The sequence below is a fragment of the Ammodytes marinus genome, assembly GCF_949987685.1.
Source record: "Ammodytes marinus genome assembly, chromosome: 10".
In the NCBI taxonomy this organism is placed as follows: Eukaryota; Metazoa; Chordata; class Actinopteri; order Uranoscopiformes; family Ammodytidae; genus Ammodytes; species Ammodytes marinus.
The window spans coordinates 17,523,372-17,660,228 of record NC_137214.1 but is presented as its reverse complement, the minus strand read 5'-3'; the positions used below and the strand labels follow the sequence as shown (position 1 = coordinate 17,660,228).

Here is a 136,857-nt window from a genome sequence, read left to right as displayed (position 1 = left end):
GCATAACATCATGCCTGGTTTTCCTGTTTTTGTCACAACTCATCTTTTCTATCCATTCCTTTCTATATCTGGTTGCCGGTGATTATGGTTGATTACACTCTGAATCACAGGACCCCTTTTTAAGTGGATTACAGTTGCTACGGGTGCTCTCCATACATTTCTATCTATTTATGTAACTAAATGCAAACAGAGTGCTCAAGACTGTGTCATCGGAGAACGAGGTGTGCGCCCTTCATTCCCTATGTGGTTTTGTTTAACCTACAAAAATATGTTGGTTAATGTTTTGGTTAGATTGTGGTTTTGGTTAGTTGTTAATAAAGGCAACAAATCCCAATTCATGCTTCAAGATTTTTTGGAATCAACTAAATGATTATGAAGGAACATTAGTTACATTTAATATGTTCATTTTGGACTCGGCAGATACATATAATTAAATTATTTCCTGATTATGACGATAAAAAGTCAATTTGTGTTGCATTTCTTTTAAAACATAGTTTCTGTTGCACATAAGTAGACCATAAATGCTCCTCCAGATATCTTCATATCCACCTTAATGCCTTTGACTTAACCATCAAGTTTTAATCCACTTGGTAAATATTTGTAAACAACAACACTAGCTGGATATTTCATGAGGTGACGCTAGTGTGGACGGAGATTGCGTGGTTGAGGATTTCAAATATTTGAAAATTAAAAATTAAAAAAATTATTTAGTGTTTGACGGTGAAAGAACTGATGCTGTTTTAAAGCTCCCATATTATACACTTTTCGGTTCTATTATACACCATATTATATGGTCTTAGTGGTCCCTAATACGTTTCTCTTTAATTGTTTGCTGAAAAAAACTTTCAGATAATTTATTGTACTATGCTGATGTTCAGCTAATCTCACAATGGCCTATTTTTTAAAAAGTAAATATACAATCTTTGAGCTCCCCCCGCCCCCTGTCCAGAAGCGAAGCCAGATACGCCTCGCCCTCTGTCTGTCAGGGCCGTGGACCAATAAGAAATAGGGGTGTGGGCTGCACAGTGGAAGCTTCTGGCTTTCCAGTTTTTGAGGTCAGAAAAGGGGAGAATTCTGACTGGAGTATATTGGGGAGGGAGGGGTGGGAGTTTCAGAAAGGGGGATAGTGAGAAAAGGAGATATTGTTATTTTTTTTATATGTTGGCAGTCTCTAGGCACACCTTGGACCCATAGATATGTTAGAACACATTTAAAAAGTGCATTTAGCATAATATGTGACCTTTAAAGAAAAGATGGCACACACACAACAACATATGATGCTATACACGCTCATTTCCCATTTCCATTGGATTTATTTATTTCACCCAATGGTGGCTCTGAATCCCACAAAGATCGATAGCAACAATCAAAAGTTGCTCAGGGGTGTTGGAAAGTGCTAGCCATTTACCACTAAATCATTTTACCTGCAACATATCAACACACTTTCATTACCTGTGTTCAGACCCCATGAGGCTCCTGTATTTTTCCAGATCTTGTGTTTGCAATGAAGACATGAACTTGATTCATACCACTAATTGCTGCACACTGCAACAACGTATAGCCATGGCTTGTGACATGTGTGTCAACTTCATTTTCTCAATGCTTTCCTCCTTACATAATGACATGTTAGTGGCACCTACATGATTTAATTTCCAATGATAAGTGGGTTTGAAACTCAGTGCAATCACAAACAAAACCCACTAAATACCTGAGAAAACCGTATGAGCTGTAATCAAAAATGTGCTGGGGAAATGAGTAATGGTCATTATTAAATAGAGCTACAGGAGGATTTGAACTGTTCACTTTAAGTGTTGTGCTAAAGAAACAGTAATTGATTGAGTTCTTATGTGAAGGATCTTGACATTTCATATAAAATGAAAAACGGAAACACAAATTGTCTGAGATTTGTTTTGACACTCCTATCCACACATAAATAATGGTACCAATGGCAGCTAAAATTCAGCTTCAGCCTATTTAGGACATGGGCAAACTGGGAAGACATTAATATGAATATGAACAATGTTCACTATAATGAGCAAAATAAACATGCAGCAGGTTAAAAAAAAATGTAATGACTGTTTGCATATGCTGCCTCTGTCTTGGAGACTGAAATCCCCCAAAAGAGGCTTGTTTATTCAGTAAGATTTATTCTTATTCTAATAATCTGTTTTACATTGTGTAATATATTGTGCTTCCCCTGCAAGTGTCACATCCTTTTGATGTCCCTGTTCTCACAGTTGGGTACATCTAATGCAATGTCATTATTACATGGGACATTTATGATCCTTTATACTCAAATGGATATCTTGATTAACGCATCAGAGGCAATACAGCTTTGTATGTTTTCTGTAAAGTAGAATTAATTTTGGGTAATTGTTAATTATGTCTGGAAGTTGTGTCCTGTTTGACTTTGTCACAAAACCTCCTCACTTTCTTCCCCTCGCTCCATTGATTGACAAGTGTCTCTAAAAGTTGAAAATATTCTTGCTTATCTTGTTGCAGATATGCTCCTCCAGAGTATAGATGTTCACGTTTGTTAGCTCACATCTGTGTTTTTGTGCAAATCTGTGTTTTCATGCGTACAGTATGTGTGTCGAGCATGTAGGCGTATGTCTGCAGACATCTGTTGTGTGTCTGTAATCCGTGTGTGCCCATGCATATCTGCGTCTTTCTGTGTGTTTGCAAGAATGCTCCGGCACTCATACTTGTGTCGTCTTTTTTTTTCTTCTTTTGCGTTTCAACCCACTGTTTGTTGTCTGACAGGAATACAACTCTGTGTACCAACAGTAATACGCATGTGTGTTGGAGTTCACAGGTGTGTATATGTGAGCATCCAGACTAAAGTTGCAGTGTGTATGAACTCATTATAGTTGCAAGCAGCTGCACTGTAGAATACTCTGTAGTTATGTCCCTGTAGCAGGACGGCATCGGAAAGAGGAGCAGCTGGAACGTAATTACTGCCCACAATTCACCAATCCTTCCTTGGCCTTTACCCCTACAGGCCCAAAGCGGAGGGTCTCGTGGGATTTTACTTGATTCCTTGATACTTGAATTCTCCCTGCGGAGGCCATGTTCTGAGCAAATGCCCCTCCTCCAGTGTCACATTACAATTACTGCTACAGTACATCATGGTGAGCTGGTTGCACAGTGTGACACACAAGAGATAATTTCCTGCCTCAAAGAAGAGAAATGTGGGCAATATTCAAGCACGTATCCCTAGAAAACAACAGGAATTACATTCATATTGGAAAATTCTCAATTGGATTCAACTTTATAGTCATTTTGGAGGCTGCAGTTTGTGTTGCGGTTGAATTTTTATTGCATTAAAATTATGCTGTTCCTACTATTCTGTCTGAGCACTGAGCAGTGAGTAGGTAACAGTTTATCAGAGCCTTTTTCCTGATTACAGCTACCTGCTGTGGCTGGAAACAAGTTTGACGAGTGCGTTGAGACTGAACAATAGCAATTAAGATGCATGACATAAGAAACCAAACAATGAGCCAAAGTAAAACTAAAAATTAAAATGCTCAGCTGCACCACGGGGTACTCATTTTCTGGGTTCATCACTATAATGAGCAACACCTTCATACATTACTTATGTACTTACATTATGTCATATGATCTGTTACAAGTATCAATTATAGCAGCTTTAATCATACTGTATTTGCCAATTGCGGATAGTGTAGAAAGTTTGTGAGTTTCTTGTTAAGATAGTGTAGACTAGAAATAAAAATTAAAAATCTAAAAGTTTGCATCGAACATTAAAAAACATTCTCACAGAATATAATTCAAGGTTTTGCTAGAAATGGTCCATTGAGAGGTTTTCGCATCAAGGATGTGAGGATTTGAGAATAAGAACTTGGTAATAGCCTGAATCGAACACAGATTGTATTGCAGGCTGTCAATTATATTTTGATGGAACATAATAGCACATAGGCTATAGGCATACACTGTACCTGTACTGCAGACACGCATCTCCAAATATCAGTAGGTAGTTGGATTCACACTGACCTCACCTCAACTCCAATCCTTTTCAGCGATTCTGTCATGCACCTAAAATAGTGTTATATTTATCTGAATGTTACAGTGCAAACAATGACATGCTTTCTCCCCAATATTCTCCATTGTTTCCCGAAACAGAAGTAAGTAATAGAATATTCAGAATATGTCCCCAACATGTACAGTAAGTACAACGTATGTTTAAGGATGAATATATTTGCCTTTCAGTATTAACCATAACGCAAAAAAAACAACATCAAAGAATCAAACACGAGGTCACACAGTTGTCGATACTCTTGATTCTTCCTGTTAGAGCTCAGAATAATCACGCATTATGTATCAATGTGTATGTAACCCAGTGACAAAAATGGGTTAACATAAATAAATAAATAAATGCCCATAACCCCGTTGATGATAAGATCATTATAATACATCAGTATATGATTATTTAGTTATTATTTTATTGCCAATATTGTAATTCGCTAAAATAGCTTGTCAATCAATGTTGGTCTTGCATTGAGTGTTTCATTGCGAGGGCTTGGAGCGAAAAGGGCGTAAGTAACATTTTCAGATTTTTACAGGAGAGCAAAAACAAATATTTAATAAAAAACAGCATATGGAAGCAATCTCTACTTTAATAGAGATTAGGCTTCAAGGAATTCCTATTTAAGAAAAAATAAATAAAATTAAATAAAAAAATAATAAAAAATAAATAAAAATAAAGTGTTTATTTTAGTGTCCATATTGTCTCCATCATATGTGGGTATATCAAATTCTCCAAACATATTCAAAAACACTTTTTCTGTAGTATAAATGATGGTCTTTTCTGCAATCCCTCCATATTGTCAGCTCTTGAGCCTATTTATGATGCACTTACGCCTTTTGTGCACCAAGCTCAGTGCACTTACGCCTTTTTTGCTCCAAACTCAACTGAAGGTTTTCACTTACGCCTTTATGTTTTCAGCCTTTATTTCAAAAAGTAAAATGTTAAGTGACGTTATTCTTTTACCATTTGATAGAACTTATCAAGACCTTTAAAATGATATATAAAAGTCATATTCGCAAAATATGTCACGTACGCCACTTTCGCTCCAAGCCCTCCATTGGTTATGACAAAGAATGCAGACTCATCATTGGATGGTTAAGTTAAGTCTTGCAAAAGAGTCTTTGGACTCAATGGGATATACCTGTATAAATAAAGGTTAAAAAAATAAATAAGTCAGAACTATGGAATTCTGAGAAAAAAAGTCAGAATTCTGACTTTAATCTCAGAATTCTGACTTTAAAGGCAGAACTTAATTTTTTTTTATGTTTGGCCCTAATCCCCTTCCGTGCAAAGAGAGACATTTGATTCATAAAACAAGCTAAACTACAAACTTGAGTGAAACTAAAGTGAATGCCTTTGACATATTACTGTATCTGAAGAGAAGACAACCTGTGTACCAGAGGCTAACCGCTTCTGGCATTGTTTCGGTGAGTTTCAAGAAGTTGGGCTATGCCTATTTATAGCAACAGGTGTTACCTTCCGATACGGTTAATGCTATTTATATTTCAGACTATGGTTCAGACCTGTGTTGGCTGACGATACATGACAAATGGGCTAATATATTTACTGGCGTGTCTATCCACGTGTGGTGTTATATAAAGCATGTGTTTACTCTATTTTATGTACAAATGAGAGTGTTAATGCTGTAGTTAAAGCAGCCTTTGTTGCATTTAAAGCCATACAGAGTAAAACTGTAAGTCATAGATTCTTTTATTACAGTGCTTGATTTATTCATTGTTGTATTTTGATTTGGGCTATATGCTGGAAACATGCAACGTAGCTGTGACATTGTGCACAGTTAGTGTTAATATTAATATGTAGCATGTTTAAAGGGACAATTGAACATTTGTGCTATATGCTTGAATGTAAATGTGAGGTATATGATGGATATCATTTAGTCATGTTTTTAAAATGGGATAGGAAATGTTTAATCATAATTCATGGTTAGCTAAAAATTCACAAGTTGATCACTATTGAATTACATTAGAAGTTGAGAGTTTGTTGTGATACTCATTATGGCCACATGATTTCATGACTTAGAACAGTAATATCCTTGTTTTTATACAGGCTAGGCTTTTTCCTTGGATTAATTTGGAGTTGGATTCTCCCTGACGAAGGAGATGGCGAGCTTCCCTTGAACCATTGAACCTGAGCAGCTTCTCACCTAGAAGAGTTGGAGCTGATACCTTTAAATTGAGGAAGGAAAACCTATTCTTTCCTTAATCATCAAAGTCCACCAGTGCTGTAGGACTGTTGCGGAGTACACAAAGCCTGACTGCCTGACTATTTTATTTTATTTCTTGACTAAACTACTTGACATTACATTCTGGATTGAAGAGACTTTTGGTTGAGTTGAACTCGAAGAAGAAATTCACAGGAACATTGTATTGCCTTTCAAGCGAACTGTGTGTTTTACTGTGTTGATATTGTGTGTTAAATTGTGAATTAGAGAGGAAACTTTATTTTATTTTATTTTATTATTTCAAAACACTCTTGGGAGTAAAAGTTAATATTAACAACATATTTTGTTTGGTGGTTTCATGTGTCGTCAATGGTTTATTCACTCAGCTCCTCCCGAACCTAGAGTTTTTGACCTAAAATAGGGTTACCATGATTCATACATTTCACAGGTGCGTTTTGAATTTCTCTTGGGAAATAATTTCCTTTTTAATAGAGAGCCCTAGTCAAGTTGAATTGCACTAATGAAACGGACCTCCTCCTCCTCACCCATAGTTATTTCTATTCCCCGCTGATTTAACTGCCGGGAAGGAAATCAGAGGGAACAGAAGCATAAGCTTCTGGTTCAGTTAACAAAATGACCTAGTGGTGAGAAAAGGCTCAGGCAATGTTGCAGAATGACTCTCCATTGGCAAAGAGTAGATTCTATTGTGCAAATGCTCCTGGATAGGATTTATCATGCAGCATACTGTTGAATGTTATAGAACTAAAGTTGTTGAAACACCTAATTACACACAATACTGCCACATGATTACACACATTATGCAAAGTGACCCGTCTGCAGATACACATGCATTTAAATTTTACCCCCCCCCTCCCCCTCTAAAAACAATTCCCTATGATTTTACGTCTTAATATGTGACCAATTCGCTGACAGTAATCTTTCAAGACATGTATGTCTGTATTTCTGCTCTACTGCTAAATGAGACATTCTGAAGGCAACAGGCTGGTGGGTGAGTGTATGGGGATGTCAGTTCACATCCACCTCTGATACCGGCCATGCCCTCACTCCGTCACTATCATTGTAGTAAGGCCGTTCAGACTACACCAAACGGCTATTTGCCCTGAAGAAAAGTCTCTCATGGGCAAAGATATGGTTTAGAGGTTAGCATGTTCTCTTTCTGTCTCTCCCCACTCCTGACATCCACCAACTGCTGAACAACTTTTACAGCTTAAGCTCCAGATGTAAGTCAAGCCAACACCTGCCCATTTGGAGCATATCGCCTAAACCAGTCAGCCTTAAAAAAACCACCTTTGCATTCTCCATTGTTGCATCAAACAAAACTAGGGGTAATATTATCACAGGCTTTCATGTTAAACATTTTTAACTTAGGTTTCTTTGCTCAACATCTTTGTTTTGTTTTTACATGTAAATCACCACAGATATGCAGAGATACACATTTTGGGCCTGGAACTAATTATTATTTCCTTAAAGGCCTACTTCACCGGTTTGAATATGAAGGTGTATTGAATTCTGAGATCCTATGTAGTATGAATGTGCAAAAAGTAAAGTCAAAGTAAAAGACATCACAGTAATATTTACAAAGTAAGTTTTTTTTAACCCTATATTTCTCTTTCTGTGATGTCACGAGAAATATAGGGTTAAAAAAAACACTCTTTCTGCCTTTTCTCAGGCTAGGATGAACCGATTTCAATTTTTTTCGCACATTTATACTACATAGGATCTCAGAATTCAATACACCTTCATATTCAAACCGGTGAAGTAGGCCTTTAAACTCGTCAAACACAGAACAGGTACAAACTCAGAACAGCAAGAATCACGTAAGTACATTGGCTTCAAATAAGCCAAACCACAAAGTTCTACATGTAAGTGCTACATGCAAGTGCCACACCAGTAACAGTAAGTGTAAAAACGACAAAGTGCATGTTAACAGAATTTAATTTGCTTTATTGTATAATATTTTAATGCACAATACATGCTTTCTGGCTGTTGAACTTTGTCCCAGTTTTGCTTCAAGTTGTTATTTAGCCTTGAAGAAGAAACTGCCTAATAAGATTTTGGCACATACAGAGGTATGACGCATTCATGTGCACAGTAAGAAAAGACTCCCTAAATTTCCCATATCCTGTTATCTGCCTAATTAAAAACATTTCTGCTTTCGCCAGCAAAAACAAGGGCTGGACACACCAAACTTAGTATGTGTTTGCGCACACACCAACTTCTCTTGCATATAATCTCTGTACACTGTTCATTCGATGTATTCAATCATGTAAGCCCATTTGTGATACATGTTGTTTGACCCTTGCATGCTGTTTGCAAGTAAATTCACCTGCTTCCAAGAAGGCCTGACTCAGTTTCAATTATTCAAACACTTGGGTAGTTTGATGAAATAATTCTAGTAACAAATGGTCCTTCGAGTTGCCGGATCCAACATCCTCTTCTCTGGACAAGAAGAGCCTGCACCGTGAACGGGGGAGTCCAAGATCTCTCGACAAAAGACCTCCAGTAAACAGAGCTACAAAAGAGGCTGTCTGCAGACTCTACTTGGACGGAGGAGGGGTGACGGAATCCAGAGCCAAAACTGAGCGAGTCGAGGCTTTCTTGAAATCAGGTGAATATAAACAGCTGATTTTGTTTTGTCCAGGAATTATGGTAGTTCCTTTGTTTTATGTATTAGGTAGATAAACTAGTTTATGAAGCAGTATTTCTCATGGTTTTACCGTAAGGGAGAATAACTGATCGTAGTGTTTGGGAAAATGCACTAAAGAGAAAAATATTTCAACCTGTAGTGTTTGGGGAGATGCACTAGAGACAAACCTATCTCAACCTGTAGTGTTTGGGGAGATGCACTAGAGACAAACCTATCTCAGCCTTTGGTGTTTGAGAATTTACACTGTCAAAAACAAAAGTCTCACGTACGTAATTAAATGATCATTAGTATGGGGTCGAGGGTGGTCCCTTTATTCTGACAGATATAGTTTGTTCCATTAAACTGAGAGTTCTTTATAATTCGGGAAGGTTTTGTGGAAACAAATTGATATCTGGCTGCTTGTTGTTACTTAGCCTGGGGATATAGTACTGCTCCAGGGAGTTAGTCTATGACAGGTTGTTTATTTGTTTTGTTTTGTTATGTTTGTCAATAGTCTACAACTGCAGAGTAGACTTATTTGTTTTGTTTAGAATACATCACATAGGGTGTTCTAGTTTTAAATTGGTGAATTTTGTTAATCAATTGGAGGGAATAGGGGTGTTCACCCTGTTTAAATAGATTACTGGGTAATTTGATATTAGATTTTACATTTTAAAAATTAAATTACTTGTAAAATGGATACATTTGATATAAAAATAAGCAAAGACCAGCTTAAAAGCCTCCTTAAGACAAGTGAAGAACTAACATCTCAACTCCGGCAGCTAGTTACAGCCTGTGAGGAGGTTGTAATTAACAATGAGGTAATTCACCCGACAGCTGAAAGAGGCAGAGAAAAAGAGTTTAATAAGAAACAATGGGGAGGTGGGAAACAGAGAGGGGCCACAGAGAAAGAAAGGCAAACTGGGTGTTTCAGATGCGGCCAGAATGATCACTGGCTTCGCAAGTGCCCCCATCCCAGAGAAGGAAAAAATCAATCAGAGAGAGGTGGTGGCCCAGGAGATGAATAAGAGAATGTTGTTGAAAGTGTGAGAGGAAAAAGATTGTTTGGAACTGATTGTTTATGGATGTTATTGTTATAAAGAAAGAAAAAGTATGTAGGGGAAGGGAGATAGAAGGTTTTGTAAGTGTGCATACAATTGTTATGCTGTTATGATGGGTTATAAAATGCTTGTCTCCTAAAGATGACCAGAGTTCTGACTAAATTGCTAAACGCTTTAAAGTTTAGAGCTAAATATCTTGCCAATCCAAGACCCATAGTGAACCTTAAAGATTAAAGGTGCAGTCAATCATTTGAAGTTCCAGCATAAACTTACAAAAAAGCGTCCTTTTGTGTTCTTTTTATGAAAATGTTCACTAAAAAGAATTGTTCAATGCTTTTGATTTGAACTACAAGTTAAAGGGGATTTTTATGCTGAAAATATGATCATAATGTGTATTGTTGATATAAATTGATTCAAAAACTGGTTAACTGTAAAGACACCTATACTTAACCTACATGTTAACTTTTGTTATTTGAAGAACAAACTATAACACCATGTCAGATTTGGAGAAGTAGAGAGCTTCTCAGGAATGTGGTGTGTGTGTGATTCAGTCCCATGCAGAAAAGGGAGGGCCTGTCTCACTGACTGCCTGTGTGTGCTTGAATGCTGCCCAAACACAGACAAAAAATGTGAACTGAAGAATGAAATCAAACCTATCCTAAAATGTTGTTGTGCGTTAATTGTGACATCTAGAGCAAGCAAAATGGATAGGATGATATTTTAGAAACAACCCTGGCAGAATGATGAGCATTTCTTTTGAGAACATGTTACTGCTCAAATTCATTCTGTTTCAGATGCAAGGAGAAGACGAAGCTGACCATGCTTCAATAAGGACAATTGGACACTGAGGAACAATCTGAATCGGTTATGGTAATATCCTACATAACCATTCCCCCAGTGACTGTGATATGAAGGACACTTTGCGTCAAAATGCCACAAAAGGGACTTGTAGACCATCAAGACGACCTAGGTTCCTGTTCCCTGGCTTCTGCAAAAAACTGTCCTCTCTGAAACTGTACATAGACGATGTGGCACCAGTACACAAACTTGCATTTTCACAACTGTGATGTTGATGTACTTGATATTATTCTGCTTGACTGAAATATATTTACTCATATGCTTTGCCCTTTTGCTTTGAAGTGTGCAAAAAGTTGCATTAAATATTATAAAAAGGGTGGAATGTTAACAGAATTTAATTTGCTTTATTGTATAATATTTTAATGCACAATACATGCTTTCTGGCTGTTGAACTTTGTCCCAGTTTTGCTTCAAGTTGTTATTTAGCCTTGAAGAAGAAACTGCCTAATAAGATTTTGGCACATACAGAGGTATGACGCATTCATGTGCACAGTAAGAAAAGACTCCCTAAATTTCCCATATCCTGTTATCTGCCTAATTAAAAACATTTCTGCTTTCGCCAGCAAAAACAAGGGCTGGACACACCAAACTTAGTATGTGTTTGCGCACACACCAACTTCTCTTGCATATAATCTCTGTACACTGTTCATTCGATGTATTCAATCATGTAAGCCCATTTGTGATACATGTTGTTTGACCCTTGCATGCTGTTTGCAAGTAAATTCACCTGCTTCCAAGAAGGCCTGACTCAGTTTCAATTATTCAAACACTTGGGTAGTTTGATGAAATAATTCTAGTAACAGTGCAGTTGGAAGAGCTGTGTTTTTAGCCTTATGTCAATGGAGAGCTTGTATAACCAATTTCATGTTTTCACCTTTAAAAATAATATTGACCATAGCAAGGCATGAAGGATGTGTAAGAAATTAAAAAACAGTGTAAGGGGAGAAATTCATACTCAAAACACCTATCATGGATGTCAGGGCCTTCACTGACACAATCAACTCACCTATTAGTCACTATGTGCTTAGCAAAAGTACCACCACAAGCCATAGCCATGTCAGTATGAAACCATTAATAATATCATGTGCATGAATTCCTATTGTTTTTAAAGGAATACTTTACTCATACGGAACCGGCGTTCTATCATTATAAATCACTATTGTAATATAATGAATGAGGTTTTTCTTCCCTCAGTCTTTCCTCAGTCTTCCCTTGGCCCAGCTGTCCTGTTAATCTTAACCCTACATTTTTACTAGTGTGATGTCACACAAGTAAAATGTAGGGTTAGACAGTGAGACCATAAAACACTCTTTCTGCCTTTTCTCAGGCTAGGATGAACAAAAAAATTTGCACAGTTATACAACATAAGATCTCAGAGTTCAATACACCTTCATATTCCCACCAGTGAAGTAGGTATTTAAGGACAGAACGTTCATTAACTCCTTTTCTATTAAGAAAAGTGAAGGAAAAGAACAGAACAGAGTGTTTTCTAGTTTGTGTAGCTCTTCTGATAAATATGCTGTGTTGAATGAGAGGTAAAAGGGTTATACTACCCCCTAATGCTTTAGACAAGCCAAACAACACTTTTTTTATATAATTTAAAATGATCGCACTTTGCAACTGCCATTCTGAAATCAAATTAGTCCTCTTAGTGTGTTATCAAAAATACGATCCAGTCTGTCCATGGCTGATGCGGAAATATTAATACACGCCTTCGTATCTTCTCGGCTTGACTATTGTAACGTACTACTGTCTGGGTTGCCCAGGGCAAGTACTCGAAGCTTACAAAAGGTACAAAATGCTGCGGCAAGGCTTTTGACCAGAACTAGAAAGTACGACCACATCACCCACGTTCTTGCGTCGCTCTACTGGTTTCCGGTTCATGTCAGATCCGACTTTAAGGTGCTGCTATTGACCTATAAGGCATTAAATGGGCTTGCACCTTCATATTTGTCTGACCTAGTTGCGCGATATGCCCCATCACGGGCACTACGGTCTACGACTGCAGAGCTCCTGTCTGTCCCCAGAGTTAAGAAAGCTGCCGGCAGCAGGGCTTTCTCGTATCGAGCTCCTTCGTTATGGAACACACTCCCGATGGAGATCAGACAATCTGAGTCTATCGAGGTGTTCAAGTCTAAACTTAAGACTTATCTCTTTGAATTAACCTTTGGTTAGCGCTCGTCCACCTCTCTGCTGGCGCAGGGTCGGTGGCGGGTCACCCTGTCTGGGGTCGGTTCTCTGGCCTCTGCTGGGGGGGGAGTTTGCTCTGGGGTAGGTGCCGGTCTGTGGCTGTTCCGGTGGGCTGCCCTGGCCGCCCGGGCTGGGGCAAATTAGCATCTGACCATGGGCGCAGCTACTGGGGGGTGGGATCATGCCTTGCCTCCGGACATGCGGTCGCGGCGGCCTCCGGGGCTTGGCTGGGTGGGTCAGGTCGGCTGATGGGGTTGGGCCGGGGGCGGGGCACTGGGGCGGCGGCGCTGCCTGCCGCTGTCATTGGTGTGCTCTGGGCTGGGGGTGGCCGGGGGAGTGGTTGTGTCGGGGTCGAATCGAACCCAGGTACGCTGCTGGCCGAGGCCCATGGGGGGGGGGGGGGCCCTACCAACTGAGCTAAGGGCGCCCCTGTGATTGCACATTTGTGAAACCCCCAACGAGGAACTTTTAAATGAATATGAAACAGTCTAATTTTTCCTACGATTATCATAAAGAGCTGTAACAGTTATCATCAATGCCTTTGTCCGATCTCCCGTGAACTTAGACAGAGAGATATATCCCGAACTGTTGGGTGTTACTACCGCTTGTGTCCAGCACTGCCACTGGAATCATCAGAAACTGAAAGTTCCTTGAAGCCACTTAATGATTTTGTGTAGGACCGCTCAATGGTGTTTTGTGCCCCAAATGGAGCCTTCAAGGCAGCACTGACTGGAAGGCCCTAACCCTAACCCTAACTGTTGTGCCCCCAAAAGTGCCTCCCAGGCAGCACTGCCTGGAAGGCTCCGTTTGGGGCACAAAACACCAAGCAGGACCATGCTGTGTTAATTTAAATGTTTTTAATTGTGTTTAAAATTATTTCCCAAAGAAAGTCTAGACGATATAATATGTTGTAGAGCTGAAAACCCTTGATTAATCATCCAATTAGCAGTCCTATATAATCATAACATTAATTGTCAATAACTTTGAAAATCAATAAGATCTTTAGTTCGGTTACCAAGTAGAGAACTTATTATTCTCTTGTGCCAGCCGCTCAAAAATTAAGATTTGCTGCTCTTTTCTGATATATATAATTGTTAATGTAATATCTTTCTGTACATTTCTCAAATTTTTCTTGTTTCACACTATTTATTCAACTTAATTTAAAATTTTTTATTCAAATATTTATGAGGTTCATTTACGCTGATCTCCTTTTGCATAATTTAAATTTCTTATTTTGGATTCAGAATAATTCAGATGGGAAACCTGGGCCTCGATAATACAAACCTAATAAAGGAAAAAAAGAGAGCGCTAAAAAGATTTATTTTTATATTATAGACAAAAGACTCCCATGTGACAAAGCTGGCAGGAACTTCTTCTCAGCATTTCTGTGCCACAGAATAGTCAGTCGCGCTGCCAAAACCACCTTGATCCAAGTTCTCCTTGTCACTTTATTAGTTCTGCCCCACTGCCTCAGGTCCGCTCAACCAGAAAATATGTCACCTATCTCTGTCATTCTGCCCCCATTTCTGTGAAGCTCACAGTTCACGTCTCTGTTTCGCTGTAGTGCATTATTCTTTTCAACCTTAGACTGCTGGAGCTAGAGCGGTAGCATTCTGGCCAGGTCAACAGAATACCGGGCCATTGATTACCTAATTGTTGCTCATTAACTCCAAAACACCCATGACCTCTTTATAACACCCTTCCCTATCAGAAAGCCCAAATCCAACAAAACAGGAAATATAAGGTATTTTGTCTTGATTGATCTTATTTTATTTGTGTATGGACATGACAATTGGACATTGGACGAACCAGATGCAATGTTTTCAGTGTATTAGCATAAATGCTAGTTTACAACACCTGTCCACAGGAGGCTTTTAAAAACAACAAAATAAACAAGTCAAAACAGAAACAAGATCAAATACTGATAAAAAATATATAAGAGGAGGGAAGGCATTTTGACCCATGCTAGTCACTACTTGTCTACTTATTCAATGAGCTCATCCATTTGATCTTTGGATCAGAAGCCCTTTTTAACAGCCACTGACCCATAGGATCACAATCACTCATTGACAAAGCAAAAAGAGATTATACCAGTAATGTGTACAGTAACCTACCTTGTGAATAAAGGCACTGGCATGAAGATAAAGAAGAGGTATAAATGGGTTCAAATATTGTCATACTCAGTAGTAGTAGCAAGCTGCTTTCCTAAAAATATATGTAAACATAAAGTATGAATATACTGGGAACCAAATGAAGAAATAGCAGCAAAGCTATTACCAAATTTAAGTGATAAAATTCTGACGGTCGACTCTCACCATGCATACACCCACCTACGTGTTTAAAACGATTCTCGTCAGACCACAAGCCAATGATGGGCCTCAATTTATGCTGAGTTGTGCTATGCTGGTTAGCTGCAGCCCAACACTTGCTAGCATTTCAATGAGCAGTCAAGTGAACCACGACAAGATGGTTTTAGAGTGTCAATGGCAATTTGTGAGAAAGAAGTTGACACAGAGATGATAATAAAAGTATAATAGAAATTGTGTTCACAACAAGAAGCAGGTGCTGTAAGACAAGCCAAAGAAACACCATGCCACAATGAGCCAACATCAGACCAACAAACTGTTTCACATAGTAATTTAACCTGATCAGGTGTTTTCACAGATTAAAGTTTGAAGTCCAGCTATATCCCCAATACAAAATTATCACTGTCACTGATCCGAATTGCTACCCAAGTGAAAAGAAACATTACTATTATACCATTTTGATACTGTAACTATACCACTGTGAGATAAACTTTGCTGACATCACTCACTGCATACACCTTCTGACGAGGTAGTCCCTTAGATCTGGAAAAGTAATTGTGTGTTTTGTGTGGAACCTTGTGTGGAAATTACAGCAAATCAAGTCCCGGATAGATTAAAATTATGTAATCCTTTGAAGAGTCGACTGCCAATTAATTATATAACAAGAGTGCTCATTATCATGTGACAGGCCAAACCGTACGATGCCAGGTCATTTCAATTCCCACAGACAGATCAAATGAATACCTGTTCCATTGAATTTATCCGTGTCAATGGTTGTCTGGTAAGATTCTTGCACGTACATTAGTTGGGGAAACTTGAAAACACAGTTGACAACATCCAGATGGAAAGTGTTTGTGTGTATGTTTAGAATGAGACACATTTGATGCCCAGAATAAACTTGTATACAGTCATTCATTCACACACGTCTGCTTTAAGTGGCTGTATTATCTTAACAGTAGTCATACTGTTAAGATAATACTTTAGCCTTCAACCTCAGACAAAGCATCAGAGAAGAGAGGAATAAAAAACCCATTCCCGAAGAAGAAACCTCTTTGGATAAGTTGTGTTAACTGAACTCTGATGACACTTCATGAAACCAGTGTTGTCACAATGTAAGGTGAGAGGAAGAAAATCCATTTGAGAACAAAAGTCAGAAACAGCCATAAAGGTGTTAATTTAATAAAAATATTGCATCAGAAGTAACTTATTACACCTTCTCTGTTTGGGACAGGAGGGATTTAAGTGTCTGTGTGGGGAGTGGGGGGTAGCGGAGGGGGGGGGGGGGGGGGGATATTGTACGATTGAAATACATAAATTCTGTTGTGTGTTTGAGGAAGCTAACACAATAAGTGACTGATTACATATGACGGTAGATGATTGCTGTAAATTCCTCTGGAAATTGCATATGGACGTATTGTTTTCTGTAACAAGATGCATGCATCTGCTGCGTATGATGTACTTAAAAGTCACCTTCTTTGTAAATCACACATTGGATAGTTTAGTGTTTTTGTGTGGGGTTTAAAACAATTCTCCACATATCTAAATGCATAACCCATGTAGATGCTCTGACCGTGAAGTTGTTATCACTCAGAATTCCTCATGGGGGCGACAAAAGTTATGCACTATAGCTTTTAAACGCTAACAGAGTCTCTTTCTCCATCGTATAAGGTGATGCAGTGTCTGCCAGTCATGGCCGCACTATTAGTGTTTTATTTTACCTTGAATATAAAGAACCCCATTTGCCAAGTGAATTCAAGTCATACAAGTGCAAAAGAAAAACACTTTACAGAGACTAATCCCTTCATACAGGATGAAGTTTAAAGATGTTTGTGAAAATTATGCTTATTACTGACTTACACAACTATATTTCTGTCAGTTGATGTGTACAAAGGACGGGCAACACTATGAATGCCTTCCGGTTGAGACTGTCTGAAAATGCCACATTTCAAACGATTATCACGCTCCGTCCCTATCTTTGACGGCTGTCTTTAAACCTCGTCCAGAGTGTGGGCGTTACATTTTTAGCAGGGTGCTCAGTATTCCGGCTGACTGTGGCTACTAAAAGAAATCACACATAATTCTCCAGTTTAAATGAATTCACAGAGACTGTTTGTACTGTTTGTACAGAAGCATGTATGAGTACATATGCATTCTGTACTAGGTAATGTCTCCGTGTTGCAAATCCGAGCAAAAAACACAATTCAATGGCTTGGGGTTCACAGTAATAGTGGCCTTTAAGTGGAGCTGATTCATGCCTATGTAGAAATCCTTGCATTTAGGCTTTTGAAAAGCATTATATGTAAACACTTTGATATGAGAAACATTCATGGTTTAGCATCACACTAAAGCTGTAAACGACATACAGGACAGTCACATTAAAATATGAGAGAGTCTCAACAGGGGTTCTAAAGTAGTTTCCTCAACCCCCTCCCCCTTTTTTGTCACCTTTTTCCCCAAAGCTCACCTTCAACCTAGATGTAACCTCTTGCACATAAAGACTGCCTCACCATGATTGGCAGGAAGGACATAAAGTTGTTATTCATTGGTAGTCACCTATTCCCATTTACCTGTGGGCCTGCGTGCAAAATCAGTCATGCTGCAAGTCTCCCTCAGGAACCGCAGTATCCACTCTCTGCTCCGTATAGAGTTGCCATAGCCATATCCAAAATAAAATATCATAATATCCCAGATTGATGAAAACCGAAAAAGAAGGAGAGGCGATGTCGGGAGTCACTGTGAACAATTTCGCTGAAGGTAAGAATCATAAAGCCTGGATCAAAAGTGTTATTGGGCAGCAACTGAAATTGAGTTGTTTCATTAAGAGATGGACAAAATCAGCACAGAAAAGCATTTATATTGGTGTTTTTTTTAAGACTTTAAGACTAATCCATGCAAGAGTGTGTCATATCAAACTTCAAGAAAATCTATTTTCCCTGTTGGCAAAACCGAAGTTATTGTAACAGAAGAAAAAAGGCATAAACATTTTGAGACAGCATCTAATGTTTTATTTAAGAAAGAATAAAAACTCTGATTTGAGTTTTTTACATTTTCAGTTAATGGTCAATTTATCCTGGCTATTCAGTATGAATAATAATCGCAGAGTCTTTCTAGAAATGTCCCCATATATAATGTTTGACTGCAAAATGAATTGCTGTAAGCTTTTGCTATGCACTCTGGTACACATTTATAGCTCTCAGTCAGGGAAATATTGTCTGCAGATTCATTCGGTTAATCCTAAAGGCCATTTAAAAGTGATTATAGTCCTTTCTGCAGATTAATATTATATGTATTTATCATTAAGAGGCATTATATTATGTTGCGTTTATCACAGACTTTGAGAATAGCATGCTTGTGTTTTGTTTTTCTGTTTGTTTTTCCCATAGTTATGTCCCTCAGGCGCTCATAGAGTTTGATTAATGTTTTACAGTAGACTAAGTCAAACTCATTGCATACTTGCAATGAACTACCTGACGTCAAAAGATTAGTTTATTAATGCAGCATTTCATTGCTTTCCTGGCCTGACCCCGCCTGTTAGTGATACTACAGTCACTGTTTGACTTATTGCCATGGCAACAATTAAAGTCCACAATACATACTACATATCCATGAATTTTGCATGAGAGGAACAGAGATTTCAGAAAGAGTTATCTGAGGTCAGTCTATTCAGATGCCAGCATGCCCTTTAGTGAGAATCCTAAGTGGTGAATAAGCTCTGTAAGGTCTGAGTTGATCTGTCAACAACATGTGTCCATATGTGGGACACCTATTTAAAATGAATATCATCTCCCAAGATGCGTGGAGTGTCATCTGTAGTATTTCTGCTTGGTGTGAAGTAATGTTGGAACAGCTTTAAAGGTAAAACATAAAACTTTAAAGGTATACTATTTGATCAGACGTTTTTTTGTATACTAAAATAGTATATTGTATAAATGTAGATTTTTTTTTATTTTATAGCATAGGATCATTCAACAAGCAAAGAATAACACAAATATATACATATTGCATATTAATTACTGACTACATTAACCTTTATTTTGAAATTTAGGGCCTTGGCTCCAGTATGTCATTTATAGCAAATATGGCCTTATGCACGCGAGGTAGTTAAAAGACAACAATTTTCACATTCATAGGTTATGTCTCCATCAGCTCTAAAGCATTTTTAATCATCCAAAATCTGTCCAAAAATATGCAACATGAAAAAACTTTTTTTTCTTTTTTTACAATTGAATCCTTGGTCAGATTCTGTTTTAGAACGGTAGACTGTGCTGCCATCTCATGGAAGACTAGGAAACAGTGACATGCATGCACTTTTACTTTTTTGCGTGGGCTAATTATTGATTTGAGAGGTGTCATTGATGCCAGTGTCCCAATTGTCTTATCCTCTCTACTAGTAAGTGATACATATTATTAAATATTATGTGCTGACCAGCTAAGGTGAGTTAAAAAGGGCAATTGAAGACAAGACAATAGAAAGGGCGCTGTAAACTTCCAGACGGATTCTAACTTCTGGAACAAATCAAAAGAGGATATAAACTCAGTTTCATCATGCAATTCAGAATTTAAATCCACAGGAAGAAATACATTTTCTCTTGCACTCTTGCTTTTCTGTTTCGTACTTTGTTGCTTTTATTGACATTCCACTCTGGCCACCAAGACGTCCCTCCAAAAATAGCATAGAAGAACACATTATGATCCCTCCTACATGCTTGCCAGTCTAAGAGAATAAGTGGACTTTGTACATTTAGGTTTAACTCCATGTGGTCCTTATATTGTATGGTCAGTGTGTGTTTTATTTCCTATTTCTTTTCAGAGGACATCATGTGCTTCCTTTGTGTTGTGCCACAAACTCATCGTCATATTTGCTATCCTATCACTTGCCATTTTTATGACAATTAACTGACAACTAAGTCATGAATGACGCAAGACAAAGATGCAAATGTACATAAATATTCCCAATATCTGTAAAAAACCATGATCACCAGTGGAGTAAATATATACCCTTTTTATTTCTCCTGAGCAGCAGGTCTGAGCTTACGTATAGTCTAACTGCTGGCAGCAGCTTGTCTTTAGTTTAGGCCTTGAAACACTTTTTTTTATTACCCACTTTCACTGAGTCTGTGTGTGTCTGTTATTGCAGCCGCCTACAGCTACTTCAATATAGTGTGCCCCTGACAAAGTTTGACTGAGTGTTACGCGTTCCTCACATTGTGCTTTTATTAGCTGCTGCATCAGCTATGAGGATTTCACACAGATCTGTGCAAACGTGATGCCAAATTGAATACACAGAGAGGGAAACAGTGGGGAATGGAGGTTGTCTCCCTTGAGAATTATTGAAGTGACACTTTTAGTTAAAGATACCCACCAGTGGAGCTGGTTGTTTTTCAGTGGGTTACTGTTTTCTTTGTTGCCTTCATGCTATTCTGCTGATTCGCAATTGGTGGCAGTAATGTGCCAAGAAATGCAGCAATGTCCTAGCATAGGCTACAAAGAGGAAGACTTCAAGCGAGGGAATATGGGTGTAAATAATGTACTGTATAGGCTTTACATTATCTCAAAAATCTTCCCAAGATATGTTGTACAGAGTTGGGAATGTATATAATTGTAATTGTGTTTTCCCATAATATACAGACAATATACAGGTCCTTCTCATATAATTAGCATATTGTGATAAAGTTGATTATTTTCCATAATGTAATGATAAAAATTTAACTTTCATATATTTTAGATTCATTGCACACCAACTGAAATATTTCAGGTCTTTTGTTGTTTTAATACTGATGATTTTGGCATACAGCTCATGAAAACCCCAAATTCCTATCTCAAAAAATTAGCATATCATGAAAAGGTACTCTAAACGAGCTCTTAACCTAATCATCTGAATCAACTAATTAACTCTAAACACCTGCAAAAGATTCCTGAGGCTTTTAAAAACTCCCAGCCTGGTTAATTTCTCAAAACCGCAATCATGGGTAAGACTGCCGACCTGACTGCTGTCCAGAAGGCCATCATTGACACCCTCAAGCAAGAGGGTAAGACACAGAAAGAAATTTCTGAGCGAATAGGCTGTATAGATGTTCCCAGAGTGCTGTATCAAGGCACCTCAGTGAGAAGTCTGTGGGAAGGAAAAAGTGTGGCAGAAAACACTGCAGAACCAGAAGAGGTGACCGGACCCTGAGGAGGATTGTGGAGAAGGGCCGATTCCAGACCTTGGGGGACCTGCGGAAGCAGTGGACTGAGTCTGGAGTAGAAACATCCAGAGCCACCGTGCACAGGCGTGTGCAGGAAATGGGCTACAGGTGCCGCATTCCCCAGGTCAAGCCACTTTTGAACCAGAAACAGCGGCAGAAGCGCCTGACCTGGGCTACAGAGAAGCAGCACTGGACTTTTGCTCAGTGGTCCAAAGTACTTTTTTCGGATGAAAGCAAATTTTGCATGGCATTCGGAAATCAAGGTGCCAGAGTCTGGAGGAAGACTGGGGAGAAGGAAATGCCAAAATGCCTGAAGTCCAGCGTCAAGTACCCACAGTCAGTGATGGTCTGGGGTGCCATGTCAGCTGCTGGTGTTGGTCCACTGTGTTTTATCAAAGGCAGGGTCAATGCAGCTAGCTATCAGGAGATATTGGAGCACTTCATGCTTCCATCTGCTGAAAAGCTTTATGGAGATGAAGATTTAATTTTTTAACAAGACCTGGCACCTGCTCACAGTGCCAAAACCACTGGTAAATGGTTTACTGACCATGGTATTACTGTGCTCAATTGGCCTGCCAACTCTCCTGACCTGAACCCCATAGAGAATCTGTGGGATATTGTGAAGAGGAAGTTGAGAGACACCAGACCCAACACTGTGGATGAGCTTAAGGCCGCTATCGAAGCATCCTGGGCCTCCATAACACCTCAGCAGTGCCACAGGCTGATTGCCTCCATGCCACGCCGCATTGAAGCAGTCATTTCTGCGAAAGGATTCCCGACCAAGTATTGAGTGCATAACTGAACATAATTATTTGAAGGTTGACTTTTTTGTATTAAAAACACTTTTCTTTTATTGGTCGATGAAATATGCTAATTTTTTGAGATAGGAATTTGGGGTTTTCATGAGCTGTATGCCAAAATTATCAGTATTAAAACAACAAAAGACCTGAAATATTTCAGTTGGTGTGCATTGAATCTAAAATGTATGAAAGTTCAATTATTATCATTACATTATGGAAAATAATCAACTTTATCACAATATGCTAATTATATGAGAAGGACCTATATTGTACTTTGCTGAGAAATTGTGAATGTACACATTTTTTTTTTTACAAAACTAATCCTTAAGACACCTTTTAAGTTTAATTGCTGCCTTTTAAGTTTCATTATGTTAAGCACCAATTTTCAACAAATGGATACAAAATTATAAAACAAACTTGAAATTTGAATTACCAACAAATATTTGATGTCAGATTCCATTCTTGAATGTTTGCTGGCTGGCAATTTAGAAGGTGTATTTCTTTTCAATATCTATGTATTTAAAGCGAGTTAAATGCATAATGCCTCCTATCTAATGAATTAACCTATATCAAAAAAGAGAGAAAAAAAGGGACAAAACCACAAGAAAGAAAACCATGGCAAAGAGTCATGTTGAGCTGATTCCAGACAGATACATACCGATACCAAAGCCAGGAGAATAGGAGGAAGAAACCAAGTATACCAGAAGACTGAAGCATATTCATATTAGTTCTTTAAAGCTGCTTGTATAGTTCATATAGGCACAAGGACCCAGCAGAAACAAACATCTTGCTCTCTATGCTCACTCTCCCCCACCCTCTCTGTGTCTGCCCTCCCACTTCCTCACCCAAGCCCATGTGCTGCTGAAGGAGGTTCAGGGTGGTAACTTTTAACACAGCATGTGTGTGTTTGGGTGTGCGTATGAAAGACACTGAGCAGATCACTAGTGAGTCCAGGGTGATTGGGAGCAGAGAGAATGATGATGGGTTGACCTTCGATGAGCGTCTCAACTTAATACATATTTTAAAAGAAGAACCTGGAAGACATGGAAGCCAAAAAGGTCCTCCATTTTGTGCCATCTGGTGAGTTTCACAGGGGTGGAGCATGTGGGGACAAGGTATTTCATATGCAACCTGAGACAACACGTGGAGAAACTCACTGTACAGGATGTGTGTGTATGTGTGTGTGTGTGTGTGTGTGTGTGTGTGTGTGTGTGCGTGTGCGGGTGTGTGTGTGTTTGTGTGTAGCATCTATTAGTGTAAGAAAATATAGTATGACATATAATGCAGGCTTTCAGCTTTCATCACATTTTATTTGCCTACTTCCTTGGGTGCTATTTAATTATTTATCTTTATACCTTAGGCTACTATACTATTATAATATTAAAGCCACAAATGAGCAGGATTGTTTTATTGCCAGTAGAGCCAGAAAGTCAAAAGCAAAGGATCAATATTTACAGTATGGCAATAAATAGCACACTGTTCTGTCATGGAAGGTTTTTTTACGGCGGGGTGGAAATAATGTTCAGCATCTGTTTTAACTATCTTAAAGTGACAGGCAGATGAAAGGAACTATTCCAAAAAGTACACTAAATTGATTCTAAAATGCATATTTGGGTTAAGTTCCTGTTGATGTGTTGCACGTTTAGACTCCTATTACAGTGCCATAGGCGCACGGTAATCCCTCTGTCCCATGTTGCTATATAACCCCTTGCTATCCAACACTCAAGAGCTGAAACTATTATCCGACGGAAACTGAACTGAAAATTGATAATAGGCTACATTAATCATATTACTAATTGATAGTAAAAATGCCTCAAATGTGAGGATTTGTTGTCTTGTTCTTATCTGATGGCAAGCTGAAGATGTTTGAGGGCTGTTGGTTGGACAAAACGACAGGCTTTAAGATATCTCCACGTCAGGATTTTTTCACTTTTATGCAATTTTGTATACTAAACAAATGAAAGTTATCATTCATCGCAGCTCTACACCAATCTTATACTACATTTATGTTCTGTTCAGTGCCAATAATGGGTTAAAGTCCTACAAGGATTTTCTCACGTCAAGGATTAAGCAGATTATCTAGGAGAAAAATGTCTAATATAGTAATCTGGCACTATTTGAAGGTTATCCACTCTGATTTAAATTAATGATGAATGTAGGGTACTGTATCTCCAATCGTCATTATTATTTTCAGGTTTACAACCGTCATGCAGCTTTTCTGTTATCCACCAAAAACTGAATTGATCCACAATAGGTTTCAACACTTCTGTCTCCCAGATGATTTGTGCCATATGGCACTTATTTGATGTCTAAAGTGAGAAAAAAAAGCACTTGAGATGTGTGCTCTGGCTTTTAAAGAGTGTCTTGTGTGACTTAGATTACTGTTGGTCCGGTGGTCATATTCACTGTTCCGGATGAACAAATATCCGGTAGTGTTTGATGAACAAACCTCAGGTAGTGTTTATGGCTCAATGTTTGAGGCGTTGAAGTGGAACTTGCTGTACGTCCTACTTCCTGTTATTTGCTTCATTTCGATAATGAATGTGTACATTTGGACTAACAGATTCAACACTGTTTATTGTACAGCTCCTTGCAGTCACCTGGGTCGTATTCAGTGCTGGTAAGGTTCACTAAACCTTTTTTTTGTTAACATTGATTATAACATAGCAAAGACAAGTTTATTTAATACAATGCACAACATTGCAAAGTCAATTTTCATATTGAAGACAAACATTGCAATCAGGGTTATTTCTTGATACATTCTTGCTTTGATACTTTGAGTGTATAGTTGTGTAGCTTGTTTATAGTTTCCAGAGACGCTACAAGGATTCTTCTGTTTCTTATTGCTCAAGGACGTCCTCTGCCCACAGATAGCAGGGGGGATAACGCTTTAAGTTAGCCTTGTTTTTTCCCACGAGACAGAGACATTAAAGACCTCACATCTGTTACGGTGACGACAGGCAGACAGGCAAGCAGGACCCAAATGCAGAAAGTTTCAAGTGAGGGTAATTTATTGTCCAAAAAACACAAAAAACTCCAGAAACGCAAACAGGCAAGGCACATGGAACACAGGAACATACAGGGACAGACTCACCAACAGGTACAATGCTCGGACAGGGAACAAAGAAACACTGGGAGTTATATACACACACAAGACAGGGTAGACAACGAGGGACAGGTGAAACACATTAGGGAAGGGAGCAGTAATCAAACAAGAGGGAAGCTTGACAGGACATGGGGAGGAACAAGACAGACGTACCAAAATAAAACAGGAAACCCGGGTAACACCAAAACAAGACAAGACAAAGACAGACCATGACAACATCACCGGCATTAACAGAGTGGTCGTTTAGATAGTCTGAGCTAACAATCTTAGATTTGAAAACTTAACCTTACTCAACACTTGTCTAATTAAATGGCATATTCAATTTTGGAAAAAATAAACAATTTATTTTAAAAGGCATCTTGCCGTTAAGTAATGTGACACATTTCGCTCTGCGGTGGACATACTGTATGTTAAACAAACAGCAGTACATATGTGTAGAGGACTGTTTGCCTCCACTCACCTCCCTCATCTGTGCCTTTTAGGAGAATTGGGCAGATTTTGCCAACTGAGATCCAAACATAGGGAGGGGCTAGTCTGTTAACCCAAATCACATTTGGATGGATAATAGATACAGCCACAATTTTTACAAAATGAGAATAAGATTTTGAACATAAAACATTTTTATTTTTTATTTTTTTGGCATAAACATGGACACCAATTAAAACCGCAACTTGAGACATTTTATATTCACTTGTCTTGAATGGAACTGCATAAAAAAAATCATTAAAACTTAAATAGTTAGTTTAGTAGTCAAGGAGTGGTATCAACCCACAACCACTGCAAGAAGGACTGAGCCAATATGGTACGCACTCCACCCACTAAGCCATGAAATCACCTCTGGTTTCTATTGTTGACCATGCTTCTGTTAAATGACGTTAAGTTGCTTTATCTATAAATTAACACAAAGTTACATTGACATGTTTATTTTAGCATATCCCCTCTCAATATACCACACTCATAAGGGGGTCCTCGCACATGGGTAAGCAGACTAAGCACCCCTGGAGAACAATGGTAGAGATACTGGTCTGCCCCTCTTTCCTCTAGGCCATTCTACCACCCCACCCTACCACTCTGAAGATACAATTAAAGAGTATTTACAACACAATTGAACTTTATCTTTATGAGACAAGGCTGTAGAGGTTGCAATACATGCTAAATCATCCTTCACACAGACACTCTGGTACAAACAGCTCGTAACATGAACTTGAGGCACCCTGTTGCCTATGCAGACTCCTGTGTAGTGGGGGAGGCCTGGGAATGTTCTGTATAATCTGCTTAGAGATACAGCCATGCTCTGGAGCCCGTGGAGACAATCTCTGTCTCAGGCAAGCAAAGATACACCTATACAGCTGCAGCAGCATCTCACGGATACACACACTGCCTATACAAACATCAGACACAGCTGGCTTCATATTAGTGCAGTAACTGAGAGCGAAGGGGTCTCCTATCAGTTTTCTCAGACCGTGCTGTTTTTCACTGTCCTCCTCAACACCTCTGTAACTTACATCAATGCAATATCTTGCTGATCTGCGATGTGTGCCTTTTATCACCTGCACTGTGCGTTTATGTGTTCTGTGTCTTGTATATGTTTCTGTATCTCTGTTGTCTGTCTGACCATGCTTTATTTACTATCATCGTTGCCTTGAACCTAGTCTGGCATGACCACTTCCGCCAGCGTCTATTCGCTTGCGTCGAAAAGCTACGCAGCCCCCGGTTGCTGGCTTTCCCCTATTGTGATCCCCCTCAAATTCGGAAACAATTCGCTCAGTCAACCCGTGTGCTTATGTGCAGCGCTCTCTCTCACACACACACACACACACACACACACACACACACACACACACACACACACACACACACACACACACACACACACACACAGGGTGTGAGAAGTCACATTACTGTAGACAGAAATAAAGTGTGGCGATACTTCGGGATAATAATATTGGCTGCGGCGGTCCGGGATGCATCCTAGCTTAGCCTAGCTGTCCAACTTCATTGTACAACTACCCCCGGGCAGAAATACCCTCATAAACTCTGGAAAATGAAGCGTGGGGGTTTGAATTGAGCACCGGACCTTATAACCAGCTAGATTAAGATCCGCCGTTCCCTTTCTTTGGTGAATTAGGGACTATGCAGCGGTGTTTTAGCGACGGGGAAAGATTCCAACGGCTTCCACTATCACCTAGCAACTCTTACGGCTACTTGCTGCAGTTGGTGTAGCGCTCACAACGTCAAAACCCTGTTCTGCCTGTAAACAGACGGACTACGGCTCTGACTACAGCGATAGGAGGTGGTGACATAAGTTCTCGAATGCTAAAAATTCTACTCGACCGCCGTAGCCGTCCTCTCAACCGCCGATGATAATGTTACCAGAGATAACACTACGTGGGTGGCTAGTTAACTCCGGTTAAGTTATCCCGTGAGCTCCTCGGGGGCTAAAGTGTATGGTGTCTTGACATGCTGGTTAGAAAGCAACACACTATGTATATTCCTTTTGTCTTTAATAGTTTTTGTGTGGCGTTTGCGGGTTTAGCCATTTCTCTGACAGTCTCTGGACGTAAAGACGTTCCATCAAAATAAGTCCCCCCCCGGCACTATTTTGCAGGACACCGCTGCTGCTTCCCGGGGTTAGCCCCGCCCTAGATGATTGTGATTGGTTTAAACAAATACAAACAGGCTAGCCCAGTTTCCCCGGTTTCCCCACCCGAATAGACGGCTCTAAACAGAGTGCTTCCAGACCCTACTACTTGCTGTAGTTTGGTCTGGCTTTGCGAGACTACCTTGAACCTGACTACTGTCTTTATCTCGCTTTTGAAGCACTTTGTAACTATGTTTTGAAAGGTGCTATACAAATACAATTATTATTATCTCTTGGTCAATGCAATTGTTTGTAAAGCTATTTTCTGATAACGGCCAGGTTTATTCATTCATCTGTCACCAGTTTATTCATTTAATTTTTAACTGTATTCATTTCAATCTTCATATAGTCTTGTCCCTGATCTTGTATTGTACTTTACCTGACGTTGAATGTGGTGTATGAGAATTGTGGTTGATTGTGCTTATTTTATCATGGTGCTGCCTTCTTGGCCAGGTCATTCTTGAAAAAGAGATTTTAATCTCAATGAATTTTACCTGGTTAAATAAAGGATATTGATTGATTGATTGATTGATTGATTGATTGATTATTATTATTATTATTATTATTATTATTATTATTATTATTATTATTATTATTATTATTATTATTATTATTATTATTATTATTATTATTATTATTATTATTATTATTTCCCTAGCTCTCTATCATGTAATATGACAAGTCACTTTTCAAGACTTGTAAGGACTAACCGAACTGTGTGACACACTGTCCATAATAATTCAGGAACTCAGCCATTTTGGATAAATAGCTAGTTTTTTCCATTTTAAAATAAGAAGCTTCAATCTAAAGTCAACTCAAAGACATTTTTCTGCCGGGTTGAAAACTGCTGGAGGCTGACCCTTTCTGTCGCTTGTCAAGTGAGAGCTACTGTTGAGAAGGGCTGACACAACTTAGTTATACTTTGTCTGAGTGCAGATTTTCGCAGTTGTATCGCCATAAGCTGCAAGATTTGTTTGTGTGACAAACATCTACAATGAAAACAGAGTTTTCAAGCAGGGGATTTCAGTGCTGTTACGCGTTTCTTTTTATGTTTGGATGTTATACTAGTGTTGTTGTTAGGGTTAAAGGTGCTAATCAAGAACAATGTGTCCAGTATGAGACATCTCTACTCTGTTGACTTTCTTTCTCTCTTTAAAAAAAACAAAAAGTCAGCCAAACTAAACTTTATTAATCAATTTATAAAACAGAGGACAACTGGTGGAAAGTTGGGCTATTTTAAAGGGGTACATTTTACTCAAAAGGGATTGCTATACAAGTGTTTTTATTCCTGCTTTGTTTGGAAATGTGGATGGTTCGGATAATTTCCTAGTTATATGCTAATTTTAACAGTATCAGTGTTATGTCATTAGCTCACTGGCAACATATTGATCCAATACTGTGGTCAAAAGAGACTGAGATTGGCCTGTAAAACGATAATTAGTGCCACATTTAAAAGGATAAAAACCCACCTGTACAGTTTGGTATTTTTATTACGTTATTTTGCATGTTCTTTTATATTTTGTTTATCGCTCTATGATGTATTTTATACTCTGTTTTATTTTATATTCTGTGTATGATGTCTTCTTTAAATATTTTCCTTTCCTCTATTCTTACACACGTGTTGAACAGTATTGTCCTTGTAAAGCACTCTGTGAAGGTAACTCAGGTTGTAAGGGGCTATACAAATAAAGTTTATTTATTATTTGTCTTTTCTTCAACAGACACTCCATCCAGTGGGAGGGCCAAGAATGGATATGTTTTCCAAGAGATGGGTGAGTGTGATGTGATCTGCAAGCACAGAAAACATTCTAGTTCTTTGTCCCCTTTGGGATACTCTGGAGAGCACAGTGGTTTCATCACAGGTCAATGGATTGCAACTCTGTTTAATGCTAATGCTATTGCTTCTCGTTGATCACTGACGACCCATTTCACATTCTGGTGAGCACAGCCAGTCCTTTCGCTGGTGTGTTGAGAGGTAAATTAATGGGTAAATAATGAGGCAGATGATCTCTGTGTCAATGATGGCGAGTGGGAATAATCATAGCTCATAGGTTTTGCTCTTGAAGGGTTAAAGTTAATTCTCTAATTCTGTGACTGTTTCCTCATCCCCTCATAAAACTTGCAGTCGAGATGCCATATTTATTTTCTATACAATTAAGGAATTTACGAGGGGCTGCTATTGTTATATTGCTCCGAGTCTGGTTTTAGGGGTGGGGGGAGGTTATTGGATGCCTCTGTCTCTCGCTCTTGCTGTGTGCTTGTCAACAGATGGCAAGGTGGTGTGGGAGGCAAATAAATAAATATATAAATAAATTGTCCCCTACCAGAGAGACACTGTTACAGTAATGTGGCTTGCATACCATTTTAACCTTGGTACAAGACACTGTTTCACACAATGGTAGGTGCAGTGGCGATTCTGGGATGTTAAAAAAAAGTTAGGATGTTTAAAAAAAATAAAATCCTGATATGTAGCCTAGTTCAGAGATGTATTTATTTTTTTCTTTCTTAAGTTTTGTTTTTATAGGTAGTTGCCACGTTCATCACACAAACACTCCAATCCAATTAGATCAGTTTGCAATGTTCAAGTACTAAATTAATGGTAGGACTGTGGCCACTAGAACTGGTCTCTGGTCAGCAAAGGTCTTGAAAACAGAATAAATGTGCTTGTGACACGCGTGCCACCCATGCACGTGTATGGGCACGTGCCACAGCAGATTTTTGAAATCTGAATAAAAAAATTTAAGTTTGTAGTCAGCAAGTGTAACATGTTCTTAGTAAGGGCATCATTTCATAAATAAAGGTTTATTTTTTTAACAAGATATTTGGTCAAAAGCTAGTGGTCATCCGTCCCGCTGTGTTTTATGTATTTTAATCTTGCCCCTGTAAAGCACTTTGAGTGGCCTTGTGTTTGAATTGTGCTATATAAATAAACTTGCCTTGCCTTATCCAGTTGTTAGGCATCTGGCTGCTATGTTGTCTTACTAATTTTACTCTTCATCTGAACTGAAATACATTTTGACTTTTTTCTTTATTCTCTTCGCCAGAATGCACCAGAATGCTTAGATTACATGTTAAAAACAAAAAAAAATCTTCTCGGGGGGGATGCCCCCAGATCCCCCTTCAGGGGTTTATGTTTGGGCATTTGGGATTATAAATCATCTTTGAATTGGCTGTACAGCATATCACATGCTATTCATTCAGGTGTGCGATGGCCACCCCAGTGGCGTTTCCTGGAAACGCCACTGGGTAGGTGGATCTATGAAATGGCCTTCGTTATCACCGGTTATTTAATTTGATTCACCGAAATTCTTAAGGGAATTTTAACAAAGCATTGCAGCAAGCAGTTGATATTACCTTACTGCATGCAATATATACACTGAGACTTGGTATACTTGACATAGATCATCTATGTTTTATGCACAGAGCTGCAGAATGGGGAACAGGAGGATTGTGGGCAAGATTCACCTGTCGCTCACAAGGGCGCCACCTATGACAACCAGATCCAGCTCAGTGTTTCAGGTGTGTATATGTGTGTGTGTATATATATATATATATGTGTGTGTGTGTGTGTGTGTGTGTGTGTGTGTGTGAGTGGTGTGTGTGATTAAGTGAGTAAACAACTGTTACATGCAGTACAAATGTCTAATCTCTGTTGGTAATTGTTTTATTATAATGCATATAAGTTAGAAAGAACAAATGTCTTCATACAACAATACAGTAAACATTTTCATTGCAGTGGTGTATCATAAGGGCCGTATCCTTTGCCTGTGACTTTCATTGTTTGAGAATATTTTGCAGCCTCTGCACTAAGGAAATCCTGTGTGTCATAACGCCAGAGGCAAAGTTCATGCACATGAACTGTCAGCCAGTGCTCCCTAATAACTAATCATACTGGAAATAATTAATTATATATTCTTTGAGTAATTAACAAGGAAAAACGTTAGAAATATGAAAGAACAATTGGCAGTAGGCATGGGAGCAAAGATAAGGATTTGGGGACAGACTGTCAGTGTCATTGGGAGTATTCATTTCGATGTGGCTTTTCATTTGCAGATCCTGACTGTCCAGGCTTTGGGCTTTTAAATACAACAAGAAAAGTAAGATGTTCTTTTCCAGTCACCCTCTCTGTGTTATGTTATTAACTGCAGTATTGCACATAACAGTTTGTTGAACATTTTCACCACTGAATATACAGCCCTTTTTCTTCCAACTGTTCAATTCTAAAGCTTATAACCCAAAATGTGCATCCAGCTCTTGCTTGATTTTAGAAAACATGTGAAAAAAAGGTCCTTTGTATCACCTACTTGCACTATTATCCCATCAATTAATTTATCTTGTTCTTGCCTCATACTAGTATGTGAAGCCAATGAACTTCCAGGAGGAAGTGCGCGCCCACAGAGACTTGGACAGCTTCCTGGCCCAGGCAAGCATCCTATTGGACGAGAAAGCTGCTACCCTGGACGAGGTCCTGAGGCGAATGTTAAGTCATGTGGCGGAGGACGGCCACGCGAGCTGTGATGTCGACAAGGTCATGGACTCTCTGTTCACAGACGCAGGCGGGAAGGAGTGTAATGGTGAGCAAAACAGATCACAGGGTGCACTCTGACACCCTTGGAGATGAATGGTTTGCTTCAAAGGCTACTTGAAATGTCAACATGAACTTTTTTATTTTTGTGCCCACAGTTCACCTTCTGTCAGAGACCATTCAGGGTGTGACTGCTACATCCACTGGCATTCGTTATCAGCAGTCCTGGCTTTGTATTCTGTGAGTGCATCTACTACTACCGAATATTATTTATGTGAAAGGATGCTAGTGTGACAAATTCTTCCAGCCTCCAGCTCCATAGATGGAAATCAGGGACAACAAGAAGACAAAAAAAATTTAATTTATTGTCTTTCGGCAGGTGGAGCACTAATTTACACCTGCCAATACAGCAACAACGCCACATGTTCAATCATTTATACACCAGAGATTCAAAATAAATTAGTTTCCATCCCTTTCAGTGCCAATGTGAGGAGTCTGCAGAAACGTCATGTCTGCATCACCCGCCTTGAGAGGCCACAGAACTGGGGTGCAAACTGCTGCGAAGCTCGCTACGTCATCCTCATCCTGGCCCCTCCCAGAACGGTATAGGGTCCAATTCTAATTTTTTTAAGGTTATTTTGCAATCAAAAGGTGTACTTGACTCAGGAGTTGAGCTGAAATGATGAGTCAATTAAATTAATAATTAATCTATTTGTCGTTTAAGTAACTTTTTATTGAAAAATCCCAGATTTTAGCTGCTGTTTGCCTCTTAGATGTCCGTCACATGAAGCAAAAACTCCAGAACATTTGAATACAGATTGTCCTGGGGGTTTGGGAATCTTAAAGGTGGTGTCAATTGGGTATTAGGGGTTACATTTACTAAATAAATGAATTTCTGTGCCGTTGAAGATCGTGAAAATGATATTAAGGAATATCATTTAAAAAAACTTCCATTGAACAGTTTGATCTTAATTGATGGAATCTGCTGACCTCTCCTTAACTTTATCATCTTTCTTTTTCAGAAAAGCACGAAGACAGCCATCGAACTGGGTAGAACATTTGCCAGCATGTTCTCAGACATTTCCTTTAGACAGAAGCTTCTGGAAGCCAAGAGCCAGGAGGAGTTCAAAGAGGAGCTGGTCCACCAGCTACAGCAGCTCTCCATTGACAGGGAGAAGCCGGCCGTGGAAGAGGTGGAGGACTCAGATCCACGTAGAGGGAAAGCACTTAAGGTGTGTAGAAAAATATATTTTGGTTCTGTGTTCTGTATTCAGTGCATACTTGTATTGGAAAATCTATTGAAGAATGTATGGAAATAAGTGGCAATATAACCATCCTGAGTTCAATATTCATGTTCTACGGCTATAGAACAGTGGTGGTGTCTAAAAAGAAGAAGTGGTTATTTGTAAATCCAACATTTGTATTCTCAGCTGACTGCTATGCCTCCCCACATGTGGCGACCACCCCTGTGTTTTCCCACTCCATCCAGGCATATAAAGATGAGAAGCAGTAAAGTAAAGTAGTTAAGCTAGATTATCTGATTATCCTGTGTGTCAGGCCAGGCCTGAGGAATGAGAAGCAGCTGGGCAACAGACTTGGAAAGCTGAAAAAAAGTCTTCCAAGGTTCTGGCAGCAGAATGTGTACAGCTCCATGTAATGATAAAGTACTTCATTATGTCCAGTGTCTAAATTAAGAGGAAATGTGGGCGCGCAGCAGGCCATTGGTTGCACAAGAGGGAACACCCAAATATTGCCCAGATAGAAAGCATGTATTTGGGTTGTGGCTACACCTGATGTTCTGGTTTTCAAAACATGTTTAAAGTGTAGGTTTGTTGCTGCCCAACCCACTTCTTTTAAAGATTGTTTGCAATTTTTGCAAGTGTGTAGAAAACAAAAAGGAAGCATCGGTGGACACTTGATTTTATACTGGATGTCGGCTCTAACTAGCCATTACAAAGTCTGACTGTTGCTGACTGAAATGTCTTTTTCTTCGCAGTGCAAGGATTTCTTTAGAGTCGGTAAAGGGGTTTATGATGACCTCCGACGCAGACTCCCCCTGTACCCCTCAGACTTCACAGATGGTATTAATATTTTCTTGGAAAACTGCTTCCTAAGTGGGCACGTATCTATATCTATCTTGCTGATTTGTATCTGCAACCAAGTATCACACTTTTCTCCAGCTGTTGGCTATCTATGGCTCCTTTGGCCAGTTAAGTTGTTGTATCTTTAATGACCTTTTAAATAATCCATCAAGGTTTGACTGGGAAGGATCGCTGTCTGCTGAAGTACACGACCACTGCTATTTTCCTATACATTGCCATTCTACTGCCTGCTATTGCCTTTGGCTCATTGAATGATGAAAGCACAAGAGGAGAGATAGGTATGGTATCCCGGTAATATTATTTAGTGTGATCCATTTAATCTGAAGCGTACAATACTAACGTTTATTTTTATTGACAGATGTTCAGAAGACCATTGTAGGCCAAAGCATTGGAGGAGTGATCTATTCTTTGTTTGCTGGCTCACCACTCGTCATTCCACTGACCACTGCACCACTGGCCATCTTTATAAGCGGTGTGTATTCCGTCTGACTTCTTAAAACAAGGAAAAACATTTCAATTAAATCTTGATTCTGATCCCAAGCCAGGATAAAACAACCAATTAAAGTCGGTAGCCAGATAACCAGACATTACCTGACGTGACCCCTGTTTTTGATGTATATCTTTTTGGAGTCCACCTCTTTCTGGTTGACTAATGTAGAGATACACCATTCAGGGAATTCAAATATCAGTCAAATCAGCTCCTGTATCTTTTCCTTCACTGTGGTTGCCATGGTCACAAAGGGAGAAGAACAAAAGTTAATCAATTATCAACTCTGAATGCAGGGACACAAAGCTGTGTGAGTTCACAAGAGCCACCCTCCCAGTTCTAGCTGCTGCCATCCACCTCAGTGGCACCAACAGTTTACTGTCTGAAAGCACCTTTATCAAGCTTTTTATTCTCTTTTGACTCAAGTTTATATCCTTCACATTTACCGTATGGTTCAGTGTCATGTCACTGGTGAGAAAAAGTTAAACAAAAGCCAAATAGTGGGTGGGGGGACAGAGGTGAATACTGAACAAACATTCAACAGGTGTCTCTAGAAACAGGTTGGGAAACAGTATTTGGAAGTCAGCAATCATAATGAAAGAAAAAGCATTTTGGTTCATTGCATGGTGTAAATCTAAGGTCTGAGAGTGAGAACAGTCTGACGCCTTGCTTTGGAGGTCTTCTGCGCCCTAGTGGCCAAATTAATAAGTGCAGCTTAATGTATTTAATGTGGTTGTCATTTGTGTGCTTTGGTTTCAAACCGAGTAATAGTAAAATTGTCACAAATGTATGAACTGGCCACCCCTTTACCTTTAAATAAATACTAACTGCAGGAAAGAGAGATAATATCTGACAATTTGAAACATATGTACAGTATAATATTATCCAGAACAACATTTAACTATGTGGCATCTAATTATATTGTATAATACAATACAGAAGTTATGAAGTAGAGTTGCTGTGCAAATGTGAGTTATTATAATACAATACAAAATATTTTGTCTGACTGCTTTGCTTGAGGCTGTGCGTGTGTTTATGTGTGTTTTCTAGTCATCAGGGGCATCTGCGATGACTATGACCTCGACTTCGATGCTTTCTACGCCTGCATTGGTTTATGGAACAGTCTGTTCCTCATCCTCGGAGGATTATTCAATGTCAGCCTATTTATGAAACTCTTCAAACGGTGAATACAATGCAGCACTCTCAGACAACATTTGTTCCCATGACAGAAGCCCTATACTTGTAATATAACTGTGTGGCCATGCCCTGAGGTGAGGTCACTGATAAGAAAAGCAAATCTGTTATGACTTCCTGTTTTCAGCAATAATTATTAATTTGGTTTAACGTACTCTTTCTATCTGAACCAGCATTTACAGTAGCCTTGACTGGGTTGTCTGTGCTTCTTAAAAGAAAAAGAAAAATGCAATTTTGTAAAATAATGTATTTTTCTTCTATTATTTCCTTAGCTCAACTGAAGAAGTCATTGCATTGTTCATCTCCATAGCGTTCATTGGGGATGCAATAAAAGGCACCGTCAAAAGTGAGTCAAGCAAAGGCCGGAGTACATTAGACAGGTTTTTAATGCTTCTGCTGCAGAGCTATATTCCACACTGCAGGAAAAGGTCTAAACATCCTGCCAATTATTGTTGTTGTTATAGGTAATGTAGCCCAGCAAATACACATATCCATCATGTAGTCTTTAGAGGAAAAGCAAGCATGAAATCAATCTAGGCCCCCAGTGTTGTGGATAAATAGACAACCTAAGCATTATGGATGGAGCCTTCTACATTGCATCTCCTGAAATATTTCTGCAGCAAATAATTATACGAGCAGATGGTGGATTCTTTAGAGGCTTTCTTTTTTATTATTAAAGCCTTGAGCTATTGCAGGTTTCCACTAAACTACATTTAACAAAGCTTGTATACAGAGCTTGAATGCCATAAACTGAGAATGAAAACAGGGGCCATATGTTGATAAGATTATATAATATAGACAATACAGTATATACACTATCTATTTTTTAACCCCATTTTTAAGTTTTTTATAACATTGTATCAATGTTTAACGAGAAAAGCTTGTTATAACAGGATACTATAGTTGTGTGATCTAACATGATGAAGACATACTGTATGTTGTTTACGATAAAAAGACCTGGTAAAACATCAGAGCATGGTGACTGCATTACCAATGGAACAAAAACATAACATGCACACATTTGCCCACATAAATCTAATTTATGTTGTAACAACAGGTGTATTTTTACATAACATTTTTGCTTTTCATGAAAATGATCTGGTCAAAAGAGAATCCAAACAAATGTGTCATTGTCAACTTGTTTTATGTGTTCTTCCACCCACACCTCATAGTTTTTCAGCACTTCTACTACGGGCCCACGCTGGTGACCACAAACAGCACGCTGGTGCTCGAGCAGATTAAAGAGATCCTAGAGAATGCCAAGAATCAGACAGAGAACGTGCTCAGGCCTCTTAATGACACTGGGCCAGTGACTGGACAGGCAGAGGGACACCTGACAGTCTTCCTGCCTGAGTCTCTGGTGGTGTGCACAAGAGAAAGGCCCATCCTCTGTCTGCTGCTCATGCTGGGGACTTTGTGGCTGGGTTATGCCCTCTACCTCATGAAGAGGAGGTACGTTCACTCACTGGACAGTTATATCACATTTATCTCATAATAGAAGCATACACAGCTAGTAGTTGCAAGAACCTTTTTTTAATTCCCTGCTTTAACACAATATAAATTAACATTTTACAAGTGAAAGACCAGAATTGACATATGTACCGCTATGTATTATAAGCAGCAAGTGAGCTGATTTGACAAACTCTGTGCTGTCAAACATAATTCAAACCTCAACCTGTACTCAATTATAGTGTTTTCCACCACTGCCTTTAATAGCTCTAATATCGCTTCACATCTTTTTCTCCCACAGCCCTTATCTGAATGCCAAAGTCAGAGAGGTGGTGTCTGACTGTGCTCTGCCTATCTCCGTGGTGATATTCTCCTTCATTGGCTCCTACCTTTTCCTTGACATAGAGCGTAAGTACAGATCTCGGAAATAAAAGAACCCATTGAAGAGTCCCCCTGGGGCCTTAAAGTCAAATCCTTGTCTCAGAACTTATACTGTTTATAAATCCTCTCATTCATCTCGGGGTGGGTGAGTCAATGCGTGTAAAAGACGCTGGGTTGAATGAAAAAGGCTTACTAGCAGCAAAGTTTACTGTCCAGGAAAGAATGTACTATTTTATGTTGCAAAGGCAATGCGTAACATTTTTCTTATGTTTCTATTAGTTCCTAAGTTCAGCGTGCACGACAGGCCGATCTTCAACTTTCCCCCATTTGAAAAGCTGTCAGGAATGAACATGATAAGCGCGGTGGGCCTGGGTTTCCTCCTTGCGTTGCTAATCTTCATCGACCAGAACATCGTCATATCGCTCACACATGTACCGGAACACAAGTAAGACTTTTTATGATCAAATATCAAATAAGTTATATTGTATCTTCATGCAGTAGCTAGCTTGCGAATAAGAAGAAAAGTACTATTGCGGCCCTCTTGTCATTGACATACCACTTGAAACCCTTTGTCTGCACCAGGTTGTTAAAAGGCACGGCGTTCCACTGGGACTTAATGCTGACTGGCTTCATCAACATCCTCATGTCCTGTCTGGGGTTGCCATGGATGCACGCTGCCTTCCCACATTCCTCCCTACACGCCCGTCAGCTGGCCAAAGTGGAACAGCACGTAGAGAACGGACATGTCTATACCACGTGAGTCAAGTTCAAATTATAGGGCATAGACCAAGCAGAAGCAGTGCGTTGAAGACACATCCAAAAACACCATCTGATCTAGAAACATTTTAACCCTTAGTTTGGATGCGAAATGTTCGAAAGATTATGCTTGAGATTTGACATAGCAGTTGACAAAATATCTCCAGCTCAAGATCCACATTTTTGGGAATTTTTAATCACATAGCTTTTGCTCAATTGAGGTCAATATTTTTTATTTGAGCTGAGAAAGAAAAATGAAAAATCTCTTCCACACAATGTCTTATTTCGATACCTCATGTCTAGGGGTTATGTATAGCTGTTTCTTTTTGGGGTTTCCCAGGCCAAAAATGCTCTATGCTAATAAGTATACTTGTTTAATAACATGTTCAGTCAGGCAGCAAAGGGTGACTGGAACATTTAAAGTGAGTTTTTTTGCCCTGCTTTTGTGTCAAACAGTATTGTGAGTGTGAAGGAGACGCGTCTGACCTCTCTGGTGGCCAACATCCTGATTGGTCTGTCTGCGTTCATGCTGCCCATTCCTCTGCAGTGGATCCCCAAGCCCGTCCTCTACGGCCTCTTCCTCTACATCGCAGCCACTTCGCTGGACGGGAACCAGATGTTTGACCGCATGGCCCTGCTGCTGAAGGAACAGGTGAGCAGGGACGACACTGAAGGGTTGATTTATCATGGTGGCAGTAGGCCCCCAAACTACAATCATTGGTATATGTTTGGTAAATAAAAGTTTGGCATCCAGGTATTCAGAGGATTTAAAGGCACACTATGCAACTTTTGAAATGAAAGAATAAATCATAGAGTCACACAAAAATAATCCCTCAACGATCACTTCTGCCCCACTAGTAATGTGGTGGTGTCTTCATCTGCACAGTAACCCCTCCCCCCCCATGGCTGTATTTAACATAGTAGCATATGTTGGTTTTGTTTTGTAAACAAAAGATTCAGACATACCTCCACCCATAGCTCCTCCTTCCGCTAAGTTTCTAACTTTCCTAGCCATCATGTGTTATCGTTGATATGATAAGCTGGTACTCAACATACCCACTTGTCATGTCTTAAGTAACATGGAAGCATTTTCTGTATTAACAAGTCTGTATGTTGTTGGAACATTTTAGTAAATACAAGATTAATTTCTACATCGTGATAATGAGACATATGTCATAATATCAAAATATAACATGAAAAAATATCTTGTGACTTGAAAGGCATGTAGTAAAAAACATGTGCATGGTGGCATGAATACTGCATCATACAAATCAGAATTCAAATGAACTAACAAATAATAAAATTTAACAAGCACACAGGGGGTATGAGCACACTTTCCCCCCCATTGCATTACCGTATAAATTAAATCTACTGATACTTTAAGCCAATGAAAAATTTGACAGCATTTTAACCGTATCATATTTTCTTTTCTCCTGTCTAGACCGCATATCCTCCCACCCACTACATTCGCCGCGTGCCTCAGAGGAAGGTGCACTACTTCACGGGGGTGCAGATGGTGCAGCTGATCATCCTGTGTGCGTTTGGAATGTATCCTCTGCCCTACATGAAGATGGTCTTCCCCCTTCTGATGATCCTACTGGTCCCCATCAGGTAAGACCACCCCCAGGCCAACAGGGGGCAGAGTAGTACCACAGGAACCACACAAACAGTACTTGAATGTCTGCATACTGTAGAATTGAGGGGATAAGTCTTTCTTTTTTCTTTTCTACATACTACACCTGACCATGAAAAGACATACTTTTACTTATTTCATCATACCATTGCGCCTTAATCTTGCCTCTTGCTTTTAAATCCGTCGCATCCCTGGTGGTTTTCATACGAAGGCTCCGTCGATGTGACTTCACTTCCGGTGCACACTGGTTTGTGGGTCAGAATCGCCCAAATAGCATGCTGTTTTCAACACTACAAAACGTGGCCGGATGTAGTAGATATCCGGGTATTTTTAAGCATACTAAATCTGACAACAAGAATTGGGACATCCTAAATCTTTTTTCTACCATACTAAATAGCAGAAGGTATGGGTATTGGAAGGTAGCCTTAGATTCATGGTGAGCTGTTTTTAAAGGGGGCACTCATAACAGTATCAGCTAACTAGTGTGGCTGTTACTAATATAAAAAACAGTTCGATAAAATAACCTGATCTGGGTTATCCCAGCTTGGACATGGAAACCACATATTTTGAAATACTTTTTTTTCTAATGCAGTCATCCAAAAATGAATCAGAATATATGTTTCCATGCCTCAACAGTATCATCTCTGTGTTTTTTTCTCTCAGGACAAGCGTGCTTCCCAGAGTCATCGAGGCCAAGTACTTGGATATCATGGACGCCCAGCACATGTAGAAGGACACAGCAACCTTATGGAAACATTTTATTTTTCTCCAGCTGCATGGATAAAAGACTCTGAGCTCAATGATTGTGTCACTAACTAGATGAAATGCGTTTGGACTGGACGATTTATTGATGCGAGCACTCTGCCGCCGGTGACTGGACGACCTTTTGCACCCCCTTCATTTGCTCTCTCGTTCACCATCAGTGTACCTTGAATTTATTGTCCAACATTCCTACACCCCAAAATATTTAATCATTTCATTTAATTTAATTTCAGTCTTTAATGTTGCTAAACAGAGAGCTGCTGCTTGGTCCGTGTGGTACCTGGGTTGAAAGTTGTAATGTTGATGACTCGGTGAGGGATGGGGGCGATTTCAGTGTTTTACGGCTTTTGGGAAAATCCATAATCATTTAACTGAGAAGAAAGAGAAGGCATTTCTCATTGTCGCAAACACGCAGATTGAAGTGTCACCTCCCATTTTGTTTGAATCAACCACACTGTAGCCAGATATCACAAGATGTTTCAGTTGTTTAGATCAGGGGGAAATATGCTATTTTCATTTTGAGGAGACATGATACTGTTACCTGCCATTAAATCAACTGTTAAATAAATAAAGCCCTTAAAATAATGTAAAGTAGCATTTTTACACAAAATACACCTCAGATCGCTGGCGCTGCAGGTAACATGATGGTCAAAGGACAGTGCCTGATCGGATACCGTCACACACACAGCACTAGCACTTTGCCAGCCTGTTTCCTGAGCTGAGAGGACTGACAGTTGGAGAGCTCTGACTTTTAAATCTCTCCAATAGATGGCAGTAAAAGCTCATCTTCTGGATGGTTAGAGATCAGGCGTGGGTCATAGATAGTGATAGACATTCTATACTCACCAATACATTTAAGAAAAGTAAATAACAAGATTCAAATCACCCAAATGTATAAACGGTGATGTTAAAGTCAGGATTGTAAGGATATAAAGTAGGAATAGTTCCCACCCAAAGGCAACCACCTTGTTTGTTTTCTCACAGGACTTTGTCTCATCTTTTACTTCCCATAAAGCAATTTTTGTAAGGCAATAAACCTCCTGACACTCAAATTTTAAACATATTTTACTGCCTTCGCTGTGCTTCAAATATCTATTCAACCATGAAAGGGGAAAATCAGTGAAATCTGGACAATGCTTAATGGTCTAGTACATTTTTGTCAAAATCAGTGAATATCTCCTCATGATCAGCTGCCTGTCTGTACAGTGTGTGAGCTGAAAATAAATCCAGTATTAAATACACAGCCTAGGCTCTGTTAACGCCTTGCTAGCTACTGTGGGCCCCATTTGTTTACACATAATACCTGTTTACAAAGCCTAGGCTGTGTATTAACTCCAGATTCTTTTCAACACACAGACTGTCCGTACAGGTAGCAGATCGTGAGAAGTTATTCACTGATTTTGACAAAAAAAAATTTGCCATAATTTGCTGCACCTTTAAATTGTCAACTACTTCATTGTGACTGTTTCCCAGGCACGTGTGAATTGTCTGTCTCGGTCTGTATTGCCTTGAATATATTTGCAGGGGGAAAAAAACAACTTTTAGTTTGAGCCCTCTGACAAACAAAAGGAAGCTCTTTTTCACATCGCGCTACAATGAAGCAGTAAACACAATAATCATCTGCGGCTACGTGGCTGAAAATATAATCGGGAATGGAGCAGAAGAAAACAGCTCATTGTAATTCACGATCAACAATTTGGAATTTAATTGCGCAAAGAAAAACAGTCTGTATTTGTAAAATGAACCGGACATGGAACGCATCGTTTCAATGTCCTCTGATGGAAAATATAAATAAGTATCTTGATGTATAATGAAATCACTGGTATTATCAGATTTCAATTTATCAGACCACAGATAAGTCTGATAAAAAATTTAACAAACGCACATCACAACGTCTGTCCTATCCAGTGTAACGCCTGCAGCATTTTAAGATTCCCATTGATTTTTACATCAACCTGCTCACTGTTACCGTCTTGTGTGCACTTTTAATAATATACACAGAGAGTAGAAAGAAATATCACAATTTATTTTTACATGATTGTACAAAATCAAGGAGAGGCCAGAAAGGAGGTCGGAGAGTTTTGGAGGTTGAAAGTAAACCCTGATGATTTTCATGTCTGGCCCCTTTAAGTCCAGGGCTGCCAGTGCTGAGACCAGGCTTCGGGCTCAGGTACAAAATACAACCAACACAATGAATCCGCTGAGATCGGCTCTTTGAAGGGACTATTGAGTTTAATCCCATGAGTAAAAAGAAAAAGAAAAAATGGAGAGGAGAGAGAAAGAGAGATGACGCACGACTGTCACCATAGAGATACATCCACCTCTTGGTCACCATAGAGATGCTGCCAATTAATTTGCCATCATAATAAATAAAGAAAAATGCATGTTTATCCCTCTGCCCCCCACTCCCACAGAAGAGCCCCATTCCTGATCTTAGATCTGCGGGTGAATAATTTATGCTGCTGCCTGGGCTGGTGGGAGCCAAGTGTCTCCCATTAATAGCGGGCCTCCTTCACCTTTCTAGAGGAGTGATTCATGTCCCAGAAGTGTCACCAGCGATGTCTTATGTGCTTTTGATGCCCTGGAAGCCGCAGAAGTTCCAGCGTTTCTCCAGACTGGCTCCAACACCAGTCAGCTCCTGTTTGAAGGTGCAGGGCAGACGAGAGAGAAGGGCCTCCACCTCACCGGGGTTAATCTGCAAACACACACACACACACACACACACACACACACACACACACACACACACACACACACACACACACACACACACACACACACACACACACACACACACACACACACACACACACACACACACACACACACACACACACACACACACACACACACACACACACACACACACACACACACACAGATGTGTGTAAAGATACAGATATGAGCTACAGGATTTTACGCTGGGTGGGCCGAGGAGAATCAGAACGGCGAAGGTGACGGGACAGAGACAGAAATCCATTGTGCGAGCTGCTGTAGACAACCCACAGTGTCTTACATTAATAACTATGGGGTGTTCAAGCCCTGTGCTGATGTCAGGATGCATTAAAGGTCTATCATGGAGATAGGACTGCTGTGTCATTATAGACAATGGGGCTGTGTGAGTGTGTAGCCGGTAGATAAGCAGAGAGGATTGGGCTTGTTGTTGGGGACTGCAGCCAGCTGTATTGACAAAACTTTGTGGGCTGCTTGATGTGCAGAGTCAGTGTTGAAACAACAGATACACAGGCACACAGCTGCACACAAGCTAAAATGGACACAGAGGTTTAGGATGTATTTCAAACACACACTCACACACACACACACACACACACACACACACACACACACACACACACACACACACACACACACACACACACACACACACACACACACACACACACACACACACACACACACACACACACACACACACACAGACACAGACCTACACATATACTTGTATGTCACACATGTTTAATTCAATAGTTCAACATTCAACATTTAAGGAAACAAGCCTGTTTTTTTTCTTGATAAGAATTTGATGAATTCAATAGTTTTTATATTACTCCATGCCTGTATATTAAGTAGTGAAGTAGGAGCCAAAAGAAATGGGGAAAACAGTTAGCCTGTCCAAAAGTAAAAACAATAAGCCCACCAGCTGCTTTTCAGCTAATTAACACTTTACATCTCTGAAGTTTAGTCCTTACACAACCTTGTTGTGGCTTCATACAGGTATGACAGTGGTAACGATTCTTCTCATCTAACTCTAAGCAAATAGTATATTTTCAAAATGATTAAAATTTTCAGCCCTTCCTCCCTGTCTAAAAATTTGTTGTGTAGACTGTTGATTTTACACTATGTATATTTTAGAAAGTATGACCCAAGTTGTGTCGAGATTGACCAAAACCTTTTACGGTATATAAATTAAAAACTAAACAGCTTAAATTATTAGTTTTATCCTTTTTTACGTGACTGACAGATTATTAATTTGCTACTTTTTTCAACCTGCTGTCTATCATAAAAAATATTCAATTGTTAGGATGTGTGGCTTTTTATGTTCTATATGATTGCAAATAAAATGTATTTGGGTTTTGAACTCTTGGCCAGAAAAAACAATCTATTTGAAGAAATTGTGATGGGCAATCTAAGTATTTTTTTCACATTCTGAAAACTAGATATCAAATTAGTCAATCAAAAAGTAATGATACTACACTCTATGAAAGGCTGATAGGGATTTGGGTTATTCTAATACAATTACTGCAGTTTAAAAAATACGCATTTTCTGTCAAATATATAAGTGGGCAGGAAAAAATAATCTTGCAGTTCCTCACTTTCGAAAAATGATAGCAGCTGGATGTCATCAAACATGAAGAGAAATCCATCTGACTAACAGTCTAAACTGGCAGCGACAGGCAGCAGCAGGCAGACGCAGAACATGAGTATATTTATTAAAAAGTTGTGCAAATGGGGACATGTTAAAACTAGAAAGCTAAAACTGCAACATAACAGACACAGCAGGTCTAAAATGGAGCATATACAAACTTATTCTAACAACTTTCTCACTTTTAACAAGGTGGGAGGAGGAGCTGAGGCCAACAACAAAAGCAACAACAACAGCAACATCAACAATTATGGTTTAGGTCAGCTACCATTGCCTGCCAACATAAGCAACACTAACTTTTCTTCTCAAGAGAGAGTAACATAATCTGTATCTCTCTTATGTCTCAAAAATATCATTAACCCGGGGGTGTGGCTTATATCTTAAAATAGTCCAGTCTAGTTTTCTTAATTTTCAGTATGTACTTTTTTCAACAGCCTTGTTCATAGATTTACCACATAAATAAATTAATTAGCTGAAACACGATTTTTATTTGTGCAACTTTTTGTGTGTCAGAATGGCATCAGGCCATATTTCTTGGTCTGATGTGTATGAAAAAAACAAACAAACACAATGTTATTGAAAAACAAAATACCAAAATAGCTCATGGGGCCCTTTTGAATAATTGTTTCATAGATGGATTTGTGCGTACAGTGGGATCATTTATGAAAAGTAATTGAGGATGAGCATGACTGAATGCCTGAGTACACCACTGTGTTTTTGCCCCGGTTTGTTTACATGCATCCTGGTTAAGTACAGGTATGTGAGTGTGGAGAAATGCAGCTTTAAACTGAGATGTGTGCCCACCAACCTTTGCTGGGATAAACAAAGGCAAAAAAACAAGATTCACTGACAACATTGCTTGCACTTCAGGCTTGTTTTGTTCCTGCATGCCAGCAGCCCAAAATGGCACAGCAGGACCCTGGTATACAGCAGGCCCATATGTCAGCACTGCAGGGAAATTAAATCTATGTCACTATGTCAAGGAGATGAATGTGTGTGTGTGTGTGTGTGTGTGTGTGTGTGTGTGTGTGTCTTTGAATGTGCTGCCTGTGGTACCTTGGTGTCCAAACGCTGTAGGTAGGAACAGATGTATTCGATGCTTGCTCCAAACGGGTGGACGTTCAGGAAGGTTGAAATTATCCCTGTGAGTGAGCAAAAAGGTCACATAGTCATGTTAATTAAACTGTGTGTCAGTAGCCTGTCAACAGCACATCAAATTGAAAAGAAAGAAATCAGATTGTATTATTCCCCCTCCTTTTGCCTGACTGAAAAACAAACAAGGACGCATCGAGTGGCTCTTCTCAGAATCCTGACACTGTTAAAAGCATCTTGGCTCCAGATTAGAGGGAGTGTTTGATGACGTCTTTGATGCCGTTATCGCTCATCAAAGCTGTGTGCTACTGAAGCGCTCAACAAAACCAACCAAGCCATCCGCTTTACACTCTCTGATTTGGCCAGGAGAGAGATAATCCTCCACCTCTGCCTTTTTTTGGTGGCCAATACAAGAAAAGACAAAAAAAAAACCTTCTAAGAAATCTGCATTTTCTCCACGGGTGAAGCAAGGGTAAAGAGCAAAGCCAAAATTCAGATTTTTTTTATACAGAATAACAAGAAGAATTTAATTCCGTAATTCCAGATTTACTACAGATTTTGTCAGGGGCCAGGGCTAACGTTTTTTTATTTTTTTTACAAAATAACCGCCGATGATATGAAACTAGTCATGTACGTTTTGTCCTAATTGTCTCTCTGTTAACCTTCCAAGCAAACAAATAAGCCTCCATATGAGTTGGAAAATGACAAAGAAAGAGAGAAAAGAACAAGAAAAACTATTTTATGTCAGTTACCTCACACAGATTCCATGTACTGCTGAATGCTAAAAGATGGTGATGATGGTGCTTATCTTGCATATAAATGACCTACTTCAGATTACTAATCAAAGGTTCAAGGCAATTACACCTAAATATCCAATACTATTTTCTTATATAACAAGACCATTTATTAGTTTTGTAAATATTTGATAGATTGGGTTTCAGCTAGGGGGATTTGTAAAATTGGGCTGTTGACCTCAGTATTTTTAAAATCATAGCTTCTATCCTTTGTGTCTACAAGAAAAGACCCAAGTTGTAACCACAATCACACTTTGACAGTGACGGAAAATTTGAATGGTGTTTTCAGAAGCATAATAACTGTTTTTTTTTTATTTGTGTTGAACAATCACAACTCGCCGTGGAAAACCTTTTGCAGCTTAACAAAACAAACAAAAAAACTCTTTCATCTTGTATACTTTTGCTTGCCGTCTCTTGTGAAGGGAATGGTTCAAAAGATGAAACAGCTGTTTTCATCTACATTCACTATGTGTAGGGTGAGAAAAGGCAAAGAGATTCCACCCTTTTTTTAAGATCAAGAGTCAAGTGTATGCTTTTTCCTGCGGTGGCTCACATCAACTCCAACAGAACATCAAGAAGCACAATTCTAGCATAAGAAGGTGCTGGGATCTTTTAACTATATGGTCCATCTCTGGGCTAGAAAACAGCCACTCTACTAGGATAGAGTGGAACATATGCAGTAGAACTGGACAGATATACTGTAATTGGAAACATTTAGCAAGTTTCAGGCTTTGAGCCAACACATTTCACTTACAATAAACATGCACAAATGTGTCAAGCGGCAAATTAGGACAAGCCTTTGTTTAGGCTACTCCTACAAATAATGTGGTTTATTATACACATGGGATATACTGTGTGTGTGTGTATATATATATATATATATATATATATATATATATATATATATATATACACATACACAGGTCCTTCTCATATAACTAGCATATTGTGATAAAGTTGATTATTTTCCATAATGTAATGATAATAATTGAACTTTCATATATTTTAGATTCATTGCACACCAACTGAAATATTTCAGGTCTTTTGTTGTTTTAATACTGATGAGTTTGGCATACAGCTCATGAAAACCCCAAATTCCTATCTCAAAAAATTAGCATATCATGAAAAGGTACTCTAAACGAGCTCTTAACCTAATCATCTGAATCAACTAATTAACTCTAAACACCTGCAAAAGATTCCTGAGGCTTTTAAAAACTCCCAGCCTGGTTCATTACTCAAAACCGCAATCATCGGTAAGACTGCCGACCTGACTGCTGTCCAGAAGGCCATCATTGACACCCTCAAGCAAGAGAGTAAGACACAGAAAGAAATTTCTGAGCAAATAGGCTGTTCCCATAGTGCTGTATCAAGGCACCTCAGTGGGAAGTCTGTGGGAAGGAAAAAGTGTGGCAGAAAACGCTGCACAACCAGAAGAGGTGACCGGACCCTGAGGAGGATTGTGGAGAAGGGCCGATTCCAGACCTTGGGGGACCTGCGGAAGCAGTGGACTGAGTCTGGAGTAGAAACATCCAGAGCCACCGTGCACAGGCGTGTGCAGGAAATGGGCTACAGGTGCCGCATTCCCCAGGTCAAGCCACTTTTGAACCAGAAACAGCGGCAGAAGCGCCTGACCTGGGCTACAGAGAAGCAGCACTGGACTGTTGCTCAGTGGTCCAAAGTACTTTTTTCGGATGAAGGCAAATTTTGCATGTCATTCGGAAATCAAGGTGCCAGAGTCTGGAGGAAGACTGGGGAGAAGGAAATGCCAAAATGCCTGAAGTCCAGCGTCAAGTACCCACAGTCAGTGATGGTCTGGGGTGCCATGTCAGCTGCTGGTGTTGGTCCACTGTGTTTTATCAAAGGCAGGGTCAATGCAGCTAGCTATCAGGAGATATTGGAGCACTTCATGCTTCCATCTGCTGAAAAGCTTTATGGAGATGAAGATTTAATTTTTCAACAAGACCTGGCACCTGCTCACAGTGCCAAAACCACAAATGGTTTACTGACCATGGTATTACTGTGCTCAATTGGCCTGCCAACTCTCCTGACCTGAACCCCATAGAGAATCTGTGGGATATTGTGAAGAGGAAGTTGAGAGACACCAGACCCAACACTGTGGATGAGCTTAAGGCCGCTATCGAAGCATCCTGGGCCTCCATAACACCTCAGCAGTGCCACAGGCTGATTGCCTCCATGCCACGCCGCATTGAAGCAGTCATTTCTGCAAAAGGATTCCCGACCAAGTATTGAGTGCATAACTGAACATAATTATTTGAAGGTTGACTTTTTTGTATTAAAAACACTTTTCTTTTATTGGTCGGATGAAATATGCAAATTTTTTGAGATAGGGATTTTTGTTTTTTCTTTACTTTTTTGCCAAAATCATCAATATTAAAACAATAAAAGGCTTGAATTACTTCAGTTGTGTGTAATGAATCTAAAATATATGAAAGTATAATGTTTATCAGTACATTACAGAAAATATTGAACTTTATCACAATATGCTAATTATATGAGAATGACCTGTATATATAGGCAATACTCGTTGGCATTTAGCCTTAATTATGACGAGAAATAGAACAGTAGGACACATTTCCACAATGGTATATGCTATCGTTGTATTTTAAATGTAGAGAGTTGTAAATGTGGAGATCCAGTTCGACAGCATACCGACTAGCAGTGCATCCCTCTCGGAGCGAACAGGAGTGGGACGATTCTTCTCTGGGAGACCTTCCTTCTCCTGACTGCAGGAAACCACTGCTGAAGCCGTTACATCCTGAGGTGACACACACACACACACACACACACACACACACACACACACACACACACACACACACACACACACACACACACACACACACACACACACACACACACACACACACACACACACACACACACACACACACACACACACACACACACACACACACACACACACACACACACACACCCTTTTGTCTCAAACTGCAAAGATCACAAAGCACTGTCTAGGGACCCACATACTGCAGGACCTCAATATAACACTGATGCTACTGAAACAATTTACTTGGCAATGCAAGTGCAAAACAAATGTATTAATAAGCATGCAGAGTGTTTACACTGTCAGCAATTGCAGAAGATGAAAATAAACACGTAACAGGTTTCATAAAAAGAAGGTCAAGACAACAAAAAGATGAAGGGAGCAAGAGTTCTGAAAAAAAACAAGAGACAGATAGAGAGAAAGTGCCAAATATGCTAATGGTCAATCTGTTGTTTACTGTGTGCCTGTGACAGCTCCATACACAGAAGTGAGGACAAAGGAGGATATGTGGACTTGATGTGGACTTGATGTGTACGTGTGGTGTGGTGTGTGTGTGTGTGTGTGTGTGTGTGTGTGCGTGGCATATGACTATGAGTGTATAAATTATAACGAGGTGACCTCCTCTCCAGAGTTTCACCTACATTAGAGTTGTCAGGACACATTGGCCTTGCCTAATGTAAGAATGTGCCCATTTGCTATATGTGTCTGTGTGTGGCACTGCACATGGTCCTGCATTTTTTCTAACCCAGTTGTGTCCGGGTGATTTATTCGCTGACAAGTACAGTCGCTATGAATATTGGCCTGTAATGATATGACAGGTCAGTGGAAGAGTTAAGAGAGTAGACGGGGCAAATATAAAAAAAGGCAAATATTGAGTGGTGAGTGTTGAGGGATGGGTTTATTCCTCACTTACACTGACTTGATTAGCACTCTGTTCGCTCCCTCTGTCATCTCGCTTCAACGTCTCCGGCTAGAGAGTCAATTAGAAAAATGAGAGGAAACGTCAATGAGGAACAAGTCATCCACTAATTCAATCAGACAGAACTAAAAACTCTCTATCTCTCTCTCTGAGGATTTCATACACACACAGACACATGTACATACACAGCAGCAGCAGCAGCAACAGAAAAGTCAAATAGTTGAAGAGGTGTGAGTGTATTGCTACATGTCCCAGAATAGCAACCCAAAATAATTGGCCCTCTGCTCTGCAGTGCTGCGTGGGAAGCCTCTGATTTATTTAATCAAAGCTGCATCAACAGCACAGCACTCAAGGTGTAAACCTTCTTAATAAGTTTGAATATAAAATGCTGTTTAAGATGACATGCTGACATAATGCTTAAAATGATTAAAAGAAGCTCCTCTTTCATGGCTGCAGGCGGTGATAACATGGCAACAGTTGTGACAGGTGCACAGTGAGAGATGACATCTTGACAGAGGATTTAGGAGACTATGGAGCTGATTTGGTAGCTGCATTATTAAACAGATACACACAGTATTGGGAAATAATGCAGCACACCTGCATGAATGCACACAGCAAATGCATGTTTGCAAGGTTGTATATGTAATCTACCATGCAGTGTCAACACTGAACTCTCTTGTATGGAGGGGGAGACAAAGGCAAAGCAATTTAACCCTTTGTGTTCTCAAAAGATGCCTTCTCTGACATAAAAAGGTGCCAGGTGTCAAATTTTTTATATGTATATTTTATTTTGTACATTTTCATATATTTTTTTTTATTATGCTTCTCTAATCATCACAGCGACTGATATTTTATGATATGAGTGATTTTGCTGCATTCCAAAATGAGATTAAAACTGGATCTAGTGACAGCATGCAATGACTCAGCAAAGGTAAAGCAATGCTGTAACATATATTTTTTATAGAAAACAAAATATTTTTGATAACTTGTATGTGATCATTACATTACATCTACCAAGAGCAGGAGGAGTCAGACACTTTTTTAGTGGTGCTGACTGACAATAGTTTAAGAGGATATAGTAGAGGGAGTTATGCTGCATGTAGGGGCTGACTGGAGTGTGATGGTTGTGCTGGAGGCAAAGGTAGTGCAACACGGGGGAAGGAGTGAGGACGTATTCTGCACATGTGTTTTCTCACTTGTTGGGGAAAGAGAGGTGGCGGAGTGTGACAAGCTCCAGATGAAACACAAACTACCGTATTCCTCTATCCCTTGCTGACCAACAATGCTCATGTTGCTACTTGTCGGTCTCTACTTTTTTTTTTTTTACAAACCTTGCTGTTTCCGTCAGTTGAGCCACTTTTTCCCTCTCTCCATCTCTCCTTCACTCTGTCTCTCTGTCTCTCATTCTCTCAATCTTTCTACCTCCGTTTATGTTTGTCTTAAATACACAATAATGGGGGTACAACTAATAAAATCAGGGTGTACCAACTTGCCTGAATAATTTACCTCTAGAACTTGGAGGTCAGTTACAGAAAATTATTTTGTGATTAACATAGGCAACGGAGTTATGTTAGCCAGGCTCAGTCAAATATGGGTACAATGTTTAATACATACAGTTAGATACTTTTTGAGCAGTGTAGAGCACCCAGCACACCACATATTAGTTCAGGATAGCAGGATAAACCACATACAGAATAATGATGCATGCAAAAGGCTGGCGCAATCGTGTGTAAGCAGCTGCAGAGAGGAGAATGGTGTTTTTTCTCCACTGACAAGGAACAGCTTGTAGCCCTATGATTTTGTCATGTCGCAGTCCAAGAATATAGGCAGACATAAGCTACTGTCATCTCCTTAACATCACCTGAGGACTTCACTGAGGGCCAAATGTGGAATGACTCACGAAGAGATGAACATCCAGAAAACAGAAAGAGATGAAGAATAAAATAAATCCTCACCAGCAGAAGAATAAAACAATTAGCTAAATGAAACCAAAGAGTGAATGTCCCTGCGGACAGACTTGGCCAGCCGGGAAAGGGAAAACATAAAAGGGAGTGGAGCCTACACTCAAATAATTTATTTAATTTCAATCGTTAGCTGCACGGAAATTACATCTTTGTTGTATTGTTTTGTTTGCTTCTTAAATATGCCTGCTGTAAGGATGGAGAAAGTGTTGGTCTCTTCACAGCAGCTTTTTTCTGCACTACAAATTCCGGATTAAATTTTTTTCACAGCGCACAGCTACAAACTGCTTGACATGAATACAAACTGTAAATGTCAGTTTCACTTTTCTCCCGTCAACCTATCAGCAGCCTCATTAGTATTGAGACTTCCAAAAACATGGCAGGGGAGGCACTTAACATTCCTAAAATATGCAAACAATTTCCGCTTCAGAACTACTAAGGGGGCAAACAAATCTCATCTTGGTGTAAAAGCACCAGACAGGGAACAGCTCCTAGCTTGATTTGAGTCTGAAACTGGGAGAGAAATCCCCATGCGCATTTAAGAAACATTATTACTTTTTCAGGGGAATTCCTTTTTAACATTCAACACATGTTAATTTATAATACTTAGAATTTTCACAATATCAAATCCCCATACTATTTATTGTAGGATTTTTATTTACAGTAATAGCCACTAATATATTTTACTTTCTATGATTAGTTTCTTTTTAGTAGTTTTCAATGTAAGTGGTGGGGTTCGCCATTCCCAAGTTTTAAATTGCCCTCACACTGGGATTGACAAGAAATCATGCATTTAAAGCTGTAATCTGTAAGATTTGAGTTATGTTGTTTGTAGCGGCAGCTTTCGCAGTAAGATGTAATTGCAGGCTCATATACAGGTACATGGCACACGAAAATAAACATTCCTCTGGACAAATCTAGCTGGGGAAATCAGGTTTTGCTATTCCCCAAGCCCGATTACCCTAACCATGTTAGTTGTTTACATGACATTTAAAGGAAATTAGCTTGAAGGAGAATGCCTAACCTGTAACCTGGGCACTTAAGTGAATCGATTGTGCACTCATTGTGCACTGATTGATATTTAAATCGCAGTTCTCCCAAAGCCACACCAGAGCTGTATTAAGTTACTGCTAATGCAAACCAGACATGTACTACTGCTTCTAGTTCACATGGCTTGGGCTGGCATTTAAGTGAAGCGGCGGTTAGCGCTGAGCACAAGTGATCATCAAAAATGTTCCAACAAAACAAGACGACCGTCATGCCATGATGGAAAGAGACAAATTAATGACTTCTTAATTAAAACAAGGTGAGCTTGTGTGGCTTCACAGTAAACGGACACACCAGTTGCTTTCTGTTGAATTTTTGACAAAGTAAGCTGCATTATCTTCGAAGTATTTGCTGCTCACGTAAAGTATTAAACCACAGACAATGCCAAATCAACGAGGCCACTATAGCTTAAAGATTCTCCCTTCATATGTAACATTTGACATTTCAATTTCTGCGTCTGATCCTTCGTTTTTCAAGCCTGCATCCTAAATTGCTGGTTCAATTCTATTGATCTGGACTTCCAATAATAACAGTCTTTTTCTATTTTCTATATGTTTAATAAATAAACCTAAGATATTGATTGTTTTTCTTAAATTATCAGAGCCTTAACAATACTAAACCATCTTTCACTGTGCTGGGTTGATTCAGGGAAAAATCATTTGACCGCATTTTAAATGCAGCAAATCTTCACTATAATGCATTCAGCGGCATGTGAAACCTTTTCCCAAAGTACAATACTTGTCCTGCAGCAAAAGTTATTATTTTACTTGTCTTATCATGTGGGTGTGTTTGTTTTCTTTCTGACCTGTAGTGAGTGTGTGGTCTGCAGGGTGTCCTTCAGGTTATGGATTTGGTTCTTCAGCTGCTGTTTGTCTTCCACAGTCTTTTCAAGGTCTGTCTCTCGCTCCTTCAACTCATCCCGCAATCTCAGCAGTTGCTAAACATGTTAGAGAAAGAAGAGTGGTTATCCATGTTAGCCAGGTTTACCCAAAAGCTGATCTTCTCTTTGTTTGCTTTGTTTCAACCCTCACGAATCAAAAGGGTAACATTCGTGTTGGGAGGAATCAAAAATAAGGACTCCCTCATCAGCTTCTAACTTTTAATGTGATACTAAACAAGTCATCAGTTACAGTGCGGCTGTTTGTGCAGTGTGTGTGTGTGTGTGTGTGTGTGTGTGTGTGTGTGTGTGTGTGTGTGTGTGTGTGTGTGTGTGTGTGTGTGTGTGTGTGTGTGTCTGTGTCCAGTTAGGTGAAGAATTATCACTGGTTTGGAGACAGGGAGCCACAGAGTGATACAGCTGGTCAGCAAGGCAGCAGCTGCACATAATCATCACCTCTGCATATCTGGGACATCGTTCGTATAAAGTTTAAAAAGTGTGCTATGCAGATCATACATGATGCAGTTGCACCCTTTTTTATTTTCTTTTACCATAATGAGTTGCTCAGATGTGTATTGTATTTTATTTTAGGCACACATTTTGCAGTACAGGTAAGAAGACATAAAACACAAGTTTAGAAATCATATAGCTAAGAACCAGTTTACATAGCCTGGTACCGCGCACTTACCTACTTCAGCTCAATTTTAATTTCCCTTCAGTAGTCAGTCTGGGTCCGCAGTATATTCTTGGGTTTTTCACAGCCATATTTTTGGCTGTGCAATCAGCGAACAGAGGGAGTGGCTGAGAACAATGACGTTGACGTTGAGCGCCAGTTTCAGTTGCAGTCAGAAGCCGGCGCAAGACATACGTCACTATCAAACGTTATGCAATTGGTTATGGCAGATCCAGAGTGGCACTGGGCAGATAAATAGTTTTAAACTTCAACAGACACCTGCCTTCAAGTGAGTTAACGTTTGTCAATTGAGCGATTCCAGACCTTCTGTACAAATAAAATTAAGTACAATGGTCTGGTAGGACCAGGCTACAGTTAACACACATGATGGTGAAATTAAAAAGACTATAGGCAAGGGAAACTTTACATCGCACCATTCATGCCCTGCAGATAATGTGAGCAGGTTTCTTTTGAAATGTAGGTCACATAAAATCCTTTCATATCTAAGAAATTTACTGAATAAACATCTATTTTTGGCCTAAAAATTGGCCCGACTTAGTAATTAGTGTTTTGAAGCCTGGTATTCACGTGTTCTGCATTTCTTATCATGTAAGGCACAATGATGTTTATTGCACTTGGCATGTCACAGCACATGTTGTAATTGGAACACTTTTGAACCTGGCAAATCCTAGTGTTAATTGTATCTCAAAAAGGTGTCTAAAGGAAATCTGTATGACAGGTTTTTTATAAGCATGAGTTTTTTTTAATCACGCTTTTCCAGTTTCCTATCAAGATGTAGACAAGGCAACCCTAAGATACATTCAAAAAATGTAAAGTAGTAATCCAGATGGCATAGCAAGATATAGAAGAGATTACACTTTCAGTTGCAGATGTAAATTCGGCCCATTATATCCAGTGGGGGGATATTCTCTAAATGAGGTTAATCCTCTGCATATATTTAAATTACACCTGGCTGCCTCTGAGATGCTGAGGTCACGTCATAGTGCAAATGAACATCTTACCAAATGAGCTTACATTAACTAATTTGAATGCCGACAAGAGACGGACTGAATAAAGAAAGTGCAAATGTGGAATGTGTTTTGGAAGAGCCTGGACGCAAGAGAGGATTCTCTTAAAAACATCACAAAAAAATCGTATTCAATGCAAATTGAAAGCAAAAACATCAATGTAAAGGCTTGACACAAAACAGTGACATCATAACAGTGAGTGCTGTGCCGGTCCTCAAGTTGTTCAAATGTAGGCGGCAAGCACCAGAAGGCAAATCTCAACATATGCTCTCTGCCCCTCTGAGACTGAACCTTGTCACAGTGATAAACAGAAGACTGTGGCCGCACTGTGAAGCTCCCTGATGTCAATGCACATGTGGGAATGTGCAGCAGTGAAAAAAACAACAGATGTGCTCAAGCAGCCAACCTTTCCTAGGTAAATATAGTCTTAAAAATGTTAGAATTTAAGCTCTTCGGATTATTTAAATGGAACACAAATGTGGTTAGTGAACGTATTTTGCAGCAAAAAGGTCTTAAGAGGGAAAACATTTGCCATCACATGAATACCCTTTGCATGTAAGCCTTCCTCAGCTCGTCTTTATACTGTATGGAATCAGTCAATATATTTTCAGGTTTCAAGGTGAAAATCTATTTTCAAGTGGCATCATGGAGGATGTGTGGCACCGAAGGATATAAGGGACAATTATCTGCTAATAACACATCTGCATTTTGAATACGTTTACATTTGAGACTGGGGGAGAAAAGTGTTCAAATGATCAACTGATGTATTTCATATGGACATGCCGGCAGCAGTGGCGAAGTGGGTAGGGAGATCGCCTCTGGAGTGCAGGGTCGGAGGTTCGATCCCCCGTCTCCCCGCCACATGTCGAAGTGTCCCTGAGCAAGACACTGAACCCCAAATTGCTCCCGATGGTTCAGAGAGCGCCTTGCATGGCAGCTACTGCCATCGGTGTGTGTGTATGAATGGGTGAATGTGGTAAGATATGTAAAGCGCTTTGGGGCTGAGAAAATCGGCTAGAAGGCGCTATATAAGTCATGTCCATTTACCATGCCGAAGACACATTTCATGAAGGTGATTACAATGCACTTTCAAATAAGTGAAATAATTGGTGAAGAACCTTGAACACTATATTTTCTCTGACATCTCTTCGCTTGAAGGAACAGTAAATGCACATAGGGGCTATTTGACAGCACAGCAGGTGATAAGTAAAGTGGATTTCCGCCCGGGGAAGTATTTTCTTTTTCAATTGAATTACTAAACTTTCCCGAGGGTATTTTTCAATTTAATATGGCCTGAAGTGGTCGTTCTCAATGCAGATCCATGGGAGACTTGCTGTCAGCTTTAGTTTCTGTCTAATTGTAAAACTCAAAAACAAAAACAAAACAAATGTATTCACATCCTTGGCCCTTAGGAAACACATGCCCATAGCTACCCAACATTGGATGATATTTGATAAGTATAATAGGCATTATAAATTGATGCTGCAATCCATACAGTACAGAAACTGAAAATGTCATTCAACGATCAAGTGACACAGTGGTGCTATGTAAATATAAATATATGATCAACTGTAGCAATACAGTATAATGCGTATAGGAAGAATCACTACACGGCACTGGAAATATGACTATTACAATACGTTGTATTAAAATTACAATTAAATAAGTCAAAATGATCATTATAACTAATGCAGGGGTTTATATGTTAGTCTTGTGGGAGTTAAAGTATGATTGATTCATTGTGTGTACTGTATGGCAAGACTGTAATGTTTGAAATGGTAGCTGACGGGGAAAAAAACACAGAGGTAAAATCAATCATAACAATAGGGCTGCAGCAAATAATTATTATCATTATCAATTGATCTGGTGATTATCTTCTCAATTAATTTAAATCGTTTAAAACATCTACAGTTTTTTTCTAAAAAAAAAACACTACATAGGGCCCAAGACAAGTTATTCCAATGAATAAAAACAAAAAATACGAAATGTACTGAAAAATCATAAGAATACAAGGTTACAATTGTAGCAGCTGGACCAAGAAATTATTTGGCAGATTTGCTTAAAAGATTTAATGAAATTACTAATTGATACTATTATAAAAATAGTGGGTTTTATCAGCATTATTTTTATTTGTTTTAAACCGCCACCTTCCGAGGGCAGAGCAACCCAGTATCGGAACCTGCGTTGTACATGACATGCTTTGGACAACGTGTGTGTCTGCAAAAATAATGACAAAGGGGCAGCCTGTAGACTTATACAGTCAAGTGCGAAAGTTTGTGAACCCCTTGAGCCTTTTGGAATTTTATTTATTTTAACCATTATTAATTCATTTTTATCAATACCAGTATTTTTTATATGAAATAACAGATGTTTGTTTATCAATTGAACATTTTTCTTTTCCAGAAATCAATTGTTAAAACAGATAAAACAAATTATTTGACGAATGTTGTATGTGCAAAAGTTTGTGAACCCTGAGCTGCATTGCTTAAATCGAGCAGGTTGACACAATCAGGTGGGCCAAATTGGTTGATGAAATAGACCAATGTAATGAGAGATCTTTAGGAAAGAAATTGGGCGGCACTAGATAAAACAGAGATAAAACCAGGTCAGTTTAGGCTCACCAAAGTGAACCCATACAGGTCAGACATGCTAAAAGGGAAACAAATCTCAGAGGATCTCAGGAATAGAGTTTTGATGTTGCACATTTGTCTGGGGACAGTTATAAATTCATAAAAAAAATTTGAGCTCAATCGGTCCACCGTGAGGCAAATCATCTACAAATGGAGAGCTTTAAGAGTGACTTAACATCTGCCTAGAAGTGGACTTCCTTCAAAAATATCCTCAATCGCCACAAGAAAAGTGATTTTTCAGGTAAAAGCCAACCCAAACATTACATCTGGAGATTTGCAGACAATTTGAAACCACCATTATTCACTTGGGAGAAGGTTCTGTAGGTGGTAGGCAGAATTGCGTTTTTGCCCAAACATGGCGGTTTTGGTTATGACCAAACAGTTCAATTTTGGACTAATTTGTCCACAGAATAAGACTTCAGGTATCTCCAGGTGCTCTGTGGCAAAGTTGTGACAAACAGTTTTGTTCTTTTTTGAGAGCAGAGGCTTCTTCAGCAACCATCCCATGAAAGCCATGTTGACTGAGTTTTCTTCTTATTGTGGAACCATGCACATCTGTCCCAGATGCTGCACGAGAGGTCTGCAAATCACTAGATGTAATGTTTGGGTTGGCTTTTACCTGAAAAATCACTTATCTTGTGGCGCTTGTGGATATTTTTGAAGGAAGTCCACTTCTAGGCAGATGTTCAGTCACTCTTAAAGCTCTCCATTTGTAGATGATTTGCCTCACGGTGGACCGATGGAGCTCAAACTTTAAAAAAAATAATTTATAGCTGTCCCCAGACAAATGTGCAGCATCAAAACTCTATTCCTGAGATCCTCAGAGATTGGGTTCCCTTTTAGCATGTCTGACCTGTATGGGTTCACTTTGGTGAGCCTAAACTGACCTGGTGTTATCTCTGTTGTATCTAGTGCCACCCAATTTCTTCCCTAAAGATCTCTCACTACATTGGTCCATTTCATGACTCAATTTGGCCCATCTGATTGTGTTTACTTGCTCGATTTAAGCAATGCAGCTTAGGGTTCACAAACTTTTGATCATACAACATTTGTCAAATAATTTGTTTTATCTGTTTTAACAATTTATTTCTGGGAAAGAAAAATGTTGAATTGATAAACAAACACCTGCTATTTCATATAAAAAATACTGGTATTGATAAAAATGAATTATTAATGGTAAAAATAAATAAAATTCCAAAATGTTCAAGGGGTTCACAAACTTTCGCACTTGACTGTATGAGCAGCTTGAGAGCTCCTACACAGCCATCGTCCACCCACACTGGTATTTTAACTTAATCTGCACAATTATAACCATTCTCAAGACTGTGTGGGTGTGTGCACACCGTGCAAGTCTGTCACCGCTGTCTCACTCTGTCACTCCCCCGCTTGCCTGAAGTTGATTTGAAAGCTGAGGTCGAAGGAGAAACACTGAAGGGGCATCGCAAGATAAAGGTTTTGTTTCATTAACCCAGATCCCTGAGACCTCTGATTTACAAATGTACATATTTTGGAGCTGCCTGCAAAGGGAGCGCTTTGTCTTCCTCACCTTGAAAAGATAAATGTTTTAGTTACAATTACACTATGTTCCTCCACCTTACTGGACAAACAACTTTAAGACATAATGTTTGGTTTAATGTGAACTGCCTTGATATTAGGCTGTGTTCGGAAATCCATACGAACGTCCTACATCCTACATACTCAACATCTATATACTACATACTGTCTACTCAAAGATGGATTGTGTATGCGAGGTGCGTCGAAACATTCACACTGAAGTATACTCAAGCAATAAAGAATTTCTTCTTCTTCTTATAAGACGTTTAGACGTGGTTTAGCGTATTGCCGCCCTCCACAGGTTAGATATAGAAGATTTTTACATACAGTCCTGTGTTGTGCAGGAAATGCAGAATTTGTAAATAAAGAATAAAAAAAAAACTTTCTTGTCGTTTGAAAAGACGCGATGCATTGTGGGGCGGTTGAGTAGGAAAAGTATCCAATCGATCCATAACCAAAATCTTCCCGGAAGTTAGTACTCATCCGGGAATTTCTCGCATACCCAAACTCGCATACCCAACCGTCACATACTCAAATTGAAGTCAAAATGAGTATGAGTAGGACGTTTGGCTTTCCGAACACAGCCAGCGTTTTACAGCTCACTGAAAATGAGACATTGTTGGTAAACACTGATTTCTCTGAAAACAAATGTTTCTGTGCTTCAGGCTACTTTGCGTTGTCACATCCAATGATCTTCAATTTCTCAGAGCAGTGAAGTACAGTTTGATCTGACCTGTGTTTGCATCACTCATTACTGTCAGCTGTGATAAGCCAAACCTGCCATGATTCACACACAGCCACACACACACACACACACACACACACACACACACACACACACACACACACACACACACACACACACACACACACACACACACACACACACACACACACACACACACACACACACACACACACACACACACACACACACAAAGTGGTTGAGGTTTGTTGTCATATCTTGCCGAGGTTCCTCTTGCGCGACTGAACTGGGGCTGTTGTTTTGCTTCTACATTTCCCAGAAAATCATTTCCAAGTATGACTTAGGTAGGATAATTTCACCCATTTTCACTGGAAAATATCTTGTTTTGAGAGTGTTAACCGACGATAAGACAATTCTCAAAACAGGAACAATAAGATGGGAAACAAACGGTAAATGCTGCCTGTTTTGGAGGTTAAAAAGAGTCAAGCACCACAACAGCTTTTTCAGAGGGACATTATTTGCAGCGCAGAGCTTACGATATTGTTTTAGATACTGACATTGATTCTATACTAGTACCATACTGTTTGTTTCAAAATAACAGCATGTGTCAAAACATGTTGAACAGGTTTTATTACTCTAACCTTGAATCACAGGATCCATCTAATGGAGCTTCTTTTTCAGGTTCTTTGTAAAACCCAAATCTTTTGCAGTCAAAGTTGCATAATAGTTATAACCTTTGCATTATTTAATATGTTTTCGTAACTCCGTCCCATGAGAACATCTCAGCCTGACTTATAAGAGACATTACATTTTAATCTCTATTGGCTTTCCATAGGACTCATTACCTTCTGCATGCCCTGCAGAGCCTGCTGTAGGAAGCTGAGCTGCTGGGAGTGTGTGTTGTCCTCCTCACTCCTGATTGGTTGGTTCTTGCCTTGTTCCTGTTTGAGCAGCTCCACTTCGTTCCTGTAGCCGTCCAGCTGGCAGCGCAGGGAGTCATTCTCCTCCTTTAAGGCTTCGGCTTGGGAAACACCTACACATTCAAACGGTACACAAACACACACACACACACAGTGACACAGAATTAGAATTACCCAATACTCCATTGTATGTATGTGCACTCAGAAAGAATCTCTCCCTAAGTTTCAACAAGAGACAAAAACCTATTGCCCTTGCTTTAAAGACAGTTCCCAAAATGACAAACTCCCATAAAAGAAATACCCGACTTCTTTCAAATTTCAAAAACATATGCAATTTTCACCAATTATCAAGTAACTTCATCTGTCAACTGCACATACTTTAAATATATACACTGACTCTACTCTGTAAATCGTTATTTTTCTCTATTCTTTTATTTCACATTGGCAGATTCAAAATACATATTGTTCACAGCGCTGACGTTAAATAGAAAATGTTTAATCTCAGCGACAGAAAAAGTCTAGAGAATCTCACCAGCGGTTTAAAGACAAAGCATCATTCTCCTCTTTTTACATTTCTGAGCCAAATGCAGAGTATGAGAGCCTTTAAGACATTGCTTTCCCATGCTGCCAGTGAAATGCAATCCCTTTTGAAAAATGGGAAAAGTGCCTTTTATCTCTAAATAGGCTTTTGACTTCAATAGGATTCTCCTTTTTTCTATTCTTTCCTTCCTATTAACTTTCCTGGAAAAATGTAATTCTCACTGACCTCATTGAGACTGAAAGCAGAACAAAGCAGATTTCATGGTTTTGATCTAAAATCCACCGCTAATATATTTAAAAAATCACAGAAATCAGACTTTTCAATACTCTCACCAGTTGCTTGAAAGTATAATAACGTGCCTACCCCAAAATGATATATAGGCAAAGGATTAATCCACAATGGGTACAGGAGTAAAATAATTTAAATGGTTAAGATAAGATTTGTATTTGATGGTAAGGGTTACATTTAAAGAATTTAAAAAAATATATATTTCAGGCAATCTGCTTCAATCATGCTTAAAAATACCTGGATGCTATCTGGTTGGGATTTTCATTGTGGAAATCAGTATGCATTTTGGGCAATTCTGACACACCGGAAGTGACGTCACATTGACAGAGCCTACGAGTGAAAAGGTGAAAACAACCAGCGATGCAACGGATATATAAGCAAGATGGGCAATTTAGAGACGTGATGTTTTGATTAAATAAATAAGTAAAAGTGTGTCCCAATTGTGTGCCTTATGCATAATAACTAGATATGTTTTATGATTATCTGTATAATGTAGAATAGAAAAAAGATTTGGAACACAGCCATGTTTAGTCTCTGTTTTCACACAATTCTTAGATAAGCAGACCGCTTGAGGGTAAAACAGTTTGTGAATCAAAATCAGCAAAGATGCACAAGTTTGTATTCATTAACATACAAATGCATATTTCATGAACTGGCAACCTAACGGTTCAGCTTAAAAGCAAAGTTGTCAACATGCAAAAAACAGAGATGCAAACCATAGGGTGGAGAGAATACAAGCCGATACAAAGCATATTTGAGCAGGCAGTTATGAAAAAAGCAATGTGAATTATTTCTCACTCCCAATATCCCCTATTCCCTGAATATGAAACCCTGCCATCAGGGAGAACGTCCCGTTTGCCAAAATGCAAATCAAATCGCCTAAAACTATAATTTCTCCCAGCCTCCATTAAGCTTATGAACAATGTGCAATAGGATATTCTGCAATAAATAGGTTAGCACTTAGCACTGTAGCACTTACCACTTTACTCACAAGTTTTAGAGCAATAGGGCAATGTGCAATAAATACCTGTGCTTCATCCCTACGGCTTACATTTGTTTGCAATACAGCAGAGTGCAAGACTAGCTAACTTCAAAACAACCCCAATCCAACCAAAAACTACTTTTGGTAACACTTGAAGGGGGCATAAATAAGTATTCACAACACTTTATTCCACATGACAAAATGTCTAAATGGATATTTCATTATATCTTCAGAGTAAGTTATTACATTATAAGGTGCTTAAAGCAGACTGTTGCAATGACTTTAAAATCAGAAAGACATATTTCCTATCTTATACAATCCTTTCAATCAGACTGTATTGAAGGAGGTGACCATGTGATGAAATAGTTTAGATGGTAGCAATATCCTGAATTGTGTTTGATAACAATCAACATGTGAATCATATTAGGATCTACAGTGTCTTTCAAAGGCACATTTGAAATATACTTTCATAATGCGTACTGTATGTTATTGGATTACATTTTTTCAAAGCTATGTGTGGAAGCAACATGGATAAATGACTGCATTTTGGAAATATACAGATGGATATGGAGAAATTGTGTACATGTGTGTTTCTGTTTTTTTTTATTACCATGCAGTAGTTACAGTATGGAAGGGGGAAGAGAATATTTGATTATAAAGTCTAATTAACTTGCTGCCCAAGATAGCCAAAAGGCTGGACAGATTCTGACCAATTCTCCATCCATTTACCTTGAATTTCCCTGGTGAGGAATGTAATCAACAAAATCAAAAACATGTACCTGTACACACACACACACACACACACACACACACACACACACACACACACATACACATACACAGACCCCCCCCCCCCCACACACACACACACACACCAGGCTATATGCAATATGATATTTCTTTATGAGCTTCTATGTGTACACATTGTGTACTGCATTCACAGCTACATCATTTATCAAATTCAACAAAGAACACCCGCAATATGACATGTGTTTTATTAGAGCAAGCTTCAGCACTACTACCCTTATTCCCCGTTTAATTGTAGAGTTTCCTTTGGCTGCATACCAGATATATCAGTGAGGAGTTTCAATGTTGTAATAATAACAAAGCATCTCCCAATGTGAAAGCCTAAAGGGCGTGGCTTTCCTTCACAAAAGAGATTTTAAAAGATTAGTTTCATTTATTGTACTGCACAGCTGATTTATCTCTTATTGTGTTGCCTGCTTCCTATATCAGATTACAGGTTCTTTTCCGAGGTAATGCAGGCCACGATTTTCACTCTGTGTGTTTGTGATATAGGATTCAATGTTTTTTTATGGTTTCAAGAGGATCCTTTGGGACAAACAGTTGTAATACAATTTCTTGTGAAAACAATTTGATTGAGGATGCTTTGCCGTACCTAACACATTGCAAGCCCCTCCAGCAGTCTCTGGCATGGGCTGGACAAGTGTGTGGATTTGATGTACACTATTGTCATGCAAGTCAATGCACAATAAAAGATCAAATAAAGGCGCTACAGACAGATATAAATGAATGGTGGATTGGGTTTGAGAAGGCTCTGCTTGCAGCTCAACTTGCTATTTGTAAGGGGTTAAAGTTCAAATTAAAAAGTGGGAGTAATGTTCCTGAAGTAAAGGCCCAGCTTTGTCTGCTTTGTCTTGGCCACGCCGGGCACCAAGGGCACAGGGAATACACCTTCTGCACATAATCAGGTTGCAGAAGGTCTCTTGTATGATTATAGCTGAATGATTATGACTATGACAGAATGCTGTGAAAACAGTGAAAAATACCAGCTAGTGAGTGAACCTTTAACTCATACCAGCTCAGACTGGTTTTGATATCGTATTCCTCAGCAGACCATAAATTGCCCAGATTCCTCAGGGCATAGGCAAGCTCTACAAAAATCACTGTAAACGTTTCTTCTTGGTCAACCATGTTAAATGTACACTGTTTTATTGAACCCGTTTGCAATGGCTTATAATAAAAGTTTTCAATAAATAACGTGTGCGAAAGAGAACACTAATAAGCTTTGTTACTTTTATACTTCAGACTAGGAATGTTCAGGGTAATTCGCTGTTATCCTCATTTCAATGTTGGGACGCACAGTGTGGCTGTGGCTGCTCATCTGACCGTGACTGCCAAGCTGTATCGCATCATCCTCATCCTGTCCAGTCAAATACTAAATTGTTATACAGATTATTCTTACCTTTTAGCGAAAACACCATGAATGTATGGGTCAGTATTGTTTGTGGTAAAGTGCCCACCTCCTTCAGCACCTGCACACAGTGTCAGCTTAAATATTCTTACCCGAGTCCTCTGAGGCTTTGCTGTTAGCAGAGGAGTCCTCTATGTCATCATCAGACATATCCATCTCCTCTTCTCCCCTGATTCCCATTAGATGCTCATTGTGCATGTTTCGAATCTCCTGCAAAATACAAAAACAGAAGCAGTGAAATAGCTGCATTGAGTACATACCTTCTATACTGCTAATAAGGCAATTTTAGCAAAAACTGCGAGCCAACTGGGGGGGCAAGCTCTAACAAACATACACAGGCAGCCATCTGTGTAGCGTCTTCCGGGTTTCAGCTAAAGGTTAACAGGGGCCAGACATCCAGTCTGTGGATACACACCTATACAGGGCTGAATAAGTGACCCTGTCCTTCATGCACACACACTCACGCTTATGCTACTTTTGTCATAGTTGGGAAGTGGAAAAAGGGTAATGTGTCACCTCGCTTAACTCGCATTTGTGCTACCAATGAGTGAAAAATATGAATGCCTGCAGTTTTTAGTTGGTTGATGAAAGTAAAACAATTTCAAATAGTGTAAAAACACACACTCTCTCACACACACACCAAAAAACAACCTCAGTTCAGTTATATGTTTTTTTTTTTTTTTAAGATATTTTTTGGGCATTTTTATGCTTTATTGATAGTGCAGAGAGACAGAGGTGAAATGGGGCAGAGAGGGGAGTGACATGCAGAGAACGACCGCGGGTGGGAATCGAACCCGGGTCTGCTGCTGGGCCCGGCCCGGGAGGGGGACGCCTTACCGACTGAGCTAAAGGCGCCCCCAGTTCAGTTATATGTTTGACTCAGAAACACATTACAATTCAGACATTTTCTACCAAGTGTAAAAAAAGCAGCATGCAATAACTGCAATGGTTGGTGAAATACATTTTTCCCCCATCAATTTACTTTTCAATTTGTCCACTTCAATTTCCTGTGCCATGTCAAAAAGGAGGAACACTGCTGTCCCCTAAGAGACATAACAGCTTCGACCTTAGTGAGAGCAGGAAGGGACATGACATTTTGCCTGTTCAGCTGATTTACTCTGCAGCAGAAGCCTGTAATACAACACGGGAGCGATTCTCCATGGTTTTCAATAGATCAGGCCTTTCACAAAACTTACAAAAGCTGTTTTCAAAGCTGGAATCATCCACCGATGTATACTTTTAGAAGTTTATATGATATAAAGCAGTACAAATAATATTTTTTTAAGTTTAACCTTTAATATTTGGTTGGAAAATAGCAGTCTTTCTGTCGGAAGAACCGCATGGTTTGTCCATTCCTTCCAAAAATGTTACAAATCACTGTTTTGTTGATATAATTAAACAAATATATATTTCATGACACCATCTTAGTAAAGGTTGGCTTGGCATGCATAGGAATGTATATTATATAAAAAAAAAATTACAGAAAAAAGATAAAGTGAAACATGTTTTGTTTTGCTGCATTGAGTCAAAAACAAACACAAAAACTAGATAAGAAAAGAACAGTAACATTTAAGCATCATGTAACCCATAACGTTAGTACATAATCTGCTTGGAGTCTGTCTAGTGTACCGATGGTGAAGGCAGTTTGTCTTATTACAGATACAATGATGGAAACAACACCCGGCCCATCTGAGGAGCCGAGAATAATTCAGGGACTGATTCACACTCCCGTTTAACACAAGAGGCCTTTCAACCGCAACAGTGTCAAACATGGGATTCTGAACATTCACTGCACGTCACAACCCCTGATACAAAGGCTATTGTCATTACACCGGGGAATTAACAACAATGTGTAGAGGCACGATGCTCCGCCTAAAAGCAAATCAATATTCGTGGGTTAGAGTGTAAAGTGTGATTAATATATCAACACCCTCTTATGTGGACAGTTCCCAACAGCGGTTCTGAATGCTCGCTAATGTCATAGATCTATTTCTGGAAAGTTATTAGCATTTTCATAGTTCTGCAGGGGATGTAGTAGCAGGAATGCTATTCTCTTTTGATACTGGACATGAATATTCAAAAAGAAGAGGGCCTCATTGACATTCAACAGAGGAAATGTTTCAGAAACATGCTGCGACAAGGCATTATTCACGATGATGTGTGTTTTGTGTGCGTGTGTGTGTGTGTGTGGATATGACACGTCAAATGCAGTATTTATCAAAAAGGAAGAATGCGTGTGTTAAATGTTATGTTGTGGATCACACCCAAAGCTCAAGGCATTGGGAGATTTAACAGTTCCCCAAACAGATCTAGACCGGATGCTGCACTCCACATTAAAAACAACAGATTAAACAATTGAAGACACAGTTCAGCGCAGCAGATAGGCATCAAAAGCCATGAGTTTCCTGCTTCCTTTGAAGCCTTTAGAGACAAAAGCCTGATTCAGAAGCGTATGACTCCAAGAACCCATTTACACCTGATATTATCATGATCTGTATTCGGTAATGTTCTCTTAATGTGCTTTTTTTGTACTTTGCCGTTACAAAAACACACAATTAATGTTTTAATGTTTTTACTTAACTGCAAAGGGTTGAAAGCATTTTAAAGTACAAACATTATTGAATAAAACAATGCTAAATATGTCCTTACTAAGACTACACACAGCTGAATCAAACTTGTAAACGCAGCAATAAGAAAAAAAGAAGGTAATCTTACAAGAAAATTAAAATACCAACCTCAACCTGCTTGCGCCACATGTCCAGGTTCTTGCGCTGAGCTTTGGAGAAATGGTCCCATGCCTTTTGCTTAGAAGCAGCGTGGAATACAGACACAATCTGTTCAACTGTGGTAAGGATAGAGCAAGTAGAAGAGAGGAAAGGCAAAAGAAAGAGGGAAGGATCAGAGGAGTGAAACAATGGGGATAAATGAGCTGTTCGTCTACAGCATGTATACAAACATGTCAAATATTGAGGCTTTTAAATTATTTACACACATATATAGATGTTTGTTACATAGCACGGCACAGAAGGTACTTTTAGTGTATGTTATAGTACTTTTTTGACACTACTACTAAACTTGACATAGCGTTTTACCACTGATCTTATACATGTTGGAAAACTGATGAATTGCAGTGTGGAGAATTTTGATTTTTTGACACATTTTGTAAAAATACATCTCAAAATAAGTTTTCCTCGTCTTGTGTGTGCCCTTTTGATGATATATTTACAGCAAAGTTCTCACATGTAAAAACGTCATCTTGACAGGTGCGTAGGATCAAAAACTCTTGACTCCTGTTTCTTCAAAGTGTATTGATATTTATAATTCATATAGGAATGAGGTATTAATGCATAGAGACGAGAAGCAACCAACATAGTGTACTTCTATGCTTTAGACTATGTCTACTGACAAAAATATTAGAAATTCTCTTTACCTTTTCCAAAGAATCATTATAAAAGCTCTGTCCAACACAGCACTAAAAGCATAAAATAAATGTAGAAAACAGAAAAAACTGTTTTCTCACTTCTTGAAATGTTAGCTGAACTTTGATTGCAGCAAAATGTGTCAATTAATACGATATACTTGACCATACTTTAAATGGCAAATGCAACACGATCAAATCATTTGCATGGTCATTTCTACATTTTGTGTACTGTAACTTGATGAGACCATCAAAGAAAAGATTTGCAGAAGCTCCTGGTCTTCTTTTTATCTAAATTTGCAGTGCTATGGTGTGAAGAGAGCTTCATGGCATAAATTGGAAGCAGGACATTGTTCTTCCAGTGTAAATTGCATCAAAGTATACGGAGTTGTTGGAACTTGGCACTGTCAGATGGTAGATTACCTCAAAGACAGATACAGTAAAAGGGGAAAAAAAATTCCCGAAGGCAAAGGAACACATATTTGCAGCGGAGAGGCACAAAAGAAGTGGTGTTTATGGGAAATGTGGTTGTAATGTTGATTGCAATATCGTATATTGGACATCATTTTCAAAATGTTTACCAGCCACATGTTTAATAATATTGCTGTGGATGTGAAATCTCAATTATCTCTTTCCATAATAACTAACAGAGTCAGATGTGCATTTGAGTTTGTGTGTTTGGTATTGTTTGTCATATACAGGAACAAACAAATCAACATAATCCACATCGAATATATATGCTAGCACTTTTGCTAAATTAGCAAGACTTATATTAACATAACTTTAAAATGAGATTCTAAAAAAGAAACATGCTTTCATCTGGAGCTCAATCAAAAAAACTTCATATAAGATCTAAAAGTGGACAAAACATTGGCAGTAGAAAAAAAAATCTAAATGCAATACATTGAACACATTGCTAACTCCCAGTATGTGTATGCAACACCCAATCCTATTGGTGGAATATGCATTGGTCTTAGCTGCAGCCAGAAGAGGGCATACAGGCCAAACTCAACACAGAGAACACTTTCTTCCATGGCAGAAGGATGGGACCGCCAACAGAGGAAGAGGACGCTTTTATCCGGCTTTTTCAATCTTTTCTTTGGAGGCACTATGTGATGAAACAATCCCCCTGGATAGAGCAAAGCGCCCAAGAGATCTCCCCTGTGGTTTTGGTAGAAGGCAGTCAAGCCTGGCAAGGCATGTCAGAAACTAGCTGTGGTTAGGGCGACAGAGCCAGTGCTAGTAGTAGCAACACTCCTGGCCTGCTTCTTTTTTTTTTTCTGCTAACAGTGAAACAGTAATATGGTCTTGTATTCCCTGACCAGTTAGCAGAAACAGGTTTGAAAAGGGCAGTCAGCACTTTATCAAATGGGGGACCGCCTTAGAGGCAGTGGCAGGTCTGGGACAGCCTAAAAGTGGAATCACTATATACAATTCCTTGGATGGTTGAGGCTTTTGTGATGTGATTTTGATGCAAGACATTTACCGTATGCTCGCAAAGAACATATGGAAATTCCAACCTCGCCAACCTGTTAAGATTGTTTATGTAATGTAGCTGCATCAATAACATCCAGTTATATTTTTAGGAATGTGTGTAACCTCTGCAAAAAGCTATTCCCTGCAACACGGGGTGCATGACCTCTGCACAGAGCATGAAGTAAATTGGACAATAGTATATAACCCCAGATGTCTACAGAAATTCCACAGTGTTATGGTTGTGCCAGAGCTATGCCACATTTTCGTAGCAGATTAAATGCTAACTGGCAGCGTTTTATAAGCATGTTTTCTAACAGTCAGTTCCACAGCTGAGAAAATTAAGATTGTTGAAGGTTCAAGTTGTATGCTTTCAATTAAAGAATTTGTGCAGCCACTTCTGAAGGCAAAAGTGTGTATTAGTTGCTCTGAACTGCCACACTGGAAGGATGGGTAAAAAGCCAGCTGTTATAGAGAGGGAAGAAATATAATACATAAAATGAGAGCTTGAGAAATATGCTCAAATGCTGCTTATTTCTGCCTAATGACTGTGCTTGTTGAATTGTCCATTTGGAAAGTACAACTACAATGTTGGAAAGGTTGTGGAGCGGGTGGTTTAAGGTGCTGTTTGAGCATTCAGTCTAATGGATTTGTCTTGCATTACAGTTTATGAGATATATAGCAATGGCACAATTCACCCCATGGTATTCTCTCCAACCACACAACTTACACCACACCGAGGGCAAGTTGTGCATCAAGACAACTTTTTTTCCGAAAGCTATATTTCTTCAACAGTTTATTCCAGATCCAAAGTTTTTATTGCCATGGATGCACAACACCCTGAAATATATGTACATATTTGAGTTGGAGACTTTACTGTCAAGGCCTTACTTTAAAGTCACTTTGAGTGGAAAGTTGCACAATTTAGGCCACTCTCCCCTATAGGGATTATTAACGTTTTACATTTTTTTTTTTTTTTTTTTAATGTTGTTTTTGATGGTGTGTTTTTCTGGAACGAATATTTGAATATTCGCTCGGAAAAACCAACGAATATTCGAAGCCTGAAAAATGGCATTCGGGCCAGCCCTAGTTTCTACTGACAAACCTTTAAACAACCTTAAACACTGTTGACATTCAGTAAATTGACTTATTAAAAAAAGGACAAATCAAAACAAGGGCAAAGTCGTAGGTTTCTCAATAAATAAAGGACATTTTAATATATATATATTTTTTTTTATTTAAGGTGGCAGAAGGTTGAAAGCCTCTATAACAATGTGGGCTTGGAGGGCAGTGTGGCGCTCTGACAAAAGCGGAGCCTGGTAAACATGGTTATTTATTTTCTTCACAGGTGTCGTGTGTAAACCTGCCTCACGGGAGGCCAATCTCAGTGTTGATATTTGCATGGGTGGAGAAACAAACTCATGAATAGAAATACGTGTTTGGGTGGATTATTGTGTTGGATGTGGTCTGCCTTTAATGAGAGAGAAACACAGAAAGAAGGGAAATGAGGGGGTGACTGACGGTGGGGAATAGAGGTAAACAATGAGAGAATAGCAAAGAAAGAGAAAGTCCTAGGAGGTTGTAAACTACTTCAATCTGCCCCCTTTGAAACCAATACAATGTGTACAGATATCAATACAATCAGGCATATAAATATGCATCAAACAGGGAGAGGGGCACAGTTATGGCCTGCTCTCAGGTGACAGACCCTCACTATTGTTGTTCTATTGCATTCAGTCCTCCATTCATAGTTTGTTGTCCCTTTTTACATGTCCTACTTTTTGATTACATTGTATAATATATCAGATCAAATGGAAAAAGGAGAACATAGTGTTGAGTGCCACAAGAGTATAGAAAGACATTGTAGCATACAGATAAAGAACCTGAATGGATGCAAGAGACAAAGGGTAAACAAATACACAGTTACTAATAACCCCAAAGACATGTTCATATTGTACACGTACAACAGAGTATTTGATCTTATGTAACATTGTATCTTGGGTTTTAATAACAACTGCAATGTAAATATATTGCATAGTAAAATAGGTCCACCTTGGACTTAAATACCCCCTCAAACTCAGCTACTGTGTTTTCAAATGTCTTATTTGACTTAAAAAACAAGTTAAATAAGTAAAAAAGGGTGCACTCTATGCTTTGTTAGTTTTCGGAAACAGCATGTAAAGCAATCATTTAATGTTAATTCCTTTAAACTCAGCACTTGATATCACATGAGACATCCATGTGTTAAAATCTCCATTCATCCCATTGAAGCATTATCCTGATAATCAAGCTGAGCGGCTGTATCGTTTCACTTTATTGATGCAGCCCACGAGTATATTCATGTCACGTTCTTGCTGAGGATGGGTTATTCGTATCCTTTTTTCCCCAATAACTAATTAGAAGCAAGTCATGTATCTGTCCCACCTACATCCTTTTCAGTTGACACATAAGCTGCAGCTGAGGTTACAAGAAGCAGTTCACTTTATCTCCTACTTTGATCAAATAATTATGTTGATGTTAGAGTTGTCATTTCCGTAGACTAACTAAAAGCAACATTTACAGCCAAGTCGATGTCATCCACGCTTGTTGGCATTTTTCTGTTGTGTTGCTAGCAAGCGATGTAGGATGATGACGCCCCCATTCTTAATGGGAAACATCTGTCAGTGGGCACAACACCAGACATAAATGAATCGCTGAATGTAATATGTGTATTCATAAGATTAGAACCAGGCTCTGTGAGTATACTGTCATAAAGAAATTAAACAGCTTTGGTTCATAGACACTCCTGTTAGACACTGAACAGAAAAGGATGGAGCAAAAACTATTTTAGCACCGGTAGCAATACGTTTACAAATTGGTATTGGCACCCTTTTGTGGAAATCATGTCAAGCAAGACTCATATGAGATAAATTAGAAATTAAATGCACCTGTGACAATATTTCAGTTCTCATGTGACTTGAATCAACCAATGAACTGTGGCTTACCTGCTTAAAAAAGCCAATTTATTCCCTGTTCCTGTTTTCACAGTGAGGACAAGACAGCTGTCTAAGAGTATCAGAAAGTGCTATTATGACCACACACAAGAACTCTTAAGTGTCCGAGGCAATCTCCAAAACTCTAGTATCCTTGTTTCAACAGTGTGTAATTAACACAAGGAAAATCACAAAGCAAAGTTTTCCAAGGTTTGTGCAGACCGTGTTGAAAACATACCATTTAAAACTTCTGAAGAGCTAGGCTGACATGAAGCAATACGTAGTGATGTTGTTGTCAACCTGTACTATAGCCAGCACACTAAACCTAGAAGGTCTTTATGGGCAAAGGCCATGGAGGAACCCACTGCTGAAAGAAAGGCGTACAAAGGCACAACTGATCTTTGCCAAGACAACCCTACACAAACCACAATCCTACTAGGCAAATGTTACCACAACAATACATCTCTTTTGAAATTTGTAAAAGGAAATAAGGCTTTTGGAAGAAAAAAACACTGAACTTACATTTAAAAATTGTAAAGTATCCATAACGTTGTGGGAATATCTGCCTTTGTGATGGGATTATCCAAACATTCAATATCCTATATCAATTGCAAAGGAAAAAGGGGAGAAACTAACAGTAGACCTGTGCAAGTCAAGAAGCTTGTAGATGGCTACAAAAAAACATTTGGAGGCTGCCATTGTTGTTAAATGGTGTAAAACCTAATATTGGGATGGGGTGCTTTTAATACGGTCCTACAGGCCATATTTCCTATTTCTTTTTTGAAATCCCTACATGCAAGTTCTGAACAAACTTTTTTGTTGAATAGCCTAAGACATCATCTTAAAATATTCAGATGATACAAAGTTTGATACATTCCAAATTATTTTTGAATATATTGCACAGGTTAAACTTTAAAAGTGCCAATAATGTTGACAAGAATTGTATGTGTCATTCAAAAAAATATAGTATGGGTGTAAAGTATTGCTCGTAGTCTGTGTTTTGCTTAGTGTATGTGTGAAAATGTGTGTGTTAAACCTTATTTATTATCTCTGGAAATCTTTGCATTTGAAATGCTGTGTATACATAGAGCGGTGACCTGTGATGAAATAGCAGACGGCAGTAGTGTCATGGGAATCATTGCAGCATAGTGTGGTCGATTGCACCTGCTACCCAAGTATAGCACTTAGTGAATGGTACATTCTGAGGGATGGTGCTATTCTTTGGGGGATGTGACATACGATAAATTGTTTACTGAGTGCATGTTTGTGTGAATGAGAAACATGCACTCGAAGAGCCCATATTCTCCTTTAGCTGTGAAGACTTTGGAAAAACTGTGTTTCTGTGACTAGTGGCAGAGGGCCAGATCCAATTTTTCATGTAAAGACACAATTCAAGACCTTCTAAGGATGTTTGTCAAACCTTTGACACAAGTCGAGAAGAAACAAAAGCAATACAATTGTATAGATAACACCCATGACACCCATTGAAATCCAATATTACTCAAAATTATAATGGGAATACAAATTGGAAACCATGAACCATGTCACCTCTGAATTAACTGTGTTGTAAAAATGTGATGCTTAACATGTTAGTCTCAGCAACACCAGGGAGTAAGGTTAAAAGACATTCAAAGTGATATTTTTTGAGTACATTGCACTCATAGTTTGACAAACACAGCAGTCAAAGAGTTCTCCCTTTTTACACAAGCACGTACTGTGTGGAGACTAGACGTCCACTAGTCAAAGTCAAAGATCCTTTCATTTAGTATCCGAATGGCTGAGCCTTTTCCGAACAAATTTCAAAGGTTTTTTCATAAATGTTATAAATAGCCGAAATGAGGTCATTTTATGTGTTTTGGTAACCTTGAAATAGAACTATTTGCTTTTTCTCAGCTTGACTATTAAAATTCCGTGCGCTCCCTGCCTGCTCAGTCAGACGACCAGTCTTCAGCTGAAGAATGAATATATCTGTTAACAAAATAAAAGTAGCCATCCACTGCATATATGAATATATGTACTGCTCTTGTCATAATGTATTTAGTTATTTAACACTGTAGCATTGTTTTTTGCTGTCAACAGAGCTTTGGTATTTAAAAAAAAAAGCTGTTTCATTAAGAGAGACAATCTAAAGATGATTATTTTAGCAAAGAAACTTCCACTGAATTGATTTGTGTATCAATAATATGTTGGTGATGGTGTTGCTGATTTAAATAAACCGTCTGTTGATACATGTGTATGGGGGCGGCAGAAGGGGATGTGAAAACGGGCTGCATTGCCCTTTATATGTCAAGACAAGTTTAGTCAGTTACAGTATATTGTTCAAGCCTAATATCAAAAATAAAAATGTTGCCTCAAGGGGCTTTACAATCTACAGCAGTGTAGAATAGAATAGAATAGAATAGAATAGAATAGAATAGAATAGAATAGAATAGAATAGAATAGCCTTTATTGTCATTGTATGTTGTACAACGAAATTTGAGTGCCACTCCTCTGGTGCAATCAGCATGCAATATAAATATAACATTTTTAGAACAGAAGATAAGGAAATGTTGTTAAGCTATATACAAAAAAGAGACTATATTTATATATCTATCCTATTTAAATTGTAACTATATAACTATTTAAAAAAAAAGAAACTATATATATATCTATAACTATAAAACTATAACTATATAACTATTGAAAAAGAAACTATATATATATCTATAACTGCATAAATAACAGAATCTGCAGCAAACCTATGTAAGCAAAAACAAATAACAAAAATGGCAGGTCAACCAGGGAGAAAATGTTGACCTGTAAGCAGGTCAACATTTCAGTGTGTCAGTGTGGTGAGTGAATTGTGTTCTAAACTCACATTAAACTCCCGACCCGGTAGTACAATACTGAAATATACTGTACTGTACATGCATTATGCATTGAGGACTCACATTGAGCCAGTATGGCGGCCATTACTGTCTTGAATTTGTCTTTGGCCTCTTCCATCTCCTTCTCATGCTGACTCTTCTCAGTCATCAGCCGGCGGATGTGGCCGTTGGAGGACTGGATCATGGAGTAGAAGTTGTTGGCGTTCCTGCGGTTGACTTCCCCTCGCTCCAACCAGGTCAGGAGCACGCGCACCGCTTCAGGGAACTTACTGTCATCTAGGGAAGAACAGAGAACATGGGTTGGAGAGGGCAATCTGGGTCAATATTGAGCATAGTAAAAAAAATGAACATTTATTTATTTCCATCTGGGAAGGAGTGTCGTGAAGGAGATAGGAGTCTACATGAGAAAGGTTCAAATAAGGGGCCACCTTTAAAAGCTACAGAGGAAAGTAGAGAGTACAGAAGGGAGGAAAGACATGAGGCCAAAATCAATAGCACCGAAGTACATTAACAGACCAGCCTCTGCCAACTCAAGTTTTGTTTAGCTAAAGGGGGACAGAAACAGAGAGTGAGGATCAACACCAGCAAAGGAACACTGCCTCTCTGCAAATCCACTCTAGAAGCATTTGATGACCTGGGGAACATGCAGGAGTCAGCAAGTTCAACAACAACCCAAAAGAGGAGAACAGATTTCACAATACACACACTTTAAAAATGTCTCACACCCAAGACAGCAAGTAGCAATACAAAACAATACAAAAAGTAAACTCAACTTTGATCTCTTATCAGGGCTGTTTATTTAATGTCTGAGCATGATTTTAGTGTTTGAACAAGTTGTTAGAGCAACATCTATTTTAAGTTGTGTGCTGTGGGGTTGTTCGCACCCAAGGGTGTCTGGGAAAAAAGAATGAGGACATGAAGATGCTAAAATGAATATAACTTCAAGAACTATCTTCTTGGGTGCAAAAGAAGAGAGCATATTAAATACATGAGTGAGGAGCAAACAGCATAATATCTATATGCTGAACACAAAAGAGCAGCAGGTTAAATTAGGACAACAAATTGTGGTAAAACCAATCATCTCCTGTCTTGGCTATAAATATCCCTGGTAAACAAGTCTCGCCAGAGGTCTGCAGAAAACATGAGCATCCGTGTAACATAGTCACTGTTGCACAAAGTGAAGGTTGTTCAGCAGTAGTCCTGCTTTGTCTGGTGAATAATCAGATGATGTCAGGAGACTATTGATTTCTATTGTTGTTATTCCGCTGGGGCTTTCCTGTCCTCTGCTGTCTCGCTGTGTTGCTTTTGGGACACAGTAGACCTAGGAAACATTAAGATCCCACACACACACACACACAGACATCACTACACAACACACTGTCTCAGACCTCCAGAGCACACACACACACACACACACAAAGTCGTGCACATGTGTCACGTGCACACACATAAACATTACTTAGCGTCTTTACAGATTGAGCAGCTGGGGAGGTTTATATTTATTTAAGCCCGGCTGTGCAGATGCTCTCAATTTCTCTCTGTTGCTCTCAACCACACACCCTCACACAATCACGCACACAAATTAAACACACACACACACACACACACAAAAGTGGGTTCCATCAGACGGCTTGCATGAATGATGAGCGATCACAGCTACAGATATTGGATCAAGGTGTTATCTCGTGAATTCCTGAAGTGTTCCTGTTTGTTTATATGCAAATTTAGGTCTCATAATAAATGGGCTCTAGCACCAGCCTTATCAATTATTATTATTAATAGACACTTTGGATGAATAATGGTGGTATTTGATCACTGACAATGGCCAGAGGCCAATGAGATTGGGATTCTCATTTAAAAGGTATTTGGCTGAAATATCACTTATTATCTTCAGGGTTAAACATAAATACACTAATTCAAAATATAAGAATGTATTACTTTGGTTTTCAGGAAAAAATTATTACTCAATAAGAATACATTTTTATTTTTGTCTATTTTTGTCTATGATTTGTTATTTTATCTAGAAGTCAAACCTATCCTAAGGAACAGATGGAAAAGTCCCTTAACTTCCAAAAATGTGTCCACAACACAGCAGTTTAACCAGACAATAATAAACTATTTCACTGCAAAGTGAATCGCTTAATTTACTAAATCAATCCCTAGAAGCTCTGTGAACAGCTGGGATAAAAACACACTATAGGTGTAAATATGTGAAACATCTTTGTAATTGGTGCTGAATTGAAGCCAAAAACACAATTACAGCAAAACTATCCACTAAAGTTTCTCAATTAACAAAAAGATGGTTGTTGTTAAGTGGTCACTTAGCAGATAAATCAGGTAATTGAACAGTCAAGGCATCTACTGACATACACTACAGATCTAGTGCATCTCTTGCACAGAGTGTGCCTTGCTTTAATGTGACACTTAAAGATGAATGGGCAAGGACCGGAACGTAACTGGGGATCAACAAGGAATATCCTACAACAGATGTTTGGTTTCCACAAGGCTCAATAAGAAATTTGCACATACCGGGCCATCTCAGCTCACCCTCTTGTTACGTGTTATGTGCTCTGAACACTGATCTGAATTACACTCAACCACACAGAGCTTAAAAATGTTTTAAGTTACAGTGCAACACCTTGCAGTCAATAAAAAGTCAAGTCATTTTCTCAAAAGGAGGTCGAATTTTAAGAATTAAGTAGAAGTATATGACACTCAAATAAGAAAAAAAGTATCCAATGGAATGAATAATTAAGTCACTTAGATCATAGCTGAAATTATTAATTGATTATACAAGCAGTCAATCATCAGAAGATTCTTCAATCTATTGATTGTTTAAGTCATTTAATCATCAAGCAACAAGACTGACTCCATGCCTACCTGGGGCATACAGTAGAGAAAGCAGCACGCACGCACCGTATCCATTTACACAGGATGTGTTCAGGTACAGTATTTGATAAGGTCACCCGCATTTTGGCAGCGCTCAAAGCCTGATACATAATCACTGTAGTTATGTGCATAAAAAGAGGAAAATAGACTTCAAGCATAAAACTATGCTTTGGGTAGCATTTATACCTGTATAGCCGGGGTAAAAGATGTGCCTTTAGGGCCTGTGTAGAGATATAGATTCTTTAAAATTGTTCAAATAGAAGCATGTCTGTTCTTTCAGATGGGCAAAGACAGATGACTGAAAAATGCAGCCGGAACACTTTCTCTTTAGACACTTCTTAAGAGTATATAGATATGCTAGTGGCTCTGTGATGTTCTAAAGTGGTGTTTTACGCTCAATGATAATGTGCGCATGCTTACATGCTTACATGCTAGAGCTCAGCAGGCATACTCTTTACCAAGGTCACAACTTCATTTAACAGCATGCCAACATTAGCTAATTAGCAGCCAAAATAATTTAAATTTAAACACAAATGTTGACCTGATAGTGGCTCAAGAGAGAGAGAGAGGTTCACGGAAGTGAATAAGAACACATCTTAGTTGTACCGACAGACTAACATTACCATCCCGAAAGCCATGTCGATAGCATGGCTATTGGCTAATGACAATTTTTATAAAGTTACAGCTGCACAAATGTGAGGATTTTCTGCTTTTTAAATGTTCATTCTAAAAATAAAAATAAACAAATGTGTGTTGATGCACTGATTCAAAATAGTTGGAGCTTTCCCATTTTTTCGTACAGAATGGATGATTCATGTTTGTCTATACCGACCTTTAATCTTGTCCCCGAGCTCACAGCACTCGTGCTCAGAGAAGTGGACGATGGGAGGAGGGGAGGGCGGTCGGAGGAGATCCTCCTCTATCTTGCGCCGATGCCTCATCTCTCTGGCGAACATGCGCTGCCGACACTCCCACTCATACAGGTCGTCTCTGGCCTGGGCAAAGTCCACATGGAGACGGCCCGTGTCTTTTTTGTCCGTGCTGGAGCCCAAGCGGATATGATAACCTGTGGGGGGGGTTCAGAGGAGATGAGATAAATTAAGAAAAGAGTGAGGTCTGGGGCAAAAGATAGACGGAGAGATAGACAGACAACTGAGGATATGGAAGATAGCCGAGGCATTGCATTGATCGGATGAAAGTGGCACCAGAATGAAATATCAATTTCTATCAACCCCTACTCTGTTTCAGACCTACAGCAGATAGAGATAGATAAGCAGAGAATACGAGTACTCAGAAAGGAAGACAAAAGGCTACATACACAGATACACACACAAACACACTGACAGAGACACACACAGTATATTTGTTATCACCATGTGTCCTGTTGCTGCAGCTACACTTACGGAGTAAAAGCAGACGTTTCGACAGACAAATGCTGGGAAACTCACTTGAGCTCTTTACTCTGTATGCACAAGAGTGTGAGACACTAATTACAGTAATAGCCCTGGATCAACCCCAATACCTCTGACCTGACACTCAAAGCTCAATCCAGTGGCCGTGTGTGTGGGTGCGAATTGAAATCACTCTCGTTTAGTTAATTAATTGGTCCAAATTATCTGCAGAGGCTTGGGTGTTTGCGGTACAGTGTGCAGTCAAAAAACAGGAAACATGCTCAGAAAGCCACGAGCCAGCCTTCCCTCCAAATGTAAACAAAAAAGGAAAAAGCAGATAAAGTTGGGTCGAAGTGCACGCAGAAGAAGGACGTGAGTGTGAATTTTGGGTTGTTTATGGAGTCTCCTCTCCCTGCTTAAGGCTACCGGATGAAATCAAACACACACACACACACACACACACACACACACACACACACACACACACACACACACACACACACACACACACACACACACACACACACACACACACACACACACACACACACACACACACACACACACACACACACACACACACACACACACACACACACACACACACACACACACACACACACACACACACACACACACACACACACACACACACACACATTAAATAATGCATAAGGTATTATTGCAGGGGCTGGTGTTTTGAATGAGCTTTGAAGAGGGAATATATGGGCAGCAAACCACATAGAGAGATTTAAGGCATCTCTGCAGGAGAAGCTGCTGGATGGAGATAAAATAAAATGAAATCATAAGCCGGTGGCACATGACGAACAGGGACCTCTTCTTCTCAAGAAGCAGTTAAAGCAGAATCCCACAGGCCAAAGGATTCTTAAAGGTGAGCAAATTAATTTGTCCTGTGGTGTGACTTTGTGAGAGTGACAAATATTTATGAAAGCTTTGAGCTTGTGAAACTGTGAATTAATGGGCATAGAGCTTAATCAATTGTATAATTATAGAGAAAGGGTTTGACTACTTGGCAGTCTAATAAAACACTTCCTAACATTGGATATGTATTATGTACAATGACATCAGGGTTTCGTTGGCAGACCAAACATTATGACTGTGATTTGATTTGAGTACAGATAAGACACGTCTATTGATAATGGCATGTCATTTTTATTTTCCCACACAAGTTTAATTGTATTCCAATGCAATTCTGCCTCTTTATTCAATGTATTAATTCAGAAACACCCTATTCAGTCTCAAAGGAAAATGTATACGTAGTTGTGGAAGTAGCTTCACCTCCTAAGGCCCCAACATAGATGACCTTCCTCAAAAAGGGCTGTGTTTGGTTGATGGCCTATGGATGGACGAAATGGGGATCACAACAACTGTAATTGGTTTGTGTCTGGATCGTGTGGAGATTGTTGAAGGTAAAAACTATCTCTCATTTGGAAAGAGCAAAAGGTGAATGAGAAGTTATACTAGGATGTGACTTGAGTTGTATGAATATGTGTGTAGTGCACCATAGCTCAAAGTTAATGGAAGAATGTAAACAAATTACTGTAGGGAATGAAATTAAAGCAGGATGCGGCCTGATCACGTACTATAAATCTGTACGCTGGTGGTAACGGCAGGGGATATCTGACTATAAATCAAAACCTCCACTGTGGGTTTTTACAGCGGGGTGGCCATTATCACCTTATGTCAAGTATGAACTCACTTTTTATATTTTACATTGTTGGGCTTGCCTTATGCTTACTTTATGTTTATTGTTATGCATCAGACCATAGTCAAATTCCATGTATGTGTGAATGTAGCTGATAATAAACCTTTTTAGATTCACTTACAGGTAGGGAGAGAGAAGTTTGTATATTATATTTTTATACATTTGGAACCAAAGCACATGTATGTAGGCTTTTTTGTTGATCACTGGCATCAATTTAAAGGGGACATATTATGCAAAAACTCGGGTTTAAAATGTGTATTTCCGAGGTCTACTAAAAAAGGTTTTAATGGTCTATTGTACAAAAAGCCCATTAGTTTTCTACCAAAGCCCATTTCTTCATTGCCTTTTCAGGCCTTTTTTGGCCTCTCCCTAAAAAATTTGGTTTTGACATCTACCCCCCTCCTATCTACATGGGCGTGCATGCACCGCCCTGCTCATTTACTCTATACCTACCTATATGGGCATGGCACACGCCCAGCTGTCAGTTTTGTTTACTTTTGGCCAATGCAGCATGGAGATCGATGTTACCATGTTTACCTTCATTTCTACAGCAAATATCAGCACACTTATCACTTCTAAACCAAAAGCTTTACAACTGAACCTGGTCAGGCAGGAGTCTGAGCTGAAAACTGTGAAAATTGCATCAAGATTTCTGGTTTCCCTGACATTATCCTCAGGTAAATACAGTTTAAATATGTCACAGTCAGTAACAGAATATGAGCTAAGTATTTATGAATAAACTCTCTAAACTTGTAACATACAACGTTTTATGTATGTCTCTACAGGTTAAACTGGGGAATGATCTACAACCCAGTGGAGTGAAAAAGCTTTGGTTGTGAAGCCATGCTGTAAATGTAGTAACGTGGCAGGAAAGGAATGTATCATGTCAAGATCCACTGGAAAGACATTATCTTTTGTAAAAAAAAAATATATAGAAACAATTACAGTCAGAGCTGCAAATTATCTGACACCCTTTCAATATCTAGTAGGTAATGTATCATTTGTATTGTGATCACTCATTTATAATAAAGTTTTACTGTTAAAACATGTATTGTGTTGCTTACTGTCACTGTTTGCTTCGTGTAGTAAAGGATTACTTGAAACTCACATTTTCATAGTCAGGATGTTGGACTAGTTTTCAGACCGATCTACATGCATTGACTTATACGTTTTTTAATTCAACCCTTTATCTCTCTGAAGATTTTTTCTTTGAAACAGTATCATTACATTTTAAAATGACCAAAACCATACTTAAAAATAAAGCAGTTTATTCATAGCCAGTGAAATGGAAATATAAAGTGTACATAATTCAAACAGAAGCAAAGCCATATTGTATGTAACTGTCCAGTTGTTGCTGGTGGGCCCTGAAGAAGACCACCTGTTCCATCCAGTGAACAGTCCTCTGATGGAACAGATAGTGTGACGGTCCTTGTGGGTCAACGCTCCGTCAGGTCACTCATCTGTAAAACATGGCACAATCAATGTTACATCATGTAGCCTACATAGCATACATCATACATCTGTAGTTATGGCAAAGCTACAAACTAATAAATATATTTTTTCTTCCATTATGAAATAAGATAGGCTACTAATAGATTCAGTATAACCCTTGCTCAAGAAGCAACGAGTTCTGAGTGATACTGTGTGCTTTTTGAAATATAATGGACAGGAAACAAACAGCAGCAGAGGCAAATTACAGTATTCCTGTCTGTTATAGTGTACATTACACTAGAGATGTAATAGGCCTACTGCTGCATGTACCACGACTGCTTGCATAACTACACACTGTCAACAACAAACAAATACTCACCTTACAGTTTCACCGTCTGTTTTTCACACGGGCTGTCACGGACAGACTCACAGATCTAACCGTTAGCATACAAGCTAACCGACGCTAACGGACGCTAACTACTTAACCCAGAGACATTCTCTCGTTTCAGTCGGCGTTGGTTATTATAGGAGGGATAAATTAAAGCACATTACACACATTGAACTCATAAACGGACAGATTTGTTTTTAAATAGGACTACTTACATTTCCAGAGGAGAGATGGTGTCTCTCTGTCTTCCAGGCACAATCTCCTCCACACTCCAGTATAACAGCAGATCACACTAGATTGCCAACCTTTGCTGGGCATAGCCAAACAAAAAATGAAGTAAATCCATTCAGCCCCGGTCTGCTTCGAGGCTGGGGTGTGATGGTAGCTTGAGGATGAGCTAACACTGCAGCTTGCTTCTCCTCTGTTGTTGCATGAGCGAGTGGAGGCTCAGCTGTGTGTGATTACCAACAGGGCGTCTTGATTTGCCAATCAACTACCGAGTTTCTGGTAAGCTTTCCCGTGGGAGTATTTATGATAATGAAAACCGACCGGTTTCGTCACCAGTCTGTGTTTTTTGGAAGAAACCTTCAAATCCCCCTTTTTTCTAAAAAAGCATCCTGGCCTGAAGAAACTGACACATTTGTTTTTTTTGAAGCTTGTGTGTGCTGGTAGAGACCCCAATAACCTAAAAGGGTGCCCAAACACCTGCAATGTTTTGTTTTTCATAATATGTCCCCTTTAATTTAGCTAACAACTTTAACTGCAGCAATTCTGTCACTTATTATTATTTTCTACTGTAAATCCCTTAAAGTAAAGATGACTCATTCACTTTGAGATAGTATGTAGAGTAGTTTACAGAAAAAAGGAAGCTGGATTATAGAAAAAGAAACAATGGATTTAAATTATTCCATTGTATACAGGTAGAACTGAAACATGAAAAGTAAGTCTGGTTTCAGATATAAGAATAGCTGATAGAAAAGGTTGTTGGTGTTTTAAAATAAATTTGTGGATATTTAATTATATTATATTCACATTGTATTGTCAGGTTAGTGCATGCAGATAATTTTTTTGGCATTTTTAATTGTAGAGTTTGTATTTATTGAACAAAATGTGGTGTAGAGTGACTATTTAACTATTTGGCTAATTGTTTGATGTAGGTGTGTTGCTGTGTTGAAATAACAAGAATCCAAGTATAGGTTAACGCTGGTAGCAACTGTTAAACTGTTGTGGCTTCCAGACTTGTATTACTCATGTTCCTCCGACTACAGTATACACAGTGGAGTTTGCATCCAAACAATCTGTATGGAGCGCAGCAACATATCCATCTATCCGTCTATCCATCCCCGGATCTACTTTATCCATCTGTCAAATGGTCCCGAGTGAATGTGTGCAGCTGGAGAATTGTAATGCAGAGTGATATATATCAGCCCTTTCATTTCCATCAGAGTAAAGGTTAACAGCTCATCATTCTTCCTCTACCTGAGGTGATGGATTGCCGGGACACTGGGAGAGGGCTGGGTGCACTGATAGCAGTGGTCTGACAATAGAGGCGGTCCCTACGGATTCAATATTGCCCGGGTGAGTGAGAAAGAAAGTCGTTATTATCTGACCTTTTCAGGCCAATGCAAACCAATACATACCTTAAAAACAAGGTTTTGCATTTGTTAAGGTTTTCAGTATGGATTGGGAAGGGGGGCGACGACACAAAACAACAGGTGTGACAGGGGCGGCTGTGGTGAAGTAAGAAAGGCGGTCGTCGACTAGAGTGCAGGGGCGGCGGTTCCTGGTGTTCCTGGGCGAGACACTAAATCTGTGCATGAATGTGTCTGTGAATGGGTGAATGTGTACTGTAAAGCGATTTGGGTCTTTGAAAAACCAGGGAAAAGCACTTTATAAGTAGAGTCCATTTACCATTTATCAGATATAAATCCATTGGATTATGGAATACTTGGAATACATGGAGAATAAGAGTAGACACTAGTTTTGACATGAAGACACCTTACCAGAGAGGAGGAGAGCCTTGTCCACAGTGAACTCCTCAGCAAATCGAATATGGCAGAAGTTTTTCTTGCTCTTTCTGATGGCAGCAATATCCCCACACTGTCCAAAGACCTCAACGATGAGCTGCTCTGTGGAGTTCTCGGGCAGACCGCCAACAAACACTGTCTTACAACCCGGAGGGCGTTCCCTCATGGCTGGAGGCGGAATGTCTGTCAAACATGGAGAAGAAATGCAAAGAGACAAAATTATTTCAATTGAAGGGGCAACCTTATCAGCTTAACAATTATTAATTTAACATCGCTGTCATCATAATTGTGTCTACCACTATGCTTAGACACAACAAGTAACAACAAATTCAAATGTGACAGAACCCGCATGTAATTTTCAGATGACACCCCAAAAGTACAAAAATATTTTTCATAATTTTCACATCCTCAGAAAGTCATGTCTACAATAAAAATCCCAATCGCCGACAAACCATATTGTATAACTTTGGAAAAATATGTTAAATCTTTTTTTTGTAAATCCTGTGAAATAGTTCCAGAAAAGGTAGTTTTACTGTTATTTCAGCACGCACAAGTACAGTGTAGGCCTATATACTGGAAGTCATTAAACAAAGTAAAACAATATTATTTTATACTCCAACTGTCTTCAGTGCTCACACTTTAAACTGCAATTTAAACTGCTTCAACGTCACAATTTTAGCAGTGAGCACTAAAAAGATATTATTCAGAAAATGTTGCAATTTCAATTTAATTATGAACCTCAAAAACATGAAACAATGTTTTTTCATGAAGATGTCTCTTCTCTGTCATGATGTAGAATGAAAATCAAGTGCAATGAAACCGTGCTGGAAATCTTCACAACATTTGAAAATAAAGTTGTGAACAACCACTAAAAGCACACTACAGTAAGGGGATTCCCAAGAAAGACAAGTCTGGTCCAATCACTTTATTTTCCATTCAGCCCAGTTTTACAAAGCACACATTTGCCTTGAGGGGATATGCTATCTGTAGAGCATACATTGCCTTCAATCCTTAGACCCTTAAAGGCAACAACAGAATCATCATATATATGAGATCAGACAGCAAGGGAAATATCCCTTAATGACCATACCAAGATGGAAATATGGAATGATAAACTATAATGTGGAACAATATGCTTGAACCGTTTAACAGATATGATCGAGTCACGCCATCCCTGGCATGAAAATGTAATCCTTCTGGCTAAGAGAGGTTGATCCTTCCGTGCCGTTGGTCCGAAGGATGTTTCTGACTGAACAAAGATAAATGTTGACTGATGGTATCTCAGAAAGATAGAGTTTTCCATGGATTATATGAGGGACTGAGTTCTAGACTGAGCAAAGAATGGGACACTGATGGATGTTGTACCCATCTGGGCTTTGATGTTAGCACTGTTACTTAACCTAAAAAAGAGATGGAATGTAGTTTAAAACAAGTTCAGTGTTACTGTGGTAGGCAAAGACTCGCATGCATTATTGAACATTGAACAAGTAAGGGCTTTTTACTCACTCACTCACAGTTTATTAAGTACACTGAGATAAAACGAATGCATTCCCACCAAAAAATCCTCCCTTCATGAAGATGAAATTGTTCAGTTTTTAATATACTTTTTTAGAGAGGTGTTGATTAAACTTTATACGGTAATCTGGAGGCTGCAGTTTGTGGTGCTGAGATGTGTATCTAGTGTTCAGTGTGCCTTTATTAATAAACATTTGATGGGAGGAAATACCACTCTCAGTATGACACACTTGCAAACACAAAATGCAACACCAACAATGACCATATATTTGAATTTGAACACCACTTGAAAACAATTTCAGCTAAAATGTATTACTCTTCTTGAGAATATAATTTATTGCTGTGGTTGTGGTGTTAGACTGGGGTAATTTTAGCTAGGTGTAACTTAACCTTACGACATCATAGATGTCAATCAAATTAGAGTATAACTAAAATTATTGTTCAATTAATCTGAAGTAAATAGGCTAAATAGGCTAAAAATAGGATTTTTAAAAGTTTGAGTACAAGGTCCTAGTCTGGTTACGTGAACTGTAATAGGGGAGAACGGCGTAAGTAGGCACACTTTTTACTCCAGTGAGAATTGCTCATCACCAAAACATATGTCAATAGCCATTCCTACATTAAATTGAAGCTTAATGTGTTGGCTAGAAATGTGTGTCTCTCTTTTTTTCCAACTTATTGTAATGAAGAAGTAATTTACCATCAAAGACACTCTGACACATTGTGACAACCAACCCCATCAAGGGGTCGGTTGTCACACACTATGGGGTTGTTTGTCACAATGTTATCTTAATGGGAAAAATCTTAAAAAGAAGGCAAGGAGGCAGAACCAAATTTGAATGTTTAATTGCATTGTCAAGTTGACAAATAGGCCTACATAACGTTCTGTAGCCTTGGCAGCTGGTCTAGTTTGGGATGCACTGGGTTGTTTTGATTTTGTTGCCCTTTTTCTTTTGCTTGCTAGCTGCCTTTTCCTGCTCTATTCTTTCCTTCTCTGGGGTGTCAGTGAGGATACAGCTTGACAATTTCTTTCGTTATTGGGTTCCTTTTCTGGCTGCAGCCTTGAGATAACATGTGACAACCAACCCCCCAAAAAATTTGACGACCAACCCCAACTTGAATTTATTGCTAGCATCAAGGCCAACAACCATCTGACAACTAATTAGCTTGCTAACCACAATCTAAACTATAGTTTACCCTTCACACTTTCTGAGGGTAACAAGTGTTTTGTTATAAACCCATTGTGTAAAAGCCTAGAAGAAAAATACAGAGAAGCAAAATATTTTGAATTTGACATGAAAAACACAAAACATCCTCTCACCTGAAATGCAGCAGTCGAACTCCAAGGAAGTCTATGTATGTGACCTCGGATCCCAATTCTGGACCTTTTTTATATCAACATTTCAGAGCTAGCGCGCTCTGGTGGCGAGATATAACGAATGTGACATCCAACCCATGTGACAAATTACCCCGTTCTCCCCTACAGCTGTGAAAGAATATACAGGTAATATCCCATTCTTACAGCAGCCATCCTAAAAGCACAGTGACATTTGCTGAGTGTCATTGGACCCAGCAGTAATGTGAAAAGTACCTCATGCGGAGCTAAAGTGCATGTCTCATTTGTGCACACTTAGCTGAAATCACTTTCCCATGGCTGTAAAGCTGTGGTCCAACTCATACGACTTCCCATCAATTCCCCTATGAAATTACAAAAAAGTAAGCGATTTTCCATTCAGAACTCGAAAAGGTTGGACGTGAACTTTTAAATGATGGGCCCAAGAGGAGCTATTATTCAGTCCTGTGGCTTTAGTGCTTGGAGAGCCTGTAGCAAAGTTATGGTAAAGCACATCGAAAGGTGCTTTATGGCTTTGTCCTCCTCATGTCACAGCTTGCTCTGGCACATGGCCCAAATGCCTCCGTCCCCTGACCTTGGCGATGATGATGCCATTAAAACTGGAACATAGCGCATACTCTCGGCTGCTCTTTCATTCACATACTCAAAGCCAGAGAAAACACACACACACACACACACACACGCTCTAGGACGGCACCAAGGTGATAGTTTCACTGCCTTCACTTTGCAGTCAGCTAAAACATGCTGCAGTTCATTGCACGATTCAGCACTAAATTACAATTTCCGACAGAGTTTGAGCTGATGAGCGGGGAGGACAATCTAAAAGGACAACAAGGTACCAATCTGACATTTAACTGACATACTTGCTTCATAAAAGCCTGCTCTTCAAAAGAAAACACCCCACCTCCCCCTCCCCCCTTTCCAGACAAGCTAGAGAGGAGATGTTACTGCATAGCAAAAATGTTTGGCTTTGAAAGGAGGATGAAATCCATACCGGCGAAGTTTAAGAAATGTAGGCACGTAGACAGGAGGGTTCTGAAGGGCATCTTTGGTCTTTTTCTTCAGAATAATTACAGACAGACAAGCCTGACATGGATGAAAGGTTCAAAAAAGAAGAGCCGGAGGAGGAAGTGATGACCATTAAAGACATTCACAGAGTAAATCCCTTAAAGCATCAAATGAAATGTAGTTCTTCAGCATTAAAAGGCCGAGAGAAGAACATGGGTTTGTGTCTGTGTGTATGGGAGTCATGTCCAGTATGGCCGTAATATACTTTAAAAAAAAACCTTTGGCGTGGATTACGGATAGACCGCAGACAGTTTTGCTAGGTTAGTTTACATGCGATGTCCTTCCACTCAGTTAATGTTGATTGTCAAGTCAGTTAGATGATTAAACAGTACTTGTTCATATAGTTTGAACACTTTGTGAATCAGAGTAATGTTATTCTGCTAAAATATTAAATACCTTATATATACACTATATACAGTCGGATCTTTTTAATCAGTTTGAAATACAGTCATCATCATCTGTGTCTGTTTTTTATGAAAAACAGTCAGATTATAGTCATTATTATTATTTAAATCAAAATCAGTTTTATTTGTATAGCCCAAAATCACAAATAGACATTTGTCTCAGTGGGCTTTACATTCCATACAATATGAGACAATATGATAATATGACACCCTGCCCTTACACCCTTAGCTCGGCTGAGAAAAAACTCCCAGTAAAAAAACCTTTACCGGGATTACCTGTCGACAAAGTAAGGGATCCCTCTCCCAGGACGGACGTACTGCAATAGTAACATAAGAAATTAGTATTAGTTTAATGACCAGACCTGCAAACTCATAGGAGGTGAAAAAGGTGACAAACACCCGTCCCTTCTAGGGGGGTCGGGTGTTTTTCGCTGTCCAAACGATTGGCTATTGTTAAATATCATTCACACAACCAGAGTTCTCCACTATTGCCTCCAATGTCCAGCTGGGTGAAAATAATAGCCAGCTGAGATCCTGACCCTCCTAGGGGGGTCCGGGGGTATGCCCCCCCGGGAGATTTTTTTAAAACTTTTTAAAGTGAAATGCATGAATCTGGTGCACTTTGAGAGGGAAATTAAGAGGCTAAATCTGAGGAATTTTGTGTGAACAACACTGGGTCGGATGAATTAGAAGCTTCTTGGATTTTCCATTAAAATGTTCATTTAAAATAAAATATTATGCAGGGTCCTCTGGGTTGGGCTTGGTGCTCTTTTTCTTTTATGGGACATATTTCTCTGTAATATAATGAATGCATTTAAATGCAGTGAGAGGAATGAAGCAGAAGAACTCTGTTGTCCAGCTATCTTTTTTTCCACAGATGAGGCTGAAATAGGTTATACAGTGCATGGGCATCTGAGCCCCATTTCCAAATGTTTTTAAATAAACTCAATACACACTGGACGTGAACGTGACGTGATCAGTTAAACTTGGATTACCTCCCAGATGAACTGATTAAATTATTGGGCTATTAACTAGGCTATCTAGATAAAAACATTGTATTATTATTTTTGTATGATATAATAATATGATGTTAATATCAAACACACAAAATAAAAAATAAAAATAAAAATAAATTGGGGGGGCGGGGGGGCTGTCGGTCGGCTCTGATTGTGAGCGCACTGCAGACACTTCATTTCTGCAATGTGCGCTCATTAAACTGTCAGCTTCACTTAAGAGTCCTGTGTGGGTCAACAGTGCAGTGCAAACTATGCAGCATAAAGTTATAACATTCGTCTACGACCGTGATGTTAAATCACCTTCACACAAAGTCTCCGCCCCAGCAAAGCAGCGAGTCGATCGCTGTGACGGTGAAAATCACCGGTACCCGGGAGACCCAGTGAGCGAGTGAGACGCCGCTCAGAAAAAACTCTGTGGTTTGATGGATGAAATCAGTCGGGGATATCCTGCCCGTTAACTTTGTCAACGGGAACGGCTTCCGCGATCTTTTTCTATGTCTCGAGTCTAACAGAGAGCCATGTCGGCAAACTGACAGCGCGACTAATACAGGGACTGTAGGCTACAGTGAGCTGCGTCCCTCCGTATAGTTTCTGTTTCGGTAGGCTGTTACATTAACCTCTGAAGCATTGACAGTGTTTAATCAAAGCCTCTAATTTTTTATTATCAAAAGGGTTTTGATTGAGACTTTTAGCCAATTCTAAAGTCTGAACACACAGCGGCAGCAGTGATGCTTGTGCCCGATCTTAACGCTGATTGGACAATACTCATGACGTCTACCAAAGATGTTTTATTGCCAAGATAACGATATTCCCTTGTCTCACACTACGGTAACTCGCCCACACAGTCCAGTCTGGGAAGCGCTGGCTGACTTCTCTGGCAGCTGCCGCTACCCCCCCCCCCCCCCCTCCCAAAAACAAAAACTCTTCGGATCTATACGATTCACGTGGGTCATATATTTTGATTCTAAACGGCGATTTTCGCCGAAAAGCGACGAGTTTGCAGGTATGAATGACATAAGTGAGAGTGCCTGTGATCACTGCGGCATCGCCAGAGACACAGACCCCCACATTTCCTTCCGTTGGACACTAGAAGCACCATCCGTAAATTAACGGATGCACGGACAGGAGTGACATACATATGTGGAAACAAGGCATACTGGAAGGTTAGCACAATTTAAAGGAGATCTTCTGAGTTGCAAACGCTGAAACAGGGTGAACTAAGCTCTCAAACTTCTTATAACACCAGATAGGAATCCCATAGCATTGCATTTTTACAACACTTTGGATTTTTAGGAACATGTCATGCATATCTAAATAACAGGATGTAGGAGAAACAAAAAGGCTGAGGGAGTGAAAGAGATATATGAGATTCAGCTGTGTTCAGTTATAAGGTCGAAGAGGAGGAAGCTGCATATAATGTCTCAGGTGGAGTAGCTGGGGGTCCTGCTGCTAGCCACCATATGTCACCTGCTGCCCTCTATTCCCATCACACACACACACACACACACACACACACACACACACACACACACACACACACACACACACACACACATTGGTCTCTCTCTCTTAGGAAAAGAAACCTTAGGAAATAGAGCACTGATTCATAGTCATCCTTTAACATCCCACACAGCATACACAAACCCATTCGATACTCCTCTTTATGAATGCATTTATGATGCACGTCAGCTTCTATTGTGTGCCCCCTGCAGTGAAGCTTTAGAATGCTGTGACCCCCTTAGTAGAACCCCAGAGGCATCAATTACAGCAGAAACACAACCAGTAAGCAAACAAATAAATAAAATAAAATAAAATCCTCAATGGCTCAGTTCTGTTCTGGGCGAATATCTTACCATCTGTTGAAATAAACTGCAGTGTTAAATTCCTCCCGAGGAGTGCAGTTATTTATCTAGGATTGTCCCTTTTTTTCAGAAAATGTCTGCTACTGAGGGGCTTCTTCTCATGGGTTTCAAAGGACAGTTCTGACAACCTCTGAGTCTATTGTGGGAGGCAACAACGGCATCTTTCAAAGGTGGGGGGGGGGGGGGGGAAGGGCTACTCTTTCATGTTAGGAGTAAATTGGCTTCCTCTGAAGACTTATTTTTGGACCCACTCTCATCATTGGCGCACTTCTTGCCTTAAAGATGACATGAAAGGGAAGGGGATGAATAGAGGGATGCAAATGGTATGAGAGCAAAGGTGATGATGCAATTGTGGCGGGAAAAATAACGAAGATGTGTGTTAAGATATCGTCGTACCGGAGATGGACTGGAGGCCTTGAGTGTGCGATTTCGTTCTAGCAGCTTAATGGGTGCACCAAATTATATCCTAACCCATTATCAGGTGGATTCTTCTATCCAAAGTGCATTACAAGTATAGCTTGAGTGCTTCTTACTTTTTGTGCGTGAGTGCCCCACAGGAGATGGATTACTATTTCTTAAGCAGTGTACCATCTGTACACACTGAGCCACACTCATCATTTCTCTCACCTGAATCCCTGCCTATTTTAGCAATTATTTATAAATCTCCCCTAAAAATATTGACTGTTTATTTAGACTCTTTAGAGACTGCATGAGGATACAAAGGTAAAAAAAAATGCAAAAGTTGTGCTGGGAGAGAATATACCATTTGGCATTACAATGACTGTTTGTGACGGTTCTTGTGTTGAAACATTGAGCGGTTAACAGCCCGAGTCCTCATTCAGCCTCGGTATCAGAATGAACTCTGTATAAGGTACACTGTTTTCACCCATGTGCATCCATGTGTGATCTATAGCATAGCTAACATAAAGGTCTAAAAGGTGCAGGGGGATATCTAATGTAGATGAATGAATTCATAGTGTCATACATCTTTATGTCTGTATTAAAGCAAGACAGCCATGATTTGTACTAAAGGTGAACTGCAAACTGAAACGCACTTGGAAGGAAAGCATGACTCCCACGCTGGTTATAGTGCAGAGGAGCCCTCACTAATAGTCTATGTTGACACTGATGTGTTCTGCACATAAGAGGTTGATTTGAAAAAGCCCCCCAGACATTTTGAGAAGTAAGAAACACTAGCATCGAGTCTCCTTTCTAAGTGTGCAGGAAAAGTGTGAGTGCTAACCAGGAAATTAAATGTTCTGGTTATTTTTTGCTATTTATTGATATGATTTTAATATTTCTAGTAAGTAAATTTAATTTTAAACCATTAAGTGTCACAGGTAAAAATAATAGATAAATAATACAGTAATTACAATGAAAATGGGGCTTTTTTACGACACCAATTATAGATTTAGATATCAATTAAAACATGATTTCACACAGTTTCATGGTTGAAAAGTTTTAAATTGACCAAGATGTTTTAGAGAGTTAATATGAGATGACAGTATGGTGTTTATGTAAATACGTTTAGGAATAAGAAAACATGTCATATTGGAAGCACTTAGGTTTCCATAAAGATAATACACAGAAGGAAATGTGTGTTTTATGTCAATGCAGTGGGAGTCCAACTCAATGATGCAAACTACTATAAATCCCATATTGTCATTAAACAGTCCTTATAATGTATTTGCAATATTACCCACAGTGGTCCCATACACAGCCAGGTATATTAAAGGCAATCTCATAGAATACATTTTCATATCACCCACCACACCTATTTAGATGCTCTGCAGGCGCGGATTTATTGAAATATGAAATTTGCTCTGCAGCTTGGCATATATTGCAGTTGAATTTTATGGAAACTATAAGGAGAGCTGCACTTGTTGTCATAGAGGCAATGGCCCCTTCGGGAGCCATCACAGAATCACCACTGACTGGAGGAATGGTGTTCTTTCCCTATTCCACTCCTATTCCACTGGTGCTCAATTGTAGCCCATAAAATATTGGCTGTTTAACCTTTGTTGCCCTACTGTTATGCGTGGTCAACGCGTGCTGGCAACATTTTCTCTGGGCTCAGGCGGAGAGCATGATTGCTTTGTGCTTTCTTATAATAAGAAAGGAAAATCTCCTTTTATTCCTTCTGAACACAAATGAAAGATTAACCCAGTTACCATGGATGACCTGTAGTAGCACACAGAGGACAGCACTATAGCCATAAGTAATAATGACTGTTTAAGTATTCACTAGCAAGAACAGGGACCTCTTGTCCCTTCATCTTTCATTTCATACGCATTTTTTGAAGGCTCAAGGATATGGTGGCCATACACCCCAAACCATTTCAGATCTTGATGCACACACACTACATAATGAAAAACGCCCATATATGCGAGTGCAAAGGAGAGTGAGTGCTTGTACATACTGTATAGCCTACATATGTAACGCTGTGAGCCTAACAGACACCTTTTGACCTGGATGTCAGGGCTGGGAGACTCAGAGGTGATCAAGTAATTAAGTGGATTTGACCCCTTAAGGCAGAGGGGAGATGCAGTACATGAATTAGAATAAAAGGAAAAAATAGAGAGAGGGAGAATTATATATGAATAGAGTAAAAGAGAGCGAGCGGGTGAAGAGAGATTAAGAAAAGATGCAGCGATAAGGTTGAGTCAGCCTGAGAGGAGGACAGAGTCCATCACCTCTTTGGCCTGGCATATTGGAGACAGCCACGCTGTGTGCACTATGTGTTCACAGAGGTCACTCCTCCAATTATACAATCACAGACATCACAGACAGCACTCGCCCGCATACATACACACACCCCAACAGCTATTTAAATTCCTCCCCTCCCTTTCCTTTCCGCTCCTTCCTGATGAAATGCAATGCAAATTGGCCACGCTCTTCTGGGTAAAGATACTTAGAGGAATTAAAGGTGACATTAAGGTAGAAAACTCACTCACACATTGTCAAACACTATCTGGCTGGAGTGGCGCATACGTGTCCATCCAGAGCCATGTAGGGACCAGGACAGAGGTAGGTCATAGATAATGCACACTACTGCATCGCTAAATAAAACATGCTCAAGGCTCCACGAAAAAGATTGCTAAGCTTGCAGCGTTTTCTGTGACGCTCATATTTGATACAACAACAACAGCGGTAACTACTATGAGACTTACTGGGGTTGGGGGGAAACAGCGTGCAGCTCTTGCAGTGGATGATCTCCTGGAGAAGCTGTGCATCCTGGGAAAGGGACGGCGGCACAAGGCCCAGGCCGGGCATCATGGGATTTATGGGGCCAATGCCGGCCATCAGCCCGAGACTGGGATCAAAATCTGTAGCAGGGAGTGAAACATGAATGAGAATACATAGCAAAGTAACACAGCAGCTGCAGGGAAAGCAGTGACAGACACACACACACACACACAGTAGGAAATGAGCTTCTGTTTCCTAAACTGCTTTTCCCGTCACAACTAACCTTTACTGTGGCACACGCCGGCTGTTTCATGTTCTATTTTACATCGTGTACTTCCTCCATGAACACGGAGCAACATTTCTGTCAACTGTGGTGGTGACAACCAAGCGGTTTATAAATAACTGAATATGTCAGCAACACATGAATTAATCATCGAACGACATGAATATTTAAACTATTTTTATTTTGTTTTTTAAGTTTTTTTGTCATTCCCTCCCTCTCCTTTTGAGTGTTGAAATCACACGCACGCACGCACGCACGCACGCACGCACACACACACGCACACACACGAGCGCGCGCGCGCACACACAAAAAATTATGACCTGTAACATCAGACAAACACTGATGCTATGGTCCTTTACACAGACTAACAAACCAAATTATTCCCAGCTTTCTTTCTTCATGAAAATATATTGCCTTCTTCCACAAGTCTCCACTGCATCTGCGCTGTGCTTGTGTGTATGCCATGCTAAGTCTCCATCCCCATGCCAAAAACTGAGACAAAACTGTAACAAAAGCACAACAAAAAAAACATGGATGCAATGTTCGCCCAAGAGCGCCGGCAAGAAAGTGGATATTTTTCTTCCTGGAGGAGTCTAGAGAGACAGAGAAATCTTGCCCGGTCCACTATTATGCAGTGGAGTAGCGTGAGGGTTGAAGCAAAGTTATCTGTGACACAGTGCTGCTGAACTAAACATCAAATGAGATGAAGGGATGTGATACTGTGGTGGTAGGCCACAGGCTTTCTCTGTCTCCTGTTGATGACCCCAGCATTCGTCTTAAGCCAGGTGACACAGGGAGAGGAGGCAGGTAATAATGAAAACACAGCTAGCTAGGTCGTAAGTGCAATGAATGACTCCTTCTGGTGAGATGGAGGAGAGGAAGATAGAAAACACTGAGGGAGGGAGATGTACCTGATGCCGGGGTGAAGACAAACAGAGCCACAGAATCACATCCAATTTCTGTAAAAGCACACCAGTATTTGCTGTTTTGTAATGGTTGTGATAGAAAAACAATAGCTGGCTGCTTAATAGAAGCCCTTTTATATAATGTATGGTTTTCAGAACACCCATGTTTTCTTTTTGTCCATCTCCTGTGTTTGATATTTCCTGGCAGCCAAATGTCAGCCGACTACTTTCGAACCAGGGTGATTGTTTAGCACACAGAGGCACCTTAGTTGAGTGGTAGACTTTCCAACCGTCTGCACTTTCAAGCATTACTCTGCAAAAGTAGGGTAAATATGACACAAATTGAACAAGATGCATTTGCTGTACTGCACTTTGGATAATCTATAGCTCAAGCAATTGGATTTTCATACCGTTCTCAAATGAATAGAAAACTGTGGTTGCCTTGAAGCTGAGAAACATCAGTGGTCTTTAACACATCTGCACGGTTGGAAAGATGTTCATCGTTTGTGAATAAGAATTCTATCCTACTCTTCTAAGTTTCTGAGACACTAGGTTTTTCATGTATGCACTTCACAAAGAGTTGAGAAAAATACCGTTATATTCATTTCCCCTGCCCAATTACACAACAGTACGGAGCATCTGCATAGCAGCCATCCAACAATAAGTTCCTCTAAAATCCAACATGTCAAGTCTTCTGTTTTAAGTCCTTTGACCATTGATAATTTTTGTTGAGAAAATATCAGATTTGCCCACAGTCACAGAGATAGACAGTGTATTTCTTGGTGGCAAAATGAGAAATGGATCCAGCATCTGCAGCACCAATATTTTGTCCAATCTGCCTCAGGAATAAATGTTCAAAATCAGACTAGTCAACTCACTCTTATTTTTTATTAGTAGTATTATAAGTACTATGAAACAAATAAAATTTGACGGCATTAACATCGGTACTGATGTTATTGTTGGTGTTTGCAGTTTGGCAGAGCTGGGAGTGCTGCTGCCAGAGAATGCAGAGTTCAAGAAAAAGCCTCCAATCTTTCAAAACCTGAAGGCATCTTCCGTCACAGAAATGTGCTCAACCCAAGTGGGAGAAGAGTGGGGAAGAAAATGGATTTGCACGCTATTGTTACTCTGTACACGCATGACTTTTCACCATCACTGACAGTTCATACTGGTAGGGGAAATGGGTAATATCCTGAATGGACGTCTGGAAATTTGAGACATGGGCAGCATTTATAAACCGAGCGTGAAGACCTGTTGTTCCGATAATACAAATGATTATCATTCATCTATTTTTTCTTTCTGTTGAAAAGGTGATTCTGTTTGTCAGTGTCCATGACTTTCTGTTACTTCTTGTTCTTAACGTACACATGATTAAATAAGGTTTTCATGTGATGGAGGAAAACATCGGGATCAGACTTAAAGTCATCTCAAAGGTTACATTCCCCCTTCACCTGCTTCTAGCACTCTGAACTCAGGTCAGCACACTACCTTCAACAGACATGATCAGACTGCTCACGGCTGACTTACTCTGTGTATCTGTGTTGTTGCTTTGTTTGTGTTTTGCTCCATTTGCTTTGCCACGCCATTCATTCAAGATTTCAAGCTGATATGCCTCTACATGTGCACAAAAGCTGCAAGAGTGTCCATATATTTGTTTTGATGTGTTCAAAGATCAAATGATGATTGAGGGCAAATAAAGTCTGTATTCAGAGTAGGACATACTCTAATTAGGAGTGTCATGCTCACCCCAAATGAAGCCATCTGTAAAATTTCATTTAAAACCGATAGATAACGAGTGAGCAGATTGGATTTCAGTGCATATGTTGGTAGTTTGTTGTTGTTTCTTTTGTTTCTGAAGACATGAGGAGAAAATAAAATTCAGCCATATGAAAAATCAAGGTAAATGTAATGTTTTGGTATGGGATCCATTAGAGTTGAGCTGCGAGGTGCTTTTTTCCTTTTGCGACCACATGTCGGCAATCACACTCTCAAGTCATAACCCATAAGAGAAGACAGAATAATACACATGTCTACAAGCACAGTAATCTCAGTTTAATGCTACAGCCTTGAGACATTGCACTTAAGGTTTTGCTCTCAATTTTTCCACAAATAGCAAATGTTACACTCTGTTGAGCAAGCTTCATACGGGCAGTTTTGAGCTGTCTCGGTCCAAAGTTTACGCTTGTTATCATCATCGATCAGTAATGGTCGATTTAGACCGTGAGACAACTCCACTGACAGAGGATTAAGAGCTTTGGTAACTGGATAGGTGCGGCAACAATATTTCTGTGTATTTGTATGATATATTGGGCACTAAACTCAAATTATCCCCGGTTTTCCTTTTGGAAATCTGCTCACCTTTTACCACAATAATTAACCCAAAACAACAGTTCCATTTCTACTCAGCGTGTGCGTGGAGGTCCTGTAAAAGCATGTGCATATGCAGAAAGCAGCAGTGAAGACTAGAAGGAGAGACGGCCAAGATTATTTGGCCGTCTCTCCTTCTAGGTGATTTTTTATCCATTCTGGCTGTTCTCTCATCATTGCTATGGCAACAATAGCATGTTTGATCATGAACGGTGAGATGACCCAGTGTTTGATTGGTTTCAGCGCAAAAGGGATCTGTAGTGAGAAACTCCTCCGAGACCCAGAGATCATGAAAGTGCCCTTCAACCAAAACATCAAGAAAAAACATTGTAGTTCTCCGACCGCCCACGCAAAGCCGCCAGTCTCTGTGTGTGTTTATCTCTGATCACTTTCTCTATGGCTCACTGTTTGACTGGCTTGTTTTCTAAATGCAGTCCCAGTGTGCTGTTTTGTGAGTGTACATGCCACTACTGCTCTAACCAAGGGAGTAGGTTTGATTTGGACATTGGTGGGGTCCGTGGGATATGAAAGTGCTTCCTAAAGTTGATAGGTTTTTTTTGTATTCGCAATGATAATTGAAAAAAAAAATCAATAAATCGGCTTAATTAACATGTTTATAATGCATATCTGAATATCAAAAGAGAATATGCATTCTGTAATGTTATAGGTTAAAGCAACTAATGAAAGAAAATTAGTCAACTTAGAAGAGTTTTCAACTTTACTCTGGTGCAACTGAATCTCATGACTAACATATTAATCATTATTAACCTCACCTGTGAATTTCCAGCCTGTCTTCCATCTCCCCCAGTCTCTCCTTCTCTAGCATCTCCTTCATCTTCTACAGCATCTCCTCCTCTGTCTCCTTCTCTATCCTCTCCTCCAGTCTCTCCTTCTCTATCCTCTCCTCCAGTATCTCCTCCAGTCTCTCCTTCTCTATCCTCTCCTCCAGTCTCTCCTTCTCTATCCTCTCCTCCTCTATCTCCTCCAGTCTCTCCTCCTCTATCTCCTCCAGTCTCTCCACTGTCTGTCACCTGACAGAAGTATGTTGATGCATGACATATGAACAGATATATTAGGGTACATACATGGGTAGACAAAATGTTCACACAATTATTATGTTTTATTCCCCCAAAATATATATGTATAAAATCACATGAGCATCTGCAATGTGCTTGTTGTTACTGTAAATGAGAGGGAAACCTTGAAGGAAAATAAAGGTTATTAAATTGAATTAATGTTTATTTATCCAAAAGAAAATGTTTAAACCATTGCTCCCTTTCCACACAAATAAAACATGAAAATAATGGTAGGCCTATACCTTAAAATGCGGATCTCTTTGGCATTATAGCCCATGCTGACTAATAATCAATATCAGTATTGTTATGGCTCTAAAATATATAACCTTTTAATTAACTTACACGGTGACTTCTAAAGAAGTCTCTTATGTCCAGTTTTTGTTTCTTCGACATCCTACACACACACACACACACACACGCACGCACGCACGCACGCACGCACGCACAAGCATAAAACACACACAAATAGGCTATAAGTGTTACTGCAAATGACATCACTGATATTAAAATCCATCTCGCTGACGTGACCGAAGGCAGAACTTACACTCGCAGATGCAGATATTAGCTATGCACTGAGGCGTCCTGTTGCTCCTCCTGTCTGGGACTAGCAAATTGCCGGTAGCTTTTTTTTTTTTTAACAAGCAGATGGAGTGACAGCGGGGACAGCCAATCAGGTTGAATATAGGTTTGCGGGAAACCGCTACAGCCAATCAAAGCGCGATAGTTGTTTAGATGCGGGACTTCTTGCAGAGACTGATTTTTAACCCTTTGTGTACTGTAATTATTGCCTAAACAATACGGACAGCGGGTGTATTATTGGTAGGGACTACACAGTAGAGGCTGGATTTTGGTAGGGTCGGGACCCTACCGTCCCTATATAATCCTACGCCCATGGCTCTAACACATTTATACATGAAGTACGTCGTTTCGGTGCTTCATTTCTAATGTAAAATTGTTAAATGTATTTAAGTCTGCCAGTGAGTTTTAAAAAAAGCACTGAAATTCAATTTAACCCATTGATGACGGCTGCTGCGCGATGCCACATTGGCTCTCCTGCCTGATGCTGCGTCGCGCAGCATTATTATTTTATCTAATTTTCATGGCATTCCCAGCATAGAATGCACTGTCATTGGTTCAAATACACATGAGGTGGGTTTTGTTGATTTTTTTAAGACCACGTGACCACCCAAAAGTTGTGTGGTTTGCCGAAAATCATGTCAATCAAAAAAAATAAAAAATAAAATAAAACAAAATAATAAAAAAAATACGCCAGCTATGTCGGTGACAGAACAGTTAGTGGCGTTTGGTGCGCAGAATCAAGGTCTACTATAGACTACTGACGAAAATCACACAACACATTGCATCTATTTATTAACAATATTTAATAATTTTCTAATTCATCTAATTTTGACGATTTTTAGAAATATTTGTTGGTTTGTAAGCGCTAAGGGAGCATGTTTAAATAAAACCTGTGAACCTTCACTTTTAAATGTATTTTATTTCATGTTTCTATGTGCTACACAGGCTTAGATATTAAGGTTTTGGTAGACTTGACAATTCGTACTATTTTTTCAGAAAACCCTCAGGCATTAAGGACATGCATCCTAGATTGCCATAGTCATCAATGGGTTAAGAAATTCAATTTTTACTACAACAAGCTCCTGGCTGTCTCTGTTGTAATTATTTTGCGGACTTGACACACCTCCCCCTCGCCCCTCCTTCATCAAGCTGTGATTTCCACAGTAAATGTTCCCTCTCAGCATAGTCAGCCATGGGTGGCGGTCGGCGGGGACACGGACCGTCGCTGTGATGCATGCTGGGTAATAAGGGTAATATTTTCTGATGAACAGACAGGCCCAAGCCTCTGGGAACTTGGCCCTTTGCTCACCCTGCCAACTGTCTCCCCCCTCTGCATCTCTATTTCACTTCTAATCTCCTCCAGGTGTCTGTCGAAAAATCCATTAATTTATATTAGCCATGAAGAATAGTATATTACATTTTCTGTAATATGACAGATATTAATTTTGCCCTGCATAGATTGTAGCTGTGTACGTTTTGTGGACCACAATTATCGTTGCTTTTTACACTATTGGTCTTTCCCCTGACTTCAACATATACTGTAATAAAAGTATTTTTTTCAAAAATAAAAAAACTCCAAATGCAAATGCTGTTCCAAATTATTATGCACAACAGAGTTTCAAAACATTTTATAGGTTGTAAACAACTAAAAATGGTCATTTGTTGAATTTGCAGCATTAGGAGGTCATATTTAGTGAAATTAAAAGCTATTTCAATCAAAAACATCTTAACAGGCCATGTTACATGTTAACATAGGACCCCTTATTTGATATCACCATCCCAATTCTTGAATGTGAGTTCTTGGAGAGTTCCTGCTTGAATATCTTTGCAGGATGCCAGAATAGCCTCCCATAGCTGCTGTTCTGATGTCAACTGCCTCCCAACCTCATATATGTTTTGCCTGAGGATGCTCCAAAGGTTCTCAATAGGGTTGCGGTCTGGGGAAGATGGGGGCCACACCATGAGTTTCTCTCATTGTATGCCCAAATGCCAATGACACAGAGGTATTCTTTGCAGCATGAGATGGTGCATTGTCATGCATGAAGATTGATTGATTGATTGATTGATTGATTGATTGATTGATTGATTGATTGATTGATTGATTACATTTTTTTCAGACATATCAATTTACAAAACAAAATGAAAAGCATAAAAATACAAAAAAATGTGTTCAAATGATTTCACAAAAAATAAAAAAATAAACAAAAATAAACAAATAACATATTGAATTGATATGCCTGAAAAGGAGTAGGAAGAAGATAATTTATTTAATCCTACCCCTTTTCCACAGCTCAATAATTTATATTTATATTAGCTTCCTGTGTTCCTTATAATTTCTTTTAGAAATCTATACAATTTGTTATACTATATTTGATATTTGATATTTTACATATGATATTTACAATCCATACAAATATACAACTCCATATATCTATATCCATTATATACATACATACATACATCTATACAAACATATATCTATGTCCATTATATTAATTTAAACAATCCATATATCTATATATTTGTACAATCCACATATCTATATCTATATATACATGTATACAATCCACATACAGTGTCGTGCGAAAGTTTGTGAACCCCTTGAGCTTTTTGGAATTTTATTTATTTTAACCATTATTAATATTTTTTTTTCAATACCAGTATTTTTTATATGAAATAACAGATGTTTGTTTATCAATTCAACATTTTTCTTTTCCAGAAATCAATTGTTAAAATAGATAAAACAAATTATTTGACAAATGTTGTATGTGCAAAAGTTTGTGAACCCTAAGCTGCATTGCTTAAATCGAGCAAGGTAAACACAATCAGGTGGGCCAAACTGATTGATGAAATAGACCAATGTAGTGAGAGATCTTTAGGGAAGAAATTGGGCGCCACAGTTTGCTTTATTGGGGGTCTGGGGACTCAGAACCAGTCAGTATCTGGTGTGACCACCATTTGCCTCATGCAGTGCAACACATCTTCTTCGCATAGAGTTTATCAGATTGTCAATTGTGGCCTGTGGAATGTTGGTCCACTCCTCTTCAATGGCTGTGCGAAGTTGCTGGAGACGGCTTATGGTGGAGAAATGAACATGCAATGCACGAGCAACAGATCTGGTTGACATTCCTGCTGTCAGCATGCCAATTGCACGCTCCCTCAATGCTTGTGGCATCTGTGGCATTTTGCTGTGAGACAAAACTGCACATTTCAGAGTGGCCTTTTATTGTGGACAGTCTAAGGCACACCTGTGCACTAATCATGATGTCAGATCAGCATCCTGATGTGGCACACCTGTGAGGTGGGATGGATTATCTCAGCAAAGCAGAAGTGCTCACTATCACACATTTAGACATATTTGTGAACAATGTTTGAGAGAAATGGTACAATTGTGTATCTGGAATGAATTTTAGATCTTTAAGTCCATCTCATGAAAAATGGGAGCAAAAACAAAAGTGTTGCGTTTATATTTTTGTTGAGTGTATTTGGTATTTGACTAAAAGTCACTTTAGCCGCGCTTGCAGGATGCCTACAGAAATGGCTTTGTCAGTCAGTTGACTACTTTGGGTCCAGACTAAAGTACCTCAACAACTTTTTGACATATTGCTATGACATGTTGGACAAACTGAGGATTTTACCTAGCCTGGCACTGACCGCCTACCTACTTCCGCTCAATTTTCATTTCACTTCAGTAGTCAGTCTGGGGCTGCAGTGTATTCGTGGGTTCCTGCTCCGGCAGCATGCTGCCGGTCTAATCAGCGAACAGAGCGAGTGGCTGAAAATGATGACGTCGAAGTTGCGCGCCAGTTTCAGTTGAATGCTGCGTTCCTTTATACTCGGAACTCAGAAATGTCTGACTTGGTAGTTCCGAGTTCCGACCTGTTAGTTTGGTGTTCTTTTTGTTTTGATCGTATCTTTAGAGGGGCCGGGGTATAGTTTAGTTGGAGGAAGACCTACTTGGATAACGCAGTCCAACTGTGGCTGTCCCAGGCTTCCTCCCGTTTTCCTTTTATTTTACAGCCCCCCAGTTGATGTGAGTTTGGGATTGCTTTAATAAACATTACGCTATTGTTTAAACGCTGATTCATGGTTTTGTGTGAGTTATTCCATGTTTATTGGCCGACTAACGAGCCTGGGAAGGTCGGTCGTAACAATATTAGCCTTGTTTTAGCCTTTTCATGCTAAAACATGGTTGCGAATATTTAGTGACCAAGAAGGAAAAAAATTAATATCCGTGGCCTATACATATAATTTTTTGATCGTGAAGACTACACAAGTAGTGGTCAAATTGACCATTAGAAATTCAAAATGCAGGGATGTGATCTGTAACCTGCCTTCATCTTTCTGTTGAGGAAAATATGAGTTAAGAGTCATGAAATCTTTAGAAAACTCCTGAAAAAAGCTTAATTATATCCATTAGATAGTGTCTCAGACATAGCTGCCAGAGTGAATAAATCCTGCCAGATTTAGAGATGAAATTGTCTGCGTGTTTGTGATAATAAGTGGTAGCTCAAGCGGTAACAAGGTCAGAGAGAGAGAGAGAGAGAGAGAGAGAGAGAGAGAGAGAGGGAATGCAGACGTTATCATATGTGATGGAGAGAGGAGACAATTCTCTGGCTTTCCCTCTGTCATCACAGTAGGGGTGTATGACTCAGATATATAAAAACCTCCCTTCAATTTCCCAACACTAACACTGTGCTCACATACACAACTTCAATTCACCCTCCCTGACCATATCTATCAACTACCAACCAACAGACCTATAATATGTATGGCCAATACAAGTCAAATTGAATACAAGTTAACCAGCTCAGATTCAGTAACATTAAAGGTGGGGTAAGCAATTCCAGAGAAAGCTTGTTGATATTTGAACTGACCAACAAAACAAATCCCCCCTCCCTAACAAACGCTGCCAGTAGCTGATTAGTTGGAGAAGTGTTGTCCGGGTTTGTGTACATACCACTTTACAGACCCTGGGCTATGTATGAACACAAGATTTATTTTTAGCGCGCACACAGTTGGAAAAGGTAGCAGACAGCGAGAAGATACTAGCCGATTTTGACCAAAAAAACGCACATGCAAAATCTGTTAAAAAAGACGGATGGCTTACTAGCTTTTTGATTTGTTAGCAATGAATATTTAATTTAAGAAGTAATTCAATCACAAATGAAATGAGGGGGGATTTAAGTTGAAACTGAAAATACAAGTGAGAAATAAATGATGTATTCTGTATTAACATTGTGTGTAATGGACTGTAAAGAAATTCAAAAAAGATAAGAAAATGATGCTGCACACACAGCTGGTGAACTTCCCCTATATAATTGATTTAATTTACTTGTGTAAAGACAAGCGGATCAGGCAGACATTTTAATTTGAAAACAGGTAGTTAAGGGCATCTCTACATCTATTCATGACCTTAGAAGTGGAAATGAGGCTACATGCAACAACTTCCACAATGATTGACATTTGCATACGTGACCTTGACATCTGTCGTTGTGCGTACATGTGTGGATTTGGACATAGTGAGGCTGATGATCACATACCTAAACTGTTTGTAAAGTAAAACATCTCACAACAAGATAAAACATATAAATGTGCCTCTTAATTTAAACTGATTACATAATAGAGGATATAATGCATAGACTATAAGTTAAAGGGAAACTGTGATATTTATGAACATACACTTTGTTTGTTTTCTATCAGTGGTTTGATGCTCAGTATAAACTGCAGCATTTATGTCTGTTCAGTATAAAAATAGGTCCAACAGTTGTGAAGCATGGCTTGGAACCAGGCTTTGAGCTACTTTAAAGCTGTCATACAAATGACACATTGTAATATAATGAGCAATTAGGTGACGTACCGCATTGGAAGCATTTCATTCACTGATGCATGCTGCCTCTCAAAAGCAGCGGGGGTCTGAGAAGGGCCTGATCAAAATTGTATTCGGTCTAATTGGTCAGGTAGCATCCTGTCCTCTATTGCCACAGATCTGAGGTTTGTGCGTGTGAATGTAATACCTGAAGTGCAGCGTCATACTCATTAGACAAGCAAAAAGGGGTTTTGAAGTGCGACGTAGAGTGTGAACTGTGAAATACAGGACAAATGACATGCATTCTTGCTGTTTTTAAAGGTGACCGCTCCTTAATTGGTGAAAATTCATACAACTGCTAATGTGTGTCTTCTCTTTCTGTTTCGGTCTGTTCGTTACGCAAGCTTTCAGTCTGGGCTATTCCATTTGGCTCTTAGCTTTTCTTGGGGACTCTTTTGGATCAGGTTCAAAAAACCTAAAATAAATTATGTACGAAAGGTTCGGGGAGGTTTTGCAAGAGCCTGTTTTAGATTGGGACAAAAGGACATGTCAACAAGACAATTATGCATCTGTTTTTCTTCTTCTCTTTATCTACTAGTTTGGTTTCTAGACGGTGGGCTTGGCTGAGCATGGCTTGTCCTTGAATATAAATAATGAAGAACAGCACAGCAATAAGATTTCTTTACTTAAGAGTCAAAACAGAGCAAGCTAGTATAGTCATGATGTAGAGTTGATTGCTCATTCACTTGGATAAGTTCAAAGGCCATAAAACATAAAACATGTGTATGAGGGCATGTGTGCCCAGCTCTTGTAGTTTGTGTAAAGTTATGCTCTCTTTGTGTGTGTGTGTGTGTGTGTGTGTGTGTGTGTGTGTGTGTGTGTGTGTGTGTGTGTGTGTGTGTGTGCGCGCGCATACATGCCTGAGGCTCGGGGGTTTGGGGGATGTATGCATTTGTGTGCGCTGTGTTCAGACTCAGAGTGGCTAAAAAGGTTCAAGAGTTGCAGAGCTAACAGACTGAATATGACCATGCATGTCATGCATCTGAAAGTCAACCCTATAGATTATGGATGAAGTTCAGCAAAGGTCAGGTTAACTGCTAGGAGGCCTCCTTTCAGCTGCCTGTTTAAGTGCTTGCAGAACAGGCATTGTGGACATGCAGTCACAACTCAGACTGCACTTAGCAGTCAACTTGAATTGACCCCAGGTTTCCTCTTCATAAATGGTTAAAAGGTGGACACAGAGAGAGATGGTGGGAGTGGAGTCAAATAAGATAAGCTAGTTGGAGAACTTCAAACTGATATAATTCACTTTGTCTGACCAATTCTCTCACCAACTACCTCACTTACTTCCTTTTAAGCATGGATAGCATAGCCTTTACTAGATTATGTGTAACATGTTATTAAATGACTAATGCCTCGTTTCCACCGAGCGGAGCAGATCGGGTCGGAGCGGCTTAGAGCGGGACAGCACGCTTACGCTAAATATGGTGGTGTTTCCACCGCAGACCCAATAGCCTATACCCTTATGGTAGGGCAGGCTTTAGGCTGGACGGCGATAGCCGCCACCAGAATATGGGTCTAAAAGTATCAGGTATCGTGGAACAACTGCGGTAAAGCCAGCGGCCTCTCTCTTTCGCCAAACTGGCCGCTCCTATATAGAAAATAGGAGCGGCTCAGAGCGGTTTAGCTTGCTTATGCCTCGTTTCCACCGAGTAGAGCGGGTCGGATCGGAGCGGCTCAGAGCGGGACAGCTCACTTTTAAGAATCTCGGTGTTGTTTCCACCGCCGACCCTACCCTTACTGGTAGGGCGGGGTTTAGGCTGGACTGCGATAGCCGCCGCCAGAATGTGGGTCAAACTATCGGGCTGTGGAACAACTGTGGTCAAGCCAATGGTCTCTTGATGTGCTTGGTCAAACCAGCCGCTTCTTTATTTATTCCCCCCGTGTTGTTGTGAGCACAAAGACGGCTCGGTGCAACTGATAAAGACAGTGAGCGAACAGCGCTGGCTGCGGCAGCTACGTGACATTGTAGCAGTGGGACACAGTGTAGCCAACTGATTCATTTAATGACGATGAAAAACACCACACAATAAACAGTGCCGCGCTCACATTTTCGCCAACACTCTCTTCACTCTAGCCGAGGTGACTACACACGGCGGAAATGATTCAAACCAGCCGCTTCTTTATTTATTCCCCCCGTGTTGTTGTGAGCGTGTATTTACTACTATCTATGGCGTAAACACACAGAGACGGCTCGGCGCAACTCATAGAGCAACCCGATCTCACGCCGAGGCGTCACTTCCAGACGCATGGACCGGCGGCTGTATTTCACGCCTTGCCTGACCAGGGCGGCTCTTTTACACGCGCACCTCCGTAGTCAAGATGGCGGCCGCGGTTTTCCGTCAATGTTTTATCTATATTATAACCTCTCCCTGTCCCCTTGCCCTAACCCTAACCACCGAGGGGGCTGCAGCTAGATAGTACGTGCTATTCCTGGGAGAACATGTCGGCCCCTGTTGGTGCTATTCCTCCGTTAATTTAGACTATTCCTCCGTTCATTTGGACGGCGGGAGGTGCGCGTGTGTAATAGCCGCCCTGGTCAGGCAAGGCGTGAGATAGAGCCACCGGTCCATGCGTCTGGAAGTGACGCCTCGGCGTGATACCAGGTTGCATAGAGACAGTGAGCGAACAGTGCTGGCTGCGGCAGCTACGTGACTATGGGACACAGTGTAACCAACTGATTCATTTATTGACGAGGAAAAACACCACACAATAAACAGAGCTGTGCTCACATTTTCGCCAAAACACAAGACTAGCTTCACTCTTGCCGAGATGACTACACATGGCGGAAATGATTCTTTCGACCAATCAAATGACGGCAGTGTGTAGCTCCGCCTTTTAGGCACCCTTTCAGGCGGCTAGTACCCCTACGGAGGAGTACTGAGATTAGGAGCGGCTCAGAGCGGTTAGGTGCGCTTAAACCGTACCCTACCCAACTTTTGGCAAATGAAAAGCCAAACTACCCGGACCGAACCGCTCCGATCCGACCCGCTCTACTCGGTGGAAACGAGGCATTATTTTGGGACCCTACCCAACTGTTGCCAAATGAAAAGCCAAATGAATGTTGGCAAATGAAAAGCTGGACTGCGATAGCTGCCGCCAGAATATGGGTCAAACTATCGGGCTGTGGAACAACTGTGGTCAAGCCAGCGGTCTCTCGTTTTTGCTTGGTCAAAACAGCCGCTTCTTTATTTATTTCCCCCGTGTTGTGAGCGTATTACGCCGGTAAATGCACAGGGACGGCTTGGTAAAAGCCGACAGAGACAGCGAGCGAACAGCGCTGTCTATGTCTATGTGACATCGTAGCAGTGGTATACAGTGTAGCCCACTGATTAATTTAATGACGAGGAAAAACACCACACACTGCTGCACTCACATTTTTGGCCAAAACACAAGACTCTCTTCTCTCTTGCCGAGGTGACTACGCACGGCGGAAATGATTCTTTCGACCAATCAACGGACGGAGTGTGTAGCTCCACCTTTTCGGCACCCTTTCAGGCGGATGGTACGGAACGGAGGAGTACTGAAAATGGGAGCGGCTTAGAGCGGTTAGGCTCACTTATATCCGTACCCTACCCAAATTTTGGCAAATGGAAATCTAAAATAACCGAACCGAACCACCTAGTACTGGGTCTTCCCCAAAGCCTCCTCCCAGCTGGACGCTCCTGAAACACCTCGGTGCCAGGGGATATCCTCAACTTGCTCCTTTATATACAGTATATACAGTAAATATATACAATCATGTGAAAAAGTTTGGGAACCCCTCTCAGCCGGCATTATAATTGACTCTGCTTTCACAAAAAAAAATATAAAAGTGGTATGTCTTTAATTTACCAGGAACAGCTAAGTACTGGGATGTTTTCCAAACAAAGATTTTTTGAAAAGCAGTATTTGGTTGTATGAAATAAAATAAAATGTGAAAAACTGGCTGTGCAAAAATATGGGAACCCTTGTGGTTTTGTTGATGTTAATGCCTGTAACAGCATGTAAAACTGATGATTTTAAACACAAAGTTGGTTGGATTATGTTGTTAAGCCTTGAACCTCATAGAATTGTCTGTTTAATCATGAGAAAATGTATTTTAGGTGCCTAAATGCAAGTTGCATTTCTCTTTGACTCTCTGCTGAAGTGAGACAGAATGGGATCATCAAAACAGCTCCCAAAAGATCTTAAAAACAAAGATTATTCATTGTCATGGTTTAGGGGAAGGCTACAAGAAGCTTTCCCAAAGGTTTCAATTGTCAATTTCTACTGTAAGGAACGTTGTCAGGGAATGGAAGGACACAGGCACAGTTGCAGTTAAACCCAGGTCTAGCAGACCAAGAAAAGTACAAGAGCGGCATATGCGGCGGATTGTGAGAATGGTTGCACACAACCCAAAGATCACCTCCAAAAGACCTGCAAGAACATCTGGCTGCAGATTGTGTATCTGTACATGGTTCTACAATTCAGTGCAATTTGCACCAAAACATCTGTATGGCCGGGTGATGAGAAGGAAGCCCTTTCTGTGCCCACGCCAAAGATACAGTTGCATGGAGTATGCAAAAGCTCATTTAGACAAGCCAGATTCATATTGGAAGAAAATGCTTTGGACTGATGAGACAAACATTAAGTTATTTGGTCTTTATAAAAAGCAGATGTTTTGGTGCAAATTGGGCTGAATTGTTGAACGATGTACAGATGCACCATATGCAGCCAGATGTTCTTGCAGGCCTTTGGAGGTGATCTGTGGGTTGTGTGCAACCATTCTCACAATCCTCCACCTATGCCGCTCCTGTTTTTTTCTTGGTCTGCCATGCCTGGGTTTAACTGCCACTCTGCCTGTGTCCTTCCATTTCCTGACAACGTTCCCTACAGTCGAAATTGACAATTGAAACCTTTGGGAAAGCTTCTTGTAGCCTTCCCCTAAACCATGACAATGAACAATCTTTTTTTTTCAGATCTTTTGGGAGCTGTTTTGATGATCCCATTCTGTCTCACTTCAGCAGAGAGTCAAAGAGAAGTGCAACTTGCATTTAGGCACCTAAAATACATTTTCTCATGATTAAACAGACAATTATATGAGGTTCAAGGCTTAACAACATAATCCAACCAACTTTGTGTTTAAAGTCATCAGTTTTACATGCTGTTACAGGCATTAAAATCAACAAAACCACAAGGGTACCCATATTTTTGCACAGAGTTTTTCACATTTTATTTTATTTTATTTCATACAACCAAATACTGCTTTTCAAAAAATCTTTGTTTGGAAAACATCCCAGTACTTAACTGTTCCTGGTAAATTAAAGACATACCACTTTTATATTTTTTTGTGAAAGCAGAGTCAATTATAATGCCGGCTGAGAGGGGTTCCCAAACTTTTTCATATGACTGTATATATAATGTATACATTTGATATTATAAATATATGCACTTGAATTGATATGCACTCTGTTTGCAGTGAAACCCAGTTCAACACATGTACCGTTTGAGGAGTGGAGGCTAAAACTGAGAAAGTGACCAGCCCTGTAAAATAACCAGTGTGTGCTCCAATGTGTCTGTGGGATTCCAGTGGCTGACTCAGCCGTAATGAGACATAAATGAAGATGTTGGGTAATTTGAGCTGGCGAGGGAGCGACTGAGAGGGCGGGGGAATAGGGAAACAGAGAGGAGGAAGGAAGAGGCAGAGGTGGGGAAGCACCATCTGCTTCTCCAGATGATCAGTGAGGGGAGCCACAGCTGTCCACTTCACCTGAATGTCCCTTTCCCTCTCTTCCATCTCTTTTTTCCTCCCTCCTCTGCAATGGGTCCTTCAGACACCGCTTCGGCAAAACCACTTTAATGAAGATATATTGCCACAACTAAGGCATAACCCGTTGTATGCCCCAAAGAACCCCCCTTCTCCTCTCAACAAATGTTTCCCTCCATATCCATCATGCTGGACATGTCCCCACTCTGTCGGTAATGTTTATGATACTCTTGAAAAAGAGGGCTGGCAGAGGCTGTTTGCACTGTGGGAGAAGTAAACACCACTATTTAGACTCAAAAGGTGAACCACAGTAGCGGAAGACAGCAATCTCCACACACATTTATCTTAAATATGGACTCACAGATGTAAAGACACATATGAAAATCATGTGTTAGGTGATTGTCAATGCAGCAAACCTTGCCATGAGATGCCTTCTGAGGTTGTAATGACATTGAAAAAGAATAAACAAATGGGCACACTCATCGATGCTTCATTAATCTTTAAGATTTTAAATATTTGCCCAGTGTTGTGAAATTAATGTTGCAGTGTTATGTGTGTGTGTGTGTGTGTGTGTGTGTGTGTGTGTGTGTGTGTGTGTGTGTGTGTGTGTGCTCCCTGAAGGACATATCAATGACACAGCTCTCTGATTTGTAAAATGTTTTTATGATGATCAAGAGTTGCTAAAAAAAGGAAAACAATTGAAAAAAACATGTAGCAGCTTGTTGAATGGACACATTCTCCACAGCCCTCACTAATTGCTATTTGGTAGAATATGTTTAACTTGATTCTTTGAATTTGCTTCTTTGGAGCTGCCATACAGTTAATCATTCATGCTTTACTATAATGTAGGCTGGAAGGATTTGCAGAAAGGTTTGAGCTTTGTTTATTTGGCAAATTCCCATGTAGCTAATCATCATAATGAAGTCAAAACTGGATCCTTTTGTCTGTAGCCTAAACCAGAAGTTGTCTGGTGGAACTTAGCAGCTGCTTTGTGTGTGTTTTGCATGTGAGTGTCCCTTACTGTTTATGGATGTTTAAATGAGTGTTTGCGTGCCTAGACAGGATAGAGTCATAACTCCGTCTCCCAGAGTAATTTCAGTGTATCCTTTTTCATTGCATCAATCCCACTTGCCAGCACAAACTTGGGACAGGAGACCTTGGGCCTCATTTATAACGGTGTGCGTAGAAACCATCCTAAAACATTGCGTCCGCACAAAACCAATAATGTGCTACGCAAAAAAAAAAATCTGATTTATAAAACTGTGCGGCGCACACCTGCACGCAATCTTCCCTTTATAATTAGGCTACCCATCTGCGGTGAATTGTGCGCAGACGATCTCCACCCCGTGTCCTCCCACTTCACCTCCCAGTTTCATCCCACAATCTACCATACATGGCGAAGGCTAAATAGCTCCTGAATATGATGACGCTCTTAATAAGCACGGAATTTTGACTGACATGAGGAAAAAAGGGAGGCAACCGGCCGCAAAGAAAGCGGCTGGGAAGGAAGAAAGCCTGTGATGTGCATGTGCTGCAGTTTCTGGCACAAAACAAACACACATACACAGGCGCGCATTTATCACATATCATGATTGGCACAGTCAGTAGTAGTCTTTGTAAAGCAGTTTTGCCCAACTGTGTACTGTATGAAATATCACGTATTATATATAAAATGTGTTCTGAGAAGTGAAATAATGCATTGTAGTTTGTTCCAGAGCATTGTTTCCCTCACGTGAGATCCACACATTTCCAACAACGTGATCTTGTAGTTAAAACTTCCAGGGTGAATTGCTATAGGAAAGAGATGCATGTAATGATTTGCTAAATTCATAACATGATTTTATCTAACGAAATATACAGTTTTAAATACATTTGTTGGCTTTAACTTTGTAAAAAACTTCTGACACACCGCCTAAAATATAGACTTGCTCTCCCGCTGGCCACTCACGTCACGGACACACCTCCCGACGTATATTAGTATAGAGTAGCGCTAGAAGATTCAATTAAAAGATACAACCAAAACATGTAAATACCTACTTGATAAGTAGCCTAAATCAACCAACATCATAACTGCATGCAATATACTACAGTGGCCTATATTCGCAACTATAGGTATGCTCATACATATAATTGATTAAATATATTGGATGTCAAGCATTTCATAGTAATATGTGTGTGTTTTTCTGATGACTGAGCTTTATTTCATGGTGTTGGTGTTGAGGGTCGCTGATTCCCCGAGTCAGGAAAACCTTGCGTGAGCTCTACGCATGGTCAAAAGTTGCTGTGGGAATACGCACAATTCTCCGCAAATAATTTCTCTATAAATACCAACGTTTTGCCACCGCACATTTTACCGCAATTTCTGCCTGTTTACGCAAGGTTTCTGTGCGCAGCAAGCTTTATAAATGAGGCCCCTGGGCAGTGGAATAGGTTCTATCATTGCATCTTACCTTCAATTTTACCACTGCATGATACCAACTATACTACAGTGGTCCGTGGATCCATTGTAAAACCAAACTTAGAGAACAGAGTGTGCTACTTGCAGATAAGTGACACATTCAAAGTGCAGTGACTTAAAGAATGCAAATCCGATTTAACTTACAAAGACAGTCACCTAAGCCATTTTCAGACATGCCCCCTTTTAGGTGAATCTGATAGTAATTTAAAGGGTTGGTAACTTATGTACAGCATGTGAGCTAATAGGAATTAAACAAGAGCCTTAACTTAGTGTATCAAACAGCTTTGAATCTTTCTGTAAAATGGCTGTGGTTTCTGAATTAAGTATTGATGTATCTTAATGCAAATCATCCTTGTTTGAATGACAGCAAGGATTAACCTTAACAGATAGATGAAGCTTGCAGTCTTTCGTATTTGATGTCTAAATTGGCGCAAATATTAGCACGATGATCAATAATGGTGTTGTGTGTGTTCACAGAAAGGGCTTCAGCATGGGTGTTGTGAAAACTTCTGTAAACCTCTAGGGTGACTGCTGCTATACTTCTACTGGCAATCTTGTCCTGTAGGAATGATTGACTCCTTGTATGTGAAATACTGCCTAAAGTTATTTAGGCACAGTATTGACAGCTTGTTATTTGAGCTTTTAGTACATTCAAAACCACTTTAATGCATCATTGTCTAAACACTTTATTTTCCTGTTGACTATTTGTATTATTGCGCTGCAACTGTGACATTTGTGTACACAGGGCATAGCCTCATCCACTGAGTCATACTCTTCAACAGAATAAGTCTGCCTATGCTTCAGTTGGGGTTGTAAACCATGGTTTAAGAGACTAGGCCTTAGAGGGATTATTGCGATGTTGACATATCTATACTTCAAACAAGGTAGGTAATACAGAAGGGATCAGCATGCAACAATATTATCCTGCCCTAAACCCCTCTGTTGTAAACTTGGCACATTTGATATTCCACACACACACACACACACACACACACACACACACACACTCTTCTGGCATCTTTTCAGCTGCTGCCCCAGTGTGACCTCACCAAAGCAGGCACTAGTTATACATCATGGCTTTAGGTCTACGCACATTGTTAGAGCCTTTTGAAAGGTATTTTACATTGCAACAGTACAAGATAGACGAGAAGAGCGATTCCAGTCCCACACCTGGCTGTGAAATCAGAAACCTATATGTGCAGCCTGGACGGCTGAACGTAGTCAACCCCATTGGGGCTGGATGAGGATGACCAACTATTCAGTGACGATAGTGGAACAGCGTTTCCATGTGCACCTAGCTAGAATGTGTCAGACTTGATCGACGTACCGCTCCCACAAGTCCCACATGTGTGTTAAAAAAACATTCACAAGTAGTCATCCTCTGGACACATCACTTGGCATTTAAAAACCTTTACTTGTGCAGGAAAATGAGCTCACAGCATATCTGTAATCATAAATGCCTGGAGGAGTAGGTGCAGAGGAGGGGAGGCTCCAGACATACATACATTGATGCAACTGGAGCTGCCCCGGTGATGTGAGTACTACTGCTCCACTGCTGATGCTCACCCACTTGCTCAAGGGCAGAGGGGGAGGAAACACTATTACTCATCCCTACTTCAACAAAAACAAAATCCAGCCTGTCTCTGAATTCCAGCCAACAACAACCAAAAAGGGGTTCTGTAACTTCTTGGCAGCCGTTTTTTCCTCCCAACCCCAAAACATGTAGGAAGCTATACAGTACTAACAGTATATATTTTGAACTACACAAACTGTCAACATATATCTAAACAATACAAGGTTTTTTTTTCTCTTTTTTCATGAGCTGTGGGATAGAAATCCACACACCCATATATTTTCACTGGACAATGCAGTGTCGTTTGGTGTGGCACCGGGTGAGAGTGGTTTGGCAGCATACAGCACATTTTCTGCGGCTTACCTGGCATAAGCTGCTGTCCAGTCATGCTTATGGGAGGCAGCCCAAGGTTACTCATGGCTGCTGCCCAGGCGCCGGGGTCCGACATGGCCATCGTCATGGAGTTAGGAGCCATTGTCATATTACGGTTCCCATCTGGAAAGAGAGAGACATGCAGGATAAATGAGAAAGTGGGATTTCAGAATTACCTTTTGGGATAAAAGGTGGTACATTGATTTAGAGGGGATATAGCAAATTCCAAGGGCAAAGCCAGAATTCCATTTTAAGAGGGGTCAGGTGTTTGGCATACTCTCTAGTGGCCTACACTTTAGTGACATCAGTGCTTTGTGATCCCCAGCCTAATATATAAATTCTGTGCTCTGTCACAGGAGAGGGGATATTGCAACGTGACCCTGCATTAAGTCTGACTTACAGTGACTTTTTCAACGCTGTCATTCAGAATTTAATCCTCTTCACAAAGCTGTATGGTCACAAGCAGCCTGGCCTCTAAGCACTACCTGTCTCAATGACCTACGACCTCTACTGCTCTAGAGGTTGCCTCTGGCTCTCTCTCTCTCTCTCTATCTCACACACACACACACACACACACACACACACACACACACACACACACACACACACACACACACACACACACACACACACACACACACACACACACACACACACACACACACACACACACACACACACACACACACACACACACACACACACACACACACACACACACACACACACACACACACACACACACACACACACACACACACACACACACACACACACACACACACACACACACAGGGCCTCTACGAATAGTCTTTTTTGCATAGGAAATTTCCTTTCCTATCGAGATGACCCAGAAGTGCTCAGAGGATAGGTGATTGGAATTCTCAAAATGCTTAGGAAAGGCATAGGAAAGGAGCCTCGATTCACCCTTTAACCCTCCTTTAGCATAGGTTACTCCGGACCAACCTATGCGAAAGGAAAGGAGATAGTGGTATCCCATAATCCTTTACGGCTGCAATATTTAAAGCAACAGGCCACCGCCGGAGTTTACCGACTCTACACGAATACGAACGAGAGGTAAAACAGAAGAGAGGAGAAGAGCAGAGAGCAAGATTTAACTCGGCTAAAACAAAATACCCCCCCCCCCCCCATAAAGATAATAAAGAACTCATAAAAGACCAACATCATAGTAGTTATTTTCGTAGCACATAATTTACACCATAAGAAAATAAAATGACAACTTCACATTTAATGAAGATTACAGGGGGCAGTTAATTTCAACATCAACATAAGTGTAGCCTATTTTTTTCTCATGTGAATTGGGCTTCAATATTCCCCTTGGCCAAGTCCGCTCTAAGTGATTCTCACTCTGTTGGCGACAACCTGATTAAAATCAATATGAAAAGAACGCATGGATCAAACGAGCGCTTGTTGTAGTCCATTTTCGGAAAATAGTGTAGTTTCACACTAGTGACTCACGTCAGCAATACTCGCCGTCGCGCAATGACGTCGGTTAGGAAAAGTGGAGTCGAATTCATTTGAAACAGTGCCGTCTTTTCCTATGTTCGATAGGAAGCACCTTTCATCTCTCCTTAACCCCGATGACGTTTAAGGGTTAAGGTATAGGAAAGGAGGCTTATAGGTTAGGAGATTGGACTATTTGTAGAGGCCCACAGACTCCACACTAGACACTATGTTCTACTGAAGGATACATTTTTGACTGAATGTAAGTTACATGTAGAAGTGAAAGTTCTTAACTTTTAAATTACTCATAAACTGAAGAATCAAAAGCTGTTATTGAATTTCTGACAACTTAGAAACTTCATTAGAGGGGAGCATAGAGTCTTCTGAGACCGGTGTTGGAGTGACAGTAGAAAAATATAACACATGAGTAAAGCAATATGGCCTGACACGTGCTTGTACTAAAATTATTCAAATGGTTCAACATGCTGCAGATACATACTTAACAAAAAACAGAAATGTTGGCCATAGTCAACCAAGCTTCGCTTCCCTTCATTAAATCCTTATTCATCCCAGATCAGACCTTAGTGTGCTAAATTGTAGATGGACTCGGCCCTTCGTACCTGTTTGATTCTTTCATTCATAATAACATATCCCACTCCGTCCACTGAATTCTCAGAATACAGGGATGATGTTGACGTCAGATTTTTTGTAAGGACTTTACAACTTTAAACTCTTTGCGCTTATCTTTTCATATTCAGGCCTTGTACCTGTGGTAGTCTTACATAAAAAAGCAACCTTAACCTTAACCTTAACCCTAACCCTAACCCTTGTCTCTCACCCCTTTGTAAAAATCCAAGACGTGTTTCTTAGGAATAGAATGCATAGAAATTATCTAATCTACCACTACAAACACACCATCAGCAGCCACACAGGACCTCAGGCTCATGCTTCTGTGGTAGTCTTACATAAAAAAGCAAACATATGCAGTTCCCCATAGATAAAAAGACCTGCAGGAAAATCAACAGGAACACATCATGCATCAACCAGCGGCTCATTCTCTTCAGCTGGAGTTTGTTTCAGAGCTATAAGTACTCTTAAAACACTACTGTAGCTGGTTGAGCTCTCGCTGGCGGGCCTTTAAATTATCGAGTTGTAACAGCTGCCGGCTAAGCAACAAGCCGGTCCTCCACATTCCTCCACATCATAGGGTTTAACTGCTGTAAAATAATAAAGCACTGATAGGCACTGGGCTTTTAAAACGGCATTTCTCAATGCATTGTTTACATGTACTCGCAATGGCCCTCTTAATAAGTGAGTGGAAATGTTCGTACTTTGGACAAAAAAAGTCCAATAGAGATATGTGGCGTGATATCAAAAACGAAAATATTAAACCAGTGGAGGACAGGGGCCAACAGATCTGTCAGTCTTGTTTGGCCAATGCATTATTAAATTAACAGTTAAAAACATATTCTGTAAGCCCTTTTTAAATGAATGTGGTTTTAATATGCTATGTATTTTAGTTTAAAAGTGTGTTTTTACATTCAAACATTTAGAATGTGTGCGTACTGCATGGTCTGAGGAAGTTCTAAATTTGTTCTCAGAAAATGAAGAAATTCAAGTACGAAAACATTGAGCAATCCCTAATCTGTGAGTGAAATGTTTGTACGCACCGTTTAAGCACAAATCTGTGCGTACGCACTATTATTAAATGAGGGTCATTGTGTGCAGCTGTTTGTGTATTCGGTAATTTGTTTATATATAAACCAACAATATATCACTATCTGGCTGACAGAACAACACCAAGAAGCTTCTTAATTCTGAATTTCAAAAAATATCCCGAAGAGATGTTTACAAACAGAACAGCTTAATGTTTTCCACATGAATGCAAATATAACAGCGTAATTATGACATTTCATGTATCCTGGCAACATTTATGTTAATTGCAATGATTAACATTGTGCTAGCTTTGAATTTTGCAAATGGACTTCGACATGGGGGGGAAACATCCTGCGTGCTTGTCACATAGCAACAAGACTGATGTACGACGCCTTTCATCCTGCTAATTATTAGTCTTCTGAAAACCCCACTCACACATTTACAGCAACACTCCTCAGACTCATTAAAAGCAGTCTGTATGTTGCCACAGTGAGGCCTGATAACACTTTCATTGTTGTGGTGTTGCTACGTTAATGTTCCTCGACAAGAGCTTCACAGGCTTGTTAACTGCTTACAACCCCATTAAGTGTCCGGCTGACCGGGTGGCAGTGCACTCAGAGGAGAGGTTATATAGTGAGAGGTGAGATGGAAGTGAGATGGTGAAACATAAAGGTTTACTGAACATGTGTGGTGAAATGTGATAAGGTTTAACAATAGCCTACTGTCCTGCTGGCAGCAAGATGCTGATTTGGAATGGAAAAAAGGTCGGAAAAGAAAGATAGTTTCCTAATATTTTTCACCCAGTGACGCTGTTATATTTCCTCTGCGATTGGCCCACTCTCCATTCTCTTACGCTTTTTGAACACGTCAGCTTGCATGCCAGCTCAGAGTTAGTCAGAGTCTGATGCGGTGCATTTGGTTGGGGCTGCTATTTGCAATCACAAAGAAAGGAAAAGCATCAGTAACTCATTGGGTGAAAAATGATGACTGCGTTTTCCTGAGTTTTTCCCCATTTCTCATCATTAAGGTGCTTGGAGTTGGTTGAGTTTCTAAAAGGTACCAGTAGTTGCCTCATACACGTGGCAACAATTACAACAGATGAAATAGCATCCTAGAGTTACATACGTGATTGTGAAGTGACAACCGCCTTCCGTTGTGAAAAATGTGTCAGCAAGACGAATCTTCACCCTTCATTCATAGTATAACAAAATGTTTAAATGTTGAGCCATAACTCTGACTATTTCTCCTTCATTCAGTGAAATGAGTTGGCTACATTATTTATATTACATTTACATTAATTGAGCTGAAACTAGGGGTGTGCAATATATAACATCAAAACATGCCTCTATGCAATGAACGGATGATAGTTTTTTTTCTAGCTAAAGTCAACGGAAGTAATATGGCAGCAGATTGGACTCAGATAACACTTTCAGATCAATGTAGAAACAGGTCACCTTTGACGCCATGACTTTACATATGCTACATGTTTTGAGGGTGAACTAATCAACATACACCAAATTATTACATGTAATAACTATCTAAGTATACATTACACGTGAAATACTAAGTGAAGAGAGTCAGTGAGAAGTATAAATTACTCTTTGCCCTTTTTGGGGGGTCTTATAATTAAATGTGTGGCGGTGGAAGAATTTCCAGCAGTATATTACATTTGATTTTTCTGCCTCTGATCATGAAATTTCATTTATATTTTAGAGCCAGAGTGTACCCTCTGCTATACAGTACTCTCTGTCAATTTGCTCTGAACCCCACAGCCAATTACTTTGACTTCACTGACATTCACTGCACCATGGTGGCCATCAGCCAGTTTCTGTCTGTGTGTGTGTGTGTGTGTGTGTGTGTGTGTGTGTGTGTGTGTGTGTGTGTGTGTGTGTGTGTGTGTGTGTGTGTGTGTGTGTGTGTGTGTGTGTGTGTGTGTGTGTGTGTGTGTGTGTGTGTGTGTGTGTGTGTGTGTGTGTGTGTGTGTGTGTGTGTGTGTGTGTGTGTGTGTGAGGGGAGGGGGGTGCATTAAATGAAAGTAACCTTCAAATACAGTATTCCTTTATTTTATTTAATCTTAAGTGTTTTGATCATAAGAGAACTTGTCCTCATACGAAGCTGCAGTCCACACTTCAACATGTAAACATCTCCTCGTCCACCGCTTTCTGTTGAAATAGGCACATTTCATAAGGCAAATGAATGCAGCATCATGACAAATGTCCCCAAATAAAGTTGCTCATGTAAGCTGTTATGGCATGTATATACTTTTTATATTTGATATCAACCAGTTTATGGTCCTTTGTAAGGGACTCTGCCTGGCTAAAATGAGTCTGTCAATTGGAGTTTGATTGCCCCTGTGCCACAGAGTAATGAACTTGTGAACTCTGAGGATTGATTTCAAACAAAGGGTTTACTGATCTTTTGGACTCTCCTGGTTGGACTTCAGCTCAACTAAACGCATCAAACCCCTGATGGGAAATTAAGCCCTTTTGAAGCCTTTTGGCTGTAAACTTCTCAGCCAAGAGAGATGAGCCAATGACAATTTAGTTCCTCATGACCAAGCTAGTAAAAGCGAAAGCACAATCCTAAAGGTAGAGACACAGAAGAGGGAGAATTTGGGCTGAGATAGGGAGAGAAAGAAATTTGGAAGTTTTAAAAAAAGGATGACAGGCTATTTGAGTTTATATGGTGTGAAGAACAATGGCATTACGAATAAGCCTATTGTATAAAACCCCACACAATTATTCTCCAGGAAGAAATTGCACAAGTATTCACATAATTAATCATACACTTATATATACAAGAGTATTTACCTGCTGAATGATGCATTTAAGGTGACATCTGATCATTCACTTGAAAAGAGAAACCTCAAAAGCTCTTTGAACATGTGCATCATTATTCATGAAACCACACAGCGGGCACACACAACAAAATGCATGGATTGCATAACTGGCATCTAGAATGGCTTTTTGACCTTATTTAGTCTGTGTGTGTGTGTGTGTGTGTGTGTGTGTGTGTGTGTGTGTGTGTGTGTGTGTGTGTGTGTGTGTGTGTGTGTGTGTGTGTGTGTGTGTGGTGTTTATATACTCTCCTTACCTACAGACATCAGCACTACTAGGTAACCACATTTAATTTCCCAACATAAAGCACATGAAAAATATCTCCCAATTAAAAAAGTAAAAAGGCAATGTTGACTTACTTTCCAAAGAATTTCCAGGACTGATTTGTTACTCTAAAACTGCCATGAATTGCAGGGTTTATTTTCCCTTTATTTCCTCATCGGCTTAGATAAGGCAGAGCACAACTTCAGGGGACGTGAGCACTGGGGAATGGGGAATTCGGATGTAATCATTCTCTATTTTGTTTTTGAGACTTAAACCAAACAGGCAGGTTCAATACCATCTCAATAAGTTTTTTTCCTAATACCTACAGGAATGCAGCAAGAATAACCCCCTATAACTGCCTTGAATTGTGATATACTACAGACAAAACCTACTTGTGTTTAAACAGATGGTGTAATTAGTTTGAGTTTGCAGCTCGAGTATATCTCCAGGTTATTTGATGTTTATACTACAATAAATAATGTACTTTGTTTTGCAGGATGCCTGTGGCCCAGCTTGTGTCTAACTAATTCCATTAACAGAATAATGCATTTGGACAATGGTGCATTGTCACATGATTCCTAGATAAAAACATTTTAGATGACATTAAATATATGTCGTGGACAGCAGGGGACTGGAGATTACATTAGCGACTGACAGAAAAGTCTCTAATTTTCCTGTTTAAAGAGGAAAAATCTGGGAGGAGAGACCAAACAACTAACACTCTTACCGCTTAACTCACAAATACCATTGATTAGGCCTTGATGAAGGAACTTTATCACTGGCGCTGCAGTAAATGTGCTTGAGGCTCAAAAGTATAATACTTGGCTGCTCACTGTGAAAGTGTGCAGCATGAATGAACTTGAACATCCAGACTAAAACTTTTTTTTTTATACTGGGCTGTAAATATTTTTAATTCTGCTGTGAAATTGGGCATATTAACATGGGAATTTATGGGAGTTTGTCCTTTATGGAGCCAGCCTGAAGTGAGACTCGTAAGTTCCTCGTATTCACTTTTACTGGCTACGAGGAACTTTGGCGGCTGGCGGCCCCTTTGGACAAAATCTGTAGTATTTTTAAAGCTGTTTTCTAGCGCATGCAGGCGAGGTGCGGGTGTCAAATGATTAGGATGCAATATAGTGCATGTCCATGTTCAAAGTGTGAGGGCACGGAATCTTTTTGGCTCCGTGAGAGTGGTTAGTGACACTGCATCAACTAATACCAGTAAGTGCCACACACACCTCTTTGTAATGAGTTGATGCAGTGTCACTAACCACTCCCACTCGTGTCCTCACAGAAAGCGAATGAACGAGAGACGGTAGTTTGTATGGATCACGATGACGTAATGTGTTTATGTTGTTGTAAATAATGACTTTTTCAGTACGGTTCATTCACTTAGGATTAAACGCTGCAGGACTAGTTCACTCTGGTTAAATTGTTTACACGTTGCTTGGCAACGCCCTCCTCCCGCCCGTCTATCTCTCTCCATTTTAGCTTTTTATTGTTCTTCATTGAATTTTCTTTTTTTCTTTGATGGTTCTGCCCCGTTATCAGCCATTATGATGACAAATAAGGATCCCATTCCCTTACATGGAGGGATAGGCTACTAAAATCGCGTTGCTGCGCTACACTGAAATCTGCGACCAATACAAATATGTGATCATAGAGCCTGCATGCGCAAGCCGAAAATTGAGTGTGCGACCAGACCAAAAGCATTATTAAAACTACAGTATATAAAAACTTCTTTCTCTGCACTGATGGTCTTGTTTGCTGTTAAAGGTCATTTATGATTATCAGAGGAAAAATGAGGCTGTGTCAAAGATATTTAAAAGTTCCTCGTAGCCGCTTTAAGTACAATACTTGACATTTATTTACATTCACCACTGGAAGAAGTTCATATTTTTTTCACACAACATGCAAGCTGTGGGGCCCTTTACATTTATATTACCGGTAATATATTTGTATAGGGGAAGGTGGGGTGATTTGTGCAACTTTTTACTCAAAGTGATTTTAAAGTGAGGCCTTGACAGTTATGTCTCCAACTCAAATATGTACATATATTTCAGGATGTTGTGCATCCCTGGCAATAAAAACTTTGGATCTGGAATAAACTGTTTAAGAAATATAGCTTTCGGAAAAAAAGTTGTCTTGTCATTGTGTCACAATGACAAAGTCACCATCATCATCTTTCTGGCCATCTGAACTCTCATCAGTGGTGTCGTTAAGTGGAATTGAGATGTCACTCTCTTCTGAGCTACTGTAGACAATCACTTTCTTTTGGTGACCAGCGTATACAGCCATGCCACTGGCACAACTCTCAGAAATGTACTTTGCACTAGTTGCTCCGTGCTTGTGGAACCAACTGCCACCTGACAAATGTGATTCCCCCTACATTTCTGCCTTTAAATCAAGGCTCAAAACCCATATGTACACCCTGGTGTTTCCTCCCCATTAACTATCTTACCTCTGCACTACTATCTGTGTTTATGTGGATGTATGGGCTTTACGTCTTTTATTTTGGTTATTGTTATTGTACCTTCATTGTTTACCTACTGAATGCACTATGTACAGCACTTTGGACAGTGCAAACTGTCATAAATGTGCTTTTATAAATACATTTTACTTACTTACTTACTTATAACTCACCCAGGCCCTTGCGCACAAATCACCCCATCCCCAGAATTTTGGATAATAGGCATGATGCAGCAATTTAGGGTTGACATTGTGCTAACTATATAGACTCAAAGTGTAGCATACCAAAGCACTAAAACATGTGTCAAATGTTTTCAAACGTGTCTATAATTGTTCAGACACAATAATCAAAAAACCTTGATCATGGAAATGTTACTTTGAAAGGCAAAACACAGTTTTTTGAGCTTAAACGTGCTTATATCTTATTCCTTGTGTCTCCCTTCTTTACAGGATGAGTCAAATGGACGGCTCTTCTTAAATATGTGGTCACATTTCCAATTTCTTCCACGGTTTTCTAGAAACAAGGGGTTTTGCAACTTCCAAAATGCACAAATCACCCCACCTTCCCCTACTTTGTTTTAAAAACTCAGGCAATTTTTTTGCAGTTTTTGCAATTGTTCATAAGGTTGCACTGTCATATCAAAGATGACCAGTAAATCCTTTAAAATACTCTCACTGTCGCCACTCAGTGCAGTTGCAGGAGAAGCAGTTAAGACAATTGTCTGGATACAGGGGCCTACTAAGAGGACTCTACATGATTATGAGGTCACAGAGGTGTTTAGTTATTAAGTGGAGGTGCTCTGGGGTTCCGGAGCTGGTCAGCAATCATCCTGACCGAGGCATGACAGGAACAAGAAGAGAAGGCTGGTCAGCAAATACAGATACTACCTGCTCCACTCGCTCAAAGGCTCATTCCCTCTCTTGTCCTCCGGCTCCTCTTAGAGGGGCCACTGGGATTATGAGTTGTTCCTGCTGGTTAGCAATTGAGGCTCAGGGTTGGTCTCTGGTGGTAATTTGCGTGTTCGCACATGTGTATGAGTGTGTGTGCGTACCTCTATGCAACATATCCAAAATGCATAAGTGCCGTGCAGGGACCATGGAAACAAACACTGTTTATACGTCACCTAAATCAAGTATACCCAATTGTCTCCATTGAACCATTGAATCAGACAAACATACAGTGGGCACGCTTACACACACACACACACACACACACACACACACACACACACACACACACACACACACACACACACACACACACACACACACACACACACACACACACACACACACACACACACACACACACACACACACACACACACACACACACACACACACACACACACACACACACACACACACACACACACACACACACACACCCCTGTTTCCTTTGCCCAAAATTGTTTGTTAGGCTTGACATGAACACCTCCAGATGGGTTCTTCTTTTGTTTTGTTTTCATTCTACTTATACAAAATATGATGGACAGGCTAAAACAAGTCATTTATATTTAACACCTTCAACTCATCTCGCAAGAGTGGCACCTAAGCATATGGTACATCAAATACTAATTTGATTCTGCAGAAGAGCAATATCAATTTGTTTTACTATACCTATTAAACATGTCGCAGCTCAGTATTAGAAGATATTGGATGAGCACTGATAGGCTCACACGTAATGAATAGAAAGGCCTCCCCTAGACTGTAATTAAAAAAAAGTTCCAGCTGTGTTTCCATATTCAGGGAGTAATGTTTAGAAGCTGAATGGTACCAGGACACTTGGTTTACATTAGGGATAATAAAAAAATCACATTAATTATATGTGGTCCCAATCAAACTGTGCCATGTGAAGTGTGCTTCCTTCAGGTGAAGTTATAAGTTAATTATAGGCCTCAGCTTCAACGTTCCCTAGAGACTCATCCCGCTCACATATTATAAAGTGAGGTGTGGGGTGTGGGGTGTGATGTGTGCTGGCTGATGCATTCAATGACATTATGCCATCCTGCTCAACAGTCAGTCAGTAATGAAGAAAAATTGGATTCAAAGCAGACAAAGAAAAACCCCTTATGGCTGACAAAATAAATACAATGAAAGGATAAAAAAGTACAAAACAAACTTTGAACAGCGACAATAAAGATATATAGTTGAAAGAACCATGGCTGTCAAATCGACCATGGATGACTGTCAATCAAAATTGTCCCCTCAAAGATGAGCAATAGAGAAAATAATTCTGCTTATATTTCTATGTGTCACTCAGACCCGTACAAGCTTTCAGAAAGAGAAAGAGGAAGAAAAAAAGAGGGAATAGGTTGATTCTGAGCTTTGTTTGAAAAAAATAACATAACAGAAGAGCAGGTAGACAGAATGGTAAAAAGCACTTTCGTTCCGAACTTCACAATATAGTGGAGAAAAAGATGAGAAAAACAAACAAATTACTGTACTATGTCTCACCTATTTGTCGTTTGTGCTTTAATTTGAACACTTCTTTAAACAAACCTTTATAATAATTGAAATTAGAATATTTCCACTTATTTCAAGGCCCCCAGTGCTTTGTTTTCACAGAATCAAATACGAAGAGGAATTAATAAGTTGTGGGATCTATTGTATACTATTGTAAACTAGCTGTGTCTGTTATTAACTCCGTCAGATCAGTGGAATCTCATTGATCTCCATGGTAAGCCAGAGGATACAGACATCAATAAAAGTGTCCTTTTAGCCCAGTTTAGGGACTATTTAATGGAAAAAAGAGTCTCTCAGGAGATTTAAGCTGCTTACACCTAATATAAAAATAAGTCTTAACTTAGTACTGTAACATATAATGACCTACATTCACCTAATGGCTCCACATTGACCAGTAAAAGTCATTTCCTCCTCCTCCTCCTCCCAAGTTGGCGTCTTTGGAGAAGAGCAGTCGCTGAGAGGTGGGTGTACTGTCAGAGATATTTGTGTACTGTCCCTCTCTTTGTTTCCCTGGCATCGCTTTGATGAAATTGAGATCATGTCTTAAAAGTCACACCTTATATGATTCAGAAAAGGTCAGTGCTTTTAACGCCTGGCAATTATGGCCCCCTAACGCTTGGGTCTAAAAATAATAAGGAACAGAAGGAAGGAAACATTGGGAACTCTCAAGGAGGACTACACAAACGTGTGCAAGTCAATGGGGGATGTGGTGGCACACACATGAACTGCACACAGCGAAAAACAACACTTTATACACAAAAAGCACTGTGCCTCCCAGTGTTTTGAAGTTTCAGTGAGAGCATCATTAGGTGTGTCCATGGATAATTGGTGCATGGCCTTCAGCTATGAACCTAAAGCTTACAATAGTTTGTTACACAACCCTTCAATCCCCAACCTGCACCAACCTGGCCCTGATATTATTGCACATTTTGCAGCATCGAAAGCTAAATGTGCCATAAAATCACATGAGCACCCATCTGTCCACCCGTCTACTTACAGTCAGACGACTCTATCACTTAGTACCACATACCTGCATCAGTTGTCATTTAGATGAATGACTGTTGATAGTTAATTCCAGAACAAATGGCGATACAGTAGCTGAACAGCATTTATTTCCTTCACTCTCTCATACAAATTAGCTTTGATTAAACAACATGGCTTTACCGGCAAACTTGGAACTGCTTTAGGGCTGCAACTAACGATTATTTTGATAATCGATTAATCTGTCGATTATTTTCTCGATTAATCGATTATTAATCGATTAGTGGTTTGGTCCGTTAAATGTCATAAAATAGTGAAAAATGTTGAACAGTTTTCCAAAGCCCATGTTGACGTCCTCAAATGTATTGTAATGTCCAAAACACACAGATATTTCAGTTTACTGTCATAATAGGATTAAAGAAACCAGAAAATATTCACATTTGAGAAGCTGAAATCAGAGAATTTGGAAATTTTTTATTCAAAAATTACTCAAAACGATTAATCGATTATCAAAATAGTTGTCGATTATTTTAATAATCGATTAATAGTTGATTCATCGATTAATCGTTGCAGCTCTAAACTGCTTAACCAAGCGGCAATTAAATTTGTAATGCTCTTTTCAAAACAAAAGTAAAAAAGTCCCTCACAGGAAGAAGAACAGTCAGACCTGGTAGATGAGACAGAGAAAACAATACATGAAGAGGTGGAAATAAGTATAACACGCTATCAATAGGCAATGAAAATAGAGATTATAAGATGTAACAAAATGCACCATTTAGCCTTTTTGGAGACATGAGGCTGTTACAAAGTTAAGGACCAACGATAGCAACAGTCTGCACAGAGGTCTGAAGACAATTTATTCAAATACAGATGTTCCTGACCATGCAATGTCTTGTTAACAGGAATGTCAAATGTACATATTTTAACCCAGGACCTATGACCATGAGTTTCCAAATCAGAGCAAACAAATTCACACTAATATGTTCACTGACGGATCCATACAACTGTTAGCAGACTGATTTTCCGAATTTCACAGATCAAGGGTATCCTTAGTTGGGAAACTGTAAGTTTTCAATTATTTCAATATGGATTCCTTTCAAAACTGTTTGCCTTTTTTTCCAGTACCATTTAATCGTTTAATCAAACACAAATTAAACAGAGCAAATAAAAAAGTCATTATTGTACACAGTGTGGTTGGTTCAGATAGCAGACAGCTGAAACAAAAAATCAATTCTCAAGATAAATATAATTTGTGTGAAGGAGCTACACAGACAGACTATGACCTTATATTAACTCTTATTTATAAGTGGCTATCTGTGAAACAAATTCATGCCCCAGATGAAACCGTTCACTTATCTTCATATGAGACTTAAAGGCCTACTTCACCGGTTTGAATATGAAGGTGTATTGAATTCTGAGATCCTATGTAGTATAAATGTACTTTGTAAATATTACTGTGATGTCACAGTAAAAGACATCACAGTAATATTTACAAAGAAAGTTTTTTTTAACCCTATATTTCTCTTTCTGTGATGTCACGAGAAGGAGAAATATAGGGTTAAAAAAACACTCTTTCTGCCTTTTTTCAGGCTAGGATGAACCGATTTTAATTTTTTTTGCACATTTATACTACATAGGATCTCAGAATTCAATACACCTTCATATTCAAACCGGTGAAGTAGGCCTTTAACGTTAACATTTACAAAAAGGTAAAAGCACAGACGTGATACTTAATATGTTTGCAAAATTGCTCGTCACATAATTGTATACATTAGTGGAATAATTCTGACTCTTTGACATGTGGCAGCATTTCATTGTAATCAAGGTTCATTCAATTGTATTGTTGCATGTTGATGCAGTTAAACATTAGTTGTCTTACTGGTTAGTGTGTTCATGTGCAGCTTGGAAGCTCTTATAGCTAAGATGTGAGACTTGGTGGAAAAATACAACTAAATGTAGCTAAACCATTCATGCTTTTTTATTTTCAACATCCATCGTATTGCCATAAATCATACTGTATGTGCAATGGTCTTCAACAGCTGACTCAAACTGAGATATAATACTGCAAATGTTTTGCACTTCGTTACCAACTAACAATAATGTATAACTTTGACCGGGATGAATTACCCATCTGAAGTCCTTTCAAGTCTCAAGATTATTATCTGTGTATCGAACTGTAAATTATAGCTGTATGAAAAGGTTATCCATCAATTTAAGAGACTGGCTTGGAAAATGATCAACATAATAGACGGTACAGTGCAGTCAATATACTGTATATAAGGACAGTGGTTAATGTTTTGTTGTGTTGGCTCTGTACAGCAGTGTATTGGATTTTAAATTAAACTATTGCTATAATGTTTTACTCCCTACTTTCGGTTTTCAGGATATTTACACACATATATTGCCGGAAATTGTTTGTTTCATGTTCAGGTTTACTTTATGGTGAAAACTAAGGTTATGCTGGATAAGTCTCATCCTGATAGTCTTTAACTTTGTGGAGAGTAATTGGTTGTTCTAAACATTTTTAAGGTTTTTTTTTCCTTCACCTTATTTTTCCACCTCATGCTGGAATACCTAACATACTTTGATATTGTATTATTTTTTAGGTTATCAACGGTCACAACTATAATCTAATTTAATAAGTTTCTTTGGCAAGAAGCAAAATGCTTACACAACTACTCAACAATTATTTGAGCAGTCAACCATGAAATGACCTGGCATTGGTACCGTAAAACGGAGTGGATGTGCACGTCCGCTACCTTTAATCAAAGCTGAGAGTTGGCACTTTAACAACAGGCGCTATTTCATTTTAAATTTGATTAATAGAGTATAGAGATACAATTATGAATACGTAATTGTCTAAGACTGCACTGTATACACATTGGCCCTCATTTATCAACCGTGCGTAGACCAGAAAAATGGGTGTACGTACATTTCCACGCAAATCTCGGCATTTATCAATATGGACGTGAGCGTAGGATACGCTCAAATCCCACGCCAGCTCTCAGCTCGTGTACGCAAGTTTGTAAACAGCATGGACTCGCAGTGCAGGCTGTGCCGGGTAGCCGATGACTTTGTTGGACAATTATTAGAAGGTAATACAAATGCAGTGTTTGCTTAGACCGAAATAAAGATATTAATCACTTAAAAGTGTGCAGCTTATGGTGTGAAACTGAGTAGGAGAGCTGATTCAATAGTGCACACACCGGCCACTTAGGAGCGCTGCATGGGACTGCGTAAGGGCAGTTATCTTCGACTTGGAGCAGCTGGGGGGACACTGAGGCACGGGGGCTGCATTCATTCAAAATGTTAGCCTAAGTATTACATATGTAGTAGGCCTACACTGCTCTTTATGATAAAAAATACACGGCACAACATTCAACTTAACATTTTATTTATTTGACGCACTTTTTAGATGTTAGTTCCTCTTTTAATGTGTCATTGATCGCTTAAGCGAGCGTTTAATTTCCACCGTTAACCGGCACGTTTTTCGGATCTGCTAGTGGAGCAGCTCAGCAGGACAGTGGGCGCTCTCACAGCTGATCGTTGCCGGGTCGGCTTGTGCAGCTGACGGCCGGGCTGACCACTCATGCCAAGCGTACGCTGTCACAGTAAAATGCAAAATGTGTTATTTTTAGTTTTTAAACCCCTTTTGAGTAGTGCTATCTAAAAGGGCCAATAGATTTTAATCATTCAAATCTCTGCAGACGTGTAGCCTATTTATTTTATGGGGACGATTATCGGACAGTTGGTGCATCTTTTTCTCCTCTACCACTTATATTATGCCCGCACGTTGGTTGCATTTCAGAACAGCAACACGCTTTTTTTAGTGGCGATTTTTGAGTCAGACCACTATTATTTCATCTATGTAAAGAAATGGCGACATATAATTGTATATGCTGTTTTATAGCATTTGAGCACTGGAGATCGTTTGTTGTCAACATCAACGCTGTTGATCGCAGGAGTTATTTCCTTCCTAACTGCTGCCTTCTGTCGTTCTTTGATGCCGCTTGTAATGCTCCGAAATGAAACTCTTTTTTTTTTCTTCTTTCGCTGTTATTTTGTCAATTTCTACTTCAGAGAAGTTCCTCTTCTGTGCCGTAATGCGCATATCCATGTCGTAAAACCTCTGGACGAGGCCTCTAAACTGAGAAAATATAGGGGCGTGATACGATTGTTTTCAGCCGCCGCATTTATCAATAATGGCCTGGCGTACTCCGAGATTGGCGAGATACGACTGTTTGATAAATCCCACGCGATACCTGGCGTAGGGAGGTATTTGCGCCAGAATCTGCACCAGTTTCCACGCAAGTTTGATAAATGAGGGCCAGTGTGTTAAAATGGATGCAACATGGACAAATATTAATCATCTTCCACAAACAATAGTAGATTTGGCAGTGTTGAATACAGGTTTGAATGTACTGTAAATGCAAATAAACTATACATTGAATGGTAAAGTAAATAGCGTATGTATGACATAGCAATCATATACAGTAAATAACACTTTAAAGCAACTCAAGGAGAAAAACAACTCCAAGGCATAATAAGCAATTGTAAATTAGAAAACTTTTTGTCAAGATCAGCTAATATCTACTCACTATCCACTACCTGTCTGTCGTGTGTGCACGCTGAAAAAAAGTTGAGTGTAAACACACAGCCATTGCTCCGCTGACGGCAAAATAAAAAGCCTGGGTCAGAGCCAGCAGAATGTCGTGGATTGACTTTTCGGGGAACAGCTCGGCTCGGCCCAGCCATGGCCACACGCTCTGAGCGTCAACTGTATCGCCGCGGTTAGTATAAACATAAACAAACGTTCGCCAAGCGTTCGCCTGAGATCTCTTAGTATGCCTTTAATGAGTCCATAGCATGCTTGAAATTCTGTCAAACTCGCAGGTGTGTCCTCTTGGTCCCCACTGCTCCAGCACATAACCATAAAGCCTTTTTATGAGCAAATGTCAATTCACTAATGGTCGGAATCCAAAGCAGTTATCTATCACTTTTTACTTGCACATATGCTTTACATTATGGAATCTTCCCTGTAGTGTTGCCTGAGGGAAAAGTGTCAATAAAGTATGGGCACAAAAGTTAACCCAAATTGCAACAAACAGCTAACATTAACAAGAAAAAAAAATGTTGTCCCCAATTTGGGACATGCAAGACAACAAAGCTTCAACTGTGAGCACAAAACATGAACTCATCAGATTGGGGTATTCACAAAAAGTCTGCATAGTCATAAAAAATTCTTTGTGAAAGGGCTCCCTGAATTTGATGTGATATTGCTTCATCAAAGGTCAGAGAAGCATAAATCACCTTTTATCAGTTGTCACTGGATAAAGGTAAGATGCCTTGGAGAAGTGAAATCAGCTGGAGTGTTCACCCTCTTTTAATGTCAAACTTGAAGGTAACGATGCTGATTGATGTCAGAAGGATACTCAAGACCTTGGGAAAACGTACTATACTTTGGTGTTCATCATGTTTCACGAAGCAACTTTTAAAGGAATCATGGCGACACTACATCGTTAATCTGTAAAAGTCTATTGGATTTATTCAATAATGTCTATCTGGGTTTTTTTAGTAACCAGGAGTTCCACAAAACCAATAAATTTATTATCTAGTAATTTCCTGCAACCAATGAAATTTGACAAAGTAAGCCTTGGTGCAAAAATATTGAAAATATATTACAGTCTGATTGATAATACAGAAAAAAAATATTTGGAGCTATTGTGGTAATTTAAAATATATACTGTATATTTAACAAGTTCACAACTGAAGACAAGTAAAATACTGAAAAAC

The 136,857-nt window shown here is 39.6% G+C and overlaps 2 protein-coding genes across 2 annotated transcripts; one reads left to right on the top strand and one right to left on the bottom strand.

Moving 5' to 3' along the window:
- The first annotated feature begins 23,149 nt into the window (after positions 1 to 23,149).
- Positions 23,150 to 42,289, top strand: LOC307256772 (solute carrier family 4 member 11-like). The gene is made up of 20 exons (XM_080035865.1): positions 23,150 to 23,357; positions 29,746 to 29,796; positions 31,448 to 31,543; positions 32,078 to 32,121; positions 32,379 to 32,598; positions 32,708 to 32,789; positions 33,029 to 33,152; positions 33,572 to 33,781; positions 34,546 to 34,630; positions 34,804 to 34,929; positions 35,010 to 35,123; positions 36,189 to 36,321; positions 36,605 to 36,678; positions 37,505 to 37,784; positions 38,083 to 38,189; positions 38,442 to 38,607; positions 38,745 to 38,918; positions 39,375 to 39,570; positions 40,360 to 40,529; positions 41,215 to 42,289. Exons 1-20 carry the CDS (start codon positions 23,321 to 23,323, stop codon positions 41,279 to 41,281), a joined length of 2,556 nt encoding a protein of 851 aa, XP_079891991.1. The 5' UTR covers positions 23,150 to 23,320; the 3' UTR covers positions 41,282 to 42,289.
- A 1,587-nt stretch (positions 42,290 to 43,876) lies between these two features.
- On the bottom strand, positions 43,877 to 119,050 carry LOC307256155 (ecto-NOX disulfide-thiol exchanger 2-like; the record flags this gene model as incomplete). Its single annotated transcript, XM_080035042.1, has 13 exons — positions 118,919 to 119,050; positions 97,702 to 97,857; positions 87,289 to 87,495; positions 81,182 to 81,415; positions 77,524 to 77,736; positions 69,466 to 69,572; positions 66,823 to 66,940; positions 62,630 to 62,817; positions 55,122 to 55,253; positions 51,303 to 51,359; positions 50,254 to 50,359; positions 46,754 to 46,839; positions 43,877 to 44,008 (listed from the first exon to the last, which is right to left on the bottom strand). The coding sequence occupies exons 1-13, from the start codon at positions 119,034 to 119,036 to the stop codon at positions 43,877 to 43,879; spliced, it is 1,854 nt and encodes a 617-aa protein (XP_079891168.1). The 5' UTR covers positions 119,037 to 119,050.
- Positions 119,051 to 136,857: the final 17,807 nt, after the last annotated feature.

Excerpts from the sequence above, each read along its gene's own strand:
- LOC307256772 (XM_080035865.1), top strand. The coding sequence starts at position 23,321 with ATGGAAGCCAAAAAGGTCCTCCATTTTGTGCCATCTG. Across the intron at positions 32,790-33,028 it reads CAGTCCTGGCTTTGTATTCT|TGCCAATGTGAGGAGTCTGC; the intron begins GTGAGTGCATCT and ends CATCCCTTTCAG. Across the intron at positions 37,785-38,082 it reads CTCTACCTCATGAAGAGGAG|CCCTTATCTGAATGCCAAAG; the intron begins GTACGTTCACTC and ends TTTCTCCCACAG.